The sequence below is a fragment of the Boleophthalmus pectinirostris genome, unplaced genomic scaffold (genome assembly GCF_026225935.1).
Source record: "Boleophthalmus pectinirostris isolate CB_2022bp ecotype Guang Dong unplaced genomic scaffold, ASM2622593v1 HiC_scaffold_21, whole genome shotgun sequence".
Classification (NCBI taxonomy): Eukaryota; Metazoa; Chordata; class Actinopteri; order Gobiiformes; family Gobiidae; genus Boleophthalmus; species Boleophthalmus pectinirostris.
Window position 1 is genome coordinate 23,514,428 of NW_026571175.1, and position 144,179 is coordinate 23,658,606.

At 37.6% G+C, this 144,179-nt stretch overlaps 8 protein-coding genes and 1 pseudogene across 15 annotated transcripts in view; 6 read left to right on the plus strand and 3 right to left on the minus strand.

Moving 5' to 3' along the window:
- Positions 1–2,048: 2,048 nt before the first annotated feature.
- LOC129410180 (5S ribosomal RNA) lies at positions 2,049–2,167 on the minus strand (annotated as a pseudogene).
- Positions 2,168–5,251: 3,084 nt separating this feature from the next.
- hcn3 (hyperpolarization activated cyclic nucleotide-gated potassium channel 3) lies at positions 5,252–15,296 on the plus strand. Its single transcript, XM_020925851.2, has 7 exons — positions 5,252–5,700; positions 11,161–11,590; positions 12,696–12,857; positions 13,366–13,584; positions 14,398–14,544; positions 14,625–14,865; positions 15,094–15,296. Exons 1-7 carry the CDS (start codon positions 5,252–5,254, stop codon positions 15,294–15,296), a joined length of 1,851 nt encoding a protein of 616 aa, XP_020781510.1.
- Positions 15,297–16,718: 1,422 nt separating this feature from the next.
- Positions 16,719–21,241, plus strand: ndufv1 (NADH:ubiquinone oxidoreductase core subunit V1). Its single transcript, XM_055157535.1, has 11 exons — positions 16,719–16,783; positions 17,446–17,560; positions 17,665–17,747; positions 18,080–18,250; positions 18,356–18,539; positions 18,796–18,985; positions 19,289–19,501; positions 20,244–20,410; positions 20,502–20,583; positions 20,688–20,833; positions 21,018–21,241. The coding sequence occupies exons 2-11, from the start codon at positions 17,456–17,458 to the stop codon at positions 21,093–21,095; spliced, it is 1,419 nt and encodes a 472-aa protein (XP_055013510.1). The 5' UTR covers positions 16,719–16,783; positions 17,446–17,455; the 3' UTR covers positions 21,096–21,241.
- Positions 21,242–21,299: 58 nt separating this feature from the next.
- On the plus strand, positions 21,300–25,459 carry LOC110161123 (histone-lysine N-methyltransferase MECOM-like). 2 transcript variants are annotated; one of them, XM_055157536.1, is made up of 7 exons: positions 21,300–21,427; positions 21,502–21,535; positions 21,831–21,923; positions 21,992–22,052; positions 22,565–22,680; positions 22,762–22,905; positions 23,561–25,459. In XM_055157536.1, the coding sequence occupies exons 1-7, from the start codon at positions 21,423–21,425 to the stop codon at positions 24,236–24,238; spliced, it is 1,131 nt and encodes a 376-aa protein (XP_055013511.1). In that variant the 5' UTR covers positions 21,300–21,422; the 3' UTR covers positions 24,239–25,459. The 2 variants fall into 2 exon arrangements, with proteins under 2 accessions (XP_055013511.1, XP_055013512.1); XM_055157537.1 differs by lacking the exon at positions 21,831–21,923 and having other exon boundaries at positions 23,561–25,457.
- A 547-nt stretch (positions 25,460–26,006) lies between these two features.
- On the plus strand, positions 26,007–65,007 carry kmt2ba (lysine (K)-specific methyltransferase 2Ba). 4 transcript variants are annotated; one of them, XM_055157682.1, is made up of 36 exons: positions 26,007–26,393; positions 31,169–32,384; positions 33,974–34,137; positions 34,237–34,311; positions 34,983–35,139; positions 36,053–36,314; positions 36,828–36,889; positions 37,248–37,427; positions 38,075–38,169; positions 39,656–41,155; positions 42,152–42,265; positions 42,343–42,489; positions 42,608–42,700; positions 42,783–42,900; positions 43,080–43,190; positions 43,314–43,498; positions 43,819–43,917; positions 44,009–44,119; positions 44,273–44,349; positions 44,460–44,584; positions 44,953–45,038; positions 45,750–45,884; positions 46,550–46,708; positions 46,893–47,004; positions 47,225–47,303; positions 47,983–48,143; positions 48,221–48,376; positions 48,882–51,087; positions 52,404–52,526; positions 53,046–53,152; positions 53,233–53,358; positions 54,443–54,695; positions 55,296–55,406; positions 55,483–55,566; positions 55,657–55,786; positions 56,590–57,947. In XM_055157682.1, exons 1-36 carry the CDS (start codon positions 26,091–26,093, stop codon positions 56,863–56,865), a joined length of 9,498 nt encoding a protein of 3,165 aa, XP_055013657.1. In that variant the 5' UTR covers positions 26,007–26,090; the 3' UTR covers positions 56,866–57,947. The 4 variants fall into 4 exon arrangements, with proteins under 4 accessions (XP_055013657.1, XP_020781511.2, XP_020781494.1 ...); XM_020925852.2 differs by having other exon boundaries at positions 26,009–26,393; positions 41,054–41,155; XM_020925835.1 differs by lacking the exons at positions 26,007–26,393; positions 31,169–32,384; positions 33,974–34,137; ... (31 more) ...; positions 55,657–55,786; positions 56,590–57,947 and adding exons at positions 59,116–59,155; positions 60,352–60,502; positions 62,667–62,924; positions 63,535–63,655; positions 64,858–65,007.
- Positions 65,008–66,748: 1,741 nt separating this feature from the next.
- LOC110161139 (40S ribosomal protein S19) lies at positions 66,749–74,241 on the minus strand. Its single transcript, XM_020925854.2, has 6 exons — positions 74,151–74,241; positions 73,869–73,939; positions 72,436–72,536; positions 69,858–70,041; positions 69,515–69,569; positions 66,749–66,954 (listed from the first exon to the last, which is right to left on the minus strand). The coding sequence occupies exons 2-6, from the start codon at positions 73,937–73,939 to the stop codon at positions 66,907–66,909; spliced, it is 459 nt and encodes a 152-aa protein (XP_020781513.1). The 5' UTR covers positions 74,151–74,241; the 3' UTR covers positions 66,749–66,906.
- A 45,293-nt stretch (positions 74,242–119,534) lies between these two features.
- Positions 119,535–122,150, plus strand: si:ch211-288g17.3 (basic salivary proline-rich protein 2). The gene is made up of 2 exons (XM_020925861.2): positions 119,535–119,654; positions 120,263–122,150. Exon 2 carries the CDS (start codon positions 120,307–120,309, stop codon positions 121,456–121,458), a length of 1,152 nt encoding a protein of 383 aa, XP_020781520.1. The 5' UTR covers positions 119,535–119,654; positions 120,263–120,306; the 3' UTR covers positions 121,459–122,150.
- A 670-nt stretch (positions 122,151–122,820) lies between these two features.
- On the plus strand, positions 122,821–131,775 carry tmem79a (transmembrane protein 79a). The gene is made up of 5 exons (XM_020925855.2): positions 122,821–122,963; positions 124,129–124,888; positions 128,210–128,404; positions 129,004–129,226; positions 130,466–131,775. Exons 2-5 carry the CDS (start codon positions 124,186–124,188, stop codon positions 130,659–130,661), a joined length of 1,317 nt encoding a protein of 438 aa, XP_020781514.2. The 5' UTR covers positions 122,821–122,963; positions 124,129–124,185; the 3' UTR covers positions 130,662–131,775.
- Positions 131,776–133,453: 1,678 nt separating this feature from the next.
- LOC110161153 (myocyte-specific enhancer factor 2D-like) overlaps positions 133,454–144,179 on the minus strand; it is an 11,341-nt gene continuing 615 nt past the window's right edge. Inside the window, exons 1-5 of one of the 4 annotated variants that reach the window (XM_055157008.1) lie at positions 144,068–144,179; positions 142,584–142,773; positions 141,532–141,600; positions 140,135–140,185; positions 133,454–137,117 (exon numbers count right to left, since the gene is read on the minus strand). The exon at positions 144,068–144,179 is cut by the window's right edge and continues 607 nt beyond it. In XM_055157008.1, coding sequence (XP_055012983.1) covers positions 136,709–137,117; positions 140,135–140,185; positions 141,532–141,600; positions 142,584–142,773; positions 144,068–144,089 — 741 coding nt within the window. In that variant the 5' untranslated portion in view covers positions 144,090–144,179 and the 3' untranslated portion in view covers positions 133,454–136,708. The remainder of the gene's footprint in view (positions 137,118–140,134; positions 140,186–141,531; positions 141,601–142,583; positions 142,774–144,067) is intronic. The other 3 variants (XM_055157010.1, XM_055157009.1, XM_055157011.1) reach the window with 3 other exon arrangements.

A 144,179-nucleotide genomic window follows, 5' to 3' on the forward strand; every position in this document is an offset into this window, starting at 1 on the left:
TTCACCATAAATCAAATGTCAGTACAGGCTGAAAAACATTCAGAAAAACTTATGAGCAGATGTTTTCATTTCTGTCTCACACACTTGTTAAGATCATATAAGACTCTGGACCTCCTCCTCAGAGACTCTGGACAGGGACATTGGAGACATGACGCACTGTACTCAGTCTGATGTATCTCTCGTCTTCTGGAGGAGGAAGAGCAGAATGGGCGTTACGTCTGATTGATTCAAAGTTCTGCCCTGCAGAGTGAAAACCTGTAATGACACACACATTAAGAAAACTACAACACTATTAGAGGAAAATAAGTTTCACAGAGCATGCACCCCATAGAACACCTGGACTCCCCCCGCACTATTTACATTTATTATTATTTATTTATAAGCAAGGGAGTGAGAAAAACAATTCTTTATATGTTTTTCGTATGAAGAATTGACAATAAACGTTTTTTTAACGTTGAACTTAAACTCTGATGTACATTCAGATTCAAAGGCAGTTTATATCTGAAACAGCTAAATGAATAGAGGAATCCCACACATCTGAGAAATACATATTTTCACAATTTAAATCATAATTTCAAAATGAGCATGATTAATTTGCAGCTCTTATTATTATTGGAGTTTTCAATGTAACATGCCCCATACCTAATCATTGGCAGGAGTCTGGGTCAGCACCTCCAGCTCAATGTTGGCTTTACTTTGTCATCTGCATTTGACCCATTTTATGAATCACAAGCATCTTGTCAGCCAACAGTTCTGTGACCTCTGCAGTGCGCTGTGTCCTCATACTGGAGGCTGCAGATGAGAAAAGAAAATTCATGTAAAACAGATTTCTCATTTTTATAACATTAGATGTGACAGACCTAACAGACACAGTCAGGTCGTATCTACACCAGTGTCTGCACAAATCTGTTAAATGAGCCTCATGTCCATCTTATATCTGACCTGTCTAGACAGGATTATTTACTTTTCACTTTACAAACATGCACGGATTGTTAAACGCATATAATGTATTCCCTGAATGAAATGCACACGTTGGAGGCTTATATTATGTGATTTACAAGTAAATATGAGCTTTGATAGAGTCAAACTGAGTTTTTCAGTTGAATGTATGAAATAATGCGTGTTTTCATCTTAACTCCGAGCTACACTGACCAACTGTTTACATGTTTACACTGTTTTCTCCTCGTAGCTTAATTAAATCACTCTGTGGGCTTCTTTTCCCCTAACAGTAAAAACATGATGAGTGTTTGATGGAAATCTGTCCAAATATGAAAGTTTGAACGGACTTTTCATCGCATTAGCTGCACATTACTAGGCAAACTTTAGCTCAAAACTCCGCGGATCACGCAGTTAAAAACAAACTTATTTGACAGTTTTGTGGGAGTTATGGTCGTATTTTACGTTTACAGTTGTGTTAGTAATGATTTCCTAAAGTTAAAGATGTTTTTCTCCGCTCTCCGGACGGGCTTTTTGCTCCGTGTTTTCGCTCCGTATTTTCGAACATCTGACTGCCGCCGCGCGGTGCATGCTGGGACACTGAAGGCTGCGAAGGATACTCGGATGTGTCCTCCGTTCGCGGCCCCATCTCCATGGAAACGAGGCCGGTTTTAGGGCTGCATTTGAAGGCTGCATGACATAAAAATGAATGGGACAGGCCTTGTTTCACCGGAAGTGACGTATGCGGCCTTAAAACCAGCCTTGTGTATACATAACGACTAATAAACCTAATCACTTCTCTACTAACCCTACAACTGAAATGTAACGGAAAAATTACAATGATTAAAAACACACATACACACAGACACACTTATTTATTTATTATCCACTACTGTTAGTCTGTTGGTGTGCTACTTGGCTAGTATTTGAAATTGTATTAAAAAAAAAAAAAGTCAAAAACCACTGAGCATCTTGCATCTTGTTAATTAGAATGAACTTGAATGAATTATAGTTTATTATTTCATTCATTCAAGATAGTAAGATATATTACACTATGCTTTATGTATACATCCTACTCCGTGCAAAAAGCAGCACCCTCTGCTGGTGCAAAAAAATTGCAGCACCTGGTATTCCCAAGAGGTCACCCATCCAAGTACTAACCAGGACCAACCCTGCTTAGCTTCCGAGATCAGACGAGATCTGGCGTGTTGAGGTTGATATAGCCATAAGCATAAGATTATAGTGTCAATGCTTGTTTTTGTTTTTTGTTTTTTTGTTTTTTTTAAAGCTTACAGTAACGGCTTAGCTAAAGTTTATCTAAAATATTATTTGTATTACACTGGGCTCTAAACAAAATAGATGCTTGTTTATATCGACCTAAAATACCCCCAAATTACAATCAAGATGTATTTTGGGACATATTTGGAAGAATGTGTATCATCAGATTTTGATTTTTGAATGCTGCTGAACTTCTCACTTTGAATTTTTTCTCTATTCAGCACAAATATTTTCAAGCCCCCAAATTCAGCAGTCATAATTCTGAGTGTAAAAATCACAGTGAAGAAAATTTGCAGCAAAGATCCAAGATGCCAACGTCTAAGCAATCAATCCAAAGTGATCTGATCTAACTTAGTGACAAGCAGGAAATGGTGCAGTGAACCAGTCTGATTTGCAAAATTTGCCTCATCAAAGGTTTAAGTGTAAACCCCGCTCCACAAATGAGAACGGCCAATGGGAAACAGCTTCTGTCCTCCTCGCTCACACATGATCGATTGCTTCTGGGTCTTGGGTCTTGTGAAATTTTTATTTTGAATTTAAAACGTATTGAAAAAATATATTTTAAATTTCAGCAACTAAAATTATGAATAAAAATAATTCGAACATATTTTTTTCAGAGTAAAAAAATTCAAAGCGAGAAATTCAGCGGTATTATTTATTATGTTTTATTGCATGTTACTTTTTTCCAGCTGTTCTTGAATTGCGCGTTGCACCACTGGAATTTCCCCACTGTGGGATAAATAAAGGCACATCTTATCTTATCTTATTTTAAATTCAAAATCTAATGGAATAAATGATCTTCCATACAAAAAGCAGTGTCACTTTTTGTGAATGACCATATATAGCCTAGTGTCCCTGAAAGAAACATGTGTCAAGTTAGTCTGACGCCAGATTATACATAGCACCCTGAATTTAGTTGTACACATTTATAAATCTGGGATGGTTCTGGATGAAAGCCATCCAGCCACAAGACACAAATATGTGAAGCTGTGTGTATATAATATATCAAGCCATCCAGCCAAGACACAAATATAAGAAGCTGATTGGTCAACCCATCACACGCAGAGAAATCAAACCTTTGTTTAATCAACTGCTAGAAAAGCACAGATATCTGTCCTGAACACAAATGCACAAAGTTTTTTTCCTCTGTAAATAGCCTTTTTCAAGAAGATTAAAGTGTCCAAACTTCAGCAAACTCACTCCATGCTTTCTCCTTTCTGCTGTTGTGCATATACATTTTTAATATACACTTTTAAATGCAATAAAGAAAAAAAGACGTCTGACAGACTTTATTTCCTTTATTTACATTTACGTTTATACAGCGTGTCCTTACAGAAGAATCCCACTATCCGTAAAGACAGAGTCACTGGAGCACAGGGAAGAGCAGGATTACTGTGTTTGACCCAGTAGTGAAGTAATAGCGGCTTCTCAAGTTCTGTTGTGAATCTGTAACCTGCCACCTCCGCGACAGACTGCCCCAAAGATAATGCTGATGAAATGTGATCTGCAGAGCCTAGCCTATGACTGGACACGCACTTGACATGAGAGAGAAAAGATTGGTCATGGTTAGAACAGAAGCGTAGCGGTCACAGAGGGCTCAGTATTTTTCTGTATTGAGTATTTTTAGGACTTGGGACTTGATTTGATAAAATAGACAAGGACTTGGGACACGACTTGGACTTGAAGGTCAATGTCTTGGGACTTGACAAGAACTGTGCAAATTGTTTCTTGCTACTTGTGTGCTGTAAATTATGCCCATTGTTTCTTTATGTGGTTGTGAGATTTTGCACATATTTTCCAATATCATCATTATCACGACTTTTTATATCAGAATCAAGTACCTAATGTTGTTTGCGTAGTGTTTTAGTCCGATTTGATTTGTACTTGAGAAATATTGTTTTAGAGGTTGATGATAAATGGACTTATATTACATTTCTGGCTGCTCTCTTGTATCGCAGGAGTTGATTTCCTGTGTTTGGCATTTGGCGCCATTAACCAAATAAACCTGAAGTGCAACTTGCCAGGGCCTTCGTGGGTTCTCCGCTGATCGGGGTTGTCCTCTCATCATTTATTCATTATGTTTAGGGATGGGGAATCGCTGCTGACCTGTGACCCGGTGGCCCGTGACCTCCGCCTTGTCTTAGCTCCGAATCGTCTCGTTTATCCACGCCGGGGTTGGACAGGATGGGACAGACACGCGCAGAGACGGGAGGGGTGGTGAGAGGTAAGAGTGGACACGGTTATGCCCACAAGCCGATTACCGCTGGCTACTGAGAGCTCTTCCCTGCTCCCGTGCACAGACAGACGACAGGCACCGGGCTCGCAACAGGGACTCTCCACTTCACAGAGACTAGGATCAACTTTACAACACTTTTTGGCAACCTTACATTTACGCATTTGGATCAGATGTAATGAGGGCAATAGGCATGCCTACTAGATTTAATTATTAGTTTAATATAGTCTAGGGTGAAACTGGATGACAGCTACAGCATGTAACTTCTAGCCATTCATTGTTTTATGTATGCGTAAAAAATCCCTTACTATCACAAGCTACTTTGGGAATATTCAAATTCAGTTTTAGAAAAAGGCTTTTCTTTTGATCTTTTTAGTCTTTATTTGGTAGCTTGTGTTTTTTTATATATGTAAAGCCAATGCTGCTACTCTACAAAATTTTAGATTAAGCATTTTTTTATATATATATATATATATATATATATGTATATCTACGTAATAGGTCTAGATTAGAGTAGTTTGCACCTCTTTGTTCTTTATTGTCTTATATTTTCTGCAATTTTTAACCTGTATTATCACATCATGTTTAAAGGCTATTTTATTAGAATTTTTGTATAATGATTTAATGACAGATTAGACTAGTTTTTAGATTTTTTTTTTTTTTTTTTTTTCAAATCCTGTATCCTGCATCTTGTAAGGTAAATTAATCATTTTATGAGCGCTTAACTTGATGATGGACATTTGAGAATTTTTAAAGAAGTTATCCAAAATTACAAGCCTATATTTGCAGTAAAAGTTGTAGAAAATGTCCAGCCCCTGCAAGAGCCTGGATGAACACAGAGGCATTGCTGAGAGTCCCGCTCACAGAGAGACGCCCCGGTTTCGCAGTTGGAGCAGCCTGCGCTTCTCAAGATGGAGGAGCGGGAGCCAGAGGAGCCCACCATCCACCCCCTCCCCAAAAGGAGACAAACGCAGCGACGTGACCAAAACTCTTTTCACCCTGGTCAAAACCCACAACGATAACTACACAGCAGATCCAGATGGTTTACTCGAAACTAATGGAGAAGGGTGTGTTGAAGAGGTTTTGGTTGAAGATCAGTCCGGCTACTTCCACAAGCAGTTTGGGTCCATGCTCCAGCCAGGGGTTAACAAATTCTCCCTGCGTATGTTTGGGAGCCACAAAGGGGTCGCAGCCGAGCAGGAGAGGGTCAAGTCTTTTGGAGTGTGGATAATTCACCCCTACAGTGACTTCAGGTAATTCACACAGTGCAGTAGACAGGGTTTTAAGGGCCCAGAATTGGACCCTCCTCCTATTTATTTATATTAAGGGGGGCCCATGTGAGGATTCTTGTCCCAGGGCCCAAATTCCTGTCAACTGGCCCAAACTCACAGATACTGAAGCTCAGATATACCAATAGGTCTCTTTTTTTGAATGTCTGGGCTTCTCAAGTACTGAGAGAGAACACAGATTGATGAAAAATGCAAATAAATACATATAAAGTGAAAGAGAAATCAAGTTTTTTACTAGGTCTGAACAAGGCTAAATCAGTGAGGATCAATCTTGGGCTAATTCTGGTCTACAAAACAATAAATACATTGACAAAACCAGCTCTAAAACAAACACAGACACAGAAGCTAAAAACCCATGAGATCAGGCACTTAAAGCTCTACAAATGCATTATTTAGGTGTTAGTTTGTGTTAGTTTTTTACATTTGGTCTGAGTGAAGTCTGGGCCTCTTGAGTTCCATATTGGTGGTTTTTAGCACCTGTCATTCAATTCTGAAATACTGTATGTCTATATCTCAAACCCCTATATGTGGGACAAGTTAGAAAAGTTTCTCTTTTGGCTCTTATGCAAGACTCCCATCTATGTTATTAGGTTCTTTTTTCAGATCAAGAGTTTGTTTTCATACTTGACAGTTTCGACTGTTCACTCACGGTCTTCCTCAGAATGGTCATGTGATGTCCGGTCAGCTGATTTATACAGTTTTTGGTGCTGTCTTCCTACCGATGCAAGCAGGCTGACAGTGCAGCACCATCTGCAGTCCGACTTCCTCAGGACAGTATCCCAGGTATGTGAGAGTAAAAAGCCCCCTCATCCCGGTTTATAGTCCCCCTGGGCACGTTTCTGTATTTCGATTGCCTCTTTAATCCAGCAACGATGGGATACTGTCCTGAGGAAGTCTGACTCAAGACCAAATTAACCTAATTGGACTAAGACTCCCACTTGATGTCATATTCAGTTCATATTCAACCAGGACTAAAAAAGATACAAGTATGATAACAGATCTAATCGGAATAAAACTAAATATTCTAAAATTAGGGGATGCACTGCGAATATCTTGTATACCTCCTGTTTGAAAACACTTTGTAACATTGGGTGCACTGTGATTTTTCATTTTGCACTGTGTAATTTTTCTGGAGAAGTTCCACAACCTGTATGTCTAAACTAATCTGTCTTGCATTTATTCAACTACAGATGTAATTTATTGTTACAAAAATTTCTTAAAAACATGAATTCTTACTGTGAGCGGAGTCGTCTCCCCACAAATCTACCCTGTAATTTGGCTTGCAAGTCTCCAAGGAGATTCTTAAATTTAAGGGTAAAAACTGTGGAACATTCAAGGCATATCTCCATGGAGAACCCCCCCACCGGACAAGTTACACAGTGCATTTTTAAATTAATAAAATATTTAAATACGATACTGAGCACTGAATTGTGCATACCTATTTAAATACATGCATTACACAGGGCTGAGACAACACACACAGATCTCTTCCAAGGGCATTGGCTTGGAGCAGATGATTTTAGTCCCACTCGATAAGGCGATGAAGAGATTTGAATAGTGATACAGAGCATTCAACAAGATCAGCTGGATTAGTGATAGAGAGACTGATAAATTAAGAACACTCAGCCTTTACAAAGATAAATACATAGTTTGGCATTTTTTTGTGTTGCACCTAAATGTTTAGATCATAGTGTACTTGCCAACATAAAAACATGTATTTTTTCAACTTTTTGCATTTCTGTTAGAGGGATTAATTTATGGAACAACCGGAATGGCTGATGAAAGTCTAACACTGTATAAGCCTTTAATAAGAGGTATAAATCATTATGTTTTGAAAGCTATAGAGGTCTTGAATGAATGACTTATGCTTTAAATTTTGTTTGTTCCTTTTTATTTTTATTTTGCCACTTAAATATACTTGTAAGTGAAATAGTAAACACAAACTGCTGTTCATACACTGCTTTTCTTTCCTGGAATTGTTTACTTTACTTCAACCTCAACCCTTTCAGTCATGATCCATGGGGTTGTAAGTTTTAATAGTTCTGTAAAATGATAGAATAAACTACTACTACTAAAAATGTTTTATTTATATAGCGCTTTTCAGGACACACTAAGATGGTTTACTAGCCTGATTCATCAGCCAGTTTCACTTCATGGAAACTTTCTGTCCTCACAGCATTAGAATTTGTTCGCTCGACGGTAGGCGAGTACTTTTTAATTTAATCAGTCACTGCTATTTGGTCGTAACATATGTAATGCGCCACTAACGGGGCTAACTGGTATATTAAGCTTTTCCCAAATCCCGCAGGAAGAAGGGCAATAACGTCTTTCCCCTTGATAATATTCACCAAACATTCTCTTTGTTCCGGCTTTGCCAAAACAGAATGTATGGCTCTTCGTTGATTGACCGGTGTGCAGTCTACAACTTCCGGGGTTCTTGCAAACCATCTACTGTATTCCGATTCCTGACCTAGTCACTGGAGAGAAATGAAATTGGGTGTAGGCATTAGGTGTCGCCAGCCTGGCTAATGCTTGACAACACAAATATTTTTAAAAAGTCAAAAGAGCATTACACAAATAATACAGAGAAAAAAACATAAACAATACAATTTTTTGATTTTTCTTGAAGGTGGTAAGGTTGGTGCATTTAAAACAGGGTCAAAACCAGGACTAAATAATTTCTCAATCCCAGCTGTCTTAACCAGTACTTACCTCAGAGTAAACATTTATGCAAAAAGAACTACTGTATGGAGTGTAAACTAGTATGAAATCAGGAGTTGTCCAAACTACACCAATTCAATAAAACTACAAAAGTATCACCAGAAAAGCTCTCATACAGTTACCACTGTTTGTGAATTAAAACATTTTTTAAACCTCAGCACCAACCAGACTGTGGCTAAACCCGTGCACAGGGATTATTGGCGATAGAAGTCCTCATAATTCTAATCTTCCTCTATTATGCAATAAAACAGACATCGGAGGGTGGAGGGGGTGGGGGGGGTGGATTAACGAAGGCCTGTCCATCTTGCACCTTATGCTCTGACTTCTCTTTAGCTTAGTGTAGTATTATTAAAACAGGTTTTCTTTAGGATTGGGTTAGATGAGGCCAATGTATGGCTATTATCTATATGCTCTATTGAATTACGTAAACCTATAATGAACAAGACAATATTAGTGATTTTCATATAAGGTAGTAAAGGGAATTGCTGGATTTCAGATCATCACACAACACAACATTCTGTAGGCCAATATTAATTAATATAGATGAGGGGCAGCTAAAATGATGATACTATTGTTAAAATTCAAAGTTATGTTCTAATATAGTGAGTTCTTGGGTTCAGTCAATAAATGAAAATACCAGGCTCAACATTTGTGAATTTGTCTTTTGAATATTTCATGGCAAAATACAATGTGATCAACAGGAAAAGACTGAATGTAAACATATGACTTAAGTACTAAAACACCTTAAATTAAATGTCAACTATGTAATGCTATTATATTTTGATTTCAGATGCCCTTACTAACCAAACAATCTTTATTCATTCAGTCTTGGAATACACCTGTTATAGGCAGTTTCCGAAATCTATTCTCAAGTTTAGGAGCTTTAAATAAATGTGAATAAAAACTATATAATATGCTTAACCCTTATTTTATTTATTATTATTATTAATATTATTATGTGTTAGTTTGTTAGTATTAGCTATTAAGAAGTCTTGAGTTGTTTCAGTTATTTGCCACAAGAAGCCAAAAGCAATCTACTGGAAACCTGATCATGTAAACTAGAAATTGTAAACTAGAGTGGAGACAGAGGGCTCTGACAAGAGCCTATTGGACGTTATACATTAATGGTAAATGTTTTTGTCTATTATGCTTTGACTTGTAACATGTGATAAGATTTTTGTGGTCAAGTTTTATATTGGTAATGTTTTTAAATGGTCAAAAAACAAAAAAAGTATGCACATATATGTCTTTATAAGTGAAGGAAAATGAAGGAGATTACGTTTGTCCTAAAAAAAATATGCACAAAAAGTACCTTAAAAGTCTTCTTAAATACAAAAAGCTTAGTATTTGGCGCATGCTGTGAGCCATAGCGCTGTTGTCAGTAATTAAAAGTAGCCTGGTCTTTGCTGTAACAGTAGTGAAAATGAGAGCTCAGCAGAGCTTGTAAGTGTGTGACAGTTGATGGAAACAATCAGTGAGAGAGAAACCCAAGTCATGTAGCCATGAAGTACAGCACGACATTAAGCCATGAAGAGGATGGGATGAGCTGGAAAAAAGACAAATGTAAGCAGGGAGACCTTTTCTCCAGTCCAATTAAGAGTCAGGTTTAAAGTATGACTTTAATTAATTGCTACTAATTTATAATTGAAAAAAAATCATTCAACTAATTTGCTATCTGAACTACAGTATCCAAACACACCATGTGCTGAGACAAGACTATGATTCCAACAGGGCAGCAATTACATTAAAATGACACAGGAACTGTGTAACTCTGTTTCTGATGAATAAACCTTTTTTGTCTCTGAATATTTTCCTTTAGATTGTCCTCAACAGAATAATTTTATCATCACCACATTTTGTGAAAATCTCATATTAAATGGGCTGTAACAGTCTAATGACACTGACATCAATTTATGTAAATGTATACAGTATATATTCATATTAATCAAATAGTAAAATAAGCAACCAGCTGTGAGGCAAAAATTAGCACTATAACCTCAGATTAAAGAACCATGTTTAAATATTATGTTCGTCTGTCATTTATTATGTAATAGGATTATGTTTTATCCCATGGAACATTTGGATAATGTAAATTATCTAACAGTTATCCAATTAAAAACATGTTCAAAAGTACAGTATGTTTCTCTTGAGCTAGTTGTAAGTCCAGCTATTAACACAATCCTCCTGCTTTATTAATAAGGCCCATAGTGAATATTTAATGCACACTTCATCCTTGTCAGACACTTCCGAGTGTCCTCAGTCAGAGTCATCAGTGAGCACTGATCCCCTCCAGAACTTTAACCTCCTCTGAGGATTGGATAACGCACACATTAGCTTTACCTGTACAAATGATGTCTTGATTATGACAGATGACTTGACTGTCAGACTGTCTCATTTAATGCACTTTACAACTATTATGTTGTATCTTTAGGACCAGCATGCCACTTTTAGGCTATTTCTGTATTGTATAGCCACAATCTTAAGTTACTCACATTGATATATATACAGTATCCTTCTGCAGTACAGCTTACCAGAATAGCATCCATTGTAAAAGCCTACTATTTGGTGTGTAACTAGTTTCTTGTAAAAGGCTTCATCAATTCCCATATTATTGACTTTACTTATCTTAACATACTATTTTGATAAAGTTATTTAATTATCTTTAGTATTCATTTGATCATGTGTCTTTGTTCTCCTTCGCAGGTTTTACTGGGACCTTGTCATGCTGATTTTAATGATGAGTAACTTGGTGATATTGCCATGGGGAATCACATTTTTTGAAGACCAGAATACACCTCCTTGGATCACATTTAACGTCCTCTCTGACACTCTCTTTTTGCTAGACTTAATTTTTAACTTTCGCACGGGGATTTTGGGAGAGGACAGCCACATCATTCTGGATCCTAAAGAGATACGCTTGCATTACCTCCGCACCTGGTTCGTGGTAGACTTTGTTTCTTCGATCCCGGTGGACTATATTTTTCTGATTGTGGATCTGGAAAGGTTGGTGGAGTCGACGGACGTGTACCGCACTGCTCGTGCCCTCCGTATTGTCCGCTTCACCAAAATCCTCAGCCTTCTGCGGCTACTTCGACTGTCACGACTCATTAGATACATCCACCAATGGGAGGAGGTATAGAAAACTGTTGTTCTATTTTGTGTCATTTGTCTTTCTAGTTGGGAGTCTGTCACCTTCTTATTTCTATGGATATGCCATTGCTCTGCCTGGAATATTCCACAGTATGACATTAAACAGATCTACCTTTCATTAAAAAAAAATATCTCGAAAAACAGGCATTCTGTCCACAGATCTGACCTGTAACTTGTTCTGGTTTGGTCTCCATGAAAATAGAGAGGGTAAATACCATACTGTGACACAATCCAGACAATTCTTCATGGAGAAAAGCATTTGATGGACCTCACACTGGAAAAGTTACACAATGCACCTTTAAGTCCTATATTGAGACTATTGAGAGATTGAGAGATTGAAAGCTTGTGGTAAAAACAGACTGTAGGCGAGAGTGTTGTAAATAAAAAATTGCATAGATTGATGAAAACAATCCAAATCTGACTTACATATCGGCCCCAAAATATTTATCGTCCATCAGTGGCTCTGTAACAACTAGTATGGACATCGGCCATGAAAAAGCTCATATAATTCGATCTTCAGGTCCTATATTGACAAAAGAGTATTTGCTCATAATTAGCTTTTGTCTGTGCCTATGGTCATTCACAAAATCAAAAAAAAAAAAAGATTGGAGTTGCAAGTATATAACCACGACCTGCTTCTCTCCATGCCATGGAGGTTTTACTTTGTTTGGAATATGCCATATATAGTATAGCACAAAATTTATCCATCTTTGTGGAGACAGGTGAAGTCACCAGGTCAAGTTACAGTTTAAGTATTTTTGAGCAATAAACCTGCCAGTAATTAAATAAAGGCAAGATACATATGTTTATTGCAATACTGTGGAACATTCCAGGCTTAGCAGAGACAAGCATGTGACAGACGCTTCATCAGAAAAGTGACAAAAATTATAATAAACTTAGTAACTTTGGGTTTAGTAATGTTATTGTAGTTTATAAAAACAATGTAATGTCATGACTTTATTCTTAATTAAATTATTTCATATCCTCTTTATAATTATATTTTCTCCTTTGGACACATTTGATCCCTAATTGCATTGTAGTATTTTTTTTTTCTCATGTTATTTCTCAATGTGACTTTGACATATTAGATCTTCCACATGACCTATGACCTGGCCAGTGCCGTGGTGCGTATCGCAAACCTGATCGGGATGATGCTGCTGCTGTGCCACTGGGACGGCTGCCTGACCTTTATGGTGCCTATGCTGCAGGACTTCCCCCCGGACTGCTGGGTGTCCAAGAACAATATGGTGGTGAGTATTAGCCAAGGCATAGTTGGTCATAGTATTTGAATTGTACATCTTATACCGCACATTGGGTTTCATGCAACTGGGTGTCCAATGATTGAACATTAGATTAGACTGGACTGGATGGGACTGTATCGCTATTGGTCTTGTCACCAATAATTGACTAATTTACTTCTCCTAAGGCCAAAGTAGGATTTTTTTCATCAAACAGAAAATATCCTCTTTTCTTTGTTCCTCTTTCTGTTTAGAGGTTATTCAAGATGAGGACAAAACAGACTCCTCAGAGAAGGAAGAAAAACAGTCATTAACATGTTTTTAATAAGGAAACTAATACAGCGATCCACTTGCTTACTTATCTGTTGTAGTACTTGCCAATACTTTTGAACATTCATAGATAAGTTTGATTTCCCTCCGCTTTTTTACTCTTATCTTCTGTATAATATTTGTGATGTATCTGTTTTTCTGTAGTGGAACAATAAAAAACTTGATCTCAGAATGATTTTGACTCCCCTAGAACTCAACATGGCATATCCAGTACTCGTACGCCCTCTTCATGGCCATGAGCCATATGTTGTGTATCGGGTATGGCGCTCACCCCCCAGAGGGCATGAGTGACGTCTGGCTCACTATGATCAGTATGGTTGTCGGGGCAACCTGCTATGCCATGTTCCTGGGTCACGCAACCAACCTGGTCCAATCCCTGGACTCCTCACACCGCCAGTATCAGGAAAAGGTACATGTCCTTTAGTTCAAAGAGTTACTTCTAAACTTCTGTAATTCTAAACCAAGACCTAAATGTAACTAAATCCTATCTTGACCGTAACTAAACTAGATCTTATTTAGCACTAAACCAGGAATACATCAGGAATAGGTCTACACGCTACACTTAACTAAACTAAAAGAAACAAAGGTCAAAAACCAGTCCAAACCAAAGTCAACTAAACCTAACTAAATTAAAGAAATCAAGAGTGTCTATGCCAGAGGTTAACCAGGTCTAAATAAGCTGACAAAGACCTTAAGTAATCTGTGTATGACAGCACAATTTGTCCCTTGTTGGTTCAATATCATTGCAATGCCACAGCCGCACAGCGTGCTTACCCACTTGTGCTGTTTCAGTGGAAATGAGCCAAATGCCCAGAATCTGTGTATTATCTAATGGGTTTTATGGTCTGAAAGTGACCCTGACTGGAGGATTTTCATAAGATAAAACCAAACATCGACAAATGGCAGTACCTTTGTTTTTCGATGATTGTTAGCTAATACGGCATCATAAATTAGTTTGCTAATCTACTTAAAATGTAGCAAAGCCTGGAAATAATATAAATTAGTCATTCACACAAATGTGATGTTCAAATAGTGTTTCTATAATTACATGTTTTGTTTTTAGTACGAACAAGTGGAGCAGATGATTGTTAGCTAATGCGCATCATAAATTAGTTTGCTAATCTACTTAAAATGTAGCAAAGCCTGGAAATTATATAAATTAGTAATTCACCCAAATGTGGTTTTCAAATTGTGTTTCTATAATGACATGTTTTGTTTTTAGTACAAACAAGTGGAGCAGTACATGTCCTTTCACAAACTGCCAGCAGATGTCAGACAGAGAATCCATGACTATTATGAGCAGCGCTTTCAAGGCAAAATGTTTGATGAGGACAGCATCCTCGGAGAGCTCAGTGACCCTCTGAAGGAGGTGTGTTTTTCTGAACATTGTTACCACATACAAATCTTTTTTTTATTTCATTTTAAACTCTCCCCTTTCCTCTCCATTAGGAAATTGTCAGCTATAATTGCCGTGGACTGGTTGCCAACATGCCCTTGTTTGCCAACACAGATCCACACTTTGTGACCGTGATCCTGACCAAGCTCAGGTTTGAGGTCTTTCAGCCTGGAGACTACATCATCCGCGAAGGGACGCTCGGTCGGAAAATGTACTTCATCCAGCACGGTGCTGTCACAGTCATGCCACGAGGCACTAAGGAGATTAAGCTCAATGATGGAGCGTATTTTGGGGGTAAATCATTTTGACCTTTGAGCAAATGTTTATTTAATACACCAGCCATTGCTGCTGCTGTTTTTGTGTCAGTTCCTGGGTGATTTTTCTGATCTCTGGCTGGTTTGACAAAGCTATTTTAACCACAAAGAATAGTATGAAAGACATAAATACTGTTTGTGCTAATACTATATAATACTATATAATAATATAAGGTTCTCATTACTATCCTGTATTTATTTCATGCAGAGATCTGCCTGCTGACACAGGGACGGCGCACGGCCAGTGTGCGCGCGGACACATACTGCAGACTGTACTCTCTGAGCGTGGACAGTTTTAATGAGGTTCTGGAGGAGCATCCACTGATGAGACGAGCCTTCGAAAGTGTTGCTGTGGACCGACTGGGACGGGTCATAGCCAAAACCAGGAACCAGTCTGCCCCAACAGAGTGACATGGAGCAAAACAACAGACAATCAAATATGGCATTCATCAAGCTTGTCCTGAAATGCAAACAAACTGCAAACAGACTAAAGCTTTAGTGCTGACTATGGAAACATGATTGAGGTCCTCTTCTCAATTTCAGTTTCAAACACATGCAATTGTATAAGTAATTCATTGACCCTTCTTATGTTATATCTGTATTTTGACTTGTTGGCAGAAAATAATTTCTCAGTGTATTTTGTGCTTCACGTTAAAAGACCTTAACAGACACTTTTCACAGATTGGATACAGGAAGTGAATGGTTACACCAGTTGGATAATATATCGGCTTTATGTAGCGCTGATTTAACTCTGCAGGTTGCATCAACTCTAGGTTTAATACTGGTGTTCACAGAGGATAAGCTGCTCTGATGTAATGACTCCAACTGTACAGAAATGGGCTTTACTGTACTTCAATTCCCATTTATGTGGCACTCATATTTTGATTTTAATAAAACAAGCTAGAAAAAAAACTATGCCTCACTCTGTTTGATCAAAATCCATTTAAAAGTAGCACAACAACTGATAATACAGTATCCTGGGATTATGTTTTACTTATAGATATTCAGTAATCTTCTTATGCTTTTAAGTATTTACCAACAAATAAATACATACAGTGTTTACAAAAACAGTTTAGGTGCTACCATGTATTAGTACTGTGTGTACTAATACAGGATAAAAATCAACATGACAACATTTAAAACAATATAATTTAATCCTTTGCAATCAAATAGTAGTAATAGTATAATAATAGAGTAATAACATATTTAGCATTGACTGTATGTTTTGGGTGCACTACTGCACACAACACCAAGTCATTTCCAAGTAATTCCCTTTGTGAATCAATAAAGTTTGTCTAAGTCTAAGTCTAATGTCTAATGTCTAACACATACAGTATGTCATATCTAATCTGTAATGTTGCAACTGAAATTATTTGTCTCCTGCTGGGAGATCCCGTAGAGATAGGGAGTGGAGCTCAGTCTCACAGGAGAAACTTGGAGTAGAGCTACTGTTGCTCCACACTAAGAAGGGCCAGAAGGGCTCAGATGATTTGTTGTTGGTTCTGCATGACTCCTGGATGTCTCCCAGGGGAGATGTGTGGAACAGTAACTGGCTCTTTACAGATTGTTATATTATATTACATTATATTATATTACATTATAATACATTATATCATATCATATCAATTATTAATATAATACATATTTCTTAATACACTATCTCAACAGCAGGTTGTGGGTCTCCAACATTTATTAATTTATCACCTGTCATTTAACATACTTAACATACATGATAACCTACAGTACAGGCAGCAATCAGTTTGCTATAATTTGATATATTCTACAAAATTACAGAAAATTATATATAATGAGGGTTTAATCGGAGACTTTCCGGGCCGCACAGGAAGTGCTTCCGGTTGATATTTCGTAAAATCTGCTCAGCTCGGGACGCTGTGAAGGTAAAAACAGTCGACTTTTTAAATTAGTTTTAATGCATTTTGTGGGTCATTTCGTTGGTATTGTGAAGCAGAACAAATACGTTGATTGGCACACTTATTTTGCTGCTGCTGATATAGTAAATATGCGGTTTGACTTTACAAGGTTAACTGTTAGCTTAGCAAGTTTCCGAGCCGCGCTCCGAGTAAACATCGAGGTCAGCTTTATCTTATTTTATGCTGTTTTAGCATCTTGTCTTCCACATTTAATAATAACAGTTTACAATTATATTATGTTCATGAAGACACACGCATTTAATACTGTGAAAACTCAACATGAACGTTAGTACTGCCAAACTTTTATAACGCGTTACGTATCGCATTATGTCAGGAATTGTTATAACACAAAGCTTCAAATTACACTGATGTAACGCCTCTAGTTTCTCAACACTTCTTCATAAGACATTTGAACGATACACAGCTCTTTTGATTTACTGATAAGTTCTTGCCATAATGATATCCTCATTTGACCTTAATGCAGCTACAGTATATCCCAAATAGTTTATTTTTCATTATTTATCATAGTTTGTGCTCATAATTATTGACATTATCTGTCTATATAAATTGTTGCATATGTGATTTATTATTCACATGTTAATATCCAGCATTTGCCTCTCTTTACACAGAATAGGAAACATGCTGACCCTGTCCCGGGCAGTGGTGTGTGGTGTTGCCCGTGCCCCAGCAGCTGTCTCTCAAGCTGGAGCAACAACTTTAGTCCGGTATAACAGCACCGCACAGGTACTTTATAATTATTATGTGATAGCATGTCTTGATTATAACATCACTCTAGTCTATAGATTCATGTACTGTTATGTAATGTTTTTCTTTTTTTAATTTTGTAGGCACCCCCTAAGAAGACAAAGTTTGGACCCCTGGCCGATGAAGATCGTATTTTCACAAACCTCTATGGCCGTCATGAATGGAGGTGACTTCAGTGATCTACAGTTATATAGAATGTGCTTGTCTTTCTAGACATGCACTTAGCCTCAATTTCACAATACTAAAAATATATAGCATGTATTTTGTTATGTAGGTTTTCACTACTTAAAAATATCTTGGATGCATTTTTACGATCTGACGAGTGGTGTCATAGGGTTGTTTCCTTTATAGATAATTGGAATTGAAACATTCTTGGCAAAACAATAATATCTCCATGGAAATGAGTAGAAAAGTTACATAGTGCACGTTTAAGCTTGTGCTGGCTGTTTTTCGAAAATACTACTTACTGTGTTTTTTACATTGCTATTTGTCTTTCAGGCTCAAAGGCGCCCTGAAGCGTGGAGATTGGTACAAGACTAAAGAGATTCTTCTTAAAGGAGTTGACTGGATTATAAATGAAATCAAGGTTTCTGGCCTTCGTGGCAGAGGTGGGGCTGGCTTCCCGACGGGCATGAAATGGAGCTTTATGAACAAACCCAGTGACGGCCGGTGAGTTAGGGCGTGTAACAGTACTCCTAATAAAATCACTGCCTGGACATTTGAATCTTCTTAATGCTATTCATTGGATTGTTTTGTCTTCATTCATTTATTCAGGCCTAAGTATCTGGTGGTGAATGCTGATGAGGGAGAGCCAGGAACATGCAAAGACAGAGAGATCATGAGGCACGACCCACACAAGCTGGTGGAGGGCTGTCTTGTTGCTGGAAGAGCCATGGGAGCTCGCGCCGCCTACATCTACATCAGAGGAGAGTTCTACAATGAGTCGTCCAACCTGCAGGTACAGTATAACTTCAAACCATAATGCAAATTTGTCTTCAAGCTACTGGAGTCTTTTTGGTTTTCAAAGTTAACTTAATATTACCAAATACCAATCTAATTCTACTGGAACACATTTTAACAAGAAAATTATTAACTACCTTGAAATACATAAACAAAAATGTACTTTGCTGCCAGTATGCTTGTCTCATCTCTAATATTGTAAAGGTCATAAATCTATCCTGTTTATAATCATCATGTGTATGCCATATATGTAGGTTGCAATCAATGAGGCCTATACTGCTGGTCTGATTGGACGAAATGCCTGTGGCTCTGGGTATGATTTTGATGTCTATGTGATGCGTGGTGCTGGAGCCTACATCTGTGGAGAGGAGACCGCTCTTATTGAATCCATAGAGGGGAAACAAGGCAAACCTCGTCTCAAGCCCCCATTTCCTGCTGATGTTGGTGAGTTTTAAAATGGAAACAATTTTACAGTTGCTTTTTCTGTATTATTTTTGTAATTTTTGTTATTTATTATGGCTCACATGTCCCAAGCAATTGTCATTTTAGTGCATGTTAAGATTTTTTAAGCATAGCTGTCATTTCACACATATGGTCCCTCCTAAATCCCTCAATGATGGGTGTAGTGGCAAAGTGCCTTGCCCAGGGACACAATAACAGTCTTAACTTGAAAAAGATTCAAGTCTTTGAAAATCCAATATCACATGACTTATTTATATTATAAATACTGCCACGTCTTTCTCACAGGTGTTTTTGGTTGCCCAACAACTGTTGCCAATGTGGAGACTGTATCTGTGGCTCCCACTATCTGCCGTCGTGGAGGAACATGGTTTGCGAGCTTTGGCAGAGAGAGGAACTCTGGCACCAAACTCTTCAACATCTCGGGCCATGTTAACACCCCCTGCACTGTGGAGGAGGAGATGTCCATCCCCATGAAGGAGCTCATTGAGAGGCATGCAGGTGCATAATGCCAAATATTTAGTATTGATGGTGTAAAATGTTTTATTCAAGTAAATGTATAAACTGGTTGAACATTAATTTGCTGAATTATGATTTAAACAATAGCAGGTAGACGGTATTCCAGAATGTTGTTCTACATAGCATTCATCGTCACCTTTTTCTTTGATTACGTTGATACTGATACTGTGCATTTATCCTGGAGTTCCTGGTAACAGTGGTTAAATATATAATCCTTACCTGAATCTCACATTACCAGAAGTAATTAAGTGTAGATGTGTGTTTCCTTGTTGTATTAACAGTCTTTTGTCTTTTACTGAAAGACATAAATCATTATACATACATATTTTTATTTTTATTATTCTTTATTTTCATGATTCATGTATAGCTTTATTTATATTGAGCTAGCAACAAGTAATTCACAATAAATATGAAATTGAATTTATTAAAATCCAACTCCCTGGATTTAAATTCTATGGGATTTGGGGCAATTTTTCAGATGCTCTTGTATCACTTTGGTTGCAGAAGCCTAGCCATGGTGCACCTTTGATTTCATATGCACTTTAAATCTGGATCTTGGGCAGTATTTTTAGTACAAGTTTAAAGTATTTGTCAGGTTATTTTTATATGCATTTGCCCCCCATTAAGATGCACGCAGACAGATTAAGGCAGCTCAGGCTAAGCAGGGACAAATTTAAAGCATTTTTTTTCTGTGACTTGATTGAAATAAACATCTGTTCGGTAGGTGGAGTTCGTGGTGGTTGGGATAACCTGCTGGCTGTAATCCCGGGCGGCTCCTCCACCCCCCTCATCCCCAAAGATGTGTGTTCTGAGGTCCTGATGGACTTTGATGGCCTCATTCAAGCTCAGACTGGTCTGGGGACTGCGGCTCTCATTGTTATGGACAAATCTGTATGTTTGTATTACACAAGAATTATTGCATTTCAAATTATGATGTATAAAATGACACTTTGTTTATATGTGTGGATTAATTTTCTCACAGACTGATGTAATCAGAGCTATTGCCCGCTTGATTGAGTTCTATAAACATGAGAGCTGTGGCCAGTGCACTCCATGCAGAGAAGGTACTGAGAAAAAAAGCTGCCATAATACGTCAGACTTAACTATGCAATGTATAACTGTGTAATTATTTAAGCACGTTTTAATAAACTGTTTTATTTTGTTTCAGGGGTGGACTGGATGAATAAAATGATGTGGCGTTTTGTGCGCGGTGATGCTCAGTCTTCAGAGATTGATATGATTTGGGAACTGAGTAAACAGATTGAAGGCCACACTATCTGTGCTCTGGGAGATGGTGCTGCTTGGCCTGTGCAGGTAAATTCAATTAAAGTATTTGACATTTTTACTTTCAGAAATTGAGCGAGATTTAATTGTTAGTTTATTGATAAAATAGTTTATTACTTGCTCACCCCACAATAAAATCTCAATTTTGGTTTAAGCTTTAATTTGAAAGAAAAAGTATAGATGTTTGTAAATAATAAATGTGCTTTTTTTTCAGGGATTGATCAGACATTTAAGGCCTGTTATGGAAAGCCGTATTGCTGAATTCCAGCAGAAGAAGCAGGCCCGAGCATAATGGTTTCACTCGTTTGTTCAATCTCGCTCTTTAACCTGTGCTTATTGCTGTCAACTATTTAAATACAAGAACTCTCTCACATCACCTCTGACTGGATGTGTCTGCCCCTTCTCAGAATAACAATAAAGATTTATGTACAGATTATACATTTTGTTTGTTTATTTCATGTATTTATCACATGGACTGTTGTGAATGATTTAATATGATTTCTTGTCTTTTAGTGCATTTCAAAGTAGTTCACTTGTAAGAAAATGTGAATAAAATCAACTCAATGCTTGTTTATATTTAGAATGCTACCTCAAGACCATAATCATATATGTAAGATCCATGATGTAAGTATGTGTTAATTTTTTCAATGTTCTCGCGTTAAATTGTGAGATTTTCATCGGTCACGTGATCTCCGCAGACATCACCCTCCTGACAAGCGGACTGCGCCGACGGTAAGAAATACAACATTAAAATACCTGTTTAGAAATTTCTTTGTGCAAACACAATACTTCCTCATGTATAAATCACCATATAAGCCCCTAAGATTTTAACTACGCCCATACAAAGCTGAGCATTATCGTTGAAGTTGGATGATGGAGGCGACCACTGACAATTTCTTGCATCCACATTCATTGCGCTGTTTTTGTTCTTTCTCAAAGTCGTCTATCATTGCACATTACATCATGCATTTAAGTTTGTATGTCTATATCACTCCTTTTACTGGGGTCCTTGTTGTTTCGCATGCAGCTTATCCTCGAAAACCATTTACCTGACAAGTGCTCCCCTATATTACTCCCCCATATGGTTTCGCATTATCATCAAATACACCGCTATATACCGGTATGCAATGCCAGTATGACATACATTATTATGTCATACATTATTATTGTGTATGTTTTATATTGCAGACGTCTGTGGCCACTGGTGTCTTGCCAACCATGGAGTTGAAATATGACAACCTTTCGGAGTGTAAGATAATAATACTCTTAATAGACTCTTGCGAGCTTTAAGCCATGTTATAATGTTGTTATCTCATCAAAAAACAAAAACATACTTGGAGTTGTGTATTGTTTCATTCACACATGTTTGAGTAATCATTTATTATTGGTCTGTGTACATCTCCAAAGCTTAAAATGCTCCGTTCAACCTTGTGGTGTCATGAAGTGTTAGTTTTAACAGCTACCGTTTACCTTTTGTTGAGCAGAGTTTGGAAATATGAGGGTTGACATCCAGATGATTCAAGCACTTTCTAAATTACCACATGACATCACAAGGTTGAAGTGTTTTTTTGTGTGAGAGAAGAACTTAAATGTGCAGGGTTTGGATGGTAAACACAGTATGTGAATGAAACAAAACACAACTCCAGGTATGTTTTTAATCAGGAAACAACATTATAACATAATTCAGAAAATAATGTATTTAATGTATGTAAAGCCATCTCTAATGAATAAGTGTATATTGATATTTATCATGTGGTACAGATAAAGTGGAGAATCTTCAATGCTTTCTGTGCTTCATTACCTTTCGTGACCCAAAGTCAAAAGCAAGACACATGAAGAAAACTCATGGAGACATCTATAAGCAACAACTACAATTGGTAAAAGAAAACTTAAATCTTATATCTTACATTTGTCACTGTTCTTCTGTTTTTCTCTAATTAAAAGCTTGTATCTTACAGACTGAAACAAAATTCTCCTGCTACAAATGTGACAAAATTTATAGCACGTCTGAGGAGCTCAGTGAACACTCGACCACCCACGACAACAATGAGAAAAGTTTTCAGTGCCCGTACTGTAGGGCAACTTTCTACACTTTTACAGAGGTAACTTGCTTTCTTTAGAAGTGCATTGTGTAACTTTTCTGGTGGAGAGTCTGTCAAATATTTTTCTCTATGGAGTTTTTTCTGGAATGTTTCACAGTATAGTATTAAATTTTTAAATTAAAATTAAATCGTCACGGAGACCTAACCAGACCAAGTTGCAGGTCAGATCTGTGGAGAGGCGACACCACTCACTGTCAGAATGTATGTTTTTCTCGTTTTTTTTGAGCTATAAAACTGCCAGTAATAAATATAAGGTAGAGCTGTTTAATGTCATACTCTGGAACATTCCAAGGAGAACAATGACATTTCCATAGAAAAAAGCAGGTGACACACCTCCAACCAAAAAGTTACATAGTGCATCTTTAAATGCTGTTATGGGTTAAGTATCATTTGCTGGTGTATGAAAACATTCCCTGAAAGTTTTCCATCAGTATATTTCTTTGTATCCAATAAATTATGTAGATAATTAATTGTTTTACATCTGTCCCATTTTAACTGTATGTTTTTACTTTATATGTTCTTGTCTTAAATTGTTGTAAGATGACTATGATAGCCCAGAAAGGTGCCTAATAAAATATATTATGTTATTAGGATCATATAACATTTTGCACATATAAATGCACTTTTTTTTTTTTTTTTTTTTTTTTTTTAATAGGTGACAAAACACAGGAGGTGGGATTGTGGAAAGCGGCAGTGCCCCTGCAAAGACTGTGGACTCAAGTTTCCAAACCCATCCCGACTGAATCAACACAGACTTAAAGTGCATTCTTCACGAGTTGGCTCTCCGATAGAAGAGGATTTGACCCACAAGTGCCCCAAATGTGACTGTATTTTCCAAAATGAAGATGAGCTTATTGACCACCAGGAAAGAGATATAGACTGTACAATATCTGAACCAAAACCACCTCCCAAAAAACGAGGTCGCAAACCCAAAGGTGAAAAGGAATCTGTAACTAAAAAAGACACGATTGAATATAGGTCTAGTAATAATGTTGTGGAGGATGTACGCTCAATCAAAAAGGAGCAAGTAGAGCTGGAGATCCCATGTCCCGAAGCAAATTGCGACCTCGTTTTCCCTTCTGTTGATGCCTTGAGGGCCCACAAAAAGGAGCAGCACAGCAGACCGTCCCGTAAACCCCATGCATGCTCCGAATGTGCACAGAGTTTTAATGAAGCCCACCAGCTCACCGAACACATGGCAAAAGACCACTCCTCTGAGGAGTACACCTGCCCCACCTGTGGAGAGGGCTTTCCAGACACAAATGACCTCATTGACCACATGAGTACCCACTGTAAAAAAGAAGAGCCTGAATTTAATGCGGAAAATGTATAAACACTTACTACAACCATTTCATTTATATACAATGATACACATGGTATATGTAAAGGGCCCATATTACTCTATTTTCTGATCTATGTTTTAATGTTGTTTCCTCCTCAGAAACAAACTTGGAGTTGTGTTTTGTTTCATTCACACAGAGACCTTGCATATTTAGGCTCCTCACAAACAGAAAACACACCTTGTGATGTCATGTGGTAATGCAGGAAGTGCTTCAATGTGTTCTTAAACATTTGGATGATTTCAGCCCTGAACTGCCAAGCTCTACTGAACTAAAGGTTAAAGGTAGTAAACTACCACCACTACGTGACATCACAAGGTGGAACAGAGTATTTAAGCTTTGGAAATGTAGACAGACTAATAATAAAGGGTTTGTCAAACGTGTAAATGAAACACAACACAATTCCAAGTATGCGTCTGAGGTAACATTCTAACATGACCTGAAGTTCACAACAGTCAACATTGTGTAAAATAGGAACTTTAAGAAGTGTCCATTGTTAAGCATTTTTGCATGCCCTTCCCTTGCAACTCTACAACTTCGAAATGTGTATAGGTGAGCTGGTGACTCAAAATTTTCCATAGTCAATGAATGTGAGAGTGACTGTTTAAAACTAGTCAATGCCCAGGATGTACCCGCCCAAGGCCCACAGTTACAGCTATGACTTCAGAACTGGCGTCACCATAGGCTCTGTATACAATAGTGTTATTTTTTACACAAAGTAATTTCATATTCATTGCTCATATTTATGTTCATTTGAAGAACAGTCTTAATTTCAAAGTAGCAAATGTATGTACCCTCTGTCAATGTGTGGTGTTTTCTGTTGAAATTATTAAAATAAGTCATATTTTAAGGGCAAAACTGAAAAATTTGTAGATTTGCTAGACAGTTTGGATCATGTATAATGTAATATTCTGTTATACATGTGGTGAATAATGCATACAAAAAATAGTGTGTTTTGCAAAGGACATATTGCTGAAAATATTCAAAATAATAAACTTGTACATTTCAGTATTGCTGTATATTGAGAAGCTTGCATCACCATGCTTTTCTCAATGCTTCTTTTTTTCTCATTAATTTATTCATTTTGACTCTTAAAAATCTAGTCTCTCATTTAATACAATTTTGCAATAAACGTAAGAACACAGAGATAAATTGTGCCATGATCCATCCAGTCACTTCAGTATGTATGTGTGTGTTTTAAATTGTAATAGCTAAGCATTAAATATTTGAAATTCCGTTGCTATTATGTTTTCTGGAGTGCGCTGTACAACTGAAAATAGAAAAATAAAGAAAAAATTATAATCTTTTTGGTTTGAAATTGCATCTGTTTTTACATTATCGGTATGGGAAACAAAACTAATCCCTCATTCGTCGAGGAGTGGCTCAAAAACTACAAATATTTTATACACTATAGTGCATTTTATTTACAAAGTTTATATTTCAATCCACTTTATCTTTCTAGCGCGATCGTTTCCAGTGCACAGTCTACATATTTGAGTCCCCAAGGCCCAGTGAAAGTCGCAGACTGTTGGCCTCTGGTGTTATTTTAATAGATCCATGGTGGGACTCTGCCTCTGGTTAAGGACTCTGCCTAACAGATCCATGACTCTGCCTCTGGTTAAGGACTCTGCCTCTGGTGGGCACATGGGTGGGCACCGGGCACCGGGCACCGGACACCCTGGGTACGCAGCGCCGCACAGAGGACGTAGAGGGACGTGCAGGGGGAGATTACCCATGGTGCAGCGCGGCTCATCTCGCGCCTTTGCTCGGAGCAGTCCATCTTGCTTCTCGCTCGTGAGCGCTGTAGCTGCCTCCTCCAGCGCGGTGCTGTTGTTGTAGTAAATAATGGCGGCATCGGGAGGTGGGCTCTCTCCCCCCGCTAATGTAGCGGGTCTGAACATCCAGACTATGGCCAAGGCTCGCTTCCCGGGGCGGCCTGGCACGGCTCGCAGCAGGCTGCGGGCGGAGAAACGCACCAAACGCGGACGGCTGGGCTCAGACGACGGGGAGCAGGCTGTGGCCGGGCCGAGGCCCGTAAACATCGGGCTGGCGTTTAGCGAGGATCCGTGCCTCCTGCGCCTGCTCGGGGTCACCGAGAAGCACGGACGGCAGAAAGATGCAGGCTTCATCTCCAGCAACAGTGAAGGGGTAAATATTTTTCGTCGACGGCTGCTGTTTGGCTGCTCATTTGGTATTTAAATGCACCTCCGACACAAAACACTGCTTATTGAAACACACTGCTGCAAGTTATGTGCTCTGTGCTAACTCCAGCCGATTAGCCCTCAGCACCGACTCTAAATACGATGTTTGCAGACTGATGCACGCTTTTCATGGGTTAGCAGCAGCCAGGGCAACATTTTAGCCTCGTGTCGTGAGATTTATTGGTGTGTGTTTTTGTTGGTGTAGCGCTGAAGCACAACACCCCAGCTGACTTTGTTTGGCAGGAACTGGAGGCGGAAACTTTGGCGGTAGAGGCATTCCGTGGTCCCTTGTTGTTGTAGAAACCCTTAATCCGTATCTCTTATTGTTTGGTGAGACAGTGATGTTTTCAGGCGGTTGGAGTTGGCTTTGTGGAGACATGGCTGCGCGTATTAACGTTGCCAGAGCGTCACAGATGCTCGCTTCACTCTTTCCACGTTGGAGCTGTCAGCTGACCGCGCTGTTTGGATGCAGGAGCGTTTACACAAGTGATGCTGACTTTCATCATTACTGTACAAATTAGTTTTCTTAAATATGGTTTTAAATAAGTTATCTATTGCATAGGAATCTAAATTGACTGCCTTGAATGTAATAATAATCTTCTTTCTTTTACTTTTATTATGTGTAGTATACCTTCACAACTATTTGCTAAATGTTTAAAGTCACTGAGTCTCAATTATATGTAACATAATAATAGATATGTCTCTAGTCTTAAGACGTTTATTGCAGGTCATTGCTTAATGCACTGGTTGATGTATTCTATTTCATGATTATATAGATTATATTTTATTGTAGAACTATCTCATGCAGTGCTTTAACTTTTGACATCAACTGGTCATCACTGATGCAATCCTTTCAGAGGGGGCTGTAAGAGTCACATGGTTCATGCTAAAGCTGCAGAAACGTCCTGTAAACGTTCTGCAAACGTTCTGCAGAGCTCGGGTTATTTCATTTGAGAAAACTTAATTCAGTCTTATTCCATTTCTTTATTGACCTGGACTGATGTAAGTAACAATACTTGTAACTATTGTGTCTTCCATTGTGTTTTGAGGGAGGTCTTTTCTAAAACTCTGATGTAAGTGACAGTATGGATAGATGCGGACGGTATTTTCTGCTCTAAACTGAGTTTAATACAGTTATACCTTAGTTTTGGAGTTGTCTTTTAGATCTGAGCTCATTATGATTTAGACCTGATTTTGTTCATGTTCATACTTTATGCTCATTTTAGCTTTAAGGTGCATTGTGTAACTTTTCTGGTGGCAGGTTCATCAAATGCTTTTCTACATGAAAAAGTTATTGGTTTGTCTGGAATGTTTCACAGTATGGCATTAAACCTTTATATCTTCATGGAGACCAACCCGGACCATGTTACAGGGTTGCATATGTGGAAAGGCAACCCCACTCACTGTCAGAATGCCTGTTTTTTGAGCTATAAAACCACCTGTAATTAAAAAATGTAAGGTAAAGCTCTTCAATGTCATACTGTGGCATACAGGCAGAGAAATGACATATCCATAGAAACAAGCAGATGATGGACCCTCCACCAGAAAAGTTACACAATGCACCTTTTAAATGTAGTTATTGTGAATCCCTACTATAGAAATTATTTAACTTTTAGTTAATGGATATTAATTACATAATACCAAATACAAATCTAATACTTTTTTTTTAGTTGGGCGTCATTTAACATATTCCTTTGGATAGGCTTATACCTATACAGTATATAAGCAGACAGGGCAAATATGCTGAATGAAGATTTTACTGATGGGACTAGTCTAGTGCATTGAAACTGAACAGTCCTGATGCAACATTATAGTAAGAGCTGGGCCAGAGCTGAGGCAGAGCTGGGGCAGTCAATCAGCGATAATCAAATAAAGACCTGTAACCCTTTCATTGTCAGAGAAACTGGAGGCAAATTGTAGCCTATAATATTGTTTATGACTGAAAAAATGCTCTGGTTTGTACTTTTCAATCAAAGTTAATGAAAGTGAATTTTACATGTATTTCGATCAGTGATTACCAAAGTGAAATTATTCAGCCCACGCACCATTGAGCCTACTGCCTGTATCATGTTTTGATGCCAATTTACAACAATCCTGAATCCATAATCTTGGCCAATTAACAGAAAAAACAGATACAATTAATTTTGACGTTCAATATATTGCTTAAGAAAATAGACTATAAACGATAATATTGAAACTAAATTATCACTGACACTAAAATCCAAGAGCAGACTGAAAAAACCCCAAAACTATTCTAAATTTACAACATTGTTTTAAAAAAAAAAGTATTAACTGCAATAAATAAACCTCAGAATGAAACACTTAAGTGCTGAGTTTGCATCTTTAGTGAGTCAAAGAAGTAATTAATTCAACCTTTCTCATCTTAAGTCTTATCATATAGCCAAAAAATAATAAAAAATGTCCCAGTAATGCGAAGAATATGTACACACAATAAATAAAGACCCAATTTTCCTGTATTGAATGATAAGTCGATATAGTAATTAGAGCCTGACCGATATATCGGTTGGCCGATATTATTGGCCGATATGAGCGCTGGAAACATCAGTTTGCTGATATGGGCTGATATTTCACGTGGGCATGTTATACCTCGTTATAAAACGTTGACTCTCTACATTATGTTCATTTAATCCAATTTACAGACAGATAAATGTCCTAATATGTGGCTCCGCATCTGCGGAGTCATTTGTCTGCGTGTGTCTGTACTGTCCCTGAACACACCCCCAGAGTCACATCACTCACGTGCTCCTTTTTACACCCGCAGACACAGATCCAAACACTGAGATTATATTCTTTTTACGGACAATCGGACAAAAGGACAATTATTAGTGGAGACTTGTGATGTGAGGAGGAGCCTGTGTGAGCGGTGAGTGTTGGAAATATGTCGACTTTGAAGCTAGTTTTGGTTATTTGTTTTTGGTTAATGATTAGCTGCTGTAGCTCCCACACATAAACAGGCTGTTTTCGCTTCTATTGGCCTATTGTAAAGTGACTATATTGGCCGTATATGTTACTGGACCAGCATTGATATGTAAATGAGCTGTGAATAGAGGTGTGAATGATGAAATTTGCGCATATAATTAATTACCGCGGCGTGCACGCATTTACGGCTAAAGGCTAATAGTGGTAGTTTCTTTACTAGCTAGAAGTGATGGGTTGGTCACGAACGAAACGGCTCTTAGAAGCGAACGACGGGAGCCTGCTCCTTATTGGGAGCCGTGTTTTCTCTTTCTCTCACTTTTTCTCTTCACGCTGCATGCAGACTCATGATAGTTTGACAGCGGGCAGGGGCTGAAAACAAAACTTTCAGAAATATGCGTGTGCATAGGATAGAAAAACGTGGATATTTGGCTGTAGTTCAGCATAAAATAAATAAACCAGGACTAATCTTGAGAGGGAGAGAGATGGAGACTGAGTCAGTCCTGGTTCAGTTCTGTTTTAGTCCTGTTTCCTGTTTTGCACATGGTCCAGTCCTGGTCCAGTCCTGGTCCAGTCCTGGTCCAGTCCTGGTCCAGTCCTGGTCCAGTCCTGGTTTAGTCCTGCTTGCAACAAAACAATCTGAAGAGCCGCTTGGGAGCCGAAAGAGCCGCTTGGGAGCCGAAAGAGCCGCTTGGGAGCCGAAAGAGCCGCTTGGGAGCCGAAAGAGCCGCTTGGGAGCCGAAAGAGCCAGCTGCTTTTAGTGAGCCGAACCAAAAGAGCCGATTCTCTAAAAAGAACTGGAATACCCATCACTAGTAGCTAGAATGTGATGCAAAAATGCCATTAGGCCGACCTACTATCTGTAAATATGACATAAAGAAGCAGAATAACAATAAATGTTGCCTAAATAAACCAAATTTAAAATCCACCAGAGCCAAACCTAAGTTTTTTAAACAATTCAAGATTTACAGTGTATTTTTACATCACTAAATATATCGGCGATTATATCGGCTATTGGCAGCTTCAATTTCCATTATGTCAGTATCATATCGGCCACATCAAAATCCATATCGGTCGGGCCCTAATAGTAACTATTGTGACAGGCCTATTGAAAAGTTATTAATCTATGTGAAGTGTACTATAACCATACTATAGACATTTCTGTACAAGCTTAAGGGTTCTTAGACTTTTTAGTCCTAAAGTGCAAGGTGTGAGTTACTACTAAATTGTTCTGGTTTTACAGCTAATTACTATCTAAGTTGCTTTTGCTTAGTGAGTGTATAGACCCTGCAAATGTTGTTATGCAAATGTTTAAAACTCCAGAATTGAGGCGTTTACAGGAAAAATAGATTGAAAAAAAAAGTAGATTGTAAAACTTTTTCATCATTTTCAACATATTCATTTGAATACTAATGGTTTTTGTTCTCCTCTAAAAAGGTAGTCTATTTATAGTGCAGCATTATAGCTAAAAAGGGAAGTACATTGCCCATGATCCTTTGCTCCATTTCAGTGCTGAATACATGAAGAAATAACTGTTATAAGCAAATTTTAATCTTAATTGTTTGGATTTTGACAAAACAAAATATATGTTATATATTGAGAATTTTGTTAGCATCTACAAAATATCACAATAAATACTGTACTGTGAGATGCCTATTGTGAAAATATCTTACAGAGAGATTTGTATATTGTTACATCCCTACCCAGATTCTCCATTCCGAAATTTGGAATGTATTTATTTACAAACTATTAACTATAATTTTGTCACGTTTTTGTTTTTTGTAGGAGGACGATTTCACTGGATTTGGTACCACAACTTTGCCCCATTCACCTTTGGGCCAGTCACAGTCTCCACAACCTGCAGACATGTCTCCAGGATCAAAACCTCTTCTTGGAAAAATTGTACAGAAAACGGCCAAACCTGCTGTTGTTGGTAAAATTGTGCCCAGGTCACGTAAAGACAGTGGTACAGAGATGGTCAAACAGCCAGTTGGATTGGACTCAGGTAACAGTGCAACGTCAGCAGCATCCATCAGAAGCCCCGGTAACATGCAAAACCAAACAGCTATTACCTCAACTGGAAGGAAATCAAAAACAGTCCCAGGTGTGAGGCATAAAGACCGAGATTCCAAGTTTGAGGAAAGTGATGAAACGACAGATGAGGAGACTGAGACTGAGACAGAGACAGAGCAGCAGAGCCCTGATGCCAGAAAGCGAGGAGTTTTGCCTATTCACAAACAAAAGGGGAGAAGAGGGGGTAAAGACTCAGGTGCAGAAGATGATAAATATGAGGGAGAAGAGAAGGAAGTGAAAGCACCTCATCATTTGGCTTTGTTAAAACGAAAGAAGTCCAGATCCAAAATGATTTCGAGACCCTCAAAACATGTCCAGAAAGCAGCAAGTGTCCCAGGAGAGCGTCGGCCACGTCAGAAAAACAAGTTTTTTACATATGAACTGGTGCCCGTTAAAACGGATAGCACACCACAGCTCACCCCAGGACAGGCTGAAGCTAGCTCTAACAATTCAACACCTCTGACTGCAAGTGGTAGGTCTTCACGCGTTATCAAAATCCCTAAAAGGTTTTTGGAAGAGGATATAACGCCAACACGAAAGAGGACTTACAGAGTTGAGGCTAAATTAGGATTCGAGGAAAATGTTATGACAGAAGTCAGCGATTCACAGTCTGGATTGGAGAGTCCATTTTCTCACGTGAAATCGCCAACTAAACAAAGTACGGGAAGCAGTCAGGACATCTACAAAAATCTGAAAAAGTTGACATCACAACTGGCTGAAAGAAAGAAAGGTGTGTCTGAAACTGAGGGGGAATCTTTAGCGGATGGTGAGGATTCGGCTAAAAAGAAAAGGAAGAGAAGGTCCAAGATTAAAATGGAGGAGATAGACAGTCCTGGAGCCATAAGGAAACTGGCTGTGTCTGTCGATGCGAGTGTGGGAGTGGCCACCACTGACCTGATGGTTAAAGAAGAAGTACCTGTCATGGAAGGTAATTATTATTTTAACATTCATTTTTGTTTATTAGAATTGAGCAATGTTGGTAATCGCTAGTATTCAGTTTCATTTTATGTTAAGGTGCACCATTTAACTTTTCTGGTGGAGGGTACGCCACCTCTTTGTCTCCATGGAGATGTTTTTGCTCTGTCAAGACAGATCTGGTCAATAAAAACACTTGTAATTGAATAATCCACCCAGTATAAAGTGTAAATCCATGTTTATCCCAGCCAGAACCGTTAATTACATCTAGTAATGCGGTAATATTATGTTGCCTATCACCAAATTGAAATGTGACAATATGTGAATTAGCCCTACTTGTTACAATCTCAGTAACCAACTACAGAAGCATTTTATTATAGGGCCTGTTTACACGAGAACGCTTGTGGATAAAAAGAACAAAATATTTTATGGGAAGTGGCTTTCGTTTAGACACTGACAGCGTTTTGGGGGCTTTAAAACACAAAAATCTGAAACCACCCTCCAGAGTGGAAAAGTTTAATACGCTAATCCATAGCGTTTCTGTCTGCACTGCCCAAGACGCAAAACTCTGGTCAAATCTGCTCACGTCGCGTACGCATTTACGTCACATACATCACCACCTAGCCTCCTGGCATGCATACACATTCAGATTCTACACACTTTTGCGTCACCGTATGCACACAGATTTCCTCCCGAAAACTCTTGTCTAAATGGGGAATAAAAAATGAAGATGCCACACCACTTTTGCCGCTTTGTGCTTTTGGGAATAACATATATTGGTTCACGACCGGGGTTTCTCTACGTGCCCCATGTGCCCTGTGAGTGGGGCTTGTACCATTGAAGCATGGCGTGGATCGTAATTGAACCGCCTCACTACTCCATTTGTAACTGAACCGCCTCACTACTCCACTCGTCATGGACCGGAATATGTTGTACAGAGAGTGCGCAAAGTGACTGTAGTCTTATTTCTCAGGTCCCAGCTGAGGGTTGAGAGGGCCTTCCTTCACTTATAAATTTGCACAAAATGGTGGATATGGTGGAATGGTGGAATGGTGGAGTCAGTCTAAAATATAACACATATTTAACATTTTTATTCTTTGCTGAGACCATACACCTTGCTTCACATATTTTATGACTTCAATATGTGTCTAAGAAGTAGTTCAAACTTCTGCCTGGTAGTGTTTAAGTTTGGGTGTTTTCGGTTCCAGAGATGTAGGAAAAGTATGACTACATGCCCTTCTCTCCCAACTTGGCTCATTTAGTCAGAAAAAGGTTTTATATCCCCGTTCACTCTTTCATTTACTTGAAAATTCTTAATGTCAAGCCCTAAACAGTCACCAAAAATGGGTTTAAGAATGTGAAATTACTTTTAAAATTTGTCAACGATAATAATCCGTAGTACACTAGATATTGTGGAGTATACCATTTACAGGAAGGTATTTGATATAATAAATGTGGCTTCAAGTTCAATCAGTTTTGTCAGATTCTAAAATGAAATACACCTCATCCTTTTACTCTAATTATATATAAAAAAAAAGGTTTATTAAGAATTTTGACAATTTATTTTATTTTATTTATGCTAATATCTTGTATCTTGTTCAGGTGAGGTTACAGTGGCCCACACCATAGAGGGGGCGGAGGTGAGTGGAGCGGGCCATAGATTCGGACTCAGTGGCGCCAACAAGAGGATGCTCCAGAGGATGCTCCGAAAAGCCAAAGTCCAACTCATCAAAATCGACCAACAGAAGCAGCTCAAAATAACACAGGTGAGATAGTATTAAATAGATAAAACAGAGTAAAAAGATAATTTATAAATACAATTACAATTGCAATGATGTTAAATGGTTTGTTTTGGTACTTTGAAGGAGTCACTGATGGCAGCCGGGGGAAGAAGGCGGAGAAGAAAACATGGCCTCCACTCTAAAGAATATGGACCACAGGTAAATTATGATTTTAGTTTAAAATAGGGGTAAAAACTGAAAGTTGTGATTCACCATTTCTGTTTTATGTAGTTCTGTGCTTAAACAGAAGACACTTTTCCCACCCACACCTCTTATTTAGCCTCCGTAATGCTCTTAAGTAACTGATGGGTGGATTTAATCAGTTACAGTGAGAAATAGGCCTGTCACTGTAACAGTTTTTGAAGCACGATATATTGCTACAAAAAAATACTATAAACTATAATATTGAGACTACTTTATGCCAATGACAGGACACAGGATAATGCCAGTAAACAGACTTTTAAATATAGTATATCATTAAAAAGGCATTATCTTCAATAATTAAAGGGCAGAATTAACCAAAAATTACTTACTTATTCAACCCTCTACAGCTCAAATCTAATTGTATTACATAAAAATATAAAAAAAATGTCCCCACTGCTGTAAAGAAATTGTTTTCGATGTGATAAATACTGAGCCCCAAAATAAATTATCAGCTTCAGTATATGAAAGCTGAAACATGGTATTTCATCATGACAAGCCTAGTGAGAAGTGAACTTAAGGAGGAAAAAAAGTATAAAAAAAGACATGGACATTTCGATAATTATAACAATCCCATAGAAGTGTTGAGAGGAAATAAACAAATACAAATATTGTTTTTTCTTTTGTAGGAGCAACCCCTGGCTGGTCCAAGGATCAAGCACGTGTGCCGAGCAGCTGCTGTGGCTTTGGGGCAGCCACGCGCGATGGTTCCAGACGACATCCCTCGACTCAGCGCTCTGCCACTTCACGAGAGGGAGGGCATCTCCTTCTCCCCCACAACCGAAGGTATGGATTGGGGCCAAGGGCTTCATGGTCAGGAATATCTGTATAAAAGTTTTTGTTCAAAAGTGCAGTGGTTTACACAGCTTCACTTGTTTGGACCTAACAAGCGATTAAAAAAAGTTCATATTAAGGAGATATGCTCCAACACAATGTTACACTTGTACAAACCATGTTACTCAAGTTTACTGGACAAGAAGAACCAAACTATTTATTTTTTTGTGTCCTCGAAGAGAAGTCATATTCATCAGGTAGGAAATCGATCTTCTTCATTGTGCCGACATTGTAACTGGAAGGTTGGCGTTTCAAATTCTGCTCTCCCCTTGCTACACTTTTATTGTGTTTTTTGGAACCCACACACCTTGCCTGGATGGGTTTGCTTGACTTTGTGTTTGGTTGTTGTTAATAGGAAGCTTATCAGTCTTCTCATTCTGCCACAGGGCAGCTGTTGCTTCAGCAGTACACTTGTGTGATTGAGGTGTGAATGAATAGTTGATCAATTTATTGCTTTTACATTAAGACTGCATATGTTTGCAAAGCTAACTTGGTGACAGTAGCAGATATTGAAGTCAAAACTAAAAAAGATCAATACGTCGTAATCAATTAGTAGTGTAATCTATAAACAAATAGCTTTAGCTGAATGTAGAGAAGAATACAATATTTGCCAGCAAAAATATTTCTTGTCACACACAGATTAGCCACCGCTGTTGGAAAGCTTTACCAACACTGGTCAAGTGAGCTCCACCTACTTTAAGGTGAGGAAGTGGTGTCCAAACTCGCTACTTCAATGAACACCCAGCCAACACAAGCCACTCTCTCGTTTTCAGTTTTTTCTTTTATTATTATTGTCACTGTTGTTGAGTCAAACAGTTAGAGACAAAAACAGTTACATTAAATCACCTGTGCTCCACTTTGTCAGGTGCGGTGGAGGACGATGATGAGCTGTCAGACCCGGACGCCGCTCAATGGGTGCCAGCACAGGAGCACATCCCACTGAAGAGGAGGAGCAGGAAGAAGAAGTTTAAGAGAAAGGTCCAGTCCCGGTACATCGCAGGGGGCAGCCGATCGAGGCGCTGTGGCGAGTGTGAGGGCTGCCTTGTGGAGACGGACTGTGCCAAGTGCGCCATGTGCCTGGACAAGCCCAAGTTTGGAGGATTCAACATCAAGAAGCAGTGCTGCATGTATGTTTGCCTATAAACTTAAAGGTTCTATATTATGCTGACACTTGTGAGCTTTAAGCCATGTTAGAATGTTGTTACGTCCTCAGAAACATAGCTGAAGTTGTGTTTTGTTTCATTCACACATGTTTGAGCAATTCTTTATTATTACTCTGTCTACATCTCCAAAGCTCAAAATGCTCTGTTCTACCCCGTGATGTAGTGGTAGTTTTTAAGTTAACAGCTCCTTTTACCATTTCTTCGAGATTGGCAATTCCAGGGCTGAAATTATCCAAATTATTACCCGAAGACATCACAAGGTGGTGTTTTCTGTGGAGAAATAATTATGCAGAATTTGTGTGTTAAACATGTGTGAATGAAACAAAACGCAACTCCAGGTATGTTTTTGATGAGGAAACCACATGCAATTTTGACCAGAAAATAGCATAATATGGGCCCTTTAACATCACAAACTTCATTAGTTAAATTTTATAAAACCCTTCAAACTTTTCAACTCTTTGTATTCTCCTTTTTTAGATACAGAAGATGTGATCGCATTGAAAAGGCTAAACTTGCACGCATTCTCAAACCATACAAAAGTAAGTGTCAATGTTTTGGACTGCTTTAGATCTCAAAAGTGCACTGTGTAACTTGTCTGCTGGAGCTCGAACTTGTTTGCCTGTTCGTCTCCATGGAGATGTGCCAACAATGTTCCACAGTATGGCCATAAATCTCCATGGAGACTTGTAAGTGAAATTACAGGTTAGATTTGCGGAGGGGCAACCCACTCACAGGAAGAAGTAATAAGGTATTTCAGAGCAATAAATAACACCTATAGTTGAATAAATGCAAGACAGATCAATTTAATCAGGTTGCGGACACTCTCCAGATAAGTTACACTCTGCACCTTCAAGAAAACATAAGTATCAACCCATTTGTGTTTCATTTATTTTTTAGTTAAGTCAAAAGAATATGTGGCTCGCGTTGCTCGTTCATTGGTGCCGGTTGAAGAAAAAAAGAAATCTTTGCGAAACGTGAAGCGACGTTCATTTAGCAACCTACTCTCAGACGAGGAGGACCCTGGGAACGAGGAGAACAAAAGCAAGGCCACGAACAAGACCAGCGCCAGGAACCAAGGTACATTTTATAAAGAATGTGACAATAACCGAAATATTGTGATTCTGTATTGTCAAAAATCTCACAGTAATATTGGGGGTTAAGATATCAAATTACAAGTTTCTTTGTTTAAATTTATTGTTATGGTGGAGCAACAGCTAAAAAAAAGTGAACTACATATACCATGATCCTTTGCTCTGTTTCAGTTCAATCTACATAATGAAAACTTAATTATTTGCATTATGACAGAAAAGTAGATGAAAAAAGATTATACTTATTGCGATATTTTGTGGAGGCTTATAAAATTGTGAATATGCTACTTTTTCATTTTAAAATGAAATGACAAGCCTTTGGTACTGTTATAATACGACGAATTAAGATGTAAAAGTGCTTAATGAGTTATTTCCTCATGTAATCTGCACTGAAACTGCTAAGGATCATGGTCTATGTAGTTCCCTCTGTTTTTTTTTTTGTTTTTTTTTAGCTACTGCACCACAGCAGTGAATTTAAGCAGAGACACTTGTGATTCGACATATTGTGATGGCCCACGATATTATTATGAGACTTTTAACGATACAATATCACAATATTTCGGTTATTGCACATCCCTATCATAATCGCAAAACCCCATTAAAACGTTATCCTTACATTTTTATCTTCTTCTTGAGGCCTCACTTCTCAGGATGGCGAGTTTCTGCCAGACGCTGAACCCCTGAAACATCGCCGACTTTTCACTAAAGGATTCAAACCTCGTTCTAATAAGGTAATTATAAACTCATTCACTGCTTTCCTTCACTTAACCCTTTACTGCCTTTTAAGCCCTGGCTCAAGTAGTATTTTTGGATACAGAAACAGATATATATAGATTGCTTTATCAAATACATTGACATAAATTAGCCATCATAATTAAACGCATACTATCTTTGACTTTATGAATGGATCAAGTTTATGGATCTACTTTTACAAGATTTTCTAAAAAATACTACAGCCACACTTTGCATCTCCGCTGCTATTATTTTTCTGGGATTAGGGGTGATTTTTCTGATAATTTTCCATTGTTATTTCCATTGATTTCTGTTCTTTGTCATACGTCTTGTGGATCTTCTACTCCTCTTTTCTCTACAAAATGCATGCTCTTTACTAATTCATTTCTTTATAGTGAAGTGTAGTCACTTTAAGAATTTAAATTCATGGTAGTTTTGTGGTGCTCATAATTTTAATATTCTGACACCTCTCACACTTATTTGTGCTGGACTAATTATAACCTTAAGCATGTACAACATTTTTATTTCAATTATTTTATTTTTTTCATACATCCCATCTCCATTTCCAGCCATTTTCCAATTTACCATGTTGAAGTTGTAAAAAATATTTGTTTAGATGTTTCTAATGTGAACTATTCGTGTGGCAGACTGCGAATTCTCATAATTTGTAGTTATTTTTTATAAGTTCTTTGTATTACTTGATGCCCTTTAGATGTGCACAGCTGGTTTTGTTCCCAAAGCAAGACGAGATAATCTGGAGTTGACCTCTGCATGGCTTTTTGCTGCTTTGCTTGTATTTGCTTTGCCCTTTTTGGTTAGACTGAAGTAGAAAACAACACTGAGAGATTCTGCAGTGTTTTTTTTTGTTTCTTTTTTATTATGATCATTAAGCTTGTAGACCCTATGCTTGCATGTTTTACTTCAGTTTAAACGTAGATGTCAATAGGTGTGAAAATAGGTACTTTTTTGTTGACTCTCAGGTAATACTATGTTGTATAATTATATAAAATATTGTTAAAATATAAATTATATATTTTTATGCAATTATTTTTTATTTGGCCTATTACCAAAAAAATTATTCAAAATTATTGCTGCTTACTTTGATTGATTAAAGCCACCACACTTTTGTTCCTCACTTTTGAAGTATACATTGTTTTTTTCACCTGGAGACATTAAGGAAGAATATAATAATGGCTTTAGGTGGAATATTATAAGATTATTATAAGAATATTATAAGAATAGTCAGTTTAGTTGTTTCTTGGTGTTGACAGTTTTTTTTAACCTATATTTGCTTTGTTGCTTGTGCTTGCTTACCTCACAATTTCCCACTTCTGGCTAACCCAATGCTGTCTTTCAAATTGTAATACACTTTCCTCTTGCTCTTTTCAAATCAGCTGGCCTGTAATTGCCGCCTTTTGCATGTGAATAGTACTAGTGTAAGTTTGCAGTCTTGCTGGTTGGCTTAGGCAGTCCCCTCCTTCACAGGAACAACCAGAGAAAAGCGTCGAAGGGATGGAGAGCAGTTTACCTCAACCAGACCAGAGCCCTCCCAGGATCCCCATGCCGAAACTTCAAATACACTTGCACCGATTGCCTGACTCTGTCCTGCAAGCCTACGCCCAGGCCAGCCCCAAACTGTCATCACCTCTAACAAAATCTCCTGACCCTCCTTCTCCCCAAGTGAATGGAAAGAGCCCTACAAGCCCATCATCATTGCTTCCGGATCAGTTGCCTGACCCTATCTCGCAATCTCCCACTCAGGCTGAACCCAAATGTGCTTCTCTTCCGACAAAATCTCCAGCCTCTCTTTCAGCTCTTCCTATAGAACTGTGCTCTACAATTTCAAAATCGGCTACATTTTTAACCACTGTAACAAAAACAAATCCTCACTTTTCATCTTGGCTTATAAAAGATTCCTCTACAAGTACACCATCAAAACTGCCCTTGGACTCATTACCTGCCTCTGTCCTAGAATCTGATGTATCATTGAAACTGCAACAGCCACAGTCAGTGGATAATATTCAGGCTGATACCATATTGTCACCAACAAAATATCCTACCTCTCTTTCCCTCCAAATGCCTGGAAAAAGCCCCATGAGTCCAACTTCCACCCTCATTATTCAGTTGAACCGATTGCCCGACACTGTCCTGCAATGTGCTACTGAAGCTACTGAAACATCACCACCTTTAGCATCTCCTGTCCCTCAAGAAAATACACAAACTCCACTCCCCAAACTCTTGGACTCTACTAACCTTTCATTATCCCATCCAACCCCCCCTTTTCAATCACACTCTCCACGGGACATAAAACATTGCAACAGCACGCCAAAAATACGACTGTCCCGGTTGCCTGAGTCGATTTTGCACAGTAGTTTGTCATTCCCCCCTGAGTGGTCAGAACCAAGATCGTTTCACTTGTCACCTTATTCATTTCGACCTCCAAAAAGACATTGCACCAGTTCAGAAGAATGTTCCGGAAATTCACATTCTGCGAAAAAATCAATGCATTTGAGATTGCACCGATTACCCAACACTTTAGTCCAAGCATCTTTGCACAAACCTACGCCACTTCAAAAAGACCAAAAAAAAAACTTCAATTTTAGTGCTCTGAAAGCCCTTGTGTGTTCTCGTATTTGTTATCCTACCACTCCAAAATGCAAGGACCAAAAAACTTTAAATGTGAACGACAATTTTCCGAACACTGCTGCACCTGTCCCATCTCACACTATTGAAGTGCACACTGAAACGTCAAAGGGGACACAAATGGAGCCAATGGACAATCGTGGAGATGGAGCTAAAGAAGATGGAGGCGCTTTTTTAGGACAGATGACAGTTGTGAGACACTGTCACAACACTGACGCACACTATTTCCTTCGTCCCCAGAATCCTTTGGAGTACGCCTCCTTGAACGGGTCGGGGTTAACTAATGGATTTTCCCTAAAGGCCCCATTGCAGACCAAGCACAAGATTCGAGTGGACTTCAAGGTGAGTTTTGTTAAATAAATACCAAAAATCTATATGGACAAATTACTTTTTATACATTAAAAATATATATATATATTATCTCCAATTATTTGAATATAATAAAGTTTAATATTTTTTATCATTCATTTCAGAAGCAAATCCATATTATATAGATAGAATTACGAGGGCTGGGTATCATTCAGACGTTGCCAATATGATACATACTTCGATACAGTGATCTTACGATTTGATACGATTCACTATGATATATTTCAAATCGATTCGATACAGTTCAATAAAAAATTATGTTTAAGTCATGGCTGTGATTCTAAAAGTCTTTGTTAAACCAAATTCATATGAAACGCAAACATTTTAATCATCGAAACAGTGAATATGTCATGTTAAACGAGTTTCCTTCCTCTAAACAACTGTAGCACTGTAACAAAATAATTTAGTAAAATATGCCAAAAAATATTCTTGGTGATATATTGATACAGAAGCCACCTATATTGATACTGTATCATCACATTAAACGATACGATATATCGATATTTCAATATTTTTTCACCCCCCTATTAATTACACATAGAATGATGCTTGAAAGCTTTGAACATTTGAACATTTTCATGATATTCTAATAATTGGAGGCATGACACTATCCAGAAATGTGCTAAACAGTATGGCAAGTGTAAATTAAGCTTTATTTTTAACCTGTCCTTATGGAGCCTTTTGATTAGCTTCTGTTATTGACAAAAGACGAGTTTTGTCCAAAAAAAAAAAAAAAAAAAAAAGCTATTTTTTATGCATCTCCCACCTCTAATCTTCACAATTATGTTTCTGAATGAAAAATTATGAAAAAATAAAAACAAAATCTAATGGCATATGGCAAATGAAAGAAGTCATACATTTAAGCAAAGTAATTAAGAATAGTAAAGTAATTAATCATATTTTTGTGTGCTAAATATATGTCCAATGCATACTTTTATTCTTAACTGCTTATACTCCATGTTGTATCAGGAGGACTGTGCTCTGGAGAACGTGTGGCTGATGGGGGGCCTCAGTGTCCTGGCTTCTCTCCCAAATACACCTCAGCCAGTCTGTCTGCTCTGTGCCAGTCAAGGACAACACGAGGTAACATAAACAAAACACATTTTTATAAACATTGTTACCCATTGTTACTAATTTAAATGTGCTGCAATCCCCAACAGATGCTTTACTGCCAGATCTGCTGTGAGCCTTTCCACAGTTTTTGTTTATTACCTGAAGAGCGCCCCCAAGAGGAGAACAAGGAGAATTGGTGCTGTCGACGCTGCAAGTTTTGTCACGTGTGCGGACGTAAAAGCAAATCCTCAAAGGTATTCTGACGTTTTATTTTTGAGTTGAAATGTTTATGGTTCACATGATAAATATTAAAGCTAAAAAAAAACTGTAGAATATAGAAAATCATGTATTTACTTAACTTTTGTTCCTCAGCCTGTTTTGCAGTGCAGGCGATGCCAAACCTCATACCATCCTTCATGTTTAGGACCAACTTATCCCAAACCTTTGAACTGTGACGTGCCCTGGGTAAATAAATGCATTGTACACTACCATTTATCTGCCCATTTCTGTATTTTAAAACTATTACCATTATTTATTTCTTATCCAGGTGTGCATGACTTGTATTAGATGTCAAAGTTGTGGCGTGACCCGGGGGAAGACGTGGGACTTGGCCTGGAACCAAAAACAGGATCTCTGTCCTGACTGCACTGCATTGTATGAGAAAGGTCAGACAAATATTATGTGAAGTAATATTAGGTTGAAATGTTAGACTTCAGACTTAGACTTAGACAAACTTTATTGATCCACAAGGGAAATTATTTGGACACAGTAGCTCTCATATCACAATATATTATAATAACAAAGAAAAAAATTGTCTAACCTTTTATTTATTTATTTATTTTAGGAAACTTTTGCACCATCTGCCAAAAATGCTACGAAGACAACAGCCAACATGAACAGATTCAGTGTTCAAAGTGCAACCGCTGGATTCATGCAAAATGTGAAGGGATTTCAGGTCTGCATTATACAAAAAAAAAAAAAAACATTTAAAACCCATTTCTGTTACTTTTAATTAATGATGTTGGTTCTAACAAAGTACAGATTTAGCAGTGGTTTAAGCAACTCTTTCTTGTCACAGAGGAACTGTTCGAGTTATTTTCAAGCCTAGCGGAGGAGATGCCTTTCACCTGTTCTCCGTGCAATACACCTGAGGGCAGCAGTCTGAAGGGGGCGCTCCAGAGTAGGCTCACAGCTCAGCTCCAAGAAGTGCTCACAGACCTCCTCTCCTCCAGCACCACTCAGCATCTCCTAATCTGTAAACGGGTAAGAATTCATTGATTAATTAAATGTCTAATACCACCAGTTACACCAGTTACTTTAAACACCTTTAACCAATTATTTTTTTGCATGCCCTGTTTTATCATTTTTTATATTATTATTTGTTTCATGTTGCACCATAACACCAAAGCAAATTCGTTGTTTGTGAATTTTGTTGACACTGACAATGGCAATAAAACTTTCTGATATAATAAACTAAATCTCATACTTCACTAAATGAGTAAGTAGAATAATGTGGAATTTATATAGCTTTTTCCAGACTCATTTGTACATTTTAACATTTTCCATTTCATTCTATTTTGCAGTGCTACGAATCCCAGCCTCCAGAATACAACAGGGGTCATTCAGTCTGTGATCTTCAAGCTGTGGAGAAGAAATTCAAATCTGCTGTTTATGACTCAGTTGTGAGTATATCCACACTTACATTTTACATTTACTGCATCTAAGTATTTTATAAAACGTGTTCTGACATTATCATGTTTTTTGCGCATCCAGAAAACCTTCCATGCCGATGTGGCTTCTGTTTTGAGGAAGTGGCAAAAGGAGGAAGAGGCGCTTCCTGAGGATCAAAGACGAACCAGCGCAGCCAAAGATCATTATGTCAAAGTAAGTTCACTCATTTCATAAGGTCTTTCACAAATACTTACTCTACTAAAAATGCTTACTTACAATAATACTATGAATCTTTGTCCTGTTATTGTAAAGACTAACGCTAAGGCTAAATTATGTCTAAACTTTTTCTGTTTTGTTTTGTTACAGTTGATGGAACGGATATTTGTTTGGTTTCCTCAGAGTCATCTAAAAAACTGCAACTCATTTTCTGAACAATATCCAAGGTAAACTACTACTACATTATTCACATTTTTGCAGTTTCAAAGCAATATTCACTAATTTAACAGAATATTTTTAAGAAGTTTGCATTGCAATTTTCTTTTTGCCTTTTTAGTGGTATGCTCCCTGAGGCCGTCCTCCCACCATCCAAAGAGCACAGCTATGCACAGTGGATGGAGAGGTCATACCAGCAGAGGGCGCCACTCTCAAACCTGTCCACCCTGGCTCTTCAAACACGAGGTAAGGATTGGCAAATCCTTGTTACATTTTTTGCATAAAACATGCATATGTATAATAGAAAAAATAAATACGTCTTTTGTGTAACTGCAAACAAAAGCAATTGTCAAATATAGCTTGCTTATTTCCAAAAGGCAATGGGAAAAAGTAAATACTACTGTAATCCCTCCCCTTTTCAGTCTCAATTAACAAATGAGCATTTAGACTAATTTCCTGTACATATAGGCGATAACTGCACAGTATTCACATCTCAGTAAATTTTTTGTCATGTCATTCTTGAAATTTCATTGTGCAAATACGTGATTTTAAAGCAGTGGTAAATAAAGGTTTGTTTTTTTTGTTGTTGTTTTTTTTTTTTTTTACTATAATAGGTTTCGTCCATGATCATGAGTACAATAAGACAAAAGATGGGAGACAGTGTATGCTGTGTCAACAAAGTGGTGATGCTGCTCCATGTGTAAGTTTTTCAGTGTTTTCTCTGGACACTTTCTCTCACTGAACTGTTACATAGATATTGGATCTCCTTGTATGTATTCATTTGGGTTGCTAGCTCTTTGTCTTTCTTCTGGAGAGAAGTTTTGAGCTCTTGCATCTCCAAATCATCTGTCTTATTCCTGACTTTTCTGAAGTTTGAACGTTTTTACTTCAGATGCTTATTTTCCTGTACTGCAGAGTTGCACAAGTACCGGATCTCCTTATGTAAATTAATCTGGTCTTGCAGTTGCTTGTTTTTTTTCTGGAGAGAATCATTGAGTTTTTTTCAATTCCAAATCTTTTTCTTGGTTTATTCTCTCCTGAGAGTTAAGTTTGTGGTTTTATTTATTTTTTTCTTTGTAGGAAATCTCATTTTTGACCTACTATGGCGCCGCAATAGCGCCCCCTACCATAGACATGAAATGTCAGTATTATTGGATTTGTACTGAATTTGGGGATTAAATTCTATGAATGACTACAACCAAAATAATAATAATTACGGCCATGGAGCATTTTTCACGGTTGAGAAGCCGGGGTGCAAAGATTAAAAAAAAAAAAAAAACATTTAAAGGTGCTCTGTGTAATTTTTCTGATGGAGGATCTGCGGGCCTAGGCAGCGGTCATCATCATGGCTCTGAGTGGCTTTAAGTAGTATTGTTTTCCTTTATTAATTTGTCATCACTCCATTCAACAGGACCAAGGCCGGCTGTTGTACATGGGGCAGAATGAGTGGGCTCATATAAACTGCTGCCTGTGGTCTGCAGAGGTGTATGAGGACAACGGTGCTCTGCTGCAAGTCCACAGTGCTGTCTCTAGGGGGCGCCACTTGGTAATACATATAAAAGGATTTCATTTCTGAGGAGGGATAAACAGACAAATCTTTCCTAGCTTAACATACAATTATCAAAAGTGTGTACATTTAATATCATTTGCATCTTAGTTTTCCTCTGTACATTCTACATTTGACATGCTGGTTAGCACTCACTTCATTGCAAGAAGGTTTTGGGGCCTTTCTGTGTTGAGTTTGCATGTTTCGGCCAATGTGTGGGTGGGGTTTCCTTCATGCAGTCCGGTTTTCCCCATTAACCAAAACATGCATTACATAAAAATCCTCAAGCTAAGGTAGTTCTGACCAAGCCTAGCAACAAGATCATGGAGATGGGTCCCTGAGCGCGCTGTATTGTTGTACTCATTGCTCCTGAGAAGATGCCCCAGCGGCACTGAAGGATGGCTCAAATGCAGAGGACAAATTTACAGGGACCTTACCTTACCTCACCTCACCTTTATAGTTAAGCTCAATTTGTTAAATGTAGTAGGTTTTCTTCCTATTTACCCTCTGTTTTTGTGGAGATCCATAAAATAAATTTTATCTTAAAGCTTCTGTTACTAATGTGAAATAAAGAGATGCCTAATATTATAATTATTATTTTTACATATATCCTCAGATTGTTCCAAGCTGGGTCATATTTCCTAATGTCTACCTTTCATCTTTAGCGGTGTGATCGTTGTGGTCAGTCTGGAGCGACAGTGGGCTGCTGTCTGATGTCCTGCCAAAGTAACTTCCACTTCATGTGCGCTCGAATTGAGAACTGTGTCTTTCAGCATGACCGCAAAGTCTACTGCAACAGACACAGGGAGCTCATCAGTGACAAGGTGAGCTAATGTCATTTTATCACTGTAAACAAGTCAAATTCACTTTATTTAGATAGCACATTTTATAAACAAAACCATTTCCAAAGTGCTGAGCATATAAAGATGACATTAAAAACAAAACGACAATTAAGTTACATACATGCAGAATACATGTGATTTATGTTTTTCTGATTTTGATTTCCAGGTGGTGGAGGAGTTTGAAGTGCCTCGCAGAGTTTATGTGGACTTTCACGGGATTAATCTCAAAAGAAAGTTTCTGACTGGCCTCGAACCAGAGTCCATCAACATGTCAATTGGTAAATCTATGGATTTTACTCGTAGACTTTTACTTTGGGCAACATGTTATTTATATTGAAATAATTCTAAAGTAAATGGAAATCTTCTAATGCCAATGTGAATATTAAGGCCTTTTAAGTATAGATTTTGGTATTGATCTGAACCTATAAACTTTCTAATTCCTTATGCCAACTTTCTTTCCAACACTTTCCAACAGCAACTTTCTTTTCTTAATTACAGGCTCCCTTCAGATCCACAAACTCGGTGTTTTAACAGAGCTCTCATCAAATGGAAGAGCGCTGTATCCAGTTGGATATCAGTGAGTAAAAAAATATTCCATAAAGAATCCCTGATCCTGCTTATTTTGTTAAAATGAGCTTTGGAAAGTTGACAATTTTCATGTGATAATTTTTAATGGTTTAAAGGTACACTGTGTAACTTTTCTGGTAGAGGATCTGTGACCTCCTTGTCTCTAATGGAGATGTTGTTGCTTTGTCCAAAATGCTTCACAGTATTGCATTAAATGTATCCATTTCCTTGGAGACAAAATAGTGACACCACCAAGCCAAGTTGCATGCCAGTTCAGTGACGAGACTGTTTTATTTTAAGCAATAAAAACGCCTATAATTAAATAAATGCAAGATAGACAAATTTAATACATAGCAATAAAATCTCCATTATATTTAACATTTTTCTCACCCTTACCCTCTTATTTCTTCTGTTTTATTACTTACCTGCTCATACACACACACACACTTGCCCTCCCGTATAAGTAGAACAGAAGCCATTCTTATTGTCTCGTCACCCCCATCAAACCTTGCAAGTCTCCCTATCCCGTCAAGTCAAAATGTCTAATGTCTCTTACTGTTTGTACTGTCACACACAAAAATAAATGCAAAAATAAATTATAAAAAAATCTCCAAGTTAAAAAAAAAATCAGATGACAGCCCCTCCACTAGAAAAGTTACATAATGCACCTTTAATTTCTCCCTGTCCAGATGTTCTCGGTTATACTGGAGCACCGTGGACCCGCGGAGGCGCTGTAAGTACACATGTAAAGTCACTGAGGTCAGCACACCGCTCCCCGGTGAAGAACAAGATGCTAAGTTCGACCAAGGAGAAAACCACACTATCATCCACAGCCCAAACCACCACAGAGGTGAGGAGAATCGAACTGTTGGACATTTAATAACAGATTACCTTTTTTACATTTTTTAATTTAATGTTTTTTGTCAGATCTGGAGTCCATGGAGTGTGAAAGTTACCCAGTTAGTCCTGTCAAGTCCAGTACACCCTCCCCTAAAATGCACAATACATCTGGATCTAAGAGTCCAATCTACCCACACGCACGGAGACCAGCCGGGGGATCGTCCAGGCCTTTACCATCGCCAGGTAGACTGAATATATGTCATTTGTTGAATTTGTTATTACTGCAATACAGTATCTTTCCTTATTGCAAATTTCTGACATTTTTTGTATTTTATTTTGATTTAAATACAGAAATGTTCAGCATAATATTTAGTTATGGTTCAATAGCTTAATGTCTCAAGTCATTGAACCTCACTGGTTTAAAATACATCCAAATCTACTTTATTTCTATAGCACATTTTACAAACAAAGCAGTTTCCAAAGTGCTGCACAGAGACCAAGACAACAACAAAAGTTAGAATAGCTAAAAATTTTATCATACTAGTCCTAAAACAATAAAAGCAAATCCAACCATGAAATAATTATGCAGGAAAAAAGCAGCAAAAGTTTAAACAAATGCCTAAAACTGATTATGGAAAGAAAAACAGCAGATGTGTGCTGTAACTTTATGTAAAAGATCATAAGTGCTGTATGAAAGTAGTATTTTTTTGTCCATTATTAATAACTTTACTTTTCTCTTAATTTTTAGGGACAGCACCACCCAAACCTCATCACATTGTCACACTTCGGGACCTGGAGGACACACGTCGTACTCGCCGTCTCTCATCCCGGAGTCGCTGTAGCTCCTCCCCCTCAGATACTGACCCCTCCGCCCCCGCCGCCCACCGCTCCGGGGGTACCAGAACCTCCCTCTTCAGCTCCCCTCCGCGCTCAGCTGCCATCGGCACCCTCTCACCGCCACTGTCTCGCCAAAACTCTACCTCACCGGTGTGGGGCTCTCCGACCACATCCGGTTTCTCACCTCATCGTGGGTCCCTCAGTAACTCTCCAAAAGGAAGGCATAGCTTTAAAATCACCACTCCTGTTTCAGCAGAGGTCCCTCAAGACTTTCTGGCTTCATCCGAGGCAGAAGATGCAGCGGTCGCAACTACAAACGGGATTTCACTTGCCCCTGATAACTTGGAGGAGGAAGTTGCACAGTTAATGTCTCAAGAATTGCCCTATACAGTATTTGACACAGATGTAGCAGTGGACTCGATGTTAAACGCTAAGCTTGAGTTTGACGATAACTTGCTATCAGAAAATATGGCATTTAGCTGTCAAACCAACAAGGGGGAAGGTGAGACTGTCAAGCAGGGAAACGAAGCAGAGGATGACGATTCAAAACGTTACATAAAGTTTTCTCGAACTGTTGTTGATGTGCCCTCCAGCTCAGATGCCCCTAATCTTAACCCAGCTCAGTCTATCATGCAGCTAGATGGGGCCGATGGGGAGTCTGACAGTGATGGTAGCGAAATTATGGACAAAGAGACCCAATCTGCAGCTATTAAACAACTGGAGTCAATCTACAGTGGATCACAAAGTTCAAGCAACCAGCAGCCCCTCACGCCCTCTTCAGTTTTTGATAACAATGTCCTCCTTGACGCAGAAACGGGGCATTTCACATCTGCATCAAAAAACAACGCAGATGACGATGATAGCAGCACTAGCTCTTCTGACGAATCTGTTGAAGGTTTTAAAGATGATTTGAAAGATCCTGATTACGCCCCAGAACTTCCTAGCCCCCCTAAAAAACTGCAACCCCCAGTGAAACCTATTGCAATAAAACAGGCTACACCTACACCCCCTCCCAGAAAGATCAATCTTGTTATGCCCCAACAGCACAAAGTCAGACTGGTATTGCCTTCTCCGTCTGTTGGAAGTTCTCCTGGAGTAGCTAAAGTGGCTACGATTGGCACTGTCCCTCGCACTGTCACCTCACCTATTGTACTCAATGGACTCAATGCTTTGCCTATTCAACCTGGTGCACCGCGGGGAAGATCTATCGCTATCCGTTTAAACAATACAAAACCACTAGATCAACAACAAGGCGCTACCAATCAGGCAGCTATGGCCAATGCGAATGCCACAACTCCAGCTCCTCAGGTTTTATTAGTGAACAGACAAGGGCAAATTCTCATAAAAGACCCAAGAAGTAATACATATCAAGCGGTTAGCACAAACTCTCCAGCGTACAACAAGATAAGCCAGATTGCAAAACTTCTTCATAGCGGGAGTCCTTTACAACGCAACGTCCCGCGTGTTGTGATAAGACCCCAGACTGCCACGGCAACGCCCTCCACTACTTCAGAAACTACCACCTCGAATCAAGCTATTGCAGTGAGCTTGCCTACCCCCACAATACCAGTTAGTTCTGTCACAGCTATGAGCTTACCACCTCCAACTGTGTCATTGAGTACAACAAGTCCAGCTACTATAACTATTCCTGCAGCCATCACTGTCCCTTCAGCTGTGGATAGCAGTAATCCACTAACCCAAAAAAGGATAGTTTTCAGAATGGTAAAAACTGTCCCCTCTTCATCTCCAGCCACTTCTCCTGTTACCATCACGACTCCTGAACCCCAGCCTTCTAAAGAAGAGGACTCTGCCCAAGCCATCATCGAAAAGGCAATGGCAACACATCGTGAAGTAGAAAGGACAAAACCTATTATTATAAGAAAAGGCGGACGAAAACCTAAGTCTAAACCTGATCCAGTTGTTCAGAACGTGCCCTTTGCTTCACCGTCTGAACTAGATCAAAATGCCCCCCTCACTGACCCCAGTGCTATCGCACAGACCTCATCACGCACCCAGGTCCGAGTCAAGAGGGTGTCATCCTTATCTGAACGCCCGAGCAGGAAGAAATCCAAGCTGGACTATCTTGTAGATGCAAGTGATCCAGAGGACGCTGACAGGTAAATTGTGAATTGTTTTCCGCTCACTCCAGTTCTGGAAGTACATTTTCCATTAATTTGTCCCACAGACTTTTCGAACAATTCTAATGTTTAAAGGCATGATGGAGGCGTACCAGCTACGTGCTAACTAATATCTATATTATAATAATATATAATATCCATGTTTTAATGTTTTAAACCATATCCAGGATTAAGCAAACTGTATGAATAACTTTGCAGTTTATAAAGTTTTAGAAACAGATTTAAATTAAATTTATAGGTGGTCATTAACACTTAGCAAATTAGCTTTCGAACTTTTAATATACATTTTTTTTCTGAAAGTCTGAGATAAATGAATAGGAAATTTAATTTCCAGTCGGTCACTGTTGAGCGCCATAGATTATGTTTAAGGTGGCAAACTTTTAACTTTTGGCAAAGTTTTTGCACATTTTGATGGATTGTTGATTTTTGTGCTTATCTGTTTCATAATGAATTTTAGAACAGTAAACAAGCACCTTTCCCCAGAAGTGTGAGGGCTTATAATATAAATATATTTCTTTTATACAATGTGCAGCTTTCATTGGTGATATTTTTATGTTTATCTAATGTGTAATTGTAATCAAATATTTCTTCTGTTTGTGTGTTGACATTGACAATTGCTCCTGTGCCCCACTGTTTGTTGAACCGTCCCTTCATTAGTCCTGCTTCAGCTCCTGAGATTTCTCAAAGGAAAACTTCAAGTGTCACATCCATCATAATGTTTATCTTCTGAGCTGCTGACTTTTGAGACATCTTAAGTTAAACCCCTTAGATTGTATATAAATGAGCATGGCTAACCTGCTAGCCTCTGCGTAGGAAGTGTTCATGGGGGGGGGCAATCAATCAATCAATAATGGGGTCACATCTGGCTCTATCGAGTCTGGGTCCAGTAAATTATTAAAAATGTTCATCACTCTCTCTGTAACGGCTGCAGTGAGCTTTGTCATTTTGGTCTTAAAATGTTTGTATTAACCTGCTTTGTGAGCTTCATTTGACTGGAGCTGAACGTTATGGATGACATCATACCTCCTAAGAACACTTCTTTATACAGTCTATAGTTAATACTTATAAAAAAAATTAAAAAAAGAGAAAGATTGAACATTGCATACTTGAATTTTCTTGGGTTTTGAAAAATTAATGATAAATTTGAGCTGTGTTTGACCCCAACCATGTTATTTACAGGCAACACACACAAATATGATGTGCTGAATATACTAATCTTGAACATACCCCCAAAAAAGAGAAACGGAATTCTTGCGTTTTGATCAGTGTCTCATGTACGTATTTTATTTTTGCAGTAAATTCAGCGGTGTTCGGATAAAGGCTCCATCGTTGAAGGACGTGCTTGATCTGGACGAAGAACATAAAATGGAACCTGACCCACTTCGAATCGTGGCACCACCAGCTCCAAAACCCAGCAGGTATTTTTGTTATTATGTTTTATCTCTTATCACACAATAGTCATAACTCGACTCTGGTGTCTGAAAGTTGTTAAAAGCCTCTATAAACTCATTATGGTGAACATTTAGGCTGCATAAGTCACAAATAACTTGGGGCTAGTTCTGTTTTTCATGTTTTTAAGATGGTAAAAATCAGGTACAGCACCTTTTAGAACTAAGAAGCGATACATTTCATCATTTCTAAAACTGCAGATGTTTCTATTTGTATTCATTACTAAAGGGATAAAAACATGAAAAAATGCAAAACATAAACCTATATCTAAAAATGCATAACTACAGCCAAAGTTAATTGCCATTCCAAGTCCCCTGCTGAACCAAGGCCAGCCAGACAACCCACACAGGTGCCACCTGAAGAAGCCAAAGACCTGGAGCACTTGTTAAATTGACATAATGGGAATGCACCAGGATTTACATTTCAATAGTAAGTTGCCTAATTATGTATTTATATATAAGTGTGTTGTTTGTCCTCTGTCTGCTCAGATATCCCAGAGCTGATGTGGCACCAGGCGACTGTGATATGGACAGTAAAACGCACAAGTGGGTGAGCTCTCGGCACGGAGACCTCACAGAGTGGGGCCCTTATTCAGGTCTGTTACATTTTTAAACCAAAATGTTTACATAAAGGCTAAAATCCCTAATTTATCTTTTTCTTTGTCTTATATTTTAGGAGTCAGTTCAGAAGATGAGCCACCTGCCCTCAAATTCAGAAAGAAAACATGTATGAACCAACCACATCTGAGATTTGAAATCACCAGTGATGATGGCTTCAGCGTCAAAGCTAACAGTATAGAAGGTAGAGGCATACTTTTTTATAATAATAATAATACATTTTATTTATTAGGCACCTGTCTGTATACTCAAGGTCACCTTACAACAATAAACAAATATAAAAGCATAATTACAGAACTAAGTTAAATACAATATAAAACATACAGTTAAAAGCATACAAGGCAAGGCAATTTATTTGTATAGCACAATTCATACACAGTTAAGTAATTTAAATTGCTTTACAGAATAAAAAAGACATAAAAATCACAATTCAACAGGGCAGTCTGAACAGTTGTGTTTTGTGTTTGGATTTGAAGTATGAGAGTCAGTGTTTTGGAGGTCAAGAGGGAGAGTGTTCAAGAGTGACTGAAGGCTCTGCTCCCCATGGTGACGAGACGGGCAGAGGGAACAGAGAGGTGGAAAGAGGAGGAGGAGTGGAAAGAGGAACAGCAGAGGGAACAGAGAGCTGGAGAGAGGAGGAATGAAGGGAGAAAGAGGAGGAACAGAGGGAACAGAGAGTTGGAGAGAGGAGGAGTGAGACAGGAGCAGAGCGAACAGAGCTGGAGAGAGGAGTGGAAAGAGAGGAGGAGCAGAGGGAACAGCTGGGAAGAGGAATGAAGGAAGAAAGGAGGAGCATAGGGAACAGGGAGCTGAGAGGAGGAGTAGAGGGAACAGAACTGGCAATAGAAAAAGGAGGAGCAGGGGTAACAGCTGGTGAGAAAGGGACAGAGCAAACAGCTGAAGGAGGAGCGGAGAGAGGAGGAGTAGAGGAAGTGGGCAAATGTGGCAATGTAGTGAAGCTCAGATGTGGAGGAGTGAGGTTGTAGGAGGGCTTTGAATGTGAATGTGTATATTTGTATTGAATGCAGTGTGTGTTAGGGAGCCAGTGGAGTTGTTGTAGGACCGGTGTGATGATGTGGGCAGCTGAGTTTTGGATGACCATATGCATTTGTACTGTACTAATTCAGCAGGCAGAGACTCATGTTTGTCATTTCACTTCTGAGACCTACATTTGTTAGATTAAAATACTTCATACTTTTTATTAATTCAAAGAGATTGATGTCAAATAGTCTTTTTTCCTTGGTCACATAAGCTGTCTCTCTCCTCAGTGGCATGGCGGGCGGTGATTGACGGCGTGCTGGAGGCGCGAGCAGACTTTCACCTGAAACAGTTGCCTCTAGGTGGGATGAATGGGCCTCGGGTGCTGGGTCTCCTCCATGACGCGGTGCTCTTCCTCCTGGAGCAGCTTCAGGGAGCGGCTGACTGCAAACAGCACCGCTTCAGGTTCCACCGCTGTGAGAACCAAGAAGAAGAACTACCCCTCAACCCCAGCGGCTGTGCCCGGGCCGAAGTCTGCACACGGTACTACACTTGGCTGCTTATGGGCATGCTTAGGGGCATAGATATAACACAAAAGATGATCCAACTATTATAATGCAAAATGCAGCCACAAAAAATGCTACACTTTAAATTTACTCTTCTTGTGGTGTTCTGGTGCTACAGCATGCTAAAAATAAAGCCAATTACTTTTATAATGAAAGAGGGTGGGGGTATTATGCATTTTTTTAGCTTTCTACCATGTTGTAATGTTGTTCCCTCATTTAAAAACATGCCTGAAGAGTCATCCATACATGTTTGAGTATTTTAGTATTTTCCCTCCCAGGCCCTATTTGAATCTTCCTCACGATTAGCTGTGAGATTCTGTGCACTGTTCAGCCCACAAGCCTACAACAGTTCTCCATAAATATACCAAACACAATGCCAAACCATACACTTGGCAAACCCAATGCGATGTGCACGAGTTTCATCAGCGGGATACAGCTGATTGTGTTGAGATTAGCGCTGAAGGTGGAGTGACTTAACGCATGCAGCCAAGGGAGGGGGGGCAGACTTGGAGCATCAAAAACAAAAGAAACTTGCTAAAACAATATTTTTGTATTGACTTTTCTTTTTATTTCTCAGGAAAGCCACCTTCGATATGTTTAACTTCCTGGCATCGCAACATAGAGCTCTCCCTGAGATCATTGGTCCCTTTGAGGAAGAAGATGATGATTTTCCTCTGAAATCTTCCAGGTAACTCCATCTTTTATCATACTGCATCCTGTCATTGAAAAAAAAAGATAAATTAATCTATTTTGTTCCTGAGCAGACGATTCACCAGCACTGAGCTCCCTATGGCTATGAGGTTCAGACATCTGGAGAAAATTTCCAAAGAGGCAGTTGGAGTTTACAGGTATGTCCAAAGATTTGCTACATTATTCTTGCTCTATATTAATTAAACCAAAGCATTTGCTAAATTGTTTTTTTTTTTACTTTATTTTAGATCTGCAATCCACGGAAGAGGCCTTTTCTGTAAACGAAACATTGAGGCTGGTGAGATGGTGATCGAATACGCTGGAGCGGTCATTAGAGCTGTACTCACGGACAAAAGAGAGAAATATTACGACAGCAAGGTTCGTAAAAACAAATACGTATGTTAATGAATAATATGTAACCATTAAGGATGGGGTGAGATACTAAGACGTAAAATTAGACTTAATTTCGCTTGTGGATCAATAGTTTGTTTATTTGGACACAGAAGCTCACACATCACAATATATTATAATAACAAAAATTGAATAAACTTGCCCCAGGATTGTACACAGATGAGGAAAACTATCTCAAATATTTTTTTTTCCGTGGGTTTACATTTTGATTAGACAAAAACAGTTAATTGGCTGGGTTGCATTTCTTGAGACACTGTAGATCCAACAACAGAAATAAAATATAAAAATAGCAAATGAAATAATCCAAGTCAAATGGTATTGTAGATGAGTTTAGACTTAATTTATTATTAAATTTACTTTATATTTTAAACCTGTGAAAATTGGGGCTGTTGTCCCATACCCCAGGGTTTTAGGGGCACAGAATTGGATCCTCTTCCTATTAATTTATATTAGAGGGGGATCTATGTAAAGCTTCTTGCCCCAGGCCACCAAATTTCTGCTAACCTGCCTGCTATAAGAAGTAGTAGTTATTAAGTTTCCTACATTTTTGTAGTTTTTACCTCATTCTCTTTTTGGTCACTTTATTTGTATTAGATTAGTATTATACACAACTCTTAATAAGATGTGTTTTAATTAGCACAAATCAACCAAACAAGACAGTATTATATAAAATGGAAATATATCAAATAGTTAGATATAAATATGTTATATATATGTTACATATTTAAATGCCAACTTTCCTGACTTGTCTTTGGACTCATCCCGTTCAGGGCATTGGCTGCTACATGTTCCGCATTGACGACTTTGACGTGGTTGACGCGACGATGCAGGGGAACGCGGCGCGCTTCATAAACCACTCGTGTGAGCCCAACTGCTACTCGCGCGTCATCAATGTGGATGGACGCAAGCACATCGTAATATTTGCCCTGAGAAAGATTTACAGAGGAGAGGAGCTAACCTATGACTACAAGTTCCCCATTGAGGATGAGGACAGCAAGCTGCACTGTAACTGTGGGGCCAGGAGGTGCCGCCGATTCCTCAACTAAGCTCAAGTTTAGCCATCATTTCTGCACTAGAACAAGAGTGGAGGAGCAAATGATGTGATGTTGCTATGAATTTCAATTTGACAACGCATGCAGTTGGGTCCACTGACTGTACAGTGACCAGTTTGCAGTTACGCAGTCAAACCTCATCAGATGTGGTGGTCGAATTTTCCAGTTATAGCCATTTTTTATTTATTTGTATTTAAAATGCAAGTATGAAGAGATGGTCAACCAACAAAATTATGTACAACCTGGTTTACTGTGGAAATGGCTGAAAAGGATGATAGTACACCAAATTCAAACATGGGTCTCTTTACTGTGAAAAATTGTCAAATAAGGAAACCGTGTTATCAATATATGCATAATAAGTAACTGATTCAACTTTTACTGGCTTGCAACAACGAAATATCCCATTGCTGTGATTCCCAAACTTGGCAGCAGGTTATTGTACAATTTCTCTATAGATATATAAAGTCATATACTAAAACCACATCATTCACAAGGCTAGAATAATCAAAAATGTTTCAAATTTAATTAAGCTTTGAAAGGAAAGTCATACTAGCTAATATCACTGTAGTATATTCTCAAATTGCACTGCAGAAAGACTTATAAATAATATTGTGGACAAAATTAATGGGAATATATTGGGCATCTGATCCCGTCCTTTTTGCGTAAAGTTTAATTCACATAAACAAATGGTCAACACCACTTTGTGGAGCAGCTACATTTTACTATCACCGCAGCATACAATGGTGATTTCAGTCTTATCCTGTTCATAGTTTTAAAAATGTGCATTTTTCAAGAAAAGTAGAACTAGTTTTAAACCAGTCAAATCCTGTTTTCCGCATTAGTTATTAAGTTCATTGTTTTTATTTGTGTGTCTCGCTTTTATTCCACTATCACAGTTTGTTGATAACTTTTGCTGTTTGTGTATTTAATGGTCTATGAGGGACAGAGCCTCAGGGCGGATTCAAAAATATATATAATGTAAATGCCACAGTCCCATGTTTTTGTATTTTTGTATATTATGAACAATAAATGTAAAATTAACACACTTTGAAGGAAATAAATGAGTTGAGCTTTTATCTTGCTTGTTATTTGTGACATAAGTTATTTTATTTTCGGGGGTTTGGCATGCTACCTCAACAGGAAACCTTAAGTTCACTTGTTATTTTATGGCTGAGTTATGTTCATATAGGTCAGTTCAAACAAAATACAACCAAGACTTACTTTTGTCTAATATGTTGAATAGAAAACCTGTACATAGGGTTTAAACTGAAGACTTAAATGGGGTGTCTGTGTTTTCTAAAATAGTGACTGCATTTGGTATTGCTTATACCACGCCTCTGTACATACTTGTATACAGTTGTTTGATAATCTTTTCCAGCTTTTTTTCCATTTCCTAATTAAAGTTTCACATTCAAACTATGTTCACAATTATTTTCTCAGAATTTTGTATTAACAGAACAATCTTAAAGGTGCATTGTGTAACATTTATAGTAAATCTGCCTTCTACTGGTCTCCATGGTGATGTTATTGTTATTCTGCAGTATGGCATTAAAAATATATATCTTGCTTTTATTCAATTAGAGAAGTTTGTTTCTCAAAACTACCACAAAAACATGCATTCTTACTGTGCACGGGTCCCACTTTTCCACAGATCTGACCTGTAACTTGGGCTGGTGATGTGGTTGCTTGTCTCCATGGAGAAATAGTTAAATTAAAGGCCATACTTTAGAACATTCCAGGGGAAAAAAAGCAATAACGTACATGTAGTCAAGCAAGCGGCGGACCCTCTAACAAAAACAAAAAAAAAAACAGAAAAGTTAAGCAATGCACCTTTTAAATGTACTTTCAACGCTTTTTTACACTAGGTTAATTGTCAAAATAACACTGGCACACTTGTTCTCATATATTTAGCCATATTTCACTGTATTATATGGCACATTATTATTTTATGTGGATCCAAAGCAAATCATTTAGACTGTATATGTTAAATTTAAACATGTAAATGGGAAAAATGTATTGAAATATTTAGATTCAACATTTATTTTTATTACAATGGTGTTTACTTTTTGGGGTTTCCATTACGTAAGGACATTATCTCCCTGCTATTTCTTTGAACATAAGGAACATATGGCTGTTTCCCAGAACAGTGCATACGTTGTACCTTTCTATCGTGAGAAACGTAGCAGGATGAATGGCAGTATTTAAAGGGGGGATTTTCGTGTCCTGGTCTCGAGAGTGATCACGATGAAGGCCCTCATCTTCCTAGCTTTGCTTGGCGCAGCTTGTAAGTCCATTTATATGAAAAAAATATTTAAATAAAAATAGCCTATGCATTATTTTCAGTGATAGATGCTCTGTTATATAGCAACTCTGTTACTATAATTTACTTATTTATTTATTATGGTTACTTGAACTTTTTGAAAATCTTGTACATCTCTGTGTATATTCCAGATATTATACATTTACTCCTACTTCAGTCATCTATTTTAAATTCTAATATAACTCTGAATAGGGTTAAAAAAAAAAAAAAAAAAATGGGTTACTCTAGAAGTGTTAATTTGTATTTCTTGCACCACTACTTCAAATAGGATTTAGTTTTTAATTTTTTGTGGTTTGTCCTTTGAAAATACTACATTTAGTTCAGTTTTTCTGTTTTGTCTTCACATTATCAGATGTAATGCCCAGACAGTGTTATTTGAGTATTATCTTGGTTCAATACTTTGTTTTTCTACTAATATTATTTTGAAGTAATGTTACTATTACTTGAGTACACTTAATGGCTACTCTACCCGTGTTCAACAGATTTTGATTTCTTATATATACACAGCTTAAAATGTAGTGATTTTGATAAAGATTTGTGCAGAATTTTGTTCAACAGACACCATCCAATAGTTTTTTGGTTTTTTTTTTTAGCTGTTTTTATTAGTATGTTTTTGTTTACTCAAAGTATGAACATGTTAAAAATAAACCTTCAGCCTTTTCAGGACGTTTCACACAATAATGTGTCAGAATGTAGTGGAGCAGAAAGTAAAAAGTATCCAATTTAAAATCTACTGAAAGGTGCACTGTGTAAATTTTTGGTTGTTGGTCCGTCACCTGCTTGGTATTGCACGGCCTAGAATGTTCCATAGTGTCACATTAAACAGATCAAATTTACATTTATTCAATTACAGGTGGTTTTATAGCTCAAAAATAGCTAGAAAAACAGACATTCTGACTGTGAGTAGGGTTGCCTCTCCAGAGATCTGACCTGTAATTTGGTCTGGTTTGGTCTCCATGATCATAGAAAGGTTTAATACCATACTATGAAAATATTCCAGACAAAGCAATAACATCTCTATGAAGAAAAGCATTTGATGGACCCTCTACCAGAAAAGTTACACAATGTATAAGTACAGTTACCTCAAATCTTTACTTGAGTACAGTACTTTTTACTAATTTTACTTTATTACGTTCCATCACTGCTTGTTTGTTCGACAGTTGCTGCAGAGGATGATAAGATCGTTGGAGGATATGAGTGTCCCAAAAACTCAGTCCCGTACCAGGTGTCTCTGAACGCCGGGTACCACTTCTGCGGGGGCTCTCTCATCTCCAGCCAGTGGGTTGTGTCTGCCGCTCACTGTTACAAGTCGTAAGTGCAGAAAATTACTATTACATTACACTTTATTTTTACTGACATTTTGGGTGGCTCCTCATATTCTTAGATATGACACCAAATAATGACCACAATGTCCCTGATACAACTAAAACAATCTCCAAAGTAGTTTTAAACCAGTTTTACAAGGTGTTAAAACTGTACGTAGAAAGTTTGTCCACTGATCCGAAGGTTGGCACTTCGAATCCTGCTCCCACAGATGAATGCTGTAATTTTGTCCTTAGGCAAGACACTTAATGCCTCACTCCCAGTGTTTGTGTACACTGGTGTATGAATGTGTGTGTGATTGGGTGAGTGGTTCCTTGATGTAAAGTGATTGTGAGTGCCTTCAAGGTAGAAAATGGTTTATAAAAATGTGACCATTTACCAAATCACAGACAAAAGTTAAAAGGAGTCAATGATTAAACAGATTTAATTAACATCAAGACATAAAAGAATGAGAACTTCGCATATCAGTTACTTGAGACAAGTGCTTTGGAGAAGAGGGAGCAGCCCAAGGACATAGAGGAAAATGCCAAAACATTGCACGGTTTGTCCTAATAAATCTCACAATTTACAAATAAGATGGCGTTTCTCTATTTATCAAGACAAAAGTAATATTTTATGGTTACACACATAGTGTGTAACCATAAAATATTAATATAAAAATAAATATTAAATAAAATTTTATTTTATTAGTCTAATTTTAATAGTAGATGTGATTATGTGCTTTATGGTGGATTATGTAACTTTTCTTGTGTGGGATCTGCTCCGTGTTTGTGTGGAGATGTTGGTGTGTTGATCTGTACTCTAATTTGGCATGATGGTGTAGTATTTTTGCAGCAATTAAACACCTGGAATTGAATAAATGCACTGTTGATAAGTTAAATTAAGTTAAATAAAAAATATAAATACAAATTAAATATACAACACAAAAAGACTTTGTGAAATTATGGGAACCTTATTTAAATATTATATCAAAAAAATGGAAGTGATGTATGTATATATATATATATATATATATATATATATATATATATATATATATATATATATATATATATATATATATATATATATATATATATATATATATATATATATATATATATATATATATAATATTGTTATTGTTGTTGTCCAGAATTGGCGGTGACAAATACAGATTTTTTATTTATTTTCATTAATGTTGTTGTTGTTGCTATTGTTGTAATTATTATTTTATTTTAGTATTATTATTTATCTCATTTTATTGTTTATTAATTACTTATTTTTTTATTAATATTTTTTATTTATTTTGTATAATTTTTTTATATTATCTATCAATTTATTTATTTATGTTTCTCTACTAATTTTTATTAATATCTATCTATTTATTTTTAATGTTATTTTATATATATATATATATATATATATATATATATTTTTTTTTTTTTTTTTTTTAAGTACATATGGTCACCGAATATAAATCAAGGACTCACCTGCGACTGATAAATTGTATTGTGCAAACATTGTATAGTGAATATGTGAATGTGTATGAGTGTGTGAGTGTGTGAAATTTGTTTGCAATTATTATTATTTTTATATTTATTTTATTTTATTATTATTATTATTATTTATTTTATTTTATTATTATTATTTTTGGGTTGTATGTTGACCTGTGTTAACGTGGTCAGTTGTTCTTGTGGAATTTTTATTGTCTGAAAATCAATAAAAATATTGGGAAAAATAAATAAAAAATACAACACAACATTCCAGAAAAACTTGAAGGTTGCATCGTGCACCTTTAAATGATGTACATAAACTCGTGGACAATAGCGTACACAAACAATATTTTCTTTTCTATCTTTCCTTTCAGTTGATGCTTTTATGTCTTGTTTAAAAACACACTTTTACTCACTGGCTTTTATCCCTGCATGAGAATTGTGTGGTCCTCTGTCTGTCTATTATTGATTTTATTTTCTATTTTTCTATTGCTCATTTTAGTATTTTTTCTGTTTTTGTATTGACTTGCTTATTTATTTTCTATGCTTTATTCTGTGTAAATTTATATTGTGCCTACTCTGTGCAGCACTTTGGAGGCTTGTGTTGGTAAAATGTGCTATATAAATATAAGTTAGATTTTATTTCCTTGTTTATTTATTTATTTTTCTCACTTTAGTCGCATCAATGTCCGTCTGGGTGAGCACAACATCGCTGTGAACGAGGGCACAGAGCAGTGGATCGACTCTTCCAGAATCATTAAACATCCTCAGTACAACAGCTACAACCTGGACAACGACATCATGCTGATCAAACTCAGTCGCCCAGCAACCCTCAACAGCTATGTCCAGACGGTGGCGCTGCCGAGCAGGTGCCCCATGGCTGACGAGAACTGCCTGGTGTCTGGATGGGGCAACATGTCTGCTAATGGAAGTAAGTTCAGAGAAATACTAAAATAATACATAAATTATCCACATGACTTAGTATTCGTTAGGGTTTCAAGTAGGATAGTGAATAGGCCCAAGAATAGCAGTGGTGGAAGAAGTACTCCATTTTGTTACTTAAGTAAAAGTACAGAAGCAAAGAAATATTCAAGTAAAATTATTAGTGCCTGTTTAATGTGGTTAAAGAATAAAGTATTTAACACAGCTTTTGAGATCTAATAAAGTTTCTAAAGTTTGATTTTGATAAAGATTTGTGCAGAATTTAGTTCAGTAGAAAATAGTTTTTTTTCTAGCAGTTTTTATTTGTCAATTTGAACTGAACCTAATTTTTTTCAGCAGATCTTAAACAACAATAACAAATACTTACTTTTTTCAGTAAAAGTAAAAAAGAGAAGCAATTCCCATCACTGCTTGTTTTTTGAGCTTTAAAACCACCTGTAATTGAGTAAATGTAAGGCAGATCTCTTTTAAGTCATACTTTGGAACATTCAAAGCAAAGCAGTGACATATCAAAAGAAACAAGCAGGTGATGGACTATCAGCTGAAAAGTTACACTGTGCACCTTTAAATGATTGTACTTTGTCCAGGTATGATGCCTGACAGACTGCAGTGCCTGAGACAGCCCATCATTGACGACAGGATCTGTAAAAACTCCTACCCCCACCTCATGACGCCCAACATGCTCTGCTCCGGCTTCATGTCCGGAGGAGCCAGCAGCTGCCAGGTAACCATGGCAACAATGACCTGGGGAAAATAAAATGAAAATAATTGTTTACATACAATTAAATAAAAAATAAAGGAAAGGGAATGCTGCCAAGTAGATTCAAATTAGGAGGAATACTTTTTTTTTGACAAATCAAACAAACAAAAAATAATACAATTCTGTAGTTCTAGTCACATTACAGAATAACAATTGTCCACTCACTGTTTATGCCCTTGCATTGGTTTCCTCCTCTCGTTTCATTCCTCTTAAGCCTTTTTTGACTATATTTTAAATGTATATTACACAAAATTGACTCTTGTGAACTTTAAGCCATTTTATAATGTTGTTACCTTCCCAAAAACAAGTCTGGAGTTGTGTTTTGTTTTATTCACACATGTTTGAATAATACTTTATTATTAATCTGTCTTTAACCACAAAGCTCAAAATGCTCTGTTCCACCTTGTGATGTCATGTAGTGGATAACAGCTTTCTTTTACCTTTAGTTCAGTAGATTGGCATTTCTAGGTCTGAAATTATTCAAATGACTCTAGTGAAGGTGTGTGTGTTTAAAAACACAGTGGAGCACTTTCTGTATTACTCCATGACATCACAAGGTGGAACAGTGTTTTCTGTTTGAGAGAAGAACTCAGCCTAAATATGCAGGGTTTGTGTGTTAAATGTGTGAATGAAACAAAACACAACTCCAGGTATGTTTGCCATGAGGAAACACCTTAATTAGGGTCCTTTAAAAACACGAAAGATGTCATTTAATAATTAGGGATGTAACAATATCCGAAATATCGTGATATTGTATCGTCAAAAGTCTCATGATAATATTGTGGGCCATCATAATATATTGAACCACAAGTCTCTTTGCTTGAATTCATTGCTGTGGTGCTGTCGCAAAAAAAAAAAAAAACAGAGGGAACTACATAGACCATGATCCTTTGCTGTTTCAGCGCAGACTCTGTGAAGAAATAACTGTTATTAAGCACTTATAAATCTTAATTCTTTGTATTATAACAGTACCAAAGACTTGTTGGCATTTTAAAAGGAAAAAGTAGCATATTCACAGTTTTGTTACCCTCTGCAAAATATCACAATAAATATTGTATTGTGAGATACATATCATGAAAATATCGTACGGAGAGGTTTGGATACTGTTACATCTCTATAATAATATATTCCCACTTGAGTTAATCTGACATATCTTTGCCCTATAGGGAGACTCTGGTGGTCCTTTGGTGTGCTCGGGTATGCTTCAGGGGGTTGTGTCCTGGGGGTATGACTGTGCCATGAGGGACCACCCCAGTGTCTACGCCAGAGTCTGCCGTTTCACCAGCTGGATCAAGTCCACCATGTCCAGCTACTAAATCCTAACTCATACAACTCCACACAGTCGCACAGGATCAGATCATAGTGTAGTTTTATTTTGCATATTTCTTAAGTATTATACAGATCATGTGAATAAATTCTTGCAAACATGCTTCTCTTTGAGTTGACAGTTTAATACAATCATGCTTCGGCTTGGTGATATAAATTACACACTTATTAGTATTTAATGGAGGATGTGCAAATGAGAAAGAGGAAGTTTTATATTGTCAAACTGCTATAAATGTTGTAAATCTTTCATGGAAATTATGATATGAAGTGCACTAGAAATTCAACATCTCCTACAATATATTATTGTATTATTAAGTGTTGTTTAAAGGTGCACTGTGCAACTTTTCTGGTGGTGTGTCCACTACCTACTGTACTTGTCTCCATGGAGATGTTATTGCTTTGCGTGTAATGTTCCATGGTATGACATTAAACATATCCATCTAGCATTTATTCATTACTGGTGCTTCTATTGCTCAACAATACAATAATTCCTTCTGCGAATAGGGGCGACTCTCCACAGATCTGGACTGTAATATGGCACAGTGCTGCTTGTCTCCCTATAGATAGAGATAGATATAGGTTTAATCTGTACTGTGGAACATTCTAGACAAAGCAATAATGGAGACAAGCAGGTAGAAATGTTACGCAGTGCACCTTTAATGGTATATGCCAACAGAGGTGATAATACGATAACGTTAGAATCAAACCACAAACGAGTTAAACATGTGTGAACTTCCATTTAAAATAATATTTAAGTTAAAAATTAATATGACAGGTTAGAAAGGTTACACTTCAATCTGTAGATCATTCGTTCATTCGTTTTTCAATATAAAACCAATAATAAGAAAACGAATTTAGCCGCAAGCGGCAGTGAACCAGAACTGAACCAGAACTAAACCCAATCTAAACCAGGATTAAATCAGGACTACATCAGGTCTAAACCAGGACTAAACCAGTACTAAACCAGTCTCAGTCCTGGTCTCAGTCCTGGTCTCAGTCCCAGTTGGTTTTGGAGACAAATAATGAAGAAAATAGTTGTTTTTTCGTTTTCTTATTATTATTTTTATTTTGAAAAACAAATGAATGAATGATACACACTACACTTTCCTTCATTGTTATCATCCTCAGTGACATTTGATTTTACAAAAGATCTTGCTTAGTTTGATGATTTTGATGCAGTTTATAATTTTGTGTCCTGTGAGCACAGGTCGAGGTAATTCCATCACTCTAACCTAACAACCATACTACAACAAGTGTCAATGATTGTCTAATTTACAAATATTAATTATATGACAAGTTAAAATCTGTTAAAACACCTTTATTTTGTTAAATTGATGTTTAAAACTTCATAATAATCAGAACATTATATACCACAGGTACTATCCCGTGAAACAATAATTTGAAAAACATTTTGACTTTGACGTTTGATGTTAAAATCTATTATAACACTTTTATTTTGTTAAATTAATATTTAAAATGCCAGAAATATCTAACTTAACTTGTCTCTGCTTTCTGAATGGATCTTTAACTCATATAAAACTTCATAATAATCAGAATAATTATTTACCACAGGTACCATCCCATGAAATTAAACAATAATTGGAAAAACATGAAAATATGCACACTAAATCAAGGTATAACACATCCATTATTGTGTATACATACTAGTAGGTGCATAATGCATATCTCCACATACCACGTAGCGCCTGAAAGCATGCTCTTATACACTCTTATACAGTAGAATAGATAACTGTGTCTCTGTGAAATACCTCTATAGCCAGGTTACACAGGGCACTGGTGGGGAGAGAGGGGGGAGCACACTTAAGTAAATATGAGTATGTCGTGTCATACAGCACATATCTCTGCTCTGGGCTGTGTCCATGCATTCCTCAGGCACTGCTTTGTAAACTGCGCTGCTTCTTGTTTGCAGAGGCAACCTATACACACAAGGAAAAAAAAAATGTTAAGGTTAAATACACATTCTCACATGTATATTCTCTTGGTATGGTTAGATGCAGAAATATAACTTGTTTAATTATCCTGCAAGTCAAAAGGGTTAGCTGCATTTTAACCATAGCGATCAGGTATTCCTCTTTTTATTCAAACATGTGATATATCTATACAGTGATGGAAGAAGTACTCAATTATGTTACTTAAGTAACAGTATAGATATCAGAGCTAAGAAAAATAGTAAAAGTATCACATAAAAAAATACTCAAATAAAAGTATTAAAGTACCTGTTTAAAAATGTACTTACAGTATTTCTGAAAGCTAATAAAACTTCTAATGTGTCCAATGAATTGATAAAGATTTGTATTTGAATCAACAGTTTGTTTTTTTTAATAGCTGTTTTAACTTGTATGTTTTTGTTTGCTTGAGCTATGAATGTAAAAAAAAAAAAAAAAAACTCAGGCTTTTATGCAGGTCTCACACAGTAATAAAAAAATACTTCTCATGTTAGACCAGAAAGTACAGAACCCTGCTCTCAAATGTAGTGAAGTAAAAGTAAACTGTAAAATGTATTCAAGTAAACCTATATGTTTTTTTTTTTTTAAACTTCATACTTCGTACTTTATTACATACCACCACTGCATCTATGCTAAAAGGTGCACTATGCAACCTTTCTGATGGAGGATCTACCATTTGCTTGTTTACATCTCATCTCACAAGACTAAGTTACAGGTCAGATCTGTGGCCCTCGCTCACAGAAAGAATGCATTTTTTTAAGGTTATGAGTAGTAAACAGTGACTTTGAATACATACATATGAAATATGTTTAATAAGACACAGTCCCTGACAAAAGTCTTGTCGCTTATCCATTTTGTAGAAACAAAAGCTTATAACCTGACTTTAAATTAATCGATTGGTTTTAGAAATGTCTCACATGAAAGCTAAAACCCTCCCAAATTATGCTCAATATACTAAAATAAATTAGCTTCACTGAAGAAAGATTGATCATTTAATGAACACAGAAAGGTCAGATTTTGGCAAGACAAAAGTCGCCTTGTCATATGATGCACCCAATCCTAGATTACAGCCTCACCTGTGATCAGTTACTGATCAATCAATTAGTGGGTGTGTATAAAAAGAAGCCCAGCACACCAGACCTTCACATCAACTGCAACTTGACCTCTGACAGCATGCCTAAGATCCACCCTGAGACCAAAGCGTTAATTATCAAGAGGCTGAAGACCAGATCCACTGCTGAGGTGGTGACACCTTCAGTGTGTCTCAGCGGCAAGTACAAAGAATAAGAAAAAGATCTGAAATGACTGGAGATGTTTTTGACAAGCCCAGGTCCGGCAGACCCTGCAAGACAACTGCTCGAGAGGACCGTTTGTTGATTCAAAAATCCAAGGCCAGCCCCTTTTCCACTGCAGCAGAGCTCCACCAGGCCTGGTCACCTCAAGTCCCTGTGTCAACCAGAACAGTTTGTAAAATTCTGTCTCAAAATGGCCTCCATGGTCGAATCAGTGCACAGAAACCAGCACTAAACAAAAGGCAATTAAAAAAACGTGTGGCATTTGCCAAGGCCCACAGCCTGCTAAAAGGATGGACACTGGAAAAGTGGCAGAAGGTGGATTTCTCAGATGAATCCTCGGTTGAATTACATCACAGCCGCCGCAAATATTGCAGGAGACCTACTGGAGCCCGCATGGATCCAAGATTCACCAAGAAAACAGTTAAGTTTGGTGGCACAGAAATCATGGTCTGGGGTTACATCCAGTATGGGAGTGTGCGAGACATTTGCAGGGTGGAAGGCAATATCAATAACCTAAAATATCAAGAAGTATTAGCTACCTCTTACATTCCCAACCATAAAAGGGGTCAAATTTTGCAGCAGGATGGTGCTCCATCGCATACTTCTATCTCTACATCAAAGTTTCTCAAGGCGAAGAAGATCAAGGTGCTCCAGGACTGGTCAGCCCAGTCACCAGACATGAACATCATTGAACATGTCTGGGGTAGAATGAAAGAGGAAGCATGGAAGGCAAAACCAAAGAATCTTGATGAACTCTGGGAGGCATGTAAGACTGCTTTCTTTGCTATTCCTGATGACTTCATCAACAAATTGTATGAATCATTGTCGAACCGCATGGATGCAGTCCTTCAAGCTCATGGAAGTCATACAAGATATTAAATATGGATCTCACAGCACCACTACTTAATTCACTGACGTTATGCAACATATTTTTGTATTTGAAGTAAATTATTTGTTAAATTTTCTGTGGGCGACAAAACTTTTGTCTTGCCAAAATCTGACCTTTCTGTGTTCATTAAATGATCAATCTTTCTTCAGTGAAGCAAATTTATTTTAGTATATTGAGCATAATTTGGGAGGGTTTTAGCTTTCATATGAGACATTTCTAAAACCAATTCGATTAATTTAAAGTCAGGTTATAAGCTTTTGTTTCTACAAAATGGATAAGCGACAAGACTTTTGTCAGGGACTGTACATAGTGCTTCTTAACAAACGTAAATGTGTAAGAATCTCACCTGACTTGCAATTCGATCCAAGTCTCTATGGCCTTGAGGTGTTAGTCTCCGTCCACTGTGAAAGCACATTCAGACATTCAAAACAAAAGGAATATTTTGTCAGTGTTTCCCATTCATTTAATTGATTTTTGAACAATAATGTAAAAACAATAATGATGAAACCACAATACTACACAATAGAGAAACAACAACACACCAGCACAACATCTTAGTTCTATAGCTTCATTATATAAAAGTGTTATTGTCTGTATTTTCTTCGAACTAATTTTGATCTCTCTTATAGTAAATAGACTCAACAGCGATTAACAACATAAACATCTCTTTCTCTCTCTGTCTCTCTTACCCGTTGGGGTCCTTCTCCACCATCTTGAGGCCCTCTAGAGCCTGTAGGACTTTGCGGGCCACATTTCGGGAGCCAACACTAAAGTGGGCAGGGCAGACGCCGTTTCTCTGGCGACCGCCGTAAATCTTGATCATGGCTCCGACCCCTACTCCGCCGCGCAGGTACAGGTGACGAGCCGTGGATGCTATGGAGAGATCAATAAAACGTACGGTTGCTTTCAGATTTAAAGGTCTTAAATTACACAAAATGGATTCCTGTGATCTTTTAGTCATGTTATAATGTTGTTATCTCATCAAAAACATAACTGGAGTTGTGCTTTGTTTCATTCATACATGTTTGAGTAACCCTTTATTATGAGCTCAAATCTCAAAATACTTTGCACCACCTTGTGATGTCCTGAAGCTGTAGTTTTCAAGTTAACGACTACCCTTTACCTTTTGTTCTGTAGTCATAGGCAATTCCAGAGCTGAAATTATAGAAATGATTTAAGGTGTATGGACTTTAAAAACATAGTGGAACACTTTATGTATTACCATATGACAGTGTTTTCCATTTGAGAAAATAACTAAACATGCAGGACTTGTGTGTTAAACATGTGTGAATGAAACTCCAACTCCAGGTATGATTTTGATAAGGAAACAAGATCACAACATAGATTGCCTAGTTGCCATTTATTTTATTTGGTTCTGGTCCTGGTGCAGACCTGGTTGAGTACATGTAAAGCCACATGTTTCTTCTTTTGGTGTGAAAAGTTTAAGTCTGCTCTATATGTTGCAATGCAGTGGTTTCATCAGACGAAAACTCACCTAAAAGACATGAAGTCAAACATTCCATCTTATCAAACGTAAAGCCTTTTTCAGCATATTCAGCATATCTGATTAGATAGAGCAGCAGACAGGTGCATAGGCTCTGCTACTATGGTGCTGTGTACTCAGTGTTGGGAAGTAATGGAATATATGTACCGAAAATACACATTCTGAATACTAATTTTGAGTTGCTGTATTCTGGTACAAATACTTTTTCATTTAGTGGTATTCAGAATACAGTGACCTAAATTAAAAGCAATACATGGCAATATTTCAGTATGTAATTTTGTCTTTAAAGTGCATGGTATTAGTGAGAAAAAAGAAAGCACAGTTTTTAAGATGAGTGCATGTGCGATTTTCCCTTCTCAAATTAGAAATAAATTAATGCATAATAGAGAGTGAGAGATTAATAAAGCTGTTTTAATTATATGTCATGTCTTGTATTTCTGGATTTCAGATGACATCACAACATTCTATAGGCCCATATTATGTAAAACAGATGGGGGCAGGTAAAATTAATATTGTTACACTGCTGTTTAGGGCTCTAGTCAATAACAGAAATAGGGGTGTGCAAAAATATGGCTCTGCTCAATTTCATTTCTTTCCAGCAACTAGGTCAGGAATAGGAATACACTAAACGGTTTGCAAGAAGCCCGGAAGTTGTAGATCACACACCGTCCAATCAGCAAAGAGCTGAACCAGCCCAAATTGCAATAGCAGATCGCATAGGTTATCCTTCTTTGGACTTCCTTTGTCAAATACAAACTTTGCATTCTTTATTGCACCTTCAATTTGCAAGTTCACCTCACAAAAATGACAATGATCGTTGACAGACATGTTCACTCTCAGCTTTGTTTGCTGATGTGCCGGCAATTACTTGGACACCACTGAGCGTTCATACGTTACATATGTCACGACCAAATAGCAGCGATTGGTTTAATAAAAATGTACCCGCCTACCGTCAAGCGAACGAATCCTAATGCTGCAAGGTCAGACGGTTTCCACGACATAAAACCGGCTGATGAATTAGACTAGTTAACATTAGCAAACTTATGCACATAATTTATTACACTTCTACTGTAAAAAGCTTTTCAAACTTCAAACTTTTACCAATCTGTAAGACCTATAACTTATGACTCCAGTAGTTATGCTGGAGTCACAAGTTATGTTATGCATTCTTTATTGAATCTATATTATTATTTAGTACTTGTTTGTATAACTGAACCCTAGGAAAAATAGTAATGGGACTCAGAATAAAGAATTTACTTTGATTTTTTAAATTGTAATTTTATAATAAGCACTTGTTTTAATTTATGCTCAACAAATATCTTACCTTACGTTGCCATTCTGTATGCCAGCTCAGACAGTAACTATACTAAACTAATAAAGTTGATTCAGCGCTGGAACTAAAGCTTTCTTGCATCCTACAATGTGGACTTTGTCAATGTCATCTGCAACTGAAAAACACAGCCATTTGGTACTGTTTAATTTATATATTTAATCCCAGTTTAAATTACTTGTAAATGTCCGTTGCTAATTGCATACATTTACAAGAATTACCAAACTACACATTGGGTAAACTGTGTGCACACAAATGATTAAACTCTATAAACTAACTTGACTGCTGTTTCCATTCTTCACGGTAAATTATGTTTGAGCCACTTATGCATTATTTAAATCAACCTTAATTAAATCTCACTTGACTAATCACTTAACATAGGGATTCAGAGGCTGTTGAATTAATGTCATTGAAAGAGAGTTCACACAGCCACCTGCTCGTGTGTAGAACCAGTTATCGTCGCATGGAGCCAGCTCTTTGTGTGGGGCCAGTTTCACAGTGTCCACCCACTCTGGCACTTTCAGCTTCCCCGACCTGAAGAGAGCAATAAGAACAGGGTATAAAGACAGGGCATATACATAGTGAATGTAGGCTGGCTATTTCTATATAACAAGAGAAAAAGTGGCTATTCATGCTGCAATATATGAAAACAATATAAACTTGACAATATACCAGCAGTATAATTATTCAATCTTGAACTTGGGGAAGTCTCATGTATTTTTATTTTAGACATTATCAGACGTAAGTGATTAGAACATTTTAATTATAAGTCCACATTTTGTGTTTGTGGAAAAGTCAAATAATCAATTCACTAACATTATTTTTTAGGGGATAAAAAAAAAAAAAGATAATATATTAAAGGTGCATTATTAATATTATTATTATTAGTAATTTTTCACATGCTTGTTTTCATGGATATGTCATTGCATATGTTCCACAGTTTGTCATTAAACAGCTCTACCTTACATTTATTCAATTACAGGTGGATTTATAGCTCAAAAATACACAGAAAAACAGGCATTTTGACTGTAAGTAAGGATTGCCTCTCCACAGATCTGACCTGTGACTTGGTCTGGTTTGGTCTCCATGAAGATAGAAAGGTTTAATACCATACTATGAAACATTCTAAACAAGCAATAACATCTCCATGGAGAAAAGCATTTGATGGACCCTCAACCAGAAACGTTACACAATGCACCTTTAATATTATATTATTATATGTAATTATATTATGTTACTTAATATTACTTAGTGTGTGTGTTACTATAATAGTGTGACCAGACGTCCCTATTTACCCGGGACAATCCAAATTTTGTCCCAGTTTTATACAAGAAATGTCCCAAGTGTCCCTATTTTTGACCAATCGGATCTCTGCCAACTGTAAAGAGAGGCATACATTGTGATTCGTTTAGGTCAAGTACAGAAAAGTTGCACACAAACAAGAAAATGTGACTATGCTGACTCACATGGGCCGAGTGCATAACAGTTTTCCTTAATTACGCACTCCTTTCACAATTTTATTATTACTAACCGCTCCAAACCGGGAGTGTCCCAGTTTTTTTTGTAACCGTATACTATGAACTATTATGGATAAAAGCGTTTCATGTCAGAACCTATATTTTTTATTTTAGTTTATGCACTTGCCATTATCACATTATTACATTAATTATTATAACTCAAGTACAGTATATATATATATATATATATATATATATATATATATATATATATATATATATTTTTTTTATTTTATTTTATTTTTTTCTTCATTATAAATATAGTTAAATGTTTGAACTGAAGAGCGTGCAGCCTCGTGCGGTGTCTGTGAGGTGGACACGTGCCAGACATGCAGGGAGCATAAATTACTTTTTGAGGAAAGCTGACAGCGCTTTGACAAACTCCTGCTGGTTCACATCCTTCACCGTCACACTGGGCATCTGAAAGTCAAAACGAGCACAAGGGTACGCTAAAAACAAAACAATTTATCTTTAACAACATGCACATTAGATCAATTTAACTACCGGAATCCTTGCTAATGGTAGCTAGGGGCTTTAGCTTAGCCGAAGTAATGGTAACTTTTAGCAGCTAAGTCAGCAACATTCGCACACGCAGCCGCCTTAATAATCTCCATAAAGTGAAATGTCATACCTCGGGAAAGGTTAATTGGTGCTAAGCTTGTTTATTGTCAGTTTAGCTTGTGGCAGCAAATGCGTTGAAGCAGCAAAAGAAGATGCTGACTGATGCTGAGAGGTGCAAGGGAGGGGTACGGCTGCTCCCACTGCACAGCCTCAAGTAACCCTTTGGTAAATCCATATTACCTACGCCATTTAAACCATTTATAGAACATTAACGTTGCTGTGTTAGTGTTGTTTTATTACTTAACAATTGCTAGTAGTTGTGGATTAAAATAAGATAATTTATCTTTTACTTTTACATGTGATTTGAACTATTCACCAGCAGAGGGCGCACTACTGTCATAGCATATTGTACCTTTTCTTAACACTTTCTCTTTTTATTCAGCCCAAAAGGGAAAGAAACGCAACAAGCGATCCACCCCTGTAGACTGCTCTCTCCACGGAGAATGGGTAAGGTTTGACACAGCCACAAATGAACACAAACAGATATAATTCATTATGATCAAAGATTTTTGTATTTTGATGGTAAAGCAATACAAGAAAATAACTTGAAAATGCCAAGGATGATCATATTTTATAATGTTTTATAGTATAGTATCCGCATAAAATGTTCCAGAATTGAATTATGTAACATGTTGGATTCATGTTTAACTGAATCCAAATCCACTTTATTTAGATAGCACATTTTATAAACAAAGCAGTTTCTAAAGTGCTGCACAGAGATCATAAACAAACAAAATTTGGTCATACTAGTCCTAAATCATAAAATCAGTAAAATCAAATAAAAGCAGTACCAAAAAAATTTAAAAAATAGCAGCAAATAAGTAAAATAAATAAAAGACAACAACACTTATTAATCTTTACAAATGCATTATAATTATATACTAATGGCTATTAATATATAAAGTGCTTTACGCATAGTTCATAACGATTTGAGGAACATAAGTTCACATAATATACACATATCTGGCAACTAAAAATGAACTATCATGACAATTATTATCATGACAATTAAAACGCTTTTAGACAATAAATGTATACATACTTGCATAACCTTGACAGAACTGAATCATAATCTAGAACTATTCAGCCAGATGTTAAATGCCTCTTTTTGTCCTGCTGATTTGCTGAAATGCGTATTCATTTGACACTACAGTATGCCTTGTTAATTGTAATACTGCAAATATGCTAATTATATGAGGAGTTTAATTGTTTTAGATATACACAGGTCAGTCCCTTTCATAAACAATTGTGGCACCTTTCACTATTTTGGTCCAGCGTGTCGTATTTCTGGAGTCGCTGACATGTTCGTAGACACAGTGCTCTCTATGTCAGCTCGTCTCTCTCTGCTGCTTCTACCCCTCCCCCAAACACGTCTCTCCCCTTTTCTGTCCCCCTCACTCGCCCCGTCCTGCCTGCTAGCTCTATTTCAAGCCTCTGTGCCGCGGATGGAGAGAGAGACAGAGAGAGAGAGCGAGAGAGAAAGAAGGAAGAGGAGAGAGAGAGAGAAAGAGAGAGAGAGAGGGAAGGGGAGGGGATAGCAGACAGAAATTTTGAGTTCAAGTACACGTGCTGCAGAAAATAGGCTGAATAGTGGAGAGAGGAAACCAGGAACCGGAACGGCAAGGGTAGTAGCTGTGGCTCTTTCTTTGAGCTTTGAATTGAAGGGTTAACAATGCAAACACTCCAGTACAGTACAGTGAGACGGGAAAAATGTATTCGTATGGCAGCCCCTCCTTCCTCTTCTCTCTCGCCTCTGTACCACAGTGCTCCTCTCTCCCTCCCTCCTGGACATTTCTCCATGATCCCCCCGTTCGTATTGCTCACTCTCCCTCGCTCCGAGCTTTTCCCCTCCCACCACTTGGTACATGCTCCTTCCTACTCCTCACGCGTTCTTACAATCTACTCGTTTGGAGCCAGGGAGAGCATAGCCAGAGAGATAGCCACCGCGTTTCGTTTTCATTTTTCTACTACTATTACTACTACTACTACTACTCATTTACATCTGCGCCCTTCAGTGCCAATCGTCCACTTTTCAGACCACACTAAAACCAGGTATTTCCTCAGCAAATATCTGAGCCGTGGATTGTTCCCTGACCTCGAATGCGCTTTTTCTTTTCGTTAACGCACTTTTTTTCCACTGTTTTGTTGCTAATAGAAAACTTCTCGTCTTTTTATTCGAATACTGTGTGCAGCCACGATCATGGGATGAATAGTGTAATGTCGAAGTGTATGATAGATGGACAGATCAGGAGGAAGAAAAGAGAGGAGGTGAGGAACGAGAGAGCATGGTCTGCAGGAAAAAAAGGACGTAAGGCAGAGGTAGGAGAAAGACTACCGGCTTTGGGAGGGGAGAGAGAGAGGAGAAAAGGGGGGACCACAAGGGGATAGATTTAGGAAGGAGGGACGATGGATAGGAATGGCAAAATAGCGGGAAAAAGCAGAAAAAAACAACTTCAAAATGACACAAATCTCAAGTTGGATTGACAACTTTTTTTGTTTTCATTTGAGTTTTTCGACACTTTTCGTTCACCCCACTGCTCCATGTGTGTAAGTATACCTCCATGTCATATTGCTTTTACATCCTATAGTCTTGTCTCCTCTCTTTCTCTCCCCGTGCCTTTTGAACCTAACCCACCCCTATATGATTCACTGTTTGATCACTCACTTCATTTTTCAACAGTTTGAAAAATGCGTTTCCTTCGTTGCTAATCCCCCCTCATCTCGTTCATCTCGTCTCTCTGTTCTCCTATATAGGTCCTCTTTATCTTTTGGTTATCGCTATGTTCCCCTTCTTTTGCCTCTCCTTGAAGGATTACCCTGCTCAGATTTTGCTTTTGGGAAACGGATCGCCAAGAGCACCTAGTTTCGGGGGGCCCAGCGCATGGGAGACAAGAAGAAGGGTGTGTGTACCAATAGTCTTGTGTGTCTTGTGTGTGTGTGTCTTTCTGCATGTATGTGTGTATTTGTGTGTGTATAAAGGGGTGTGATTTGTGAGTTAAGGCAGCCGGCAGTGGTCAGTCTGTGTAGCGCATGCGCCTCTCTGCCCTCTGCGTCCTCATTCATAGACTAACTTAGACGAGCACACGCCAATCAGTGAAAAAATGTGTGGTGAAATGCGTCAAAAAGCACAGCCCAACTTTATGTGAGTACCGCTCTTGTTAACTTTTTAATCATTTGTATTTTTTTCCGCTCGCAAAACCCTTCTCTACCTCTCTTTTTCTATTCGATTTTCCACCCGTTCATCCGGGTATCCCCAAGCTGTCTGTGAGTCCGCCAGTCAGACGTACAATTCGATTTGCACAAAAAATTCCTTTCGTTGGAAAAATAATTTTAACAAGTTGTAGCAGAGTAGTCATATACAACAAGTTTAGTCATTCAGGCTATGTCCGTCTTTTAGACTTTTTTCTTTTATATTTAGTTTCTATTTGTTGGCTAAATCACCTTTTTTATACATTAGTGTTCAGTAATGTCACCAGATATTTTCTATTGTCTAAATATCTGTCTGTAAGTTGCACCAGGGTTTCATATCTCACTGGCTTTACCATATAGTCCCTTATGCGGCGTATCAGCCTGCTCTGTTTGTCTATTTACATAGCATCCTCTTATCTCTGCCCACATTTTCTCTAACACTTTCCACAGTTGTTATCGACAGTAAAATCCGAGATTGCTCAGTAATATTGTTTCGAAGGAGGTTACATATGCGTCTCTCCTCTGCTCATTTTTAATTAATGTGAGAATATACTACGCAGGCAGTAAGCGGCTTTGAGTCGTTTGTGCTTCGTTTTGGCATGGATGTCTAGTTATTTTAACACATTCAAAACTGTGGGGGCTGGCTATTAGAAGTTGTATTAACAAGAGCATAATAATATTCAAAATTGGATAACCGTTTTGAGACCGTTACAATCACAGCAAGTGGCCCCATTCATTTATATATGTTTCAATGGCTGATTTGAATAGATTTATATGATGTGATATGACATACATGGGTGGGTGGGATTTATTGTATTTTTGATTAATGATTGGGGGGAGGTTAGCCATTGTTTGTTAGCGTCCCTATTTCAACCTTTCCTTGACCTCTGCTGTAGTTCTCAAGAAAATAAAAGGAGAAGCTTTGATGTAAAAATTGTGCTTGTGCTTGCAGTCTGGGTGTGCAATGAAAGACATAAGGGAGAGAGAACAGAGGAGAGGTAGCCACATACAAATCTCAGTATGAACCAATTTGTTTTTTGGTTTGACTTTTGCTCTGTGAAATGCTTGAATGCTCGTCTTGAGGGGTTTGTGTGGTGCTGTAGTGTGGGACCCCCAGGTTTTGAAATATTACTCAGACAGACCTGGTGTTACGTAATCTTACATAACTGAGGCGGCAGCTCAGCAGGCTCGTGATCAGCCTATATGGGTCTGCTTATGGTTTGAACTCACTGGCAGGGTCAACACACTTGTGAATACCTGGGTCTTAAAGGGGAAGGGCCCCAAGTGGAGACAGACACATAAGACTCAACATATGGAGCTAGGTCTGAACTGCAGAGCTCAGAGGAGGAGAGCTGGAGTGTGGAAATGGTGGTTTGAAGATCGCCGTGGCTGTAATACTCTGAGTAGGATTGCACAGTTGTTTGCAATCTTATCAACTAGCCATTTGAATGGTCGCAATTATAAAATCACAAAGCCACAATTATTTTGTAATATAATGTCCTCTGCAAACAATAAAATGCTTTTTATGAGTAAAAATAGTCTATCCCTTTAGTTTGGTCCTCTACAAACTCTATGCTCTGAAATACATGGGATGCTTGTATTAATTTAACTATTTATTTGGGTTTGTTTTCAAATGATGGTCCTTGTTTGATAATTGTGCTTAAGACTTGGACCAAAATGAAGGCAGTGTATCGTATTGAAAAAAAAACAGTAATATTGCATTTGGCCAAATCAGCGCATGCTTTTAAAATAATGATTTATGGCTTTTAGACCTTTTTACATGCACAGAAAGTAAATATTAGCTTCCAGCCACCAATGAGCCCCTACAACATTGATGGACTACTTAGATAAAAACTTCATGAGTGTGTCTTTTTTCATGAATAAAAAATTGTTAAAATAGAAATTATTAGAGTAGGTTTGTGTTTGTCTCCTAAATAAGACCAGCACTACTGTGATACTAAGCTGATTTATTCTTGTATATATTCAAAGTTTAAATTTCATGTTTCCCTCAGTCGAACTTCCAGTGCAAATGACCAAATTTTTTAACAAACCTGGGTTAATCCAACTTCTGAGCTAATTGAAATGCACTCACTAACCTGTCTGTATCTGGTTATCAGACTGTGTGTTATTGATATTCAGGGCATCATAGAGAAAGATAGAGCCGTTCCCATGATTCCCAACCAGCGCCGCAAATCTCCTATGTTCCTCATTCATAATTGATCACATTCAACCGCAGCATACATTAATGGCTCAGACAGACCTCAGGAATCCCCATACAAGCTGCCATTGGGTACGCCATGGCTTCAAATATGCACTGCTCACTTTGTTGATTCCCAGCCGCAAAGAGACAAAAAACTAAAAACTAAAAAATCCAGTGATTCGTGGCAGTTAGTTGTATCAAAAACACATAATTGGAGATGGATTGTTCACAGAACAGGTAGCCACTTAGCACATTTCTTCAACAGACAGTTTCCAAGGTGATGCACAGAAACAGGTCAAAATAATGCTAATAAAGGAACAAAAAATGAATAAGTCCTCAGTTTAAGATCACTAGTTTTAAAACAATAAAACCAGGAAAACCAAGTACGAGCAGACCGTAGCATAGCAATAAATAAATAAAACCCGTCAAATAAAATTAATTAACGACTAAGTAAGGACTCTGTAACTGATGCGGTGTTAAAAAACAGAGAAGGTGCATTGTGTAACTTTTCTGGTGGACTTTTATTCCACAGAGATTTTAATGCTGTGCCTGAAATGTTCCACAGTGGCATTAAAGCATATCTATCTTGCATTTATTCAATGTGCTTTTATTTTTGTCACTTTTTGTCTCCATGGACATAAATACGTTTAATGCCGTACTGCGGAGCATTCTGGACAAAGCAAGAACAATTCATGGAGACGAGGAGATAACGGAGCCTCCACCAGAAAAGTTACACAGTGCACCTTTAAAACACTCCACTAGTACATTCAAAAATTTTAAATAATTTAAATTTTATTATAAAAACTAGTGTTATTGGGTGATTCTGCTTTGTATAAGACATTTTGAACATATATACATTTACTTATACTATGTGAGAGAGAGAGTTATGAGCAAGTTAATGAGCACTGCAGGGCAAAAAACACAGTATATACTATAACTATATGCATATCCTGCTATTTCATCAATTTGATTCTTTTCTTACTGTAATTAAAGAAAATGGTGAAGGCTAGAGGAGTGAGACCGCAACCAGGCAATTGTACCCTGAAGTCAAATACAAATTCATAAATATACGTTATTAATAATGACTTGGAAGTTGATTTAGTTGATTTAAATTAAAGTGTAATAGGTGAAATATATGTGCTTTCTGTTTTCCAGATAAGTTGATCGCTCATGTTTCTTCAACAAAGACATAAGTGCTATCAGGTAAGAGTTCTTTGTGACTATTTTAGGTTTTGCTTTTGTTAACAACAGTTAAAAAGTATTTACTCGTTTTATTTGACATTTTTAGCAGAAATAATGGGCAAAGTCAAATTATCCCTTCTTGATGTAGATTAGAATCTATCTGAATTAAATTTCCATTTTTGTCAGTTAACAACTTGCCTTTAAATTGTTATTTGCAATTTCTGTTAATAATTTTTGGGATTGGTTACAACTGGGTTAAAGGAGATCACTGTTTGTGCCAAGTATTTCTTGTAAGGCTTGAAATAGAAATTAAAGGAACAAAGAGAACTTCACAGAGATCACTGGTCTCAAAGTCCAAGAAATGTATAAAAATGACACAGTGCTGTCTTTTTCGGTATCCCTACCCAGAAGGCTTATATATAAATTAAACAAAAGACCTAAATGTATTCAGTTTTATTTGGATTTTCTAAAAAAATCTCATCTACAAGTATTAAGATAAATAGTTGATGTCGTGTCCAATGTTCATCTTAAATAAACATATCAGTGTTTCCCATTAATAAAGGAGACTATAGTGGTCCCTCATAGTCTAAAATTCTCCAGCATAATCTAAAAACCACCTGAACTATGCACGGGCATCACAAAATCACACTTTGTTGCCCAATGACTCATAAACATTTATAAGTATCTATACTTCTTTATGATTAAATATAGGCAATAAAAGTCATGTATACTCCACAAATTGTGTAAAATGAAATGATCAAATTCAGTCCATTTTTTGCCACCATAGTCCCCCCAAAATCTATGGGAAATGCTATTTTCTTTGTTTGGACAGGATACATATGAAAGCATTACATTTGACTGACACCTGCATAGACACTGATTCCTATATCTTTGCTTAATGGTAGAACGCCATTAAAACCACTTGGTCAGCCATTTTAGTCTTTGGCTCAATAAAAACATCAATACACCATCAGCTTAATTGAATCATGCTCTCTGACTCATTGTGTAGTGATTAAACTCTGTGGTATGTGTGTCTGCATGGGAGAATTACCAGCAGCTCTCCCACTCTTTCTTCGCCGTATTTCAGTCCATTCATTGTACTCTGAGCTGTGACGTTTCGTGGTAAGCAACAAGTTATGGGGTCAGTGGAGGGTCACGCGTTATCAGATGATGTTGAAAAGTGCAGTTCTGAAAATTGTCCTCTGAGCCTCTTTTTTGGGATGCCTGACTTCACAGTTTTGTCTTTGTGCTGGTGTCACCCCACTGGCCCTGTTTGACGAAAATAAGTGCTATTTTCGACCCTGGACACAATACAGCCCTTCTTGTCCTGATATTTTCACAATGTGTTTTCACAGGGCACACATTCTCCCCATGCTGTCACTGCAGTTGGTTTGATTTGGCGAATGCAGCAGTATTAGGGGTTTTGGTCCCAGATTAGGCCTGTCACAATAATTACTATATTGACTTACCGTTCAATATTATGGATGTAACAATAACTGAAATAGCATGATATCGTATTGTCAAAAGACTCACAATAATATCGTGGACCACCACAGTATATCAAATTACAAGTCTCTGCTTAAATTCATTGTTGTGGTGCAGTAATAGCTAAAAATAAACAGAGGGAACTACATAGACCATGATCCTTTGCTGTTACAGTGCAGACTACGCAATAAATAACTGTTATTAAGCACTTTTAAATCTTATTTTTTTGTATTATAACAGTACCAAAGGCTTGTCATGGCACTGTAAAAGAAAAAAGCATGTTCACAGTTTTCTTAGCCTCCACAAAATATTGCAAATAATATTGTATCATGAGATCCATATAAAGAAAATATTGTACAGAGAAATTCAATATATGGAACAATATTTTTGGTGGTGAATATTTATTGTGTGTACAATTTCTTTGCAACACTGGGAAACGTTGGTTTATTTTTTGGCTTTATGATAAGATTTAAGCTGTAGAACTTTTAATTAATGACTTCTGTGACTCATTACAGATGCAAACTATGTACTAATGTGGTTCATTCTGCTGTTTATTTATTGAACTTTATTATTTTATTTATTGAAGCTCATGATTTTTTTAACAATATTGTAAATTTAGTTTTTGTGGTTTAAATCTGATCTTGGGTTTTTGTGTCTGTGGCATGAATTAGTTCCAATATTGTCATTTATCATCTATATTTACTTCAGTATATCAAACTTCAAAATCAGTTTTTGTCACAGGGCTATCCAAGATTGCAGTGTTGTGCCATTTTTAAATTTGGTCAGTACGCAGCTTTATTGTAGGCCTGGGCAATACAGAAAAAATATGCTACAGTGTATGGATTTTTTGAGTAAATTTCAAGGAAGTATGAATAAACATGTCCTTTAATAACGATGAACATATGTCATAATATTTTTAACAAAGGATATTAATGAGTGGGATAAGTTATCAGTGCAAAATTAGATTATCCCTACTCATTGCTATCCCTTATTAAAAATATTATGACAGCAAAACATCCACACATCCTTATCAACACCTTCATTTAGTTAAGAAAAACACAGTTACAGCACTAGACATGCTGCAAGTGATATGTGTAAATGCTTCTCACTGCAGTGATATTTTACATTGTTATATTTGGATCTTTAGGTAAATTTCAAGGAAGTATGAATAAATATGGCTTTTTAAAACTGATGAATATAGACCAGACAGAATTTTTAAATAACCCACAGCTTCCGTAAATGCTAAATAAATAAAAACTATGATGAAACAGTTTGGTTAAAAGTCATAATGCAGTCTTATAAGGAGAGGGCCAAGCATGTCAGTGTTTCTGATATTCAGGCAGTATTGTTAAAAAACATGCTAAAATGTTGGTTTGTTAATGTGGAATTATTATTACACACAAAAATAACTCATAAAACTTTGTACCTGTGTTTGGAAATTTACCAAATAAGTCAGCTAATTTCAAACTTTATTTATGACAGTAATATTTCAATAATCTGCCTACTTCTAAGTCTAATGGTTCAGGAAATAAAAAACACCATTGACAACTATGAAAGCCTATTAAATATGAATCTTTCATTTTACATATATTATTCCTTTTTCTTGTGTTGTCACCGTTTTATCACCTTTTTTTCGCCTGGAGTTGCTCTCATGCCCGTTGCCGCAGTAACAGCAGGGTGGCGTGGCAGGGGTTAATGTCTGAGACTGGAGGTATGTGTCCGGGTTGGCGCGGAGAATTCCTCAGCCCCGCGCCAGTAGGTCATGGCTCTGCCACTGGATTCAGCGAGAACACTGCTCTCCTCAGCTGTACCAACTACTTCGTTCCCTGTACCGACTACCCACCTCTGTCGTAATGTTCACAAATAATGCCACTACTAGTATCTGCAGTATTTGTTAAAAGATTGGCTTTTAACCATATGTCCTACTCATTAACTGGACTACGTGGGCCGCAGGAAGAATAGTTATTGCTGCGGTAATAACTAATGCGGATCGAAAAATAAAGAATAAAGAATTAGCTACCACTAGTGCACACCTCCTGTCCATCCTGCTCTACCCTGTGTCGAGGGCTGCGTGATATGGCAAAAAATAAATAAATCTAAATTTGATTATTAAAAAAAATAAAAAATTGCTTAATTTCAGCGACATAAACTGGACAGACTTTTAATCAGTGCAGTTTGACTCAAAAATGATCCAGACTCTGCTCAACATGCTTTTACTGGTATTGGATTGCCTGTAGATTTCTCATTTGAAAGCTTCCAAGTCACAATTCAATTAAAATATGTCCACCCTTCTCCGTACCCAATACCCCCTCTACGATTATTATTTATTTATTACACAAATACATACACCACGAAAGCCTCACATAATTCATAAAATTGCATTGCCCTCCTATACCTACTTCTAATTGTTGGAATGTCACAATTTTTTACAATTAAACACTGCTAACGTTTAGTATTAAATATTTTCCGTTTTAAACCAAACTCATTCTATACTTTTTTTGCTACTAGCCTGCGTAACCCAACATCGTTTCCTTAGTAACCCAAACACTTTATTATGAAGAGGCTATGAAGAAGAATGCGGAGAACTTTATCGTCGGAAGTCTTGCTATTATCCTACCGTGACATTTATAATCGTGAATAATAGTCAAATCGGTTAATCCTGGCACCCTCTCTGCCCTCCTTTCTCTCTCACCACCCAAGTGCTCCCTCTTTCTTCCTCTCTTCCTCCCTCCGTCTCGCCTGTGATCGTTTCATCCTTTGTTCTGTTTTGCTCTTGTCTCTTCGAGTTAATATGTCAGTCTATCTCCAAGACACGCTGTCTATTTGGCTGTCCTACTTTGCTCCTGTTTTGTTCACTGTGTCTTTATTAGTTTGATGTACTTTGTGTTCCTGGTATTCCGTTTAAAATATTCATGCCTTTGGGTGTACCTGCTGCCTGTTTTTCAGTTTTATCACAGTTGTTGAGCTGATAAAGTATCTAACCTGGAGTATATAGTCGTATGTGTATAGTCGTGAATGGTGCAGTGCAGGGGCATGCTATAACAATGAGATCCTGTAGATGCCGTTTATGTATTATTTATAGAATCTGTTCCCAGCCAGTCTTTTGTAGCTGATATCTGTATTTGGGAGCGTTTAAAGCACTCCCTTCTTTCTCATAAAAGCAGCATCCCGGGTCAGAGGCAGATGGGCCAGTTTGACACACACTTAACCCCATGCACAGGTCTGCAAGTTTATTTGTATATATGTTGCATCTTTAGGTACAGACAATTTAAGTTGTCTTTTTCACAAGGGATGTTTATTAAGAAGCCACAAAATGTTTCCCTGCTCTCACCCGAAGTCTAGTTCAAGGCCCACGGACTAAACAATGTGGCGCGGTCAAATGCACCTTGTAAATAACAATGTTCAGAGATTAAATTTAAAATTACACCGTAAAACAATAGGGGGTGTCAGTGAACCTCAAAACAGTCATGTATAAATCCATTCACAATAATTGTGCTTCAAATAATCAATTTCATCATGTATAACTGTAAATTAAATAAATGCCTCTTTCTGTCAAATCATGTCAAAATAGGAAAATTCCCATATCTCTCACATATAGGCCTGCCACGATAACACATTTTCTTTTTAGTTTTAAACCACAAAAGCTATTCTAAATCTACAATATTGTTAAAAAAACATGAGCTGCAAGAGATAAATAGCAGAATGAAACACAGCACTTAGTTTTGCATCTGTAATAAGTCATAGAAGTTAATAATTCAAACTTTTACATCTTAAATCTTATCGTATAGCCAAAAATTTACCATAAATTTCCTTATAGAGAAAAGAGAAATGCTCCAGTCAAATGAAGCTCACGATGCTAGCAGTTACAGCGGTGAATTTGAAGCCATGTTCCATATTAGGAATAGGACTTTATTTTTGCGAAATTGCGAAATAAAAACACTAGGAGTCCATGAAGCCAGAAGTGCCCCCATGGACTAGGCTAGCAGGTTAACTAGGTCCATTTACCTATACAGTCTATGATCCTCACACAAAAAATTTGATATTATGACATCCCTAATGACATTATGTATTAAAAAAAAGCCTCAGTGGCAGTTTTCAGTTGCTGCATTGGAGTAGGTTTTGCATCTAATTAAAAATAACAGATTGTTTCCTGTTTGTTGCAGAATTATTTATCTCTGTTACAATACTTGGCTAATTTAATTACCATCTTCATCTGGATGTTGGGTGTTAAATTGACAAAGTAGTTCACTTACTTTGTGCTGGCTGTCGTCGTAATGGCTTTCTTCATTTTCTAAGCTCCGGTTTTATTCCACAAAGGAGCATTCTTCTATTCATTGGCAGCAAATATAGTCTATAAATATTGCTTCAGATCAGAGATATTCTCACTTTGCTCAGACAACACTTTCTACAGCACAATAGACACAAATAATTCCAGGTTACTTTAAAGGTGCACTATGTAACTTTATGACTTTGAGTCCAACACCTGTTAATTTCTATGGATATGTCATTGCTCTTCCTGGAATATTCCACAGTATAACATTAAACAGCTCTACCTTACATTTATTAAATTGCCGGTGGTTTTATAGCTCAAAAATACCTAGAAAAACAGGCTTTCTAACTGTCGCTGACTGACTATTGCCTCTTCACAGATCTGACCTGTGACTTGGTCTGGTTTTGTCTCCATGATGATAATAAGGTTTAATACCATACTGTGAAACATTTCAGACAAAGCAATAACATCTACATGGAGAAAAGCATTTGACGGACCCTCCACCAGAAAAGTTACACAATGCGCCTTTAACTGACTCCTCTCCTAATCTTATCTAAATTTCATAATCTTAATGTTTGTTTATTCACCAGTTTAATTTTGTTATTAACAAACAGTCGCTAATGTTGCTTGAATTAAGAAATACACACTTATTCCATTGGTAGGTCAAGTTGAATCTACTCAAATCAACTAAAACATTCTTAATTTAAGTCATTTTAACTTACCAAGATATTGCTTTTTACACTGTGTAGCTATAAAACATGCCAGATGGTGCAGAAAAAGAAACTTATCCATGATGTTCTCTTCTAGGCCATTGTTGTTTTCACTTAAGTACAGTGCTACAATATTAATATCAATAGCTCTTTTAAACAATCAGCAATTTTAATAATGATCTTAATATTATTGTAATTTACTATTCTTTTGGCCATGATAATCGTGACACAAAATTTCAAGATGGTCCCACGCCTACAACACAAAAATGCTTGTTATGAAATGGCTTTGATTTGATTTTCGACATCACCCACCCCTGGCACATAAAGCTGTTAAACCTCCCAAAATATGTAGCAGTGCCCACACCCAAAACAAATAAGGGTCTTATGTTACGCATAATGGACTCGAGTGAATTTTAGACCTTGTTTTCAGTTATGTCAAAAAGTTTTTCATCGAAGATGTTTTGTAGCTCATCCAAGCTGCTTCTTCAGTTCAGAACTACCAACAAAGCCTAAATATGCAGGTTTTTGTGTTGAACATGTGTGAATGATACAAAACATAACTTCGGTAAGTTTCTGATGAGGAAACAACATTGAAACATAGATCAGAAAACAACGCAATATGGGCCTGTAAACATATAAATTGCTTTAAAGAAGAATGTAGAGCTCTGTATCTTCTAAACGTCATTCGATCATCCTACCATGGCATTTATAATCACAAATAATCAATCATGATCATCCTCATGTTCATCCTGGCACCCTCTGAATATCAAAATATTGTTATAATGCAAAAAAAACTCCAAACACTGTGATATTCATTTTTGGCAATATCACCCATCCCTTGCACACATAAAGCTGCTAAACCTCCCAAAATGGATGGCAGTGCCCGCTCCGCTCCGCCACAGCTCGAGACAGTGAAGTGAGGTGAGCCGTGAGTAATGCCAACCACTGATGATGTCACTGCAGCGCATGAACTCGTGACCCTGGTTTTGGGACGGCGGCGGCGATGCCAGGACAAGCACTAGCGGGTACGGCACGCCAAGACGCATTAGATATGAGGACGTGGCGAGGCAGACCGCTCCAGCTCAGAGGGAAAAGCGAGGAGACAAGGGGGGGAGGTGTTGTCAGATTAAAAAGGACTCTGCGATGTTTGTCTCCCCCCTGGTTCTTTTTTTAGCTGCAGTCTGCCGCAAGTATCTCCCACTCTCTTGTCTGTCCTCCCAGGCCCTCAGCGGGTACAGCTTCCTCCCCGCCTTAGTTAAAACACAAAGACTTGTCGCATCAAAAGAAAGAGATTCGATCGCCATGGGATTACAGCTAAAATGATTAGCCCTTTTAATCATTTGCTATTTTCATAATTAATTATCGACTCGAGCCCGTTCAGTTTAACTTTGTGGATATCTTCTCTGACCCGGAAACTTTTGATTGTTGCATCGACCTTGAGACTGATGTTGTTTCCTTTTTATTTCAAGTTAATTACAATAAAGATTAGATAAATGTTGTGTCATTTAGGGCTCTAGTGGGCTAAAGAAATTCCTGGACAATTGAAAGCCCTGCTTATTGATTATTCGAATAAAAAGGGGACATAGGGAAAGCTCTTTAAATTATTCAGTATCTCTATGATCTATATGATGTATTTGACCTAAATTTCACTCACATGATACAACTGCACGAGACTTCATACAAAAACAGCTGTTCGCACACAAAAGTACAAAGAAACGGTGCATGTGCAAAAAAAAAAAAAAAAAGAAAAAAGGTAGATTAAAGCTTTTAGAGTTGTCAGTTAGAAAATCCTTAAAATCTAAATAAAATATTGACAAAAACTATTTTTGGTCGACCTCAGTGACCGATTAATCAACTGAAGGCCTACAGCCCTATTGCCATTTCACTTTGAGTCTGCTGCTCTTTGTTGCCCTCGGTAACGCCCTCGGTAACGCCTTTCGCTTTATCTCCAGTTTCTCCGTGGTCACTGTCTGTCAGCCTCAGTTGCGGTGCTGTGAAATTGCCAAAGGTGAAAATGATAGTGTGAGTTCAACATGGGTGAAGTGAGTGACAGTGATGTGGCTGGAGACCGCTGAGCTCAACGCTTTTGTCGAGAGTCGCTTAAATGTCCCAGAGGTGGACTTGGATGCCCTTCTGAACTTCACATGATTTGCGTTAAAGGTGCACTGTGTAACTTCGAAGGCGGAGGGGCAGCTGCTTGATTATCTCCATGGAGATGTTATTTCTTTGGGCGGAATGTTGCACAGTATGGCATTAAACTTATCTACATTGCATGTATTGAATTACAGGTGTTTTATAGCTCAGAAATACCTTGAAAAATATGAATTCTTACTTTGAGAAGGCTTGCTTCTCCATAGATCTCACCAGTAAAACCCAGCAAGAGGAAGCGACGCAGACAAAAAGGGCTGTAATTGGTCCTCTCTACATCTGCGCTACATACATTTCTGGTACTCTGCTTTCCCGCTTCATTTATATACACAAACACCATTTTTAAACCCTAGCCTCCTAGTGATGTGGCAGTGAAGTACTTTGCGGCGGATAGACCTCGACACAGATCCATAAATCAAAAACGACGGCAACAAGGTGATGGCGGCAATGTGTGTTGAGTCGATGCAGAACTATAATGCGCCCTTAACCTGTCTCCATTGTGATAACCAAGTTTATTTCCATACTGTATAACATTCAAGGCAAAGCAAATACATCTTCATGGAGACTGACCCTCCACCAGAAAAGTTACACAGTGTATTTTTAAGTATGACAGAGCACCAAAGCTGTACTTAAACTTAGCGGCAGGCAGTGTAACAAAAAAATTATATCATAATCTTCTTGGAGCCAGATCAAAATTTTGATTGGATTGATTTTATGATGATCTATGTAAATCTTTATATTTCCTTGAAGAGGTAATTAAAGTAATCTGCTTCTTCTTAATATTGTCTGTCACTCACTTAGACTATTGCTGAGGCTGACAAATACCTACACTTAGAGAATGTAGATAGTATCCCATGTATTCACTGATTTAGTCTATTTTGTCTTTTTCACTTTGGGATCACATTGAGTCACTGCTCTTGCAGTCTGCAGTTATTTTCATATTGATTGACAGAAGTTTTGTAAAACTATTCATGAAGCACAGTGGACAGCTGATTTTATTGTGGTCAATTGTTAAGGTTATGATTAAGGTATAGTTTACACAGCGCTCAGGGGCACATCTCCTGATCTTGAGCTATTGGTTAAGAATTTAGCTTTAAGATTTTACCTTTGTGCATGGTTTATGTTTGAGTTTGTTACATTGTTGTTTAAGTTGATCGAAAATCATATGTTTTTGAATGTGGTATTAATTTAATACTTTTTTTAACCTTTAACTACATAAAAATTCCATATACTATATTTTTATTTTACTACATAAAACAGTGAAAATGATGGCAGTACTCACTCAGTACCCACTTGTGAGTGCTGTAATGGAAAACTGCTCATTGGCTTGTTTCACAAATATAATCCTTGGCTTAAATTCTCTTTCCATTTGTCAATTCATAAAACATTCATCTTGGACTGTACAAACTCACTTTTTTATGTTGAGACGCATGAACATTTTGGCCACAATAACTTTAAAGGTGCACTTTGTAACTTTTCTGTCAGAGGGTCCACTCGCTACTTGTCTCCATAGAGATGTTATTGCTTTGCCTGTAATGTGCCACAGTACGGTATTAGACTTAGACATTTTCATAACAACAAGCTAGTGACGCTGTTAAGTTACAGGACAGATCTATGGAGAGGTGACAACACTCACAGTAAGAATGCGCATATCTCAATGTATTTTTGAGTAATAAAAACTACTTTAATCGAATTAATGCAAAATGGATACGTTTAATGAATGGAATATTCCAGACAATGCAATAACATCATCACAGAGACAAACAGGTGGCTGACCCACCACCAGGAAAGTTACACAGTGCACCTTTAAGGTTCATTATGTAACTTCTTTGATGTGATTCGGCCATCTGCTTGTCTCTGTGGAGATGTTGTTTCTTGGAATAGTCTGGCTTTCAACATTTAACTTTCATTTATTCAACAGCTAATAATATATAGGGATGGGCATTCAATGAAATTTTCTTAATTGATCGTCGGAAGAATTAACGATCGATTATCGATTAATCATTAACTTTTTTATATAAAAAATATCATCATTATTATTACTATCTGCTCTACTAATCTGCATAAATAAATTCAACTTTACGACATATAAACTGTAACGACTCTAGAGCCACATCAATCCATTTTAGATTATAATGTGTTTAATTCAGTTTTGCGCAACTCTCACAGAAACGAAACTTAAAACCGCATCGCTAATTTGCATAAACTAAGCGAAGATAAAAATACAGCTCTTGTGCGCTGATGCAGTTCAACTTCTGTCGGATTAAAAGACACGACTCAGTGGAACACAGGTTAGTGTGACCAGATTTGCGTTTGTCAAAACCAGGACACCGTACGGGGGGGTGGAAGGTGGGGCCTCATCATCAACACTGGGCGACTCTCACCTGGCAAAGCTTTTCCCACTTGACACTGAAACATATGTGCTGCTTTGTACACTGTGCACATGGGCTTACACTTGTCCCGACCGGAAAGCATGACATTTACGGACCTGTTTGGTCACGCTACGCACAGCAACCTACATTCGGTTTGTCGATTAAAATGAACGTAATCGATGAAATTCTTAATGATCAAGTATCAATTAATCGAATAATCATGCCCATCCCTAATAATATACCCTGAAAACTTCTTATTGTGAGCCTGCTCGCCTCTCCACAGATTTGACCTGTAACTTGGCCTAATGGCATCACCTGCTTTTTGCCATCCACATAGATAAATTTGATTCCATACTATGGAACAGGAGGTGGCAGATCTGTGTGTCTTTACCTTACACAGTTACACAGTCCACATTCTGATCTTTAAAAATAACAAAAAATATCTCCCCCTGCAGGTTTCTATAAAAATCCACTGAAGTCTTTATATAAAACAGCGGTATGCCTTTACTTTAAACATAAAAGAAACAGTCTTTTCAAAGGTAAAGTGGATTTGAAATTGATCTGAACCCTTACTGAATAAATGCACAATATGTAACTTATAATATTAAGTGGCTTTGAACATCCCCACTCCAGTCCCACTTGTGCTCCAAGGCTAAACTGTTTTGGGAGCAGCTCTGTCACTTAGGCCCTCTCCACCCTCTTTAGCCTGTACAATATCACAGCTTATGTTTGCTTACACAGACACAGCACTCCAACTCTAACGGAGGACTTTATTATTATTGAGATGTGTAAAGTGCAGGAACCTTGAGTAGTCAGCACAAGTACTGTTTGTTTTTGCTGCAATTACTTTAAAGTCTCATTCACTCTCTCAGCTCCCAAATGGCTCCAGACGCTGTGATCTTGCGGACGGGAGATGAGCAGTCCGAGCACTTCAAAGCATTTGCTCCTCGAAGCCAAAGTATTTCACAACTTAAGAAGAAATGGCAGCGCGAAAGTCAATCATAGCATCAATAAAGATCTCACTTAAATGTAAATGTATAATGGAGGATGTGTGGTTAAAGATGCCAAGGCTCTGGTTCTATCTTATATTGTTAAACGATACAGCTTTTTCTGTTCTGTACCAATACCGTTCGAAATACAATGGATACAAACAGCATTTAAATGTGTTTTATAACTGTAATTTAACATTTAAAGTAATTACCGAACAGCTTTGTAAAAATACAAGTTTAATATTATGATATGTTTTGGGCTTGTAAATAGTCTTATTACACTAATTAATAGACCAAAATGGAAGACCAGCTGAACCGATATCTTTAAAGCCGATATTTGATCCACCAAAATTTTCAATATCGGTGCCAATATCTGAGACCAGCATTGTATCAGTGCATCCTTAGTCTTTTTACCAGAATTAATTGTTCAGAGTAAATGCATTGTGTCAAAAATTTATTAAATGTCATGTTTGTGCAAAAGCAATTATTAGCCAGTTCTCAAAATGATGCACAATATTTTAAAACAGTGAAGTTGTCCTGAAGATAATAATATATGTATTCATGGACGATATAATATCTTTTACAAAAAAATTTAAAATAATATTTTGTTTTGAATTACATAGTTCTTATAACAAAGTCTTTGCTGTGTGAATGGAACATTTTGGTCTCTGATTGATTGTGCCTCTGTCCTGTGAATTTTCAACTCATAGTAAACCTAAAACAATTTTTTACTTATATAAATGTAATGAAATAATTAAGTGATGTTTATCCGGCAGACATTTGTAACTCCTATGTAATGAACATACGTAGCTTGGAGAGATATAAAAAGACCAAGACACTGAGATCGATAGAGTGGGAATCCATTGCCTTCTGTATGTATTGCACTGCTCAAAATAATATTCTCAACAATTGACATTTGAAACTAGATGAATTCCCCACTGGCTTCTCCATCACAGTCTAGACCAATATATACTCGAGCGCTGGATCATTTTTCATTATATGTGCGGATAATCAGAGGTATAGCGTTTCTAAACAATCTCAAAATCTCTGACGCCATGCTAGCGGGCCATGAGATACTTCAGCCTGGAGATTGAAAGTGGTGAAAGACGCAGTAGAAAATATTAGTAAATCTTTACTGAATTGTTATTGAATGTCTCAAAACATATTCACTCTGACAGTCAAGGCTTCTTGTGCATCTCAAATGTCGCAAATGTTTCTAGTTATTTAAAATGATAAAAAATTATGAACTTATGAACAGTCTAACTTTTATCTTCAACATAAATGTAACTATTATTAAAATAGCTGATGAAAATATTCTATGATTTCTACAGGATGAGACAAGTCTATCCCACTAATAAAATAATGGTGGAAATTGACAGTTTGTTTGGTTGCGTGGTTAGGGCTGCATTGTGTCTGTCTGTATGTTCCCCATTTTCAGTGCTATACTTTCAAATAAATTTAAAGGAGAAAAATATGTTAAGATAATTTCAAGCTAATTAAACTAAATTGTTTGGAGCCAGGCTTCATCTTAAACCATAAGTGTGTTTAATTGCTTTAATTGTTAAAACCTGTTATGCAAAATTGGCTTTTTAGAGCTTTTAAACATGTTATAATTGTTTTCCCTTCTCACTTTCCCATTCATGCATGTTTGAGTAATCTTTATTCTCCTGTATTTAAGACGTCATTGCTACAATCAACCCTCCTGTTCACTGCCATGGTACACACCCACTGTTCTGTACTCACTTCGTTCTCCATTTTTATTTTCTTAATTTGTGATACATGTAGGATTTGGCAGCGTTGCTTGTGTACCAAAAGAAAAAAGCACAGTCGTGATCTGCAGCTATCCTTAGGAGGTTCCAACAGCATGGTTCGGAAAAGCGGACTTCACAATTTTCCAGCCTGGAAGAAATGGACTTGTTTCTTTTATTACATCATTTTTAGATCAATAGTGCGATTTAAAATGTCCAAAACATAAAATAACGATCCATGGTGTCTTTATAAACTATATGGCAGATAAAAGCATAATATGTCTTCTTCAGTAGAAAATGGCAAACTTGAAAAGTCAAGAGAAATCCATAGCTTGAAAAGTAGTGAATTGTGAAGCACCGCTACGGCTTGAAAACTAAATTCAGTGATATTGTATGACATTATCCGGGCTATATTCTATTGCGGTGTTATTGTCTTGATTTTGACGTCCCTGAAATAACGGATACAACAACAAACAAAAGAGTCTCTGCTTATTTGGTTTTAACACGTAATACGTTTATTTTTCTGAAGTGTGGAGCCTCTCGAATTGAGTTATAAAAGCACACAGAAACATGATGTAACTCCGTGCAATACAAGCCCGTTCTGCCCCCACTCCGCTCCAAAACAGCAGGATTCCGCTCAGGCGACTATACTTCTCTTTTTATCTCCTCTGCCTGGGTTTTACCATTCATTTTAACCATTGCTAGTCTTAATGTGAGGCTGAGGTTTGGAGAAGTGGACAGGAGCAGGTTCATCTCCTGTTTACGGCATTGTATTGTGGCGCATTGAATTGGTGGGAACTCAAAGTAGTGCTTTTGTCCACTGCAGCGATTCACAAACACCTGGCAGCACATCAAAAGAATGTATTTAGTGTTCAAAAGGCCTATGTTAGCAACAGTACTGATTGAATGGGGACAAAAATCTAAGCCTTAAAGGTGCACTGCGTAACTTTTCTGGTGAAGGGTACCTGCTTGGCACTTGCTTGTTTTCGTAGAAGCTTTAACAGAGCAGGTGTTTTAGTGCTCAAATATACAATATGAACTGGCTCTTCTCCACAGATTTGACCTATAACTGGCAGCAGCACCTTCTTTCCTCCATGGAGTGAGATATGTTTAATGTACTGTTGAATAGGGACACAACTGTTATCAAATATTGGCGCGATACTGAGAAATTTGCTGGATCAGGTATCGGCATCAGAATATCGACTCAGTAACAGTATTCTTGTTGGACATATAAATTGAAGTAATAAGACCATTTATAGTTATATTTGGGCCCAGAAAGTCTCCTAGCGTTTGAATTTGTACTTGATGGCCTCTCTGCTAACAGCCACTTTCACGCCAACAAAACCAAAACTAAACAGTCATCGTTAGGTCTGTCATGATAATCACTGTATCAGCTTATCATTCAATACATGGCAGATGAAACAATACATGATAGGGATCGGTATTTATTGTGGGGACTTTTTCTTGGCACTACTGGGACATTTTTGGTTATTTTTGGTGATATGCTAAGATTTGAGCTGCAGAAGGTTGAATTAAAAACGTCTATGACCCATTGCAGATGTGAACTAAGTACTACAGTGTTTCATTTACCGTGTGTTTATTGCAGCTCATGATTTTTTAACAATATTGTAGATTTAGAAAAGAATATGTATAAATGTGCTCTTGGGTTTTTGTGTTGGTGGCATAACTTCAATTTCAGAATTATTGTTTATCATCTATATTTACTTCAGCAATATGTCGCACTTCAAAATTTGTTTTCGTAACATTGGAGCACTTCCTGTATTACCACATGACATCACAAGGTGGAACAGAGTGTTTTCAGTTTGAGAGAAGAACTCTAAATAGACTAAATATACAAGGTTTGTGTGTTAAACATGTGAGAATGAAACAAAGCACAACTCCAGCTATGTTTGTGATGAGGAAACAACATTATAACATAGATCAGAAAATAGCGTGGTACGGACCCTTTAATAACTACTGGTCCACGGTACGACACCCCACTCTCTATACCTCTGGACTCTCCTCTTCTCCTCCTCTCCTCTCTCCTTCACTCGCAGGCTCAATATTGATCTGAATTCATTTGTTTCGTATTGATCTGCCTCTCCACCCTCTGCCGCATTGAGCACAACACCCAAGGACACGTGCGTTCCCAAACATGCAGACCAAAAAACAATGAACTTGAGATATTCTTTTCGCCTTTTTGTAGTTATCCCTAACATAGGAGAGGTGTTAGCTCAAGCATTGTGCCAACTAAAGACATGCAAAGAAACCTGGACGTGGCATTGATCCAGGACTTGAGGAGTGAGATGAAAACATAGGCAGACTGGGCTGGCACAAACGGCAACATAATTATAGCTGCAGCTCATTTCTCAGCTTTGTCTTCACAAGCGCATTGGCCATATGAGGCTTCTGATCGCTAGAAATTCACCAGACGAGGTGTCCAGGGTTTTTGGTTTTAAGGTATTGACAGGAATAGTCATTAAGCACTTAGGTTCGTGGGTTTCAGCTTCATGTCTATAGGCACAATTTTCATTACTTCTGATGAATATTATCTTTTTCTTTATCTATTCTTTTTTGCTATAGCAAATGCACATTTTTCACCACTCCATTATATAATCAAATAATGTTATTTTTACAAAATATATTAAATGTTTTGTTATTCGGCAGCTTCCAAGTAACTGCAATTTTAGGCAGTTATTTTGAAGAATTTTACTAAAGAGATACTTAAAGAACACATATTGTGCTTGTGTCTGTTATATAGTTATAATCCATGGCTTCCCAGGATCATTTTGTTATAATTTACACATTTTAAATGGCACTATTTGTTTAAAATTAAACAATAAAAGAATTAACCAAGAATAAATAAAGAAGAATAAATAAAAGACTTCTGCATTAGAAACCTGCGGCGCCTAATGGGAGCTGACGTTACTGTAAATGTCATCAGAGCAGTGCAACTATTGGTACCTCCCTACATGACGCTTCAAAATCCTATGCGTATCACTGATTTTGCTCAGATTTAATTGGGGAACAAAGTAAGTAGAGGGTGTATGCTGTTGCCGTGAAAAGGGAGTTGCTCGTCAATATGGCGTCTTGAAAATAAGCTCAAACATGCTCATGGTTAAAATCTCTGGAAAGTCGATTTTGCATAACAACGGTAGACTGGGAATATCCCATTACTGCTCAAAATTGAACTGTCACGGACTATGGTAAAATCCAAGAAACTACATTTAAACACAACAGACAGGTACAAGCTTTCTCATAGAACAGGTCCTGATTTTTCTCTGTCCATCTTATAATGACTATTATAGGCCTAAAGATCTCCTCTTAATGCCTTTTTGATTACTATATGAAACACCCTTGAATCTATCTCATACTTTGCAAATTGCAGCACAGATGGCAAGGTGCTATTTTTAGTATTTTCAGTTTAAGTCTGTTAAGTTTCCCATTCATCTGGTGTATACTTCTTAAGTTTAAAAGTTCAACCAAGCATGCTATATTTATACAAGCCTTGGCCTTACAAATGTCCTTTATTTTTTATTTTTGGTCTGTGCTTCAGGCATGTGCACAAAAAAACTTTATCTCTGAGACATTGGCAGCTCTTCAGACTGCACTAGCTCAGTATTTTCCTCTTTTTGGCAACTTCTCAGACTTTGGGATCACCCTTTGATGAGTTTTCATGACAGTTTTCTGATCTTGAGTGAATGGTCACATTTGGGCCGCCCTCTCGGTTCTCGGGGCAGGTGCATCATGTTGCCATGACAGCAGACTGTTTGTCCTGCCCTCTGACCCCCTTTCAGGACACGCTGTGCTCACTGTGTTCAAAGGGCCGAGCGGCCACTGGGAGAGGCAGCTTTTCCTGTGGGTAATATGAGATGTTTATGATCTGATATTAGGATTACATGTGATGTGAAGTGATGTGAGGAAAAATTTAGATAATATTGAGATTGATGCAAGCCCAAATGTAAAAATGTAACTTTGTTTTGTTTTCTGTTTTACTCTGTTTTTTTGTTTTTTTTCTTTTTTGTTTTTCTAGACAGTTTGGCAAATACTTTAGTAGTTGATTTTCAGAATTGCAGTTGCTCAGACCATTGGACCACAGATTTATAGCACATAAAAGCGCGCATAAATTATACATAACTAATCCATGCTGTTCAATTATAAAAGGAGTTGTCTCAAATTTAATGAAAATTAAAAAAGTAGAGAAAGAGAGAGAATGCTGATTTGTTTTTTCCAATGAAACTACTCTGTCTCTGGCCTCTCATTTTATTGCATTGCTATAATTATTACAGTTATTTGGTGTGCTGCTTTTTAATCAATGACGTCAAAATTATGTAAAAAGGCATAATTCATTCTATTCGGACCCTCTGGGCTGTACATCCAGGCTTTGTTGATGGCACCATTATCTGGCACTTTGTTCTTTTTTTCGCTCTGCTGTTTGAGCTCGTGTAGCATGGACATATTCATTCAGTCTTTGAGCTGAGTGCTGCTGCTCTCATCACAGAGCTGTCCATTACCAATTCATTATCTTATAGTGGTCCTGCCTTAACGAGCCCTCTGTGGTTTGAGCGCGAATGGCACTACAAGTCCTTCAGGCCAATTCATGCCCAAACGAATCCTGGAGAACATTTGCCAAGCCTATCAGCATAACAAATGTTATATATTATTTGGTATATTCCTACAGATAAATACTGCAATAAATGATAATATTAGAATTACTCTATACCACTGACAGAAAGCTGCATAATCCCAGTAAACCAATTTTTAAATAGTCAGTATCATTAAAAGGCATGAGCTGTAACAAATAAACAGCAGAATTAGCTCATAATTAACCATAAAAGTTACTCTGCTCTCTACAGCTCAGATCTTATATTAAAACAAAAATACAAAAATGGCTAAAATCTCCTCACCACTGCAATGAAATTGTACACTTCATAACTATTGACCCCCCCCCCCCCCAAAAAAAATGTATATATATATATATATATATATATATATATATATATATATATATATATATATATATATATATATATATATATATATATATATATATATATATATATATATATTATATATAGTTTCAGCTTTCATATATTGAATGACAATATTATTATTATTATTATTATAATATTACTTTAACAAAAAGGACAAGTCGATATAGTAATTATTGTGACAGGTCTAATATTTACTTTAGTGTTCTAGGTTTAGTAGTATTTTTGTATTTTCCATGACCTACTAGAGCAACAAGATTGCAAGGTAACTGAATTTGCAATTTTAATGAATGCAATTAGTAAATCATGAAGGTTGCGAGTTTTGAAGTGCCATAATTTCCACCACAAATGACAAAATATTCTCTCTTATTTTGCATTAAAACTATTAAGCCTGTAGTTTAATACACGCATGTTCTAAAATGTGATTATTTTATTAGTTGCCAGTTTATTTTTCAGTCTTTTTGTCAGTTCTCTCCTTGAGGCGTTTAAATTTTGAACTATGAACTATGAACTGTTATTAAAACTTTGTCAGAAAATCTGATATTTCGCAATCAGATATTTCCATCCAATCCACTTTATTTATATAGCACAAATTCATAACAAAACAGTTTCCAAAATGCTGCAACATTACAATGGGAATATAAAATGAAGCTCGATTTAACTCCACTAGACGTCATAAAGACAATATAACTAGTAACATCAAATAAGAGCAAAAATACCAATAAATAAAAATTCAAATATCATTCACCCCTGTGACCTTCTGTTCTAAAACTAAACATTCCAATAACATAAACTTTGCAATGGCTCATTCACCACTACGTTACTTACTGATTTCCACATATCAACTACTTATTTATTTATTTTTTATATCAATATTTTTATTAATTTGTTTAATTACAGTATATCCATACAAGATTTGCAGATCACATTTTTTCTTTTACATTTTTCTTATTTTCTAGCTCACCATTTTAATAGTAAATGTCAAATCTAGAAAAAAAAAAAAAAAAAAAAGGGAAAGGAGGAGGAGCAAAGAAGAGAGGAGGAAAGTAGGGAGGGTTAGTCTAAAGGCGCGTTTTCAGTCATTTGCAGTATTCCATGAACGCTTTCATTTTAAAATGTTGATTCCGTATCTTTAGCATGTAACAAAATTAACATATATTTCCCCTCTGATTTCAGCAACACAGACTTTTGACAAAACTGGCCATGGACAAACTCAGACTGAACCAGAAGTCGTCATTTTTGTTAGGTAAGTGTTGCGCTGACATCTGTTCCACCCAAACATGCTCTAAATCTGTAACAAAGCTCAAACAAAGGATTACATTTTTCATAGATTTGGCCGTCCAACTTTGAGAGGACTTGTCCCCACCTCTCTCTGCCTGTTATTCAAACCTTTGTAAGACCAGTTTGTTGAAGCCAAATGGAGTGAAATTGCCATATCCCTGCTGCTATAAACGGACTACTTCCTAAATGTCACCTCTGTTCTGTAAAGAAAAATCATCATGTGTTTTTCAACATAATTGCATATGGAACCTCACATAACTGTTCAAATCATTATTATCCACTCTAGTTTCTCTCAGAGGGGCCAATGCACAGTGCAATATATTAGACAAACAAAGGCAAAGCTTGGCATTGTCACCCACAGTCAGCAATAAGGAAGACCTATTTAAAATCAAACGCATTACACAGAATAATTACATATAGGGCCCATGTTACATACAATACCACTTTATTTAAGAGTGAGTTGTTAACATGGCTGTATGGAGCGCGAGCACACTTTCCCAGTTACATATGTAGCCCACCCACACATGCAATCACAACTCCTGTCTCCTCCACGCTTTTGGTGTGCACTTTTTATCTCATTTTTACAAGATTTTAGGATGTGGACCTCACTATAAGCATTTACTGTTCTTTTTGTTGCTTTGTTTGTTACTTATGGTGTAAACCATGTTGTTAATTATATTTTTAACTGTGGCACCTCATCTCACATCCACTTTAAGCAGTAATTTTTTTGCATTATTATTTGCTTTTCTAATATCTCTACTGAAGGGCAATTGCTATATAGAAATGGACTAATCATAATAATTATTCAATAGCCTAGCATACTGAAATTTCACTCACAGTGTAACATAGTAAATGTGTTATTTTGAAAGGCAAATTATCTCTGAGGGGGTGTACTTGCTTGAACAATGCAAGAGAGTAAACTACATTATATTAAGTTCTGGTGCAAATAATGCATACATTTACAATATCATTTACATCTCACGTTTTGCTGTAAATTATATTTAACCTAGATAAAACTATATGTTGGATGAAAATTGTCCTTTCTTTTAATCGTTGTAGTTCATGACAATTTTACCACATAATTGCTACTCCCACATTACTTGCCTGTATGTATATACAGGCCATGCACGATTGGGCCCACACACAACCCAATAGCCACAGACTACAGTGCTCTAGCAACCAGTGGGCATCATGCCAAACCACGGAGGTAGTTCCTATGGTAACTCTCTCTGCCTTTTTGTAAATAAGGTAAGAGGAAAAAAAAAAAGAAAGAAAAATGGGGTATTGGGAGAAACATGCACTTCACATTCAGTCTCAAGAGCTCCAATAATTTATGGTTTCGCGAGGGGCAGATACGAACCCTGGCCTTGCACCAAATTGTTATCGGACTGGAGAGGGCCATTAGAGCGGCTGGGGAGTCCGGGTCGAAGCCCTCAAAGACCCGTTCACTGTCCGCTGTAGAGCACCACGAAGATGAATGAGGTTTTAGTTCAGTCCCAAGATCGTACACAATCATAGTATTAGCGGACAGTTCTACACCATTAAAAAGCTCTACATGTAATTTTCAAATATGTAACCACAAACTCACACCGCATTGACAGGCAAAATTATCTACCAATGAAACAAGCCTTTTTGTACTTAAAATATGAAAATATGTCTTGCCGCGCTTAAGAAAAGAAAAACACACTCTTTGCACTTAAAATAACAGATTAAATCTAATGTTGCTTGAATTAAGAAAAACATACTTGTGAGTAAAATGCTTAATTTAAGTCATTGTAACTTATCTCGATATTGCCTTTGCAGTACAGAAACCTTTATGATTATTTTAATGTGTTTTATAAATCAAATACCTAATACTTTATATCTAAAAAATATGCATGTCTGTTATTTTATTTTTGAATTATATATATAGATCTCGATATATTGCTTCAGAGATGTACTCTGATAAACAATAGTATTGAAACTACATGTTACTGATACAATATCAATAATGCAGGGTAATCCCAGTAAACCATTTTTAAATCGACAGTATTATGAAAAGGCCTGAGCTCCAACAAATAAAGAACGAAACTAAAATATATTGTTCCAGCTTTCATATACTGAATGATAAGTCTATATAATAATTATCGTGACAGACCTAGAATTATATAGTAATAATTGATATATCACCTCTAGATTATTGGATTTTTAACTTTAACCTGAATACATTTTTGTTTCGACACATGATAGAAAGTAAAATGGTTATAAACCTATAGTTGTCACGAATATTGTATGGGTGGAGCTAGACACAAAAATCACTGTATTCCCCTGAGTTAATAGGTTTAACTAATCAAATGTCAGTTTCCATTTGTAAAAAGAAATAAAAAGTTTGCTCTAATAGAAGCCTATAATTTAAAGGTGCATTGTGTAACTTTTCTGGTGGTGGGTCCGTCAAATGTTTTTCTCAGTGGATGTGTTTTTGCTTTTTCTGGAATATTTCACAGTATGGTATTAAACCTTTCTATCTTCATGGAGACCAAACCAGACCGAGTTACAGGTCAGATCTGTGAAGAGGCAACCCCGTTCACAGTCAGAATTCCTGTTTTTGTAGGTATTTTTGAGCAATAAAACCACCTGTAATTTAGGAAATGCAAGATTTATCTGTTTAATGTCATACTGTGGAACATTCCAGGCAGACCAATGGCATATCCATAGAAACAGGTGACAGACCAACAACCAAAAAGTTACACAGTGCACCTTTAACTTGAAAACATTTTACGATATACAAGAACGTAAAATGATAGTAAACTTATAGTTGCCAAGAATATTGTATGGGTGGAGCTACACACAGAAGTCACTGTAGTCCCCTGAATTGATAGGTTAAACTAATCAAATTGAGGTTTCCATTTGTCAAAGTAAAAAAAAACAAGTTTAAAAAAAAAGATAGAATATATCCCTTTAATTTAATATGCAGTGGACATTGGCTGCATGTCCGAACTACATCCTGGACCCCGCATCCTTGTGGAGCTAGATTCAAAGGAGCGGTTAACAGTTTATTAGCTGTCGCCGGGCAGATTTCGCTGCTCTGTACCCCGACATTGTTTGGATGCTGCCGGAGACTGTGTGCGTCACGTTTTACCAAGAAGAAGACTGGTGGAGAGCCCCTCAACCCTCTGTCTCTGCCACAACAATCTGGTGCAAAAGTGCTTCATTCAGCCTTGTGTTTGATTAGACAACATTTAATTATCGCTCTGGCTACACAAGGCAATTTGGTTTCCTCTTTAACCGTATTTTCCTTTCTTATGTTGAAACAGAAATTGCGTTTTGAGTTTTGATTTTGGCTATTGAAATTGTAGGTTTTTTGTACTGTAATTAATTTATTCCTACTCATAGCACATGAAAATTAGTCACCATTTATTCAATAGTAAATAAAGCTCCTTCATATGTGGGCTTAGAATTTAGATTTTGGCTATTCAAATGTATTTGTTTTGGGTATTTTTTTTAAATACTGTAATTAATTTATTCCTTCTTATAACACATGAGAAATTAGTCACCATTTATTCAATAGGTAAACACAGCTCCTTCTTTCTTATGTGGGTTTTGTATTTCGATTTTGGTTATTTAAATTGTAGGTTTTTATACTGTAATTAATTTATTCCTACTCATAACAGATGAGCAATTAGTCACCATTATTTCAATAGTAAACAAAGCTTCTTCAGCCATTGTAGCCTTTTATTTTCAAATCAGATTTTGTGTTTAAATATGGAGTGTTTCGTCAGCACACAGCTTTCAAAATGCAATATTTTTCAACATTATTTTAACCAAAATATTCACCAGTAATTATAATTATTTATCACAGACATCTAAAAACATGTCTTGCATTTTTTTAATTTATACGCCAGATTTAATCATAAATTTTCTATTTTCTACCCAATTTCAAGTTTATATTGCGGCATACACAATTTGATAAAAGTACAATATTGTAACAGTATTTTCACTAACCACAAAGTTTTATAATTATATAAGAAACAGGCATATATTCGAGTCTGGTCGCTCTCCGAGACCTAAGCACTCAGCACTATTATTAGCCCCTTAATAAATAATGCATGTGGTAGTGCTATGTTAAGTTAGTGTATCAGAAATGTGGTGTGTTTCAGTAAATAGGCCGTGGTCTCTCTTCTCTGTGTCGTGGTCACGCTGACATTTAAGTCGCTGGATATGATTTATTTTTCAGCTTGTTTTAGCGCTTTTCCGCTCTTTCTGATTACATTATCAGACTTGTGACATTTATATAAAGTTAAATTTAGCGAACATAAGTTGTTTCTTTGCACTTATTACCACATTGAAATGAGGTGTTAAGGGTTAAGGATGAAATCGTCTGTACGGCATGCTCTGGTGCACCCTTCTAGCCCTGCCTCCAGTTGGTTCACAAATATTTTGGTGATTTTTGGCTACGATTCTCGGATTATTTCAGCATGATTAATTTGTTTTCGCTCTTTCAAGTGCTCCCATAGTAATCCTTCTCACCCAGCTGTACCTGAGCAGACAGCAGACAGGGGGGCACAAGGGGCTCACCTCCTCCTCCTCCTCCTCTTCCTCCTCTCACACCCACCAAAACTAGAGCTAACCAGACAGACAGGATTGGCACAGCTCTGGCATTGGCACAACCATGCCGCATTCAAGCGTGAGGCGACTGCAAAATTAGACAGGGTTTTTGAAATAGGAGCAGAGGAATCAACAAGGATAAAAAGCCCAGACTTAGAAGTTGGTGCGAGGAGAAATGGGGGAGACAAAGTTGTAAAAGATTTTCGGGAGTGAAATGGTCAGATGGGAAGGACAAATGAGAGGCACTTAGAGACAGACGGGAGGACAGCCAAACTAAATGAGCGCGAGGCGGAGGGACTGTGAGCCAGAGGGCACCAGGGCGAGACCAGCTGAATAGGTCTGCGTTTGGAAGAGGGCCAGCCTTTTCTGTACCATTAGACAGATTATTCTGACACCTACAGCGAACTTGTCCAATGCCCAGATTAAGTTACACCTATTTACTAGTATTACTTAGTCAGAAGTATATCCAAATCTCACTCTACGATATTTTCATGATATGCATCTCACGGTACGATATTTATTGTAGAGGCTAACAAAATTGTGAATATGCTACTTTACTGTCATAATCGAAATACTTAAGATTTAAAAGTGCTTACGACAGTTATTTCATGATGTCGCTTGGACTGAAACAGAGCCAAGGATCATGGTATTTGTAGTTCTCTCTGTTTTTAGTTGTTGCTGCACCATCACAATAAATTTAGGCAAAGAAACAATTCGGTATATTGTGATGGCTCACGATATTATTGTGACACTGACGATATGATATCACAATATTTCGGTTATTGTTACATTACTACTCAGAATTAGGTTTTAATGAGTTACATTTAATCTTATACTTTTACATGAGTAGTTTTAAAAATGTATAGAAAAAGTTATTTTAAAAAGTTGTATTTACTTCTATAATAATAACAGTTAAGAGAGTAAATGAGTATTTTTATTTCTTCTCACTTTTCACAGTTTTCTTTTCTTTTGTAAGTAATATTTGTTATAACACATATATGTAAATTTAAAAAAAATATCTGTGTGCGCAGCATATGCTCAAAATACATGATTTGAATTAAGTGTTGTCACAGTACTAAAATAAAAAATTAAAGCAGTTTCTTTAATGTTACAATATGGTCTTCTACTAGATGTTGTAGAGCGGGTAATTTCCAGTTTTATGGTATTTATGACTATTTTTACAGTCTCACAACTTGTTCAGTTGAGTATCTCAGTTTTTTAGATGCATTATCAATTAGTATCTGGGTATCGATTTTTGACAGCCCTTCTCTTCAGTCTTGACTGCTCTGCCCTCCTTGACACTGTGAGACGGTCTATCACGAAGCTAATTTTTAAGTTGAAGTTTCCTCCTTCAGTCTTGGCTTTTCGAGTGTGAATCTTCACGTTATTGCCCTTGGGTATCTCACAAATGTTTTCACTACAAATTTAAACCAGTGTATTTAGTTTAGACACAAAACACACCATACAAAAAGATAATTACTTTCCCAGAAATATGTGTAATTTTACAGCGATATAATGGGAGTCATAGTTTAACACTGACCTTGCCTGTTCAGTAGACTTCTTTCTCTTTTTCTGCTCTGTTTGGCTGCACCACATAACACATATTTCTTGTATTACTGGTCCCAGCAGGTGAGAGGTGAGTCATTTTTGGCCAAAGTCCGGCACCCCCCCTTATTGTTAGATCATCGGCAGTTGTCCAGGGCTCTATAGCTGTATTTTTGGTGCATTGACCGGTTTGAATAGGACGCCTAGCAACTGGGCTAGCACGGCAGCTATGGGGTAATCAATGAGTCCTTGAGGCACACAGGAGCAGTGTCAAAACACAACCATTGACTGCTAACAACAGCCAATTTGCTGTTTTTGCCGGAGATCACCTTAGCTGGATGTGTGGACTGTGTGTAGGCGCCCCATCACTTATACTGCATAATGAGCACGATCGACTGGATAGTGCTATTACTCCAAATTGTCATCCAATTACTTTGCCATTAGCTGCCATTTGTGACAATGAAACTATGCCACAATGCAGCAACTTCAGCATCACCCCAAACGTACGCTATTAAAAAGAGTGGATCTGATATCTGATACAATGACCCACACACCTGCACTTGAAAACGCATAGGGAATTAATTGCCCTGCTATTGGGTATACACAATATAGACATTTAAGAGGAGTATACTCTTGATATCCCAACAATATTTTCTGTTTTGTTTATTGTTTTGAGTAAGTTAAACAAAGTCTGGTTTCCTGACATTAATGATATGCATTTTTTCTCAACTTAATTGAAAAAAGAGTTCATCTACAAGAGTATTCACTGCCTTATATAAGAGATTTAAAGATTGTCTTTCAATTTTTTGTAAAACTAAAGAAATCTGAATTGCAACAAGAACAAAAAAATTATATAGATCATTTGATTTTGTCCTATGAAAACAAATAAAAATGGCTTTCAGTATTATATTTGCTGAACATGAACAAGACAAACTTTGCCCCACTATCATTTAACACAAAAAAATAGTAAGTTTCTCATTCCTCTAAACATTGCCTCAAATCAAATGCTTTACTGACAGGATTGGCTGTAAACCTCTATTAAAATACACAAGTTGATCATTGCTGATTAGAAATGACTGAATCTCAATCTGGATCATGATGTATTTATGCATCCCTACAAACAAGTCTCATTTTCATATACAAACATATTTTTAGCCTAGTTTAAGTTATTGATTACTTTAACTAGGGATGTAACAGTATCCACATCTCTCAGTATGATATTTTCTCCATGTTCATCTCATAATACAATATTAATTGCAATATTTTGTAGTTGCAAACAAAATGGTCAACATGCTACTTTTTCCTTCTAAATGCCATGACAAGCCTTTGGTGCTGTTATAATACAAAGAATTAAGATTTAAAAGTGCTTACTAACAGTTATTTTTTCTGTAACAGCAAAGGATCATGGTCTATGTAGTTCTTGTGTTTTCTTTTTCTTTCAGCTATTCCTGCACCACAAAAATGAATTTAAGCAAAGAGACTTTTTGCAAAAATGAATTTAAGCAAAAAGAGGTCCACGATATTATTATGAGACTTTTGACAATACGATATCACGATATTTCAGTTATTGTTACATCCCTAAATTTGACATAGTTGAACAATTCACTATTAAAAAAGATTAAACCATTAATAAAAAGGATGTAAATGAAAGCTAGGATTGGTTTGGTTGGTCTTTAACTAGGTGTAAAATAACTCTGGTCCAGACCCATCTACAGAAAGGAAGACGGTGCAGTTTTAGGCCCCTAAAATCCTTGGGCCCTGGACAACAGACCCCTTTCTCCCCCCTCTTCTACTGCGCTGCTCTGGTCACTAGGGGTGTGCAAAAATATCGATATATCATATTGTTTAATGTGATGCTATAGTATCTATATCATGGGCTTCTATATCGATATATTGCCAAGAGCATTTTTTGGTATATTTTACAAAATTATTTTGTTACAGTGCTATAGTTTTGTTGTTTGTTTAGAGGAGGGAAACTTGTTTATGCAACACATTTGGCATAGTCACAGTTTTGATTATTAAAATGTTAAAATGTGTTTCATATTAACTTTACACAATAAGTGGTTTAACAAAGACTTTTAGTATCACAGCCTTGATTTAGCCATGATTTTTACTGAACCATATTGAATATATTGAAATATATCGTATTGAATCGTATCAAATCGAAAGGTCACTGTATCGAAAAATTTATCGTATCATGGCCTATGTATAACTATAATCTAACATCTAACCTACCAGATTAGTGTGTGACTTTCTTGTGTCGTCCCTCCTCATTCATAAATCTGCTCTTCTTCCTCTCAGTACATGTTAAGAGCGTGTCCTTGTGTTGTAGTAGTGTAGACTCCTCAGGGGGCTTCACACATGAGTCTCTATCAGCTCACTCCACACAGGACCTCGGGGCACTGACGTTTCTCTCACCGCTGTCCCTTTGTTAGTCAACACTGGGTAATGATCCGTGCTGAGGTCAGGAGCGCATCTTAAAGACACCACTTATCTATTCACTGAGTGTCTCCTCTGACTCTTATGTGTAATAACTAATACATATATGACCATAGCAGAGGGCAGAGTGCTACGGCTAATATAGCGCTATATACAATAGTTTAGCCTGAATCTTTTGTCAGTGCCTTAATAAAGACAAATTCTAAACCTGGCCATAGTTTATTTCTGTTTTTCAGAACAAATAGTCTATACTCAAGTTCCAAACCTGGATAAAAAGAGAAGGATGCAGCAAGAAAGAATGTAAAAAAAATGATTATAGTACATACAAGGTATGCTGTTTTGACCCTGTGTTCTAGAGAAGATAGTATGAAAAGTGGTCATAAGCAAGATAAAAATACATTTGGAATTTAATGTAATGGGCAATAATGGTTAAGGAATTTGAGATAGATTGAGAACACTTTATAAAGTCATACTAGAAACATTTCAGCTGTCATAAAAATACTCACATCTAGGATCAGTTAAGATATAAGGTATTTTTTGCTCATTTATCTCATTTTAACTCACAGTAAAGAAAAAGATCCCATCAGATACTATCACACAGGCCGTGTCAAATCATATATACTGTAGGTGTGAGACTGCAAACATTGACTGTAAACCTGCCATACAAAATGCCAGAACATAAAAAAAAATGTTATATTTTAAGTTTGAAGTGATTTAGATTTAAATTAATATCCTTGAAATTCATGTTTGTTTGGTTTTGACTTAAGCTACACCTAGTCACATTATTACGAAAAAGCAGTGTTCAGTTGTACCATAATGTCTCTTTTCTTTTAATACACACTTTTACACAATGAAAAAACTGAACCCCGACCATTTTGATAATGAATTAGCTCTTGGTTATGGTGTTTTTTATTAAGCTTGAAGACACGTTAAGTGCAATAGAGTCTGAGAAGCCGAGATTCAAGTGTTTCTTGTAGCGCGGAGAAGAGAGCTGAGGATGTGGCAGAGGAGGTAGAAGTAGGTCACGCACACGCCTACAGTGAACGGCGCAGGTTAAGTACTCGCCTTTGTGTTCAGAGACAGCGAAGGTCTGAGGGGTGGGCCGAAGTGCCTGCAGCGCCCACAGGGGGGAGACAAATCAACAAAGAGCCATCAGAATTATACAGACTTCTCCCTTTAAAGGCTGTTATATATGTTAATTATTATTCATGGAGAAGTAAGTGATAGGATGATGGGGCTATATTTAGACAGTGCTGCTGCAGGAAAGAACATGGAAAGCATTCTTGTTTTTATCAGAGAATAGAATTATATTATGTAACCACAATGTTACACTTTTTGGAGCTTGCACTTTCTTCTGTGTTGTAACTAGGGATCCAGCTCCATCCGTTTCGATACTGATGTCGATACTTTGACTTTAAGTATTTGCTGATACCCAATATCAACAGATACTAGTGCCCAGACTGAAAGTATTATTTATTTCCTTTAAACACAAATGGCGTATGGTGAAAAAAATATCGAGGTGTGTTTTGTGATTAATGATTTTAAGGTGCATTGTGCAACTTTTCTGGTGGAGGGTCCGTCACCTGCTTGTTTCTGTGGATATGTCAATCCTCTGCTTTGAATGTTCCACAGTATGACTTTAAACAGCCTTACTTTTATTCAGTTCCAGGGGCTTTTACTGGCCAAAAACCTTCCAAAAACAGGCATTCTGACCTTGAGCGGGGTGTCTCTCCCCTCCACAGATCTGACCTGTAACTTGGCCTGGTTTGGTCTCCTTGAAGATAGAAATGTTTATTGTGAAACATTCCAGACAAAGCAATAACATCTCCATGGGAAAAAGCATTTGAGGCACCCTCCACAGTGCACCTTTAAAGTAGAGAACAGTTTCATAAAATATTACGTGTTTTGGGCCAGCATCGGTCAGTCAATCGTCTTACACCAATAAATAGAGCAAAACATGTTACCGACTGAACCAATATCTTGGAACTGATATCTGATCCATCAATAATATCAGTGCAGATTCCAGTATTGTATTGGTGCATCCCTAATTGTAACATAATCCAACTGAGCCCACATAGTTAGTATGAAGAGGAAAAAAAGAACTGGTCTATAAAAATGAAGTTTGAAAAGAGTTTACATTTGTGTTGTGGAATCAGGGAGACAGTGTTTTTATTGTGTAACTTTTTGGCAATAAAGTAGCATTTTAGCTCCTTTATAAATGTTGCTTTATTGTTTATTGTAATTTATTCTCTTTTGCAACAATTGAAAAAAGGAAGATGCCAAGTGAGTAATGTGTTTCAAGGTATTATGAAGTAAAAAGAACAAATGTAAGTGAATATACTGTATGCAGGATAGTGTGGAGCCTTCCAGGTAAAGCAATCTCATCTCCATGGAGAGAAAGTGGCGAACATTTCAGAAAAGTTACACAGGGTAACGTTAACTTTAACTTTAGTTTTTTTCTTTTCTGTGCTCTAACTTTCTTTCCTATACTTTCGGTTTAAGTTCAGATTCAAAGCTTATATCTTATTCCTTACACTTCAAAGTTACCCAGGTCAGGCTGAAGTCAGCGTTAGTGAAGAGATGCAGCTGATGAAAATGTATAAAAAGTATAGCGATACAAAGTGAACTGACTGTCTGGATGAAGAGGAGACCCCGGCGATGACCCCCTCGGTGCTCTGCGGTGTGAGGTAGTTGGTTGTATGGTTTCGCATAATAAACAACCTGGAGATAACTGTACAACCTTCTAGCTTTCCCTGCGGACGCACACTCTCTTCAGTGGGACTGTCCCCATCGCGACGAGGTAAGGACAAAAACTTGGGAAAAAAAGAACTAGAAAAGGAATTCTTAACTGTCAAAGCTAAAGCAACCGTGCAGGGGTTTTGACATGGTCTGAAGGCGTGCAAAGAGGATTATACATTGGGAGCAAAGACCTCCTCCAGGGCACTATCATGCACTGGTTAGTTTCAGATGCCCAGATTCAATAAGATCCTGTAGTTAAGGGGTATAAATTTCTGACCCCTTTATGCAATAGGACAATGTCTAGCATCTGAAATGGGGATGAAGTGTTGGGAGAGACATTCAGCAAATCATTATATCCAGGAATTGATCTAAAGACACTGAGGGCTGGATAGAGCGGACGTGCTGTAGCCATATATAATCAGTCATTATAAAATTTTTCTTTGTTTCTTTGTATTAAACTTTAAATCTAACCTCAACATTCTATACACTACCAGTCAAAAGTTTGGACACACCCTCTCGTTCAGTGTTTTGCTTATTTTTTCTTACTACTGTCTGCACGTTAGATACTTATTTGAATTGTCACCAAATTCACTATGTCCTTGGTTTGTTCTTTCCTGTTTTTGGAAATGTTAAAACGTAAGCATTTTCCCACCCCGTAGAAATGTGTGCACTTTATTTTATACTGTACAAACTTGAGTCCCTTAAAACTTGTATGATAATCATAATAAACTGACAGGCAAACTCAGTGTAGTAAATCTCCTAAATAGACACAGACACTTTGACATCTTTATTTTTGTGCGAGTGAAGCCCTCTCCACCTGAATTTCTAATGAGGCGTTGCAGTTGGTGTAATCCAGGCATCGATACATGCACCTAGCTCTGCAGTTCTCTTTGATTTATTTTATCTGATTCGCCCAACGTGGTATACGGCCAAATGCCAATAGTGAATTCCAGCTTTGTTTTGTCTGTGCAGAATTTATCTCGTTAATGAGTTACTTTTCTGGTAAGGCATGGGGTTTTGTGTCATTATTTACATTATTTAAGTTCTTGTACTTCATACCGCTAGAAGCCAATGAAAAAGGCATTTCTAAGGCTTGATTTAAGCATCTACTTAACAAAGAGTCCATATGTCGACAGCAATTAGTGCAGCGCTGAATAAACTTAAGGATTTATTATTGCAGGTAACACCATGTGGTGTTATTGCTTATGTCTAATAATGCAAAACAATTAGTCATATGCCAATTAATGTAAAGGAGCAAGCAGTAGACAGTAGACAGTCATTGGAATACGTGTAAGTTTTCTGGTGGAGGGTCCTTCAAATAGTTTTGTCCATGGAGATGTTATTCCTTTGTCTGGAATGTTTTGCAGTATGGTATTAAACCTTTCTATCTTCATGGAGACCAAACCAGACTAAGTTGCCGTTTAGATCTGTAGAGAGGCGACCCTGCTCACAGTCAGAATGTCTGTTTTTTGAGCTTTAAAACCAACTGTAATTGAAATGAATGTAAGGAAGAGCTGTTTAATGTCAAACTGTAAAACAGTGCTGGCAGAACATTGACATATCTATAGAAACAAGGAGCTGACAGATCTTCCACCAGAAAAGTTACACAATGCACCTTTAAAATTAAATTCTGGTAATAGATATAAAATATGATTGAATGAGAACTTTGCACATCAATTTCTTGAAACGGTTTCTTTGGAGGAGAGGGAACAGCTCTTCTGCAGCAGAGAAAAGTCCTGCACACGGTCTTACTTGCAAATTGTGAATTTTATTAGGACGTCAACATTTTACAAGTAAGATGGTGTGCAGGACTTGTCTCTGTTCAAGAAATATAAAAGAAAGACAGCTTGCTAACATAACTAGTAAAAGTGCCATGGTGTTGATGTGTCCTAGAGTAAGACACTTCACCTTACCGTTTATATCTGCATACATTGCTGTTATCAGTGTGTTTGTAAATGGTGATTGCCCACAGAGGTAGACACAAGCTATATTAATGCATTAATTATAGACTGAATCGCTCGCTTAATTGCATTGTGTATTAACGGCACAATGCACCTTGAATCCATTCTGTGCGTCTGAAGTCTTGGCTGGTATTGACCCAGACTATAGCGGCAGCAGCAGTAGCATTATAGAGCTCTGTCTGTATTGAACTTCACCACCTCCCCTTTCTCGCCCACCCTCCTCCTCCTTCTCTCGATCGCCCCCTCTCCCCCCCCTCTGGTCCCTGGTGTGTCTCGCTAGTGGCTCAGCAGACACTGGGTATCCGCATTGCGTTGCAGTGCTCCAGCCGCGAGGAGGGGGAAAGGAAAAGAGCAGATATCAGCAATCTGGCCCAGCGCTGCTCTTTTCTCAGGCACACAAAGGAACACTGCCCAGAGCGAGGGGCTGGAGGCAGACGCGGACCACCACCAGACACTGTGCAACCAGGATATAACTGCAGAATTCGGAGAGGGTTTTAATTAGTGGTGGTTGTGTCACTGATAATTGTCTCATTTATGATCCATGGTCCATGAAATAGATACGTGATAATAACTAATTTTAAAGATATTTGTACAGAAAATGTTGTGAAATTATTGTCACAACCAAATCCAAATGAATCAACAAATAAGGCATATCCAGATTTATCAAGGCGCACTACGCAGATTCAAACAACATTTTTAATTGTTGTGACCATAAATAATCTTAGTTGTTTGTTTTATTGCAATAGATTGGTAGTAGTTCATTATTTTGCCTCTGTAAGTTTCGAATAGTGGCCCGGATGCCCTTTCTGACAAAACCATCTCGATTTAATCTGTGTTTGGGACAGACTCCATGAATACTTGTGTCCCTTCCTGGCATATTCTTTCAGATGTGTTGTTTTTGTGTCTCTTTTGCTTTTGGTTTTAGTCTGGAATTGTGTCATTTATTTCAAACCCTGTTTTTCCTTTTCTAGTCATAGTTTTGTTAGTCTAAAACTGCGACAGAATTGTGACCAGGCAACTCTTCTAGGTTTACCGGTTTACTTGAATTTAACTTATTCAAACGTCAAATATATCCGCATGTCTCCTGCTCTATTGATAACGATGCATTCTATGTAGTCATTACATATCACATGTTTAACTGCACCAGCCCACGTTTTGATCTTGTGTAAAAGAATACCCTTTTCCCCTTGTTCTTTGCCTCTGTCTTTGTCACTTGCTGCTACCTCTCCTCTCCAGATGAGCTCAAACAAACAATTGAGTTTATGCACACACCACAACAACGCACACACACATGCACCACGTAGACTGCAAGAGAGGGGCTAGACGGGACGTCACGCCTGGAGATGGTGGTTCGATGGGGCTGAGAGAGAGCCAGTCGAGGGGGAGGAGAAGGGAGACAGCTGAGAGGAAGGACAGGGGGAGACAGATAATGTTGGGAAGAAAGAGCAAAGTGAAGATGCTGCATGCTTGCATAAGTGTCTGTGCGATGTATGTAGGTGACACAGATTTATGAGTGGCGCTTCTGGAGGGGGAGGAGGGGGGAGGGCTATCGGTACAACACCAGAAAATGGGATCAATGCTTTTCTGTGGCGTTTAATGTCTATTTTAGTTGCAGCCAGTGTAGCCTACCTGCTTCACTGAGAGCTAGTGGTGGTAGTAGTAGTATTGTGAGAGGATTGGCCGAGGTAGACGGGATCAGCAGCGGTGAAAAACAGAGCCAGGGACAGCGGCTGAGAGAGGGACGAGGAGGACACAAAAAAAGGAAAGAGAGGCAGAGGGGATGGGAGCAGCTTTAGCATTGGGCGGCGTGTACAGAGACTGAGGAGATGTGGCAGGATAGGGCTGATCACACTCGCCTTGGTCTGGATTAATTGTGGCTCGTCTCTCGGGGGAAAGCGGATCGATAACTTGGCGTAAGAGTGCCGTTTGGGTGTGTTTGCTTTCTGCACTTGTTGTTTGCATGTGCACATCGGCACAGCAGAGTCCATGCACCGATCTAAACCTGCTCGGGCTAACGGTGAGCTGCGGCTGGCTGACCGGGCCAGGTAACAAAGCCAATGAGTCCACGTCCTCCCACATCTGTGTCATGTTTATGAATCGTGGCACACTTTACTTTTTACAAAGTGCCACCTCATTTTGCTGGCAGCTCCGAGTTTCGTTTTCCTCTTTGTCTGGTGCTGTAGAGACAAACAGCAGCAGAAACTGGGACAGAGGGAAGTATCAGAGACAAAGCCTGTGTCTGTCGTGTGTGGCATGTTCCTCTGTGTGTGAGCACACCTGGACCATGCTCTGGTGGCTGCAGTGGTCGAGGATGTAAGAGCAGTTTGGAGCTGTTTATCACGGTTGAAGTGGCACTGCCTCTGCAGCATTAGGCTGTGACATTTATTCTGTCTGGGGAAGAGTAAATCAGCACTGCTCCCTGAAGGCTGAACATCTTTGTGGTGAGCCTGATTGCATAATCCTGAGCTCACCCGGCCTGTACGAAATATAAGACGACAGTGTCGTCTGCTGCTCCAGGCACAGCTGTGTGTCACCACCAAATACATGTGTGTCTGAACTCAGTGACCGCCGCAGCTTAGCGCGCACACACACAGCGCCCGCCTCCTCACCCCAAATCCAAATCACAAACTACATTAAATTTTAGGATTTGAGCGAGGCTCGGGTGCTCTGTGTCTGCCAGCAGGGGGCATGCTTTTGATCGCTTTCTTCTCAGATGTGCTCTGAAGAACAGGCGCTGGCAACGTTAGCAGAGAAGACACTGAAATAGTCCTAAAAATTAAAGGTGGATAAACAGCGTGCCCACAGCTAACTTCTATAAATGAAGTCGTAGCATTTGGTCTGATGTGTTTGTGCTTGTTTCACAGGATGACGTTATCTGGACCTGGTCTGCAGCCGCGCCGAGACTGCACCGGCATCTGGAACAATGGTAACAAAGAAAACTGACATGACCCGCTCACTTTTTCTGTCTTATGTGTGAACTATAGGCTACATGTATTTGTGGTCACGATCAGTGAGGTAACAGACAGAGCTTTATCAAACTGTATTGATATATTAAGAAACGTTCATAGCCCTGATGCGCATAGGGACAGTGGCGTATTTGAATTAGTTGTGACATGTTTTGGGAGAGGATTCTTGGGTCTCGTCGTGTGCTTCATTGTCCCTGAGACCCTTAACCTGTGATGATGAGCTGGTCACAGGTGAGGTCCTTGGGAACACTGCCGCATGCACCACATCTGGACCATCTAAACATCTGCGCATGAAACATTGTATGCTTTTCTACATTACTTAATATAGCTTTTAAAAAACTTTATTATGTTGTTTTTGGTTATATTATATATCTGCTGTACTTTTTCAATACTTTTTTACTTTTTTAAGCTAACTTATATTATTGGAGTAAGTAAAATTGCACTCAACAAGTTACAAGGTGTAGACCTATTAATAAAATCTGGTCAAAACCACTCAAAACATTATAAATCTTCTTGCTGTAGACTTTCTTGGTTTAGAAAATGACTTTGCAGACAGTGGTGAAATAGACGTCATGACCGCATCCTGAGCGAAGTTTCCAGACGTCATGGCGACACTGCGGAGATCTGAAGGGGGCAGTACCTTTTGGATGCCTTTGTGCCCAATAACACACGCCTCATTAATAAGACAGCCAAAGGTCATGACCCCGAAAAACGATTCACTCAAGACTTTTAAATACGCGCGCAGGTGCAGAGCATGATTGCATGGAGAAGGACTCAGGCACATTTGTAAGATTTTTATGAATAATATTTAAGCAATTTAGACCTGTGTCTTCTTATTCTGAAATATTTAAAGATCTGTTGCATTTATAAAAGTTTTATCAAGATTTTGCAATGTTTTTGCTTTACATTTAATAAAAATTACATGCCTTTGTTTTTTCAGATAAAATTTTATTATATTGTATTTTGCATAATGATGTACGTTTTAATTAAAGTGATCAATACATAATATGTTCGTTTTGTTTTGTTTTTTTGAACATAGTAAATGCAAGCTTTTCTATAACACACTGGACAGATTAACATCAGGCATTTTTAAATAAATATAAATAATTGATATTTTGAATTTAATAGAGTTAAAAGCGAAAGCCTCAAATATATATTAATAAATCTTTTTCAAATTTTCCACTTTGTTTATATTGAATCTCTAAACTGTATTACAACAACATTTTCCATCTGGTTTTATTTGTGACTTGTGCATAATAAAGAGTCTTGAAACCCCAGTTTGCAGATGACTTGTAAAATCATTGACAAAGTGCTGGTCGTTTGGGTCTCTGTGGTCCTGTCTAGTCCCTGGCTCTGGTCCCGGCTCCTTCCTCCAGTGTTTGTTCGTCCCAGGACATTTGAACATTTGACAGCGATTGTGCACAAGACGGACCCAGCCACATTAGTATCCCGCTCGCTCCTGCTGCTGAAAAACACATTAACGGGCTGCATCAGGAGCGCTGTCTGGTAACCATGGAGAAGATCTGTGAGGGTGGGGGCACGAGGCGGGACAGGGGAAGGTGGGGGGTGTAGGGGGTGGGGGGTGAGTCAGGGCAGCGGGTTCACCTCAGTCTCACAGGGCCTGTCTTTCTCAAACCTAATTTTCTCAAAATGGTCATTTTCTCTGCACCACAACCTATTGGCCATCCTTTTAATGAAGACCTGGCAGGCTGTGAAGACACTACAAACAAAAAATTGGCATAAACAAATTGTTGGAAGAGAAGTTGTGTCTATAAATAAATGTCTACTTTTTATCTGCTTGATAATATATAATGTGAAATCCAAACAAAAATATTGTATATTTGATCAAGTAATGCTCCATTGGATAATGAATGTCTCATAAAATGACATATTCTGATTCCTAATATAATATAATGAAGGTTGCTGTTTGGTAACATTACAATACAAATACACCCACACACCTTATTTAAAACCCACAATATAATAGTATCATATGAGTATAAGAAAAAGCTTTATCCATGTGACTTAACTTGTAAATACATGGTATTTGGTGCAGTTATTTCTATTAATGTAAGAATATCTTCAGCTTACCACTACAATACCTACGATGGGGTGTGTACTTTTTTCCTGATAGTGGATGTGTGTGACACACCCCGATGTTGTCCCTAGCATTCTGCTCTGGTCCTGCCCTGTAGTGATGGATGTTCTCTGCACAGACTCATGACTGCAGTGGAGCCCCAACAACTCAAAGACAGACGTCTGGAACAGCACAGCATCCTCTACGGGGTCTTATGAAAGATGGAGGGTGATTGTGTTCTCCCTGTATGTTCTGTCATGGAATTCATTGAAACAATAAGGTTTTTAATTTAGTTCACTTGTCATAACAAGTGCACACATAACATTGAGCATAACACTGGACATTATTTTATATTAGATTCGATAAATAATGCAATAGTACAGTTCACATAAAGCAAAAAAATTTAAAGAATAATAGTATGACATACTGGTATGCACTAGTACTGTGTTGTCGCCAGGTGGCTCTCTTGTTCAAGGCGGAACTAAAGTGCCTCACTTGGTGTTTCTCTTAGGCCCATTTTTGTCGAGTGCGACCGGAAGTGGCCGTAAATTCAAACAATCGTTACATTCAGAATAAATGCGATATTTTTAATCCGCATCTGTGTGCTTTCATACCCCAGACATTTACGAAAGTTTCAGGTGAGTCTTTTTAAGCATTTCGCGGTAAAATATGCACTTGCATCTTGCAGTATTTCGCAAACCACAGTTATCGCCATCTCCGTTTATTTTGGATCTGTCTACTCCCTGAAAATATCACTATAGGCTGTAATTATTTTATTCAGTCTTACACTGGGAAAGGCAACGTAAGTATAAACAAATTCGGTAAAATCGCGTAATATTTACATATATTTTTACAGATATTATGATGTTTTCTACATTAATGCAGTGTATCATTTGGCATTTGCTTCAATGGTGTGAACATTGTACATGTGGCGACCCAGTCCCATTCCCGCCATTAGGGGGCTGCTATCCAGTAAATAGACCCCGCCTGGAATCATTACACTTCTATAATAGTTCCATTAATGTCTACATATATTGCACTTATTATTACTGTGTTTGCTTGATTGATTACTCAATTATTTTTTTCTACAATTACACATAATATGTAATTTGAATTTAATACAGTTTTACACTATAATGCTATGCAAAGTCTGTATTCCAAAAAGTATTTTCTTATTGCATAAATTAGTAAAAATGTCACATTCATTGCTGTACATTACAATGATTAAACATGTCTTCATTCACAGGTACCAAACAGCTTGAAGTAAAAAACAGCAGTACTGAAGATAACATGGCTGATCAGGGCGATCCTTTCACTGATGATGGTGAGTCCAGTGAAGAGAACAGTCACTCTGACCCTGAGATGAAGACGTCTGTCGGTCTGAAGGAGCTGCAGGTTTGTGTGACAGACATCAATGTGGCACAGCCTGATGACGCCAACGGAGCCTCAGTGAAACGAGGGAGAGGGAGGCCAAAGGGTTCAGTCAATAAAGCAAAAATAAATGGAGAAAATAGTCCCAAGAAAAGGGGCCGTCCGAAAAGCTCCACGGTAAAGGCTGCTGCAGGAGACATGAATGGTGGTGCGGCCAAAAGACCAAGAGGGCGTCCTAAAGGCTCAGTCCGTAATGTAGACTCCAGTGGAGAAGAGAGCGACGACAGCTTTTCTCCCCCCCGAAAGAGGGGACGACCAAAGGGATCCTTCAAGAAGCCCAAATATGAGACAGAAAACAGCAGTGAAAATGAAGCAGTACAGAGTACACCTAAGAGAGGACCTGGGAGACCAAAGAAAGGTCCTCCAAAAAGGGGAAGGCCAAAAAAAATATCTCGGGAGGGAGTAAAGAAACCAGAACCAGCAGCAGATGGCACACAGCCTTCTCATAAAAGGCCAGGCCGACCGAAGGGCTCAAAAAACAAACCAGTAGTGACTGTGAGAGTGGAAAATACCAGTGGTCGCCCCATTCGAGCTCATGTCCCACCTGACAAACTTAACATTTCCCTCCCCAGAAAATACCCGGGGAAGGGTCGTGGTCGGCCAAAGAAAAGCAACAGAGGTCGACCAAGGAAGAGGCCTCTGCCCCCAGGAGAGGAGCTATACCAGCCCCGAGTGTGGAAAGCTCTGGGGCGACCCCGAAAGTACCCCAAAGAGGAGCGTCCTGAGACAGCACCTGCTCTTGACACCCCTCGCAGGGGGCGTGGGAGACCCCGGAAATCTGAATCTAAGAAAGGCGCTCATTTGAGAAAGCTCGACAGCGACGGTTTGCCCAGAAAAGCAGAGCATCCTCCTAAAGCAGCAAAAGAGCAGGATGGTCCCCCGAGAAAGAGAGGGCGTCCCAAAGGCTCTTTCAAAAACAAAACCTACATCGACAACAGTTCAGTGAAAATGTCTCATGATTCAGATCACAGCCCGCAGTCTGAGCCCCTGGAAGAGGACGACATTGAGTAAAGACTTTTGCACATTTTTAAATTTGGCTCAAAGAGTAGAAGCTCTTCATTTTAAATGTGCTTTAACCTTTGTTTCTCCATTGTGTTAATGTGAGGCCTTCATGAACTCTTTAGAAGGACATTGTTTCATGTTAGTGACTCTTCATGTTTATACGTAGTGTTCATGTTTTAATGTTCTTAAGCTCCATATTCAAAACATGATGGAAAAGGTATGCATTGGAGAATGAAGTATGTATTGCCTTAGTTGCCAAAGCCTTGAATGTAATGTTAGGAGGTTTTTATTAACCAATTTTATGTCTTATGGAAAAACTCAAAATCACTTTAACCCTTTGAATTGCAGTACTATGACAATTTTCTCTTAACCATATGTTCTTTGATTTTTGTTAAGGTTTGTGTTTAAAAAAATCAAATTTTTAAATTCATTGAACAAATGTCTTTAGAAGCTGCATATTTCATTATGTCATAGTCATTGTAATTGGGTACAAGATTTAAATTAGTGCAATTAAATCATGAAAAGTTCTGAGAGACTGAAATGACTGATTCATCCCATATGGCATGTCAGATTAATTTAAATTGATTTGATTTAAAGTGGCCATATTTTAGATTTTGTAATATTCACATGGAAAAAAACAATTTGTGAGATTACTGAAATAAAAAAGAAAGACATTTTTTTTAAATTTGTCATACATTTGACCGAGGTTTCCCTTGTACTTGTTTGATTATCAAATGTATACTATGACCCAGTTTGGAAGGTTTTCAAAGAGAAATGCAAGTCATTACTATTATGGTTAATTTTATATGGAAAAATGAATCATTTGTAAGTAAACATCTCAACATTTGAGTTGGGGCCATTGACCAGGCCGTTATACATAGCATATTAAAAAAGCTGCAACAGGGAGGCGCCCTCTGCTGGTGAAGTAAACATATTCTCAGGCAGTGTCAAGTCCCAACACTTGATTGTAGCCTGTATACGGTATGATATACACACTTATGGTCTCATCCAGGTACGAACTTGCTCTAGTGAGATAAAATTTTCAAAAAAAATCAAAATATTTATTATCCATCTTTGGAGAATGCTTAACATAGACCTAACTTGAATAGTTGAGAAGTTGCAGTAGTTAAACGTGAATTGTAAAAATATATGTACATGTTTGAAATAGACAGGAGATTGTAATATTAATTACAACTACGTCTTATTTAAGAATATCGCAGTACCCTACTGAAAAACATACTTTAACGACACAGAAATATATCAAAGTAATGGCATTAAACGTTTCTTTGGTTGAGTGGAAAAATGTGAGGAGCGTGCAGATGTTATTTTAATAGATCCATGGCGCAGACTCCTGCGCTGTTACGCAAGGACGTTTCCGGTGTTTGTGGAGTGCGTCAGAGAAGCACCTGGGCGCACCTGCGGAGTCTGTCCGTGTCCGTGAGCCAAACAAAGTACAGTATGATCGTGTTCCGACGAAGCTACGGACTCACCGTGTGACATGTGGCTGAAATCAGGTACGAGTCCAGTTTTATCTCCCATGTGTGTTTTGTTTAACTCTGGGCAGACTGCAAAGTTTAAAACAAAGTTGCTCAACAAGTTTGAGGCCGAAACTCCCCAGCAGAGGCCTGTCCTGTGACCGACCACAGCGCTGTGGGATCTGTCTCTGTCATGCCATAAAGTGCAAGGTTCAAATACCGCCTTTAATTGAGAGTAAGTAAGAGACTGAGAAAAGTAACCTAAACCAACATATTTGCGTGGCGAACTTGACATAATCATTTAATACCATTGGGAGCTACTAATATTGTACTTTTATGAGCAGCTCGAAGCTTAAACACACATGAGGCAAAGGGAAAGAGGAAAAAACATCGCAGACGTGACATTTCAGACAGCAGCTGTGGTAGAATAGGTTTGGATTGTAAAACTGTAGACGACACTCTGGTAAAATGTTTCTTATTAGATTAAGAATCAGTTTAATAACAAATAAGTGGCTCAATAATTAATCCTAGGACCCGCAGTCTGTTTACTCTCCATGGAAAGTTGGAAAGAAAATAGTTGAAATCTGTGTTATAGAACTTGGTGAAACATTTGTAGTCCTGGTATTGTTTCTTGTTTTTGCGTGAAACAGTGTAGCCCATGCAATGCTCTTGTGAATGCCCAAAGCCTGAATTATCAGATTTTATTTAGTTACATAGAGGAAAGGATGCTTTGTCAGGTAAGGCAACTGTTGTAAATCCTGTTGTCTGACCGCTATTCATATTTATGATATAAGAAATTGTGACATGTTTCTAATGTTGCGTCTCCCACAGTAACAAAATATCTTGCTTCAGAAAATATTACAATAAACAATAATTAACTACAAAATGCCTCTGACACAATAACTAAAGCAAGATAATCATTGTAAAGTATAACGTGAATGTGCAATATAATCATAAAAAACATGAGCTGCAAAATTAATTAAAAGTAGAATGAAACACTTAAGTAGTTAGTATCTATAACTAGTTACTTATTCAACCTTTTTGTTTAAATCTAATTGTATTTTATTGCACTACACTAATAACACATGCGACATATTGAACCCCAAAAATATTGTTCCACTTGTATACGAGTCGATATAGTACCTGATTATTGTTACTGGCCTTCTAATGTTTGTCTTAACTGTTGCGCTTTTGTCTTTTCCAGATACTGTACTGGAGAAACATAAAAGGAGCCAGTGAAGCAAGTCATTTTAAATCAAAGATGTCTGACCCTAAACCTGAGGAAGTAAGGACTGCACCTGTCCCGGAGCCTCAAACTGAAAGAAAAGAAAAGTTGGAGGGCTTGAAACCAATCGGACATGTTGAAAAGGACTTTGGGGACAATTATAAAGAACCAGAGGAGGAAGAAGAAGGAAAAGAGGAGGAGGAGGTGAGCGTATGTGGAGCTATGGAACCATGCACTCTGCCTTGGCCTGGCGACAGGAAACCCCAAACAGATCGAGATGACGGGATCTGGTCCGAGAAATGCACCTCGGAGCCTGAAGATGGCGACACCGGGATCAGCGGGGGCAGCCAGGACATTTCGGAAAAACAAAGCCATGAGGGAGAGGAGGAAGAGGAGAAAATCAGCAATGTCAAGAGCAAATGGAGAGAGAGCATGCCAGAGGGTGAGAGGTGGAGGAGTGACGAAATCCAACATGGCAGTGATAAAGGTGGAGGCTCCCTGGCTGATGACGAAGAGGAGGAGGAGGAGGAAGAAGAGGAGGAAGATGAGAAGAACTGGAGAGCAGAGAAAGGGGTGGCCGGGTTCACCCCTCAGGTCACCATAGTTCGTATGTCCAGTAAAGACCTGCAGGAGGAGGAGGAGAGGCCACTGTTTCAGGAGGCACATGGATACAAGGAGCCGTACCCAGAGCAGGATTCAGTGCAGTATCACGAGTGGCCACAACATGACGACAAGCTCTGTGAGTAAATCTCCTCATACTCTGCAGTGACATCCACATGTATTTCTATTAGGATGACCCGACATCCCTATTTACCCGGGACAGTCCCAGTTTTGAGCCCTGTGTCCCCTGTCCAAGCAGATTGATACAAAACCAGTGACATGTCCCAGTTAGGGCTGCTCCATTATGGAAAAAATCATTATCACGATTATTTTGGTCAATATTGAAATCATGATTATTCAAAACATTTATTCAGCAATTCTCTCTAAAAAAAACAAAACACTTTGCTTTTGGTAATTTATGCAAAACTTTCCAATAGAAAATAAATACAGGCTACAAATATGAACCTTAGAGCAGTTTTGCGGTGTATAAAACATAAAATTAATAAAATATACTTTGAACATGAAATAAGGCATAGAAAAACAAATGTATCCAAAATAAACTATATATCCAGCGGTTCTACAATCTCTATATTTAAAAAAATTACATACATAAATATACTTATTTATATGAAAAATATCCCAAACTAAACTTTGTTAAGCTTAATTGTTTCAACTCGATTATGTTTTTTGGAGTTTGGAGATCATTTTATAGTTTGAAATTGTGATGAAAATTCAATTAATTGTACAGTCTTAGTTCCAGGTGTCCCTATTTTTGACCATTTTGATCTAACCCAGGACTAAACTAAGATTAAACCAGGACTACATCAGGTCTAAACCAGGACTAATACAGGATGATCACAATTTTTAACTAATCTAATCCCTGCTCACAGTAAAGAGCAGCATAAATTATCATTTGTTTAGCCAAAATACAGAAATCTGTGTTTGCAAATGACCACAAATCAAAAAAATTCAACAGAAGTCTCTCAGATTATGACTGACATCAGAATGCACAATTTCACACGCTCATTTCACAATTTTATTTATACCAACCGTCCCAACCTGGGTGTGTCCTAGTTTAGAATATCTGGTCGCCCTAATCTCAAACATCAAAACATGGTCCTGTTTTGATGTTTGATTTTCAACAAAAAAGTGAGAGTGACGAACAGAAACTGTTGACTATCTTGTGACTGTAATTTTATTTGAGAGAGACTTGTCAAATCACCTGTTGTCGTTCCAACCAAGTCAGATTTTTCTGTTCAGGTTGTGTTAAAATAAAGCTCAGATTAAGTCTAATTTGAGTTTCTAACAGAGCAGTGCTTCCAATTAGCATCACACTCCCAAGGAATGCTGGTGACATAAGATACAAAGTATTAATAAGGCAGGGAGATTTAATTGGATTTGATTAAGATTTTTGCTCCAGTCACACAAATGCTGTGTTCAACAAAACAATAGGTCTGACTATTGAGGAAGTAGGTGGAATTCTTTTCTGGATCATATGGGTGACACTTTTACAATATGAATCACTAAACTGTACAAAAAATCACACTGTGCGGCCACTACAACCTACAGCTTCACTTTTGACAATACATAAAAATACATAAACACATAAAGCATTGATAATTATGTTTAATAATCAACTCACCTGAATTATCCAAACAGTATTAAGCTTAAAGGGAGTGGCTAGATGGAAGAACTCAATGGAAATTTTAAGATGTCAGTTGCTTATTTCTTTAAAATAATAAAACGGGCTCCATTTTACATGACATAACAGGATTTACAACATTTCAAATTGCTCCAGAGTCGTCCACAAAGGTCCAGTGTCTCTGCGGCCTCACCTTTTAGCTTCAGTCACATTGAACGGCTCCTTTACAAAGCTTTGAGTCTGCTTTTATCCTTCCACACTGAAGCTCCTGAGTCATGGGTAGTTTTTCAGGTTACAACCATTGCCATTTTAGATCGTGCTCCACATTTAGAGCTACTATTGTTTTAGTGAGTCACATTGGTACGTTAAATTGACCTTGTTTATGTACAATGATATATAATTAGCCTATATAAAGACTAAAATTAGACTAATTGCTATAATACTTATTATATTATATATTATAATATATTATTATTAATAATAATATATTCATCATTATTATTATTACTAACTAATGTATGGTACTTTAGTTTGAATTTGAAACACTCCTCTTTTATCGTTGTTATCATTGACATTCCACTGCACAGAACTTTGCACCAGGCTCCTCACATTTACTGAAATGAGATAAAAGGGAGCGCAAGCAAATACAAATCTATCTCCTTAAAATAAATACAATAATGGATAATTTTATCTGAAATATCTGAAACTTTTTACATGGAAAACATGTAAAAAACAACTGCTGAGTAAAAACGTTTCCCTGTTATAACTAAACTAACTAAAAGTATTTAAGTACATTTTTAACAGATACTTTAAGGGCCTGATCTTATCCCCGATCTTAGCACTAGCGCAAGTGTGGGGCGTGGAACTGTAAACAAGAGGTGTGCCGTGCCTGAATATCAGGTGGAGTGGATCAGACTGAGGGCGTGGTGTGAATTGCCAGAATCATAAATATAAATATCAAACTAGTCCACTGAAAAACAACATGTAACATGCTCAAGATTTCTTTTATTTGGAAATATATTAGGATGATAAATGCTTAACATTCATAACATGTGGATACCCGTCTTGCATCGTGGAGCTCCGTAGCTCCTTTATTGTACTCGTATATAACTTTCCCCCACACTCCTTGCTGCCTGTAATGAGGCAAAGATTGTAGACATTACCCACACTGGCAGTGATTTTAAATGCCACTGCAGTCATAGATTGGTTCAGATGCTATATGTACTTGTACCGTCCAGCCTCCAGCTGTGAAGTAGAGCCCGACCTGGACACGCCCACTCCTTATGTGCCAGCTCTAGCACGAAGATTGGAGGTGAGATTAGGCCCAAAGAAAAAAAGTAAAAGTATTTTGCGCAGATTTTGCGATTGAGATTTAATAACTTAAAATGTAGTGATTTTGATACAGATTTGTGCTGAATTTTGTTCAATAAAACAATTGAATCGCTTGTTTCCTTATGTAAAGACGATTCTATGAAAAGTAAACCTGTAGTCATGTGGTTACAGGTTCACTGAAATGAAACCAAGCAATCCCTTTTTTCCTAGCTGTTTTTATTTGTGTATTTTTCTGTGTTAAAAATGAACTCCTCAGCCTTTTCAGCAGGTCTCACACAATAATAAAAAATACTTTTACTTTTCAGTCCTGTTGACAAATGTAGTGGAGTACAAAGTAGATACCTGCTCTCAGATGTAGTTAAGTCAAAGCAAATCCAGTACAGGTACCTAAAATACATACTTTACTACATTAGTACAATACTTTACTACTTTTACTTTGTTACGTTCCACTGTTAAATTTACGCCGTGTTTGCTGTCCCTCTGCAGACCTGTGCGATGACACCTGTGGGGAGAGGCTGAAGCTGACAGTGTCTGTGGTTGCTGGGGCGCTCCTCTTCCCCCTGCTGGTGTGGGGTGGATATGAGCTGCTGCCTTTTGACTCTCCAGTGCTCAATAGCGCCCCCCTCAGGGTGGTCTACACTCTGCGCTGCTCCATGTTTGCCATGATCCCTATAGTTCTTGGTGAGTACATTTGAATGATCTGACTCAGTCTGAATGAAGACAGGATATTTCTGACCAATTGTTGAGACACTGAACTTACATTTTTAAAAAGTTGTGTTGTGAAAGTGCATTCTAAATTCTTCTATGAGATCTGAGCACCTTTTAAAGGGTCTATACACTTTTTTCTGAGCTGTTATAATGTTGTTTCCTCATCACAAACAAACCTGGAGTTTTGTTTCATTCACACATTTAACACACAAACCACAAATTTAGGCTGAGTTTTTCTCTCAAAAGGAAAAAGAAAAAGGAAGTTCTCCACTATGTTTTTAATCTCTACACACCTTCATTAGAATAATTTAGATGCCTGAAGCCCCAGAATTGCCAATCTTTACTGAACTAAAGGTAAAAGGAGATCAGAGCATTTTGAGGTTTGGAGGTATAGACGGACTAATAATAAAAGGTTACTCAAACATGTGTGACCGAAACAAAACACAACTCTAGGTATGTTTTTGAGGAGGTAACAACATTACAACATGGCTTAAAGCTCACAAGAGTGAATTTCATGTAATCTAGGACCTTCAACACTGAGCACACCCGTGACCTTTGCCCTCTGTGTGCAGGAGTGCTGGTGCAAGGCATGGCGAGGCTGCGTTACGGCTCGCTGCGCCCACTGTACGACTGCCGACAGGAGTACAGGCAGGTGGCGGTCCATGGACACTTCGTCAATGAGTCTGTGGGGCTGTTCCTCTTCTATTTCCTGCAACTCTCCGTCATGGCAACCTACGTGAGCCAGAACCTGGTCAAACTCGTGCCTCTGCTCACCATCATCTTCGCTTTTGGCAGGTACAGATGCTCCACATCCCAAGATACTATATTTATATACTGTACATCAGTGGTCCTGGTTTAGTCCTGGTTTAGCTCTGATTTAGTCCTCCTTAATCCTGGTTTAGCCTCAATCTGGTCCCGATCTAGTCCTGGTCTAGTACCGGTCTAGGCCTTTTCTAGTCCTGTTCTAGTCCCAGTCGAGGCCCAGTTTAGTCCTGGTTCATTCCCAGTTTAGCTCTGATTTAGCCCTCCTTAACTTTCTTAACCCTGATTTAGTCCCGGTCTAGTCCCGGTCTAGTCCCGGTTTAACCCTGATTTAGTCCTGGTTTAGTCCCAGTTTAGGTCTGATTTAGTACTTCTTCACTTTCTTAATCCTTGTTTAGCCTTGGTCTGGTCCTGATCTAGTCCCAGTCTAGTCCCAGTCTAGTCCCAGTCTAGTCCCAGTCTAGTCCCAGTTTAGTCCCAGTTTAGTCCCAGTTTAGTCCCAGTTTAGTCCTAGTTTAGTTTAGTCCTAGTTTAGTCCTAGTCTTGACCCGGTTTAGTCCTTATATACCCTATTCATGTATCTGTACTTTACTTAAATGCCTTTTACAGTAGATAATTTTTACTTTTACTTCACTAAATTTGAGAACATGTATTTGTACTTTCTGCTCCACTACATTTTAGATCTGGACTGAAAAGTAAAAAGTATTTTTGCTGAAAAAGCTTAGACTTATTTTTAGCACATTTAATTTGAGTGAACATTCCAACTTTGAGCAAACCAAACACACACATACATACACAAAAACAGCTAGAAAAATTAAGAAATCAATTCAATCACTTTTTAAGGCCTTCATTTAGGAACATGAAATTTAAGACCTTTTTGAAGACTTTTAAGACCCCGCGGCTACTCTGTTTCTACATTTTAAATACATACAGACATCATATTTAGGAAGCAAGATATTGGTGGTTTAGAGTCTAAAATGTAATGAAGCCAGACATCCAGATGGGGGCAAGAGCCAGGTTTTTCCTATTGTTTTTTTTATTTTGCCATGAAATATCAGAAAGGTGAATTCCTAAATATGGAACCTGATCATTTCTATTATTGACTAGACCCGAGATCTGCTATATTACAACAAAAATCCCCTCCCTTATCTGCATTAAATAATACTGGCCTATTGAATGTTGAAATGTCATCTAAAACCCAGAAATTCATATATATATTTGACATCTTCTGTGTGTATATAACATTTTGAAAGTCTCTGCTCTTGTGTCCAGGCTGATCTACTGGCTCTGTCTGTCTCTGCGCAGCACCATCCGAGGTTTTGGTTTCAGTTTCTCTTTTGCCCCTGTGCTAGTGATGCTGGGGGTGAATCTGTACTACATGTGCTCGTCTCTGGGGGAGGGCTCCATATTTGACGTGGAGCCCCCGCCTACTGAAGCCCCGCCCAGACAGCGCTCTTGGTTTGGCTGAAAAAACACGAAAAACATTATTATAAAAGACAAAGATACAAGTGTCACTGTGCCGTTTCATACATTGTGCTTTGATGGTCATTATGTTATGGTTGATCAGCGTAAATTCCTGGTCCAACGCCATTTATCGTTATGTTGAAAACTGTGGTATTTGTCTTTTTAAAGGTGCATTGTGTAACTTTTCTAGTGGACGGTCCGTCAAATGCTTGATGTTATTGCTTTGTATGGAATGTTTCCCAGTATGGCATTAAATCTTTCTATCTTCAGAGACCAAACCAGACAAAGTAAAAGGTCAGATCTCAGAGAGGCAACCCCACCCAGTCAGAATATGTGGGGTTTTTTTTAGGTATTTTTGAGCTATAAAACCACCTGTAATTGAGTAAATGTAAAGTAGATCTGTTTAATGTCATACTGTGGAAAATTCCAGGCAGAGCAATGGCATTTCCATAGAAACAAGAAAGTGACTGACTCCCAACTAAAAATGTACATAGTGCACCTTTTAAAATCAAAGAAACTGTAAATAAAATGATTCAAAGAGATATTATGTATTTTGTAAAAACAGAGATACTGAGGGACGGGGAATCGTGTGTAGAAGTGGACAGGACTTGGATTTGTTTTGTGGCATCCAGTAAAATTAAGTAACTGACCTTTATTCTGTTGTTTCTATCATTTTAACCTCAGTTGGAGACACTAGGTTCTCTATAATAAATAAAAGCTGTGCCTCATTCTCTGTAAGAAATGTGGAAATATGATGGTTGATTCTGCGGCACTGATCCTGTCTGCTGCTCCCAACCTGACGCCTTCTACTGTAGAGAAATAAAGCTCAAAGTATCTCATACAAAGAAAAAAAAACACTGGGTAATACATTATGTTAAATATATGTTGTATACTACAGACATTTAAGCATTTTACCCGTAGATTTCACCTGGTATTATTATGTCAAATTATGTCAAAATCACTGTCAAATATCAAAATTTGTGTGTAATATTTTGTTTACATCAGTAAGAGAACTGTTAAGCCTTGGAGATTTTCTAGTGCTCTTTTTGTATTAAAGATACAAAAGGAATATTTTTTGATATTTGGGCCATGCAATAAAACTTTATTTCTTATTACAATGTTGTTGGTGACTGAGTCTAAGACAGGGCTGCCCAAAGTGGAGTGCTGAGATGATCTATTTTAATTCCATTTTGTGCTGAAAGGACTGTCAAGAAATGAAAGAGAGCACATACCAGACCATCCCTATAAAAAGAACAATAATTAAAAAGACAATGTTTTGATATAATTTTTTTTACATTAAAAATATGAATGGTATGATCCTTGGACTGCTGGAACATATTCATTTTGGTCTACCGAGGAAAAAAGTTATGACCACTGAGAAGGAGTGAATAGCAGAATCTCATCTTAACAAATAAAACTTTCAGCTTTATGTTGAAGATTGAGTCTAAGATAGCAAAAGTACAATATCTGAGTATAATTTTTAGGTATCTGTACTTTCCTTAAGTACATTTTACAGTGGGTTTTTAAAAACTGTTCATTACATTTGAGAGCAGGTATCTGCACTTTCTACTCCACTACATTTTAGATCTGGACTGAAAACTACAAAGTACTTTTCTTTATGCTTTGAGACATGCTGAAATGGCTGAGACTTATTTTTAGCACATTTAATTTGAGTTAATGTTCAATTTTGAGCAAACCAAATACACAAAAACAGCTAGAACATTTAAGAAATCACTTATTTTTACTTATTACTTGAAATCAGCTATTTAAAAAAATCTATTTGCTGCTGTATTATTCTTAAAATCTCTGTAAAATTGTACATTTTTAAATGAATACTTCAATACTTTTACTTAAGTAGATTTTTTTCATGTGATAGTTTTACTTGAGGAATCTTTTGTCCCTGTATCTGTTCTTTTACTTAAGTAACAAAATTCAGTACTTCATCCACCTCTACTCGGCTCACTTTAATGAGATAGGTCAGGATAACTAAACTTTTATCCCTCACAGTTGGTTTGAGAAACACTTTAAGGGATTATTCTGTTCTGCTGTGGTCAGAATAACATAGTGAGGAGTCTGATCCACAGCTCAAATTGCTGGAAAAATTTACGTAGGCTTTGATAATTATTTATAACATTATTCACAGACTGACTGAATGAAATGTTTCTACTTGTTGAGCATTAAGCATTAATAAATCTGTATTTTCAGCCCAAGCCCAGTGTCACACAGGTCTTCATAGCGCCTCCCAAATAATCCCATTTTAATCAAATCAAGATTAAATTATTTCTAATCATCAATAATCGAAGGAATACATTTAATCAATTGTTTTGTGTTAAACTGCACTGATTAAAAGTCTCATTTATATCAGGAAATTAATATTGAACACCATTTGATTTGTTTTCAACACAAAATAAAACCAAATGAAGAAAATACAAGGGAAAAAGTACACTGAAGCTAAATGATTCCTCTTGTAAATTCTGCTGCTGTTGCTGCTACACCTATATCTAAATTTAGATCTTTAATTATCACTGTATTTGTGTGAGGTGAAACTGGCACATTTAGTGACAAAAAAGAAAACAGAAACTTCACAACTGCTGTTTGATTGGGCTTTAACTTCTGTGAAAAATAAAGTGTAATAAAGACTTAATTTGAGTTAATTAAAGATTATGGAAGAAGACAAAACAAATTGTTGACATTATGCACAGTGGCTCTGTAAACATTACAATTACATTTGTAAAGAAACTATTTAAACTTACCAAATGTCAGCTTTATATAAAGAAAATTAAAATGAACACTCAGTTTTGTCACTCAGTTTGTCTATTTAATATATAAAATACGGTAAAACATACGCAAAAAGGATAAGGTTTCAAGGGACTTGGATACTTTGGTACAACAAACACTTTTTTGTAAAAGCGGTATAGAATTTCAATAACATATCAGTGCATACTTTGTATATGAAAATATACACAAACTGTATCATTCTCAAAAACAACAAAAGAATATTTTCTTTACAACAAAACCCAAAGCAGACTAGCTCAACACAATATATTAGCTATAAATTTCATCTTTAGTATCCATATGCTACATTATTCTGAGTTCACACTCATTTGTGATGCATGTCCTTTGTGTCCGAAAAAAACAGGAGCTGATGGTACCTGTAGCCCATGCATTTACATTATTCAATTAATATGAATTATCATTTTCAGTTGTTTCACGTTTTATAAATATATTCTATATCTTAATTAAAACTGCAGCATTTAACTGGTATTTCCTTCATTGCATTTGCTAATACCACAATAATTGATCGTGCAATTTTCAGCAAGTTGTTTCAAAAAAGGAAACCAGTACTATGTTTATGACCAGAGAAAATAAAACGGTTGGCTATCCTACACAAAAATCGCAATAAAATAAAAGCTCCATAATAGTAATAATTATATCATTATAGTAATAAACAATGGAACTGTCACCAGCACAACTTAATCCAAAAATAGTGAGTTTCTAAAAAACATTGTACACAACAAGTAACAGGGTGCAGGTTCATGTCTCAAAGATTGTCATGTGACTAAACTAGAGCTCGGACAGAGAACCATTGTACAAGATATCTGCCGCCAACAGCAGCCAATGCGGTGTGCCCATTCAGTCAAGCACCAGTATTAGAAGGTTACAATTTCAATTTGATTTGGGAGAAAACATGGCCAATGAAATGGGGTTAAGATCATTAGCTGCGTCCTAACCAAGTCAAATGAGTGAACTGAATGCATGTTGGACATAAGATGAAATATTAAATTACACAACACGACGAGGGACGGAAACGTGAATCATTTTAAACATGACAAAAACACTGGTGTCAGAAGAGTGTCTGCCGAAACAGTAGCAATAAAAAGTCTGAAATAGGGATGGGACTTGTAATGCAAAAACCCATTCAAAACTAGAGCTGAGTGTAATGGCAATATTTAAATATATATGCATATGAATAAATCAAAGGACTTCATATTGTGGTACATTATTTACCAAAAACGTGTTTGTTTAATTTCCCAAACAATTCCTCAAGTTACAACAGATCTTTAGTTTATAAACAAACTAAATTAATCCAAAAGAAAGCAGGTCCCAACTTGGACACAGTTACTAAATAGCCTATAATGTCATTGCTTTTTACTTTACTCCATGTATGATAAAGTAGTTCCTGTCAGTGGTGGTTTTGTGAGGGTGAAATTATGGATGCCTCAATAAATGACGTGATAATCAATGATAATGCATATAGGTGCTTGTCTGAGTATTAGATATTCAACTTTTTTGCTTGTTGTGCCCGTTCCAAGTTTGAAAGACAAAGTCCACAACATCGGAGAATCCACGCTTGGGTTCCTCTCTCTTTGTGACATAGATTTAAACGGTGTATATCCATATCCATATATAAAAATACTGTCAACAGTCTGCACCCAGAAAACATCGAGAAAAATCGGGAGAAAATTTCCATTAGTTGACAATTACAACTACTCACACACACATGAAATGGCTATGTCAAAAATAAACAGCACTTTTTCTAAGCCAACATTTTGACTTAATTTTCAAACAAAAGGCAAAAACTATGTGTGCTTATGTGACAAGTCTTAACCAATTAAACTAAGTGTATTTTCATAACTAGACTAAAAGTGAGTGGCAGTGTCTTATTATCATTATTATTATTTATCATTGTGTCTGTAACAATAATGGACATACTTTACTGTTAACCGTAAGCTTTGAAAAAACATGTGGGATAATAGAGAATAGTATGACAACACCACGAGCGAGTAGGCCTCCGTGAGAAGAGTGTACAAGACCATTCACGATAGCATAAAATAGTTTCACGGAGAAAACGTCACTGTCACCAGGCATCAAGTCCGGCACCGAAAACTCCAAAAACATATCAAATTCACACTCATATATGCAAACAGATCCACTGAGATCAACACATTGCTTGTTTTTAGGGATACCTAGCAAAGTCTATGCGAATATTATATCCATATGTACACACACGTCGCTGAAAGCCGCTGCTGTACGTAGTCGCCCCGTTAAAGTTAAAGCGGTAGAAATATAGAAAATGTCTTCTTCTGATCACTTTTTACGCCGAAAGAGGAGGAGCTAGTAGATAGAGCGCTAAAGAGGACATCAAAGCTTTTGTATAAGGAGTGGTTTATACAAAGTCCTACCTACCGCTGGACAACTACTGGACCGTCGAAACAGATTTTTAAATTACTAACAGATAAAAGGTTAACACGTGGACTGAAAGAACGAAATACTACCCGAAAAAGCCAAATTTAGGCTAGAGAAAACCCACTACGCATATCACTGCATGGCATCTACTCCTGGTACTAATCTGGACTTCTGGACAGGAATCCTTGCAAAAAGTTCGAGACGAGGTCAAAAAGTCAAAGGACGGGAAGTGCAGCCGTGGTGAGGACAGCAGGGGGCGCTCAAAGCCTCGAAATCCTTGGTCCTGGTCTTTTCTGTGACGTCTTGTGTGGTGGTTTGTCCCTGTGCCGCGTGCTAGAGGCATTTGGCATATTTTTGTTTTCTAGAGGTTTTGATATTGGCACTCCTTAGCTGCTGGGGTGGTCACGTTTGCCAAATGTTTTTAGTGCTGAATAGAACACGTTTCAGTCTTAGAACCACGTAAAGGCATTTCCGAAAGTGCCATAGTTGAGTGAGTTATGGATGGATCCTGATAAGATGCTGGATTTTTGAAGAGAAATGGTAGCAAAAGTGGCAAAGTCCAGTTATGTAGCCACTTGTAACGCCAGTGCAGCAATGCAAAAACACGTAGAACCTTGTCATAGTTCGTCAAAAGTCATCATCTATTAGACATCTGTTTAAGCTAAAGAAAATCTACTGTTTCTGCGTCCGTCTGAAGCAATTCTCCCAGACTACAAGTTTGTTTTTTATATTTTTAAATAATTTTGGCAAAGTCTGCAGCTAAATTGTATGATTCAGGACATGATGTGATGATAGTGTTGAATGGCAGTGGTGGGGTGAGTGCCGTGAGTGTTTCCAAAACAAAGAAAGCGCGTTTGAAATCCTCTATGTGGCCCACGCGTCCAGTCTCATACGCTTCACGTTCCCCCCTTCTTGCTCTTGCTCGCTGGCCCTGATGAGCAGATCCGCTGGGTTAATGCTCGTTCCGCTGCCCCCGCCTCCTCCCCCTCCGCCCCCTGTGTCGTCCCGGTCACTCCCCTCGAAGGAGCTGGCATTGCTGCTCACGCTGTCCGCCGGCGAGCGTCCGGTGGGGGGCTCCAGGCAGAGCAGAGAGCCGGGGTACTGGGGCGGGGCGTTGAGGATGCCCCCTGAGCTGGAGACAGGGGTAGAGGAGGAGGGAGGGGGGCAGGGCGTGCTCCTGTCCCGACCCGGAGACACAGGCTCGGACTTGATGCTCACGCCAGAGCTGGTGTTGACCGTCAGCATGGCGCCTTGAGGTAAATGGGTCACGGGCCTGAAAGATTAGGGTCACAAAAAAGTGGAGTAGAGAAAAGAGAAAAACAAACATTAACATGACTAATTTAATTAATGATGTACAGTACTGTGCAAAGATTTTAGGCAAAAGTCTAACTGTAGATTCTAGCCTAAAATCCTAATCCAGAATTAAAAAAGCAATCTGTCCTAAAATAAGACTTTAAGACCAGCCACAAGGGGTCAGTATTGAGATAAAATATTAGGTCTGGCGATTTTACCAAAAGAATATTAGTTGATTCACATAATCATGAATAAAGGCCATTGGCTGCAGTTACATGTTCACTGATCAATCTGATTATTACCAGATTTTTGGAGTATAAAATATTATTAAAATGACATGTAAACAGCAAAATCATCCAATGTCTCTCTGATCCAAGGGCCCTCTGATTACTCATATCAGAGTTTGCTTTGTGCATGTCAGTTAAATCATTTTAAAGCTCCAGAAATCAAATAATAATCCGTTCTGGTGTGCATGTAAACTTGGCCGCTGTCTCTAGAGGGCGTTTGTGTTCTCCAAGTATATAAGTCACAAACCGCTTCATCAGGTTTAGCTCCACACTCCACACAGCCCACGTCTTTTTAAAGGGCCGATATTACGCTGTATTCTGATCTATGTTATAAAGTTGTTTCCTCATCACAAACAAACCTGGAGTTGTGTTTTGTTTCATTCACACAAGTTTAAAGACACAAACCCTGCATATTTAGGCTGAGTTCTTCTCTTAAACAGAAAGTGTCCAACCTTGTGATGTTATGTGGTTATACAGGAAGTGCTCCAATGTGTGTATATAAACTTCATACACATTCACTACAAATTATTTAAGTAATTTCAGCTCTGGAATTGACAAAGTAATGAGTAAAGTAAAAAGTAGGGATGTACCGATTTCTAAAGCTCTTGGTATGATATTTTCATGACATATATCTCATGGTATATTTATTGCGATATTTTGTGGACTAACAAAACTGTGAATATGCTACTTTTTCCTCTTAAAATGCCTTGACAAGAATTAATCCAAAGAACTAAGACTTAAAAGTGCTTAGAACTGTTCATGTAGTCTACACTGAAATGGAGCAAAGGTTCATGGTCTATGTAGTTCCCTTTGTCTTTTTCTTAGCTATTGCTGCACCATAACTCTTAATTTAAGACAAAAGACATGTAATTCGATATATTGTGATGGTCCACGATATTATTGTGTGAAGTTTGACGATATGATATCACGATATTTCAGTTATTGTTACATCCCTAGTAGTTGTTAACATGAAAACTACTGCTTCATGACATCACAAGGTGGAGCAGAGCGTTTTGAGCTTTGAAGATGCAGACAGATTAACAATAAAGGATTACTCAAACATGTGTGAATGAAACAAAACACAACTCCAGATATGTTTTTGATAAGGTAACAGCATTATAAAAAGCTCCCAAGATTCAATCTGCATAATATTGGAAGGACTTTTAAGGATAAAGAGGCAAGATGAAGAACTTTAGAAAATTATTGGAAAACAGTCTACCGCAAATGTTGTTTTCAAGGCAAATTTGTCCTTACATGTTTCATCCATTCAAAACACTTGTGAAACAGCTTGCTTAAAACCTTCTGCACAGTACTGCAAACATACAAGACTGGAGTGAATGCAAAACCAAACACTTGACATTTCACAGCACCAACAGGGCAAAGCCACATGTCCCCAAAACCAATCCAAAGACTGTTCAAAGCAGAAACCTCTCCCAGTGTAAAGACAGGACAGCCCAGGAAGCATGAGTTATGTGTGAATGAATCAAAGTAAGTTGTTGGATGGTGTGAAGAGATGCATTATAATCATTGGGTCAGTGGGAAAAAGGTGGAGAGAGTCTAGTCTGTTTAGTCTGCAGACAAGGGTTGTCAAGTATGAAAATCAGATACTATTCGATACTAAAAGTAAAATTGAAACTAGACTGAGCATTTGAGCAGGGCAGAAATGAACCTTTCCTGGATAAGACTGGCTTTAGGATGATCTTAAGCTGTATCAGAACAAGTATTAGACCACATAACTAGTATACGCCATAGACTGTATAAAGAAGTGGAATAAGGGAGTGTGACGTCACCTGTAGCATTTGGCTCCACTCAGATGAAGTTACGGGGCGAATACGGAGGAATAGGAATTTATTAACTGGCAAAATGGCAAAATAAAAACACCAGGATCATCATATATATATAGTTTATATGAACATTTTAAGACCAAAATGACAAGGCGGAGCAGTTACAGAGAGAGGGGTGACAATTTTTCAAGTCAATTGGAGCCAGAAGTGCCTCCATGAACACTTCCTAGTTGGAACGCAGCAGCTAGCAGGTTAGTTATGTCCATTTAGTCTATGGCAGACATGTCAGACTCAGGCCTGGGGGCCAAATTTTGCCCAAGATATAATTATATTTGGCCTGCGAGATCATATCAAATATGTATTAGAGCTCGCCCGCTGGCTACAGATAGGCTATAGAGACATTATTTATTTAAAATGTTGTTATTATTTTATATTATGCTTGATCTAGATTCAGTGTTAAAGTAAAACTATTATTAAACATTTGTTTTAATAAGAAAAAGCTTAACATTATATATCTCGAAAGAAGAGAAAACATGCAGATGATGTTGAAATTTTACAATAAATATTTAGTTTAGCTTACGACTTTTAAATTTTGGCCCTCTGTTTGACACCCCTGGTCTATGCTATACACCAATGGACCAGGATGGAACCTACATGGACTACTGAGAGATTACATAGACCTAACACCACATGTTAATACAAAATAATGTACTATGATTTAATATTGAAAATCACATCGTATTGTCTAACTAAAGAGTGTTTTTAATTATCATTGTGGCATCGGTATCAAGTATGGAGTCTATTTCGTAGCACTGAAATAGAGTTTGAAATTTTAGTATCGTGACAACACTACTGCAGACGGGCACATGCTTAAGGAGCAGCCAAAGCGCACAGACAAACAGGAAACAGGAAGTGAGATACAGTACCGGCCCAACCACTCATCTCTACCCAAGAGCAGGTTGGACGGAGAGCCAACACTGTGGGGACAAAACAAAGGATTGGAGTCCAAACCAGGAGGAAGAAATGTGCATTATTGTGAGCACCACAATAATGCTGTAACTGGTGTGAAACTGACAAAGGCCTATTTCACTTGAACAGATAAATTATACTAAAGAGACATGCAGACAGCGGAGTTTACGTTTTTAAGCAGTGGGAATTTTGTCTAACACCATTAAACGTGTGAGTAAGAATAGTCGGATAAAGAGATATATAAGAGTATTGCTCATACAATTGTCCAAAGAAACACATTCACAAGCTGCTTTAAACTTGTATGTGTATAATAATGTTACTGATGTGGTAATTGTAATCTCAGTTTTAAAGTAATGCAGTAATCAAATAATAAAATAAACAAGGCTTCTATTTGAGCTTTGGGGAAAGTCCATAGACCAGTGAACCCATGTTTAATAAAGTGCCATGTTTTTTTTATGTTATTATCATGTAAATTGACTTGCCTATTCATGTCTGTTATACCAGAAACATGTTTTTACTGCACAAATCTAATCTAATCACAAAAAACATCAATTCACACAGACTATTTAAAGTGTTGTATATCTTAAGCAGCTTTAAACTCATAGTCTCTCTTTAGACTAACACATGGGACATTGGACAAACTTATACTGTATGTTTAGTATATTGTATAAGCATTGTTTGTAGTGTGCAAATGTAATCTAATATAATCACAAAATCCCCATTAATCCAAACTGACTGCCTAAAATGTGTCATATCTCTCTCTTTACACTAACACAGTTCACTATAAACATGGGCTATTGGGCATATATATTTATATTTAATTACAAAGTGCAGAGTTTTGTTTTGTTTTTGTTACTGTTTGTTTTTTACTATCACAAAAAACCCATTAATCCACACCAAATGTCTAAAATGTGTTCATTCTCAGGAGCATTAAGCACACTGTCTCTCTTTAGATTAATGCAGCCCATTACAGACATGGGGTTTTGGACATGTACATTTATATTTTATTATGAAGTACCCTGTGTTTATGTCACTATCACAAAAACCCCACTAATTCACAAAGACTAAAATGTCTAAAATGTTGCATGGTTTCAGCAACATTAAATGCATTGTCTCTCTTTAGTTTAAAACAGTCCACAAACATGAGATACTGGACATAGATATTTATACTGTAAAAGCATTGTTTTTACTGTGTGCAAATCTAATCTAATCACATTACAAAATAAACACTAATCCACACCGATTGTCTAAATTGTGTTGTATTGTCCCAGCAGCATTAAGTTCATTCTCTCTCTTTAGATTAACACAGTCCACAAACATGGGACACTGGACACAAGCACACTGGGCTCTTCACCTCAGATTGGCTGCCAGGCTGGACACCTGGCTGCACAGATCGCTGCTCTGTTTATCCACGCCCCACATGCTGCGGACGAGAGAGAGAGAGACACTTCACCAAAAAACTATATTCACTCGACCCGTCCCTGTAATATCTACGGTACTGGCTTCAATAGAGATCAGAATGGTATTGTCCTATTTAGATCAGTGCATTAGAGGTGCACCATGTAACTTTGTTGTCGTTTCTTTGTGGAAATGTCATTGCTTTGGCTGAAAAGTTTCACAGTATAGCTTTAAACCTTTCTATTTTCATGGAGACCAAACCAGACCAAGAGGCAACACCGCTCAGTCAGAACTCTTCTAGGGATTTTTAAGAAGTAAAGCCACCTGTTATAAATAAATATAAAGTAGAGCTATTTAATGCCATACTGTGAAACATTCCAGGCAGGTTACAAGTAGGTGACAAACCCCAAACCAAAACGTTACATAGTGCACCTTTAAATGTGCCTACAGTTGTCATTAAGTAATGCAGACACTAAACTCGACATCACAAACACTCACTTCAGTGTGCTGCCGTTATGTTCAATGGTGTGTTGACAACTCTTAATTACCTCTTTGGGCTAATTGCACTCATTTACCCATTAAAGGAAATAAAACAACTAAAGGAGTGTATCAGGGCCATATGTTAAGCGTGTCTCTAGAGGAAATACGTCTCTAAATCTTTTCGCTAAAATCTCATTAAACACTTGTGCATAACGCATATCATTATCCATGTGTTTTGGAGTTGATATCTGCAACATTAAACCTCTGTGTGAAAAAAACATTCCTTTGTTTTCCTCGATAAAACTGCAGTTGATGTCATGGCAGGCTGAGATGGTGAGATGCCGTGGTTACTACAGAGGAGAAGAGGTGAAGAGCTTGCATTTCAGGTTATGACATGAGACCATGCAAGCTGACAGGAGTGGTACTGAGGGCCTGGGTTTAACATTAGGTATTCAGAGTATTACATTATACCTTTTGGAGACAGAAATGTAAATTTAAAGCTCCGTTTATGAAGGTTGTTGAACTTACACCAGTGATGACAGGTTGATCTGCTGCTGTTGTTGAGCGGCTGTCGGCTGTGGTTGTTGCTGCGGTTGCTGAGGTGGTTGCTGGGAGACGGCCTGCTGCTGTTGCCACGTCGACACGCTGCTTGGTAACAGACCTCCAGGTGATGCCAGAGCGTGAAGCGCAGTGATGTCCGCACTGGTCAGCTGGTACTCTGCAGGATGGCAAAGCATTAAGGGTCATTCAGCGTTGTCACATTTTGTCTGTAACATGTAACACACTGTTGCTCTTTACACTGTAACATGATGTAAGGTATTAGATTGGAAAGAACTTATGGGAAAATGTAATGCACCATCTAAACAAGCAAAAAACAGAGCAAAAGATACTCAAGTAAAGATAAAAACATGAAAAAAACTACTTAAATGTGTATTGTGTAACGTTTAATGTAACATGTAACACACAGATGCTCTACACACTGTAACAACCTGTAATAAGATGTAAGGTATTTAGATTGGAAATAACTTATGAGAAAATGTAATGCACCATGTAAGCAAACAAAAAACTGAGCAATAAATACAAATACAAAAAATAAAAACATGAAAAAACTACAGTAAAAACTAAAGTAAAAGTAAAAACTACTTATGTAAAATATTAAAGTACCTGTTTAAAATGTAATGAAATACAAAAAATTATTTCACACATATTTTGAGATCTAATAATTTAATAATCATCATATAATTGTTGGACTGTCTATGACCTCTTGTATATAGCTGGGAATTTATATTATTTTTCTATTTTATTTTGACTTGAACATACATTTATATAATTATGTCTTATTTTAACACCTGCCTTTTCCTATCTTTTTTGCTACTTATTTAGAATATATTATTACCATTTATATTTTTTACTCTTTGTTATTATATTATGATGTGTGAGCTACTGTGTCCAAATAATTTCCCTTGTGGATCAATAAAGTTTGTTTAAGTCTAAGTCCAAGTCTAAAGCTTCAAATGCAGTTATTTTGAGAAAGATTTGTGCTGAACTGTGTTCAAAAGAAACAAATGAATTGATTGTCTTTTCAGCAGGTCTCAGACAATAATAAAAAATACTTTTACTTCTCAAGCCTGTTCAAAAATGTAGAGGAGTAGAGAGTACAGACACCTGCACTCAAATGTAGTGAAGTAAAAGTAAAAAGTATCCATTGTAAAATCTACTTCAGTTAAGTACAGATACCTAAAATGTATACTGCATGTAGGGGTAATCTGTAAGTAAACACATCAAGCATAACGTAACACCATTATATGAAAATCCCTCAGTTGTCCAGGTAGAATCCATGGCAAAGGAGAAATTCACTATGTCAAATGGGCAAAAGTTTATTTGGTCGAATAAACGTTTGTCCAGTCGACATACTCAATTTCTTCTTTGCCACGTAACACTATTACTGACATAACTGTTACAGAAGACTATAGAGACAAAATGCTAAAATAACTGATGCGTGTCCAGCTCACCTGTGTTGTAGGCGGTGGGCATGGCGGAGAAGGGCAGACCCTGGGCCAACAGACTGGGGGTTGCCACGGAGACAACAGGTGTGGTGAGGGTCTGTGCCACCTGAGCTCCTGC

Excerpts from the sequence above, each read along its gene's own strand:
- hcn3 (XM_020925851.2), top strand. The coding sequence starts at position 5,252 with ATGTCCAGCCCCTGCAAGAGCCTGGATGAACACAGAGGCATTGCTGAG. Across the intron at positions 5,701-11,160 it reads CACCCCTACAGTGACTTCAG|GTTTTACTGGGACCTTGTCA; the intron begins GTAATTCACACA and ends TCTCCTTCGCAG. Across the intron at positions 14,545-14,624 it reads TCAGTGACCCTCTGAAGGAG|GAAATTGTCAGCTATAATTG; the intron begins GTGTGTTTTTCT and ends CCTCTCCATTAG.
- ndufv1 (XM_055157535.1), top strand. The coding sequence starts at position 17,456 with ATGCTGACCCTGTCCCGGGCAGTGGTGTGTGGTGTTGCCCGTGCCCCA. Across the intron at positions 17,561-17,664 it reads GGTATAACAGCACCGCACAG|GCACCCCCTAAGAAGACAAA; the intron begins GTACTTTATAAT and ends TTAATTTTGTAG. Across the intron at positions 20,834-21,017 it reads GTGCTGCTTGGCCTGTGCAG|GGATTGATCAGACATTTAAG; the intron begins GTAAATTCAATT and ends CTTTTTTTTCAG.
- LOC110161123 (XM_055157536.1), top strand. Across the intron at positions 21,924-21,991 it reads AAATACACCGCTATATACCG|ACGTCTGTGGCCACTGGTGT; the intron begins GTATGCAATGCC and ends TTTATATTGCAG. Across the intron at positions 22,906-23,560 it reads CTTTCTACACTTTTACAGAG|GTGACAAAACACAGGAGGTG; the intron begins GTAACTTGCTTT and ends TTTTTTTAATAG.
- kmt2ba (XM_055157682.1), top strand. The coding sequence starts at position 26,091 with ATGGCGGCATCGGGAGGTGGGCTCTCTCCCCCCGCTAATGTAGCGGGT. Across the intron at positions 32,385-33,973 it reads AGAAGTACCTGTCATGGAAG|GTGAGGTTACAGTGGCCCAC; the intron begins GTAATTATTATT and ends TATCTTGTTCAG. Across the intron at positions 45,039-45,749 it reads GTGGTGATGCTGCTCCATGT|GACCAAGGCCGGCTGTTGTA; the intron begins GTAAGTTTTTCA and ends TCCATTCAACAG.
- LOC110161139 (XM_020925854.2), bottom strand. The coding sequence starts at position 73,939 with ATGCCCAGTGTGACGGTGAAGGATGTGAACCAGCAGGAGTTTGTCAAA. Across the intron at positions 69,570-69,857 it reads GTGGAGAAGGACCCCAACGG|TGGACGGAGACTAACACCTC; the intron begins GTAAGAGAGACA and ends GTGCTTTCACAG. Across the intron at positions 66,955-69,514 it reads TGGATCGAATTGCAAGTCAG|GTTGCCTCTGCAAACAAGAA; the intron begins GTGAGATTCTTA and ends TTGTGTGTATAG.
- si:ch211-288g17.3 (XM_020925861.2), top strand. The coding sequence starts at position 120,307 with ATGGCTGATCAGGGCGATCCTTTCACTGATGATGGTGAGTCCAGTGAA.
- tmem79a (XM_020925855.2), top strand. The coding sequence starts at position 124,186 with ATGTCTGACCCTAAACCTGAGGAAGTAAGGACTGCACCTGTCCCGGAG. Across the intron at positions 124,889-128,209 it reads ACAACATGACGACAAGCTCT|ACCTGTGCGATGACACCTGT; the intron begins GTGAGTAAATCT and ends GTCCCTCTGCAG. Across the intron at positions 128,405-129,003 it reads CATGATCCCTATAGTTCTTG|GAGTGCTGGTGCAAGGCATG; the intron begins GTGAGTACATTT and ends CTCTGTGTGCAG.